Below are 144179 nucleotides of genomic sequence, written 5' to 3' on the forward strand. Positions count from 1 at the left end.
TTTTGCCTTGTTCCAATCTTAAAGTATATTTAAGTGTACAAATTGCACAAAGTGCACTCTACGTAGAGTTTATGTATATATAGGTGTGGTTCGTCTTTTTTAAACGTGGTTTTTCTTGACTGAAAGTGACAGAATCTTTTATTTTAACAACTTTTTAAAGTAGACTCAAAATTTTATAAATTTATTTTACATTTAACAATCCGGAACACAGGCACCTGAAGTGTGGATCGATAGCCCCCCCCCCCCCCCCTTTAAAAAAAATGTAAGCGCTTATAATTTCTCAAAAATATAAAAATTTCCCCTTCAATCACATCCATATGTCGTTCTGTGCAAGCAGATTGTACCTTTTCTTACGTTTAGAGAATGGCCTTATACGGTATAATAAAAATACACAAGGTAAGAAACAAAATTTGTAAACAAACGGCGGGGGGGGGGGGGGTCCCTGCTTCGAGACATATTTCCAAGGTAATAATAGTGTTACCTATATATCATAATTTTGCAAGCACTCTGTCAAGGAAATGTTCTTCTACTTATCTCTTTCACCTAAACCCCATCATTAGTGTTTTATATGTCGTAATCGGACGATTTATTAATCGGACACAAAAATTTTTTTCCATTGACAGCTTTGAAGGAGGTTTTGGAGTTCGCACATCCGTCTCGCTTATAATTTAAACTGTATCACTGCTATCGATCCACACTTCAGGCGCCTGTGATCCGGAAGACAAGCCCCTATGGAAAAAGATATCACTCTGAACTAAAGGCTTCAACACTAATGTGTTATATACACACCCTGAGGATATATCCGTGTTTTGATTGCAATTATCAACATACCCCACTTGCTCTGATGAAGTTAATTTACAGTCAACATAGCAAAGATATATTTTTAAAAATCTTTGAATTATATTATCTTCTTGCAGAGACACTCATTGTCTCTGCTACATGAAAGAATTAGATTTCTTAATATAATTTAAGCTATTAAGTGAAGAAATAAAAAATCAATGAGTTTTACATGTGGCTTGATAACATTTGGAAAAAAAAAAATAATTTCCAAAATGGTCACTTTTTCCCCTTAATCAAAAGCATATTTATCTTACAGTGGCAAGATCAATTTAAAAAAAAAATAAATGACACAATGTATTTTAAAATAACCTGTCCTGTACGCCAAGAAATACTAATTAAAACATTAAGAATTTTTTTTAACATGTAGAGCCAAAATTGAACAGATCTTGAACATATTTTTATTAAAAAAATTGAAAGGAAATGGAAACAGAAGTTCTGAAACTTACACTGGTTGACATCTCCTTAAAATAAGAACAATATATGTCATGAAAAATAAATATCAGCTGAAATATGAATATAATAAGACTTTCAAGTGGAATTCTATGAAATATAAATTAACACAACAGTTTAATATATACAGAATTAATCAATGAATTTATGGATAGTAGCAAGAAATTATTCTGTTTGTTAATTACATACAAAGTATACAAATTTTGTTTATAATTAAACAAGTAACATGCATGTAATCACTTGAATGATATGTATGCATATTTTGAATAAATTATTATTTTTTGCTGTTCAGGCTCAGTGAAATACAAGAAGATTTTGTAAGTGATTGTGGTTCTGATCTTTAAGAAAAAATACTTAAGATTTTTTTAGTTAATTTATATTTAATAAGTTTTAACACTCTGTCAAAAGCATAAACATATTTATTTAAATTATAATATTTAATTTGTGCATTGATATACCAAAATAATTTTGAAAATAAATTTAAAAAATGAAAAAAAGGAATTCAGTAAAAAATAAAGTCCACTCATAGGATCTGGAAACTTACTATAACAATTTAATAATTCATTTAAAAATATACATATATTTTATGATTGATCAAATTATGGTATTATATAAAATGTATATGTCTCTGCTTTGGTTAAGTTTTTTGTTTTTATTTTATTTATTTATATTTTTTACAAAATAAAATAATATCTAATTGAATATTCCCTTTTATTATTTCATCTTTGATGTATTTATTTTTAAATATCTTCAATGATTCTATTTTTCTTCATTTAACTAATGATTTATTTACATTTTTCTGATATGTTTTGGTGAACAGCTGTGCTGATTTGTTATTTACGCGAGTTATCGTTCTTGTGTTGGTCGTCTGAGAGAAGAAATAGTTCCCCATATCAAGCTTTAAAAATACACTTTAAAACTTCTTTTTAGAAAACTTTTTTGTGTATTTTATATATTTAAGACATAATTAATCAGAATATCACATCGGATTTGCTGTCTATAGCCCATATTTTTGTAGGTCTTCCGTAGGTCTTCAATATTACCTGTAGGTCTTCAATTAGGTATTCCAGATACCATGGATACCAAGCGCCTATGGTTAGTGGCAGATCTCTTTTGGATGGAATCATAGTCGTAGGCACTCCCCAGTGACGAATGATAAGTCTTATTTTAATCAGATTGGTCTACCCCTCTATACTAAAAAATTATATAGTTATATATCTAGGCCAATATTAGATTTCGCATGAAATAAGAGTTATCCCGCTTTGTTTTGTAGCCAATAGTATCCGGATTTTGGTACGCACCTCTGTTGACATTTTGATTTAAACCAATCGTATTAGGGTTTAGTCAACACACCTCCGAATGTTGTTGACATTGGAGTCGTACGTATTATAATACAGAAAGTGAGTGTGGGAATTATCAGGTACATTCATTCATACATATCAGCGTTTGGTGATTTCAGCGTCGTGAAGACTGAAAATCGATTTCTTTTTTTGTATCAATCGGGAATTCTTTAATTGTGTTTTCACAGCCGTTTTGTTTGTCTTATAGCCTAATGTATAAATTCTTTCGTCATTTAAAAAGATTTAACAGAGGATTAACTTTAACGGGGACTAAAGTTGATCGGTTACTCCATTCAGTTTCATCAACATGTTTGATTCGAACGTTACATGTTTGCAACCGAATTTCCTCGTGTCCCACTCCAGTGTCCAGAAAATTACACGCTCGCCTCGTCAGCAGTTTGATACACGAAGCTCTACAATTAGAATAGTAAGTACTTTTATTAAAAATCTCTCTCTCTCTCTTTCTCTCCCTCTCTCTATCTCTCAAAAGTTTTTTACTTTTTTACTTCTATGATTGACTCAAATGATTAGATCTACATCAATCAGGGACCTATATATTAGGTCAAATAAAAACATAATTATGTGTGTTTCTGATAACATGCCCAAAGAATTAGGGTAGGTAGATTGGTGATAACTTTTTTTAACGTAACTTTTTATTTTGAAAGCATCAGTTAATTATTCAATAAGCTGCTTTTTGTCATATATGGCACGCCAAATTTACAAAAATGAGTAAAACCTAGTTTCACAATTGATAAACTAGGTTTATCGACTGTAAACTATAGTTTACAAATCGTAAACTATAGTTAACGATTCGTTAAGTATAGTTTTCATCTGTAAAACTATATTTAACGGTTGTTAACTATAGTTTACGAATGCTAATCTAAGTTTATCTGTCTGTAATAAGCGTTAACAATAGATTTTGTTGATAAACATAGATTCACGTTTGTAAACTATAGTTTACAATCGTAAACTATAGTTTACAATCGTAAACTATAGTTAACGGTTGTTAATCATAGTTTCACAAATCGTGAAACTATATTTATCAGATCGTTAACTATAGTTAACGGTTTGTAAACTATAGTTTACAAATCGTGAAACTGTATTTATCAGAAAATCTATGTTTTGCAATCGCAAATGATTGTTTTCTGTGTTAAGTATAGTTTACGGTTGTGAAACATAGATTATCGCGTTAACTATGGTTTACAGATGTGAAATATAGATTAACGTTGTTAATTATAGTTTACAATTCGTAAACTATAGTTTACAACCGATAAACCTAGTTTATCGATTGTGAAACTATGATTATCTCATTTTTGTGAATTTGGCGTGCCATACATATGTACATGTATACCATACACATATTATGAATAAACATACACAACAAAATAAGTGTACTCTTTAAAACACTTGGATAGACACATTTTTACAGTATCTGAGACATGCTTTGAAACTTTTATTTTCACTAAAGCCCCCACATGGGATACATTTTATAGACGCATTTCACATTTATGAAAGTTATTTCCCTTTGCGGGGTCAATCTGGGGTTAACCGGCGTAAGGCACTGTTTACCAACTTTTTGGGGCAACATCTCGCAAATTAAGTCCCTTTGAATATGTTCATTATGTTTTATATGTTGCCTCATAGTAAGGCAATTTAGGAACGGGTCAAAATTGTCCGATTCCGTTTGAAGGTTGAAAATATTTACAGGTAAGTTACAAAGGAAATAGTGACGCCAACAACGAGAGATAACTCTTAAGAATGTGAAATTCATCTATTGACGGCACTATGAGAAATCTGTACTAGTGAACAAAAGTACAGTTCTAAATCCAGATTTGGAATAAAGTAGGGTCAGTGGGTAAAAATTAGGGTCGGTCGGGTTATCCGAAACACACATTTTTTTGTAGCCTTACATGTTTGAAATAATAGATGAATCCACACTTTTCAAAAGTTATGTCCCTTAATTGGCTGCCATTCCTGGGGAAAACCCCATATTATCCTCTCAGTAGCTTTTGTAGTTTCCTTGTTTGTAACTGATCTGTCATTTGACTGCAAAAAAATCTGTGCATCGATTGCTCCAGGATGAGAATAAACCCATACATGAAAGAAAAAAAATCAAGCACAGTGGATTTCGCAGAACCTGTCCAAATGTTTGGTAGTGTAAAGAGGAGAAATGTCTTTTCTTTCCTTTTCGACCTTTTGGTGACCCTACAAAGGGACACATCTTTTGCAAAGTGTGGATTGTACTATCAGAGAGGCACCAATGTGTGTGTACCTGGTATACCTAATCCAACCGTCAATGTGAGCTTTCTTAAACAAACTGGGCAAATTTAAAACAGGGCAAAGTTGTTTGCAAGTGCAAAAGGGCGAAAATTACACGGGGCTATAATAACCCTTTGATACAGTAAACTAAATGTTATTTTATTTGTTTTAAAAATCAACATTTTTGAAAGTAGGTGATATTTACACAATAAATGAAATCTGAAATTGACATCAACAAAACGTCCAGTTGATTTAGAGATACATGTTTGTGTGTTGAAAATTATGAATATATCTATTATCTAGTATATACACATACTGCATTTCTCTTCTAAATAATAAAAAGTTTGTTTGAGTATAATGAATTTATCAGAATGCATATATGCTGTAATATAATCCTCCCCATATGCTTTGCATATATATTGCGTAAAAACTTAGTATACAGCATGGAAAAATTGTCTAGTCTAATATTTCTGAAGTACCACTTAATATTCATGCTATTAATATCTTGTCACATCATTTAAGTTTGTGAGACCTTTCTGGTGCACCTTCTCATCAATATGAAAAGTAGTTGAAGTGTAAAATTTCTTAATTAATGTCTAATTACTATTCACATCCCTATGTGTAGAAATTTATGGCTTTTTAGCTCACCTGAGCCGAAGGCGTTGTTGTCGTTGTACACTTTTCACAATTTCATCTTCTTCTCCAAAACTACTGGGTCAATTTCAACCAAACTTGGCACAGAGTATCCATGGGTGAAGGGGAATCAAGTTTGTTCTTTCAAGGGGAGATAATAAAGAATTCGTGAAAAATTAATAGCATCTTTTAAAAATCTTCTTCTCAAGAACCACAGGGCCAGGAAAGATGAAGCTCATGTGGAAGCATTCTCAGGTAGTGTAGATTCAAGTTTGTTCAAATCATGACCCCCGGGGGTAGGGCGGGTCCACAATGGAGGATCAAAGTTTTACATAGAAATATATAGGAAAAATCTTTTCAAGAACAGCAAAACCATGATGAGTCATATTTATATGGAAGCATCCTCAGGTAGTGTAAATTCAAGTTTGTTCAAATCATGACCCCCGGGGGTAGGGCGGGGCCACAATGGAGGATCAAAGTTTTACATAGAAATATATAGGGAAAACCTTTAAAAATCTTCTTCTCAGAAACAGCAAAGCCCTGATTGGTCATATTAATATGGAAGCATCCTCAGGTAGTGTAGATTCAAATTTATTCAAATCATGACCCCCGGGGGTAGGGTGGGGCCACAATGGAGGATCAAAGTTTTACATAGAAATATATAGGAAAAAACCTTTAAAAATATTCTTCTCAGGAACAGCAAAGCCATGATGAATCATATTTATATGGAAGCATCCGCATGTTGGGTAGATTCTGTTTTGTTCAAATCATGACCCCCGGGGGTAGGGTGGAGCCACAAATGAGGATTAAATAGAAATATATAGGAAAATGTCTCCTTCTGAAGAACTGCAAAGCCATGATTAGTCATTTTGATATGGAAGCATTCTCAGGTAGTGTAGATTGAAGTTTGTTAAAATAATGACCTCTGGGGATAGGGTCGGGCCTCAATGCGGGGTAAAAATTTTTACATAAGAACATATAGGAAAAATATTTCTTCTCAAGAACAGAAAAGCTATGTTAAGTCATATTGATATGGAAGCATCCTCAGGTAGTGTAGATTCAAGTTTGTTCAAATGATGACCCCTGGGATAGGGAGGAGCCACAATGGGGGATCAAATTTTTACAAAGGAATATATGGGAATTTTTTTTTTAAATCTCAAGTACAACAAAGCCATTTGTTATATTGACATGGAAGCATCATCCGGTAGTTTAAAATTCAAGCCCCCCCCCAATCTTTTCAACATGTTCAATACTGAACTGATTTGTGCTTTTGCCAAGCCAATGTGCTCAGGTGAGCGATGTGGCCCATGGGCCTCTTGTTTAAATTTAAAATCAGTATGAAAAACCAATTATTATTGGTTCAAAATTGATTTAATTTTCAATCTTAGATGGTCAGTATTTTAGAAACACCCGTATTTATAAATGATCAGTTGATTTCTCTTTTTTTTTTTTTGATCATAGGAAAGTCATGCAGTGCCCATTCCAATTTAATACTTCTCATAACTTATGCTTTCCTGTTTGTGAACTGTTCATATTCATGACTTATTTAGAGACAATTAGGATCTCCAATGGTTTGTGGTTGGTTATGATTTTTTATCCAGTGTGTTGTTGTGTTTTTATCCCTGAGTCTTGGTGAGGGGATAAAAACACTCAATGAGTTGAATAAAAAATCGTATCCAACCACAAACCATGGAAGATTCTTTTTATCACATGTTTTACACAGTCATTTTTATGTTTTACACCGCTGTATACTTGTAAATCCACAATATTTGACTATAATTGATCAAATTCATGCAAAAATCATTGTGACATCACAACTGTGGATATGAAAACAATATCCTGTGAGCTATATCCACTGTATAAAGGAGTAACAATGTGATGATATTTAATATTATACAAGCATTAAAAAAAACTATAAATCAAAGAAATCATTTTTCAAAACTGCATCTTATGGAGAAATTTATTTTCCGCAAGTTGGGGGAAGGGGGATATAAGGGAACCTCCTCTTGAAATTTTTAAAAAGACAGTTACCAAATCCTGTAATATAAAGATACAGTTGAACTTTGGTATCTCGAACACTAATATCTCGAATACCATGGATAGGTCGAAGTGATTTGGAAGTCTCAAACACTAATTCTTTAAGTATTTTACCCCTGATATATCGAACCCTAGGATATCTCAAAGATTTTTCTTTGTCCCATCGAGTTCGAGATAACAAGGTTTGACTGTGTTTAAGTGGGAAATATTCTTTATCAAAGTTTAAAAAAAAGAAGTTATTTTAGATATTTGGAGGTTCCATGTTAATATGTGGGCATCGTAAAGGTATTTATCAATATAGATGTACATGTAGCAATTACCGGTACTGATCCAGCCCAATGGATTCTCCACTGCAAAAGAACTATTTTGTCTGAACTACCCCTCAGCTATGATTAGATCCCATGTGTTATTACATAATAAATATGGAGTACAGTATGTTAAGCGATTCTTGTAGGAGACTAAGTCTTCGCAGAATGTAAGTCAAAGAAATTCCTATAGAGTTAAAAAGCATGTTACTGCAAGTTATTCAAGTCAAGATATTTTCTTGGAAGACTAGAATAATTCAAAATGTTTTTACCAATTGCAAAGAGAGAAAAACAAAAGATTAGAATAATCATGATAATTCAAAATTTTTTTTTCCAAAGAGAGAAAAACAAAAGATAAAAACAGTAGTCAAAAAAATATTAATATATTTTAAATGTAAATTAGAGCTTAAACATCTTAAAATAGGATCATATAGGACATTCCTGCTAATTTTTACCTTGGCACTTATGGTAATGAGATGCAGTATGATGTAATAAACTTCACTGTAATCACTTTTGTCATTGTATACAATCATGTAACTGAAACTAATACTGCAAAGTAAAAACCTTTAAATAAGCTATCGCAAAGACAGAGAGTGAGATAAAGAAATTAATTAATTTTGATCGTGGTATAATTACTTTTCGAGTTTTAGCTCACATGAGTCAAAGGCTGCACTTGCCAGATGTCCTTTTGAGCTGAATAAACAATCTCCTATGCAGAGTTGTCGTTCGTTCCTCTCTCAGACACCTCTGCAATGGGCTCGCGTCAAGATTTTTGACATAATGTAAAAAACATAACATTTCAAGGATTATTTTTAAATTAAACCAATAGTTTTAGATCTATTTAGTAAATATCTATCTTTAAGGACTATCATTACCCCAGACATTTAATTATAATGAATTAAAAGAAACGCACTATTTCTTGTGCTTATCACTGTGATATACGTGAGCCAATGACAGAGGTGAATGTATGAGCCGATGGTAGAGAGTGCTGAATAAAATGTGCATGCAATTATGAAAATTCATGGCCTTTAAATTAGTTTTGGGCCAGAAGAATGGGTCTCTTAGACACATACTTTACTTCATTTCAGTACATATTTTAATTGATCAATAACCTCATAATTAACTTAAAGCAAACCCGGCAAATATTTGTCCAGACAAAGGTCTGAATTTGCAGTTTACCACTGGCAATTGGTGGCCTCTTAAGTGAAAAATTCACTATGGGACCTTAAGCAAATCAAAGTTGTTTAGACCTAATCAGAGTAATGAGCATACTGACCTGAGCTGAGCTGAACACTCAAGTGGGCTTTCCTGATCATATTTTCTCTGGCATCTGTCCATACGTCTGTAAACTTATAACATTTTCAACTTCTTCTCAAAAACCACTCCTGGACTAGACCAAATTCAACATATTGGCCACAAAATATCTTTGGGTGAAGGGATTTAAGTTTGTTCAAGTATAAAGATCTTATCACACTCTTTTTTTTCAAAAGGAAAAATTCTTTTAAAATTTGATGAAAAACAGCCTGGCCAAGGTGACTCAGGTGAGCATTTTGGTCCATGAACCTCTTGTTATTTACATGTACACTTTAAGATTAATAAACAGGAACTCAGCACCCACAGGCAATAAACCAAACACCTGTATAAATTTTAAATTAAGAATTACAGTAGTGGAATTTATGAATTTAGAAATTATTTTGAAATCTAAGCATAGAATAGTATTCTCTTCATGGACTCAATTTTTAAACTTCAGAGGTAAGCTAAGATTTTACAATTTAGAATTGATTGATACTGAGTATTTTTTTTCAATAATCTATTTGCATTAAACAGATAATACAGTTAACTTTGGTATCAAACACTGATATCTGGAATACTTGGATATGTCGAAGTGACTTTGAAGTCCCAAGCGCTTATTTCTTAAATATTTTACCCTGGATATCTTGAATCCTCAGATATCTGGAAGTATTTTCTCAGTCCAATCAAGTTTGAAATAACAAGGTTTGACTGTATGTACAACCTTTAAAAGGTCGAACTTCAATCCCTAAGGGAAGACTGTAAAACTTTCTTGAATTGGAATGTGATATGAGATGTTGTTCTCTCTCTCTCTCTCTCTCTCTCTCTCTCTCTCTCTCTCTCTCATTTGTAAAACCACTTGGTAAATATTAAAAATTATGCATACACCACACATTCCTCTATGCCTTTATGTAAATGAAGATGTAAGAGCCTGACATATAGTTGTGCAGGTATGTATGTTAATTGTTAAAGTTTATTACATCAAGAAAATGTACAGAATGGACTTTTTTGTTGAATGAAGTTACAAAATAATAAATCTTGAATGTATTGCTAAGATTGTGAATACATTTTAAAAAGTAAAATAAAGTGTACATGGTGTAAGAAAGACATACCATTTAATATTATACACACGACATCTTATTGACATCATATAAAACAATATATGTCCATAACCAAGGGAAATCAGAATTTTTTAACTTCCGTAAAAATATTTATGTACCATTTTATGTACTTTAAATATATTAGTTTATATATTACCAAATGACATGTATTCATGTACATGTATATCCTGTTCAGCTATCACACATTCATTTTTCTAAGTTAATAATCGAGAACACGATTTTATCCATTAAAGTACAAATATAAAGAGTATTGAAATGTCATCATGTTGAAATCGTTTGACACCCACTGTTATCCTCAGAGCGTCGACCATGCAGCAGTGGGTATCCCATAAAGTTATAGTTCATAAATTCCTGTGTGAAGTTGAAATGTTTGATGATTTTTTTACTTTCCTTTTTCTTACAGTTCTGATGCTGAGTGGAATACAGACCAATTTGAAGAGAGACTTTTTGAAATTCTTGCAGATTCAAATGGAAGAGTTTCAGTTGCCAAGTTTAAATCTGTGAGTTTACATATAAGATACATTAGCTAGATGAATTTGAGTTGATTGAGCTTTTTAATAATTCTGTAATACATGCACTAAATATTTTTGTAATATATTGAGCTATATACATCTAGAGCTTGGAATTGCAATTGGACTATAATTTCTAAGTTCTAATCATCAAATGACAGTTACTTTTATCATTTTCTATCTAATTCTATCTTAATCTTTTTCAATGGGCATCACTGAAAGCTTCTTTACTTACTTACTTTACTTATATCACATGTATTAAATAATATATTTATGGTCTTTCTGTCGATGTATTTAACATGCAGAGGATTTATTTTTGGGACAGGTGCTTGCCTTCTCAGGGCTGAAAGACACAGACCCCAGGCTGAAGGAATGCATGAACAATTTTGAAAATGTCCTTTCTCGTTACGACCATGAGAACAAAAGTACGGATCAGTACGGAGGATTTACTCTGGATAAAAAGGCATTCAAAGAGTAAATAAATGCTTATATACAGCTTATATTTCCTGCAGTTTAATGTTCACATAATGACACCATAAAGTTAACACTTTTTGAGATTAATTTAAATAATGAATTAATTGGAATTCTATGGTTATGTTTATAACTGCATGTTACAACCTATAAAACAATGTTTTAACCTTTTGCAAAGATTATCATTGACCATTTGCTAACTTCCAATTGATAGATTGAACATGATAACAGGGTACTGGTAATTATGTATTTCGATCTCCTTATCACTTCAATATATATTACTGTTTAAACCTTACTAAATTTTCTGTGTGGACCATATGTCATGACCACACATACACATAACTTAGAATTATAATGTAATTGTATAGAGTATTTTTCAAGCATCTTTACTTGAGCTATTAAACAAGAAATAACATGATCTGCACATGTACTAATGAAAAAAAAATTATGATAAATAAAAGGTACTCTGAGACTCATCTCAATGGAAGAGTGGCCTGCGTGACACAGTGATCAGAGCGCTTGCTCTAGAGTCGCGAAGTTAGGAGTTGATCCTTACGTCGTGAGTTAGAGTCCCACTGTGGGATGTGGAGACCGATCCTTCAGATGTTACCGTATAAACCGAGGTTCCGTGTCGCAGTAGGTGCTGGCATGAAAAAGATTCCTCACTGCTCAATGGCCCTGAGTGCCGAGTATAGGTCAAAATTTGCAGCTCTCCACCGGCAAGTGGTGGCGTCTCTATATGAGTGAAAAATTCTTGAGAGGGATGTTAAACAACAAACAAACTCAATGGAAGACTTTAGAGATTAATTTTGAGATTGATTACTGTTGTTATCTTCACATTTTTCATTATAATTATACAGTACGTAGGAAAGTTAGGAATATATTTGTTATTACCTATTTAATGTATATTGTATTTTAAACAAAGAGTCTGATTTTGCTTTACTTTGGATCCATGATAATCAAATATTCATAATATATGATCTCAACAGATCTCATGTCCATGGAATTTTCTTGGTCTAATATTCATGTTTATTTCCAAAAATCTTCCTTTTCTATATAAGGTTATGGTCTTGCTCTAATTGTGATATCTTATTCCTCCCACATTAATGCTGATGGGCCAACACTGCACACTTGTGGGATATATTCATTACATCAATTGAAACATACAAATATTTTTTTTTAAATTTCTTGATAGCACAGAAACACTACTGGGTGCAGAAGAATAATTATTTTAATTCAGGGCTCTCACACCACTTTTTTGGACTGTGGCCAGGGTCATTCAAATTGGGAAAATTACCATCATTTTGGGGAAAGTTGGGAAATACCAACATTCGTAAAAAAAAAATTTTAAAAAAAACTCAAACTTTGCTTTTCTAGCATTTTATCATCCATTTAATTCTGTATTTGAATAAACAGAACAAATGGTGCAAATAGTGTTCATCAGTGAAACACAAGCAGTTTTGAGGATATCAACCTATTGTAGCTTAAATTTCTATTTTCAAAGGAGAAATGTTGGTTCTTCCAAGTCTTCTGCAGAAGCCCTCTGTCTGCAATAAAAAAAATAATAATAATAAAACTAATGATAATAAAATAAAATTTGCCTAATGATAATCAAACATGTAAAATTAAAGTTTAATTATGCAATATCAGTATCACGCTAATATGTATTTAGTTTTTATAAAATTAGTAATTATACAGTTTTGCCCTGATAAGCTGACCAAGATAACATTTTTTTTTTCAAAATTGATGCAAAATGTCAGTTGTGGTGTTTAAAGACCATATTAATCAAAAGAACTGCAAGCTTTAAAGAAAACATGTGTCAGTTGTGATTTTGTTATCTAAATATTTGTCTCCTGTCAAAAATAACTGAATAGGCTAATTACTTCTGCCATAATAATTTTTCATTTATTAAACCACTATGTTATTTTGCCAAAATTGTGTCAAGAGGTAATAGCAGTTTTAAAAATGTAGATTAACTTGGTATAAAAATATGACCTCTATGGTTAACTGGTTATTCAGTCAGTGTTAAGAATTAAATTTAAAAATTATCAAATTGGCACCATAAAATATAAAGTGTACAGTCTCACCAAAGAAAACTAAAGATAAACATTTTCATTTCTTGTTATAATGTACATGTATTTGTATTTTATATACATGTATCATTAAATAATTCATTCTTTTTTATATTTTACTTCCCATACATATAAATGACAATTAAATTGCTTTTTTATTTTTTAAGGGGGAAAAATGAAAAATCTTAGCAGCACTTGTCCATTTTAAAATCAACACTTGTCAGTTAAATTGTTCAAATATTAAGCACAAAAACATGGATGAAAATTGCAGTTATGCACTTATATGATTAATTTAAATTCAAGTGATTGTAATTGTTTAAAATCTTTGCTGTATTGCCATTTATTGGAAAATAATTACACTACCATATGATTTTTGTAGATGCATCCAGGATAATATTATTCTGATCAGTAAGGCCATGAAAAATGACTTCATCATTCCTGAATGGCAGGGCTTCAAACAGGAGATTGACAAGATATATAGAAACTGTCGAAACAACACAAATGGAACGGTACAGTACATACTGTAAATGTATTATATGTACGATATTTGGTGGAAATTGATTTTTGAACACATTAGCTTAGAATAGCGCATTTCTTAATGTTCTTATACAATGTATATGTGTGTATTTGTGCAAGACATTTAGCATTGTACTTGATTTAGTGGAAGTTTTCCTCCAAAGTGCTAAAAAGAATACAAAGCCAAATGTAATATGATTACAGTACTTTGTCTGTCTGTCTACCTGGCTGTTAGTACTGTAGATTCATTATATCACAATATGACTGACAGATGTCAAATTGGAAGAACATGCATGAATTCACAAGTGGAAAGATGGTTGATCAAAATTTTTTTACATGTATATGTATTTTGTCAATACATGTACAAAAAGAAAAGTGAGAAATTTCATATGACATATACATGTACTGTGGAATCATTTTAATTCGTGGGGGTCATTGTTCATGGGCAAGCAAAATTTTACTTGTTCGTGGGGACGTAAATCGTGGGTTCCTCGCTTATACACTAGATTCAATGAATCAATATGTTTACAAAATAATTGTTCGTGGGGATGTAGATTTGTGGATAAGGATGACTCACAAAATCCATGAACATTGGTCCATCAGTGATGATTCCACAGTGTTGACATGATAATAAATTCTTTGATATACTGTATACAGGGTTATTTTTGCCCTATGTTATTTTCGCCCTTTCACACTTGCAAACAATTTCACTCCGTCTTAAATTCACCCAGTTGTGTCTAGAGAGAAAGGGGTGAAAATAAAAGGGGGGCAAAAACTTCCCTGTATACAGTATTTAGGAATCCTCAGTATGTCTGTAAAAATTGGACTGTTTGATATAGGTTGTAATGTGCAGTGTGCTCTTATTTAATAGTTGTAGATATTAAAACATATTATTTCTTGCAAGTCACGAAGAAAGACTTTTAGGAATCACCAGATATCCCCAGATTTTTTTTTTTTATTTCACAGGTAGCTTCTTATATTCCACAACTAGCAAGATACAGTCCAGATTTCTGGGGAGTGTCAATTTGTACTGTTGATGGCCAAAGGTAAAAAATGATGAGTTCAAAAACCTCCTAAAAAGTTTAATGTTGAATGTAAGGTTTAATAATTGCAGTCTTGGCCCTATAGTTTTGTTGAGACATTAATCCCTCTTTTTGACCACTGTAAAGGTGGCTTACATGATCTTTTCACATTTTCAGCAAAATTTTATTCAAGAAAATTTACACTCAACACCTGGGAATATGAGTCTACAAGTGTTTTAATCGTTAATTTTGTTATTAAACACATGTATGAAATGTTACATTTCACCAGAACTAATAAATGTATAAAATATACTCGACAATATATTCATTGGCATTGACCATCTCTCATGTAAAATAATATTTGGGGTTATCGATCAATGCAAATTAATATTTGTTTCAATCCAGCGAAATAGAAATAGAATGCATTTATAAGCTTTACACAACTAAGTATTTAATCGCGTGGAACATATTTTTCTGCAAGCTGTTACATATGGTTTTAATTATTTTCAGTGTTGCAAAGATAATACATGTACATGTATAGATTTGATTGATTCTCCATTACAATTTATGATAAAAATGATTACAGTATTTTATTGTGTCTTTTTTTAAATTTTAGGTATTCCAATGGAGACACAAGTATTCCCTTTTCTATCCAGTCCTGCAGCAAGCCATTAACATACTGTATGGTACAAAGTACTGGTTCTGATGAGAACATTGAACGGATTCACAAATACGTGGGTCACGAACCCAGTGGGAGGAGCTTCAACGAAATCTCACTTGATTATCAAAGTATGGAAATCTAGAAATAAGTACATACATGTAATTATACCAGTATTCAAGAAACAGTGGCATCCTCTTTTATCTGAATGCCTTCATCCTTTTGGGATGTGTATTGAACAAAAAATTGGCAATGCTATGTGATACTGTTTTGTGAAGTTTTGAATCCATTCTATCCTGGCTTGGAGGAATGCTAAATGTAATGGTAATGCATTGCAATGGATTTTTTTTAAGTAATGTCTAATGCCAAAACGTAATGGTAATGTAATGCATTACTTTCTGAAATCTAGTGTAAATCTGGAATTGCACAGCATAACAATGCAATCTTTTGTGTATAATCATTTTCTTAAATAAAAAAAATAATAAAGAATTTAAATGGATATGGTAATCTTTAAGATTAAATGATTTATATTATTAAATCAATAAAAATAAACAATTTAACTTATTGAAATAAACTTAGTTTTTGTATTTTTAAAAGAAACTTTCACTTTTATAATATTATTTAAATTACAAGTACTTCACATTTGAATTTTCATACTCATTAAAGTTATTTTTGATAAGCCTTGTCTTTAAAAAGAATACTCAAGAGAGTTTAAAAATTCCTTTTAAAATTAATTCCAGTGAGGGGTTACACGTATTAATGGTACTCTGTGACAACACCACACACAATGCCTCTAGTATTGTGTAACAGTCCAAACAATGTACTGTTTTGAGAAGTGCCTAACATATTAATCCCTATTTCCTAGCCGTGTTTAAGAACCAGTCTAGCTGGAGCTGATATGACAAATCCCTTGAACCAAAAGGAATAGAAGTCAGAGATGCTACTTTTAAAGTAAAGTGTAGATCCTTCTATCCCCTTGTACTTGCCAGTGTGTTGAATTTTGTCTCAAAATGGACAAGATCAAAAGATCAATGTCTGATTTAAAAAAAAATCTAACTTGGTAGGGGTAGGGAGGTAAAGAGCCTCAAAAGTTTTTGTTGTCCGACATTGATAATTGCACAAAAAGTGCATATTGTACGTGAGATTTTATGTTCTTGGTACTAAGATTCCTAAATATATGCAAGGAATTATTATCAAGCAGTTTTGCAAGAAGCATCACTCGCAAAATATAATCAACCGCCTATTCTTATAGTTTAAATGCTTGTAAATTCTCTTGACCCTTGTGAATTCATGTTCTCGCCATGATTCTACAAGACATTTAAGAAATGAACTTAATTTTTGAAGATTCATGAGGACATGAACTACGACGCTTCGCGCCGGCATATTTCATGAAGCGTGTTAGCACTTCATGAGAATTATGCCGGCGTGAAGCATTGTAGTTCATGTATGTACCTCATGAATTTTCAAAAATTAAATTCATTACTTATATTTACATCATTTTTCTGATTACTTGCCACAAATTACACCATTCAACTGTCATTTTTAAAGCAAAAAACAGTTTACAATACAGTTTTGACGTCAAGTATGGTATTATGAGGTAACAATGGAGATATTCATGCTCATCCATATTAGTTCATGAGAAAATGAACAGTCTTCTATTTTGTAAAGAATCATAGGGGAAATTTATTGGAAATGTATATATTTTGGGATATCTCACATAGAATAAGGAATATACAGTAATTGTATGGGTAAGAATTAGAGAAGTATGAGTTATTAACAGTGTAAAATACTAGTACTTGATAATCAAATTAAAATCAATCGTTCATCACATTTAGTTTTGATGAAAAATGTGAATTGAGCTTTTTGTAAGATGCTGAAATTTTTATCTCACCTCTGAATAAAATATATGTAGTTGCATACATTTTGCATATCAAACCAAAAAGTAATGGTTACATGCATTACTTAACAAATGTAATGGTAATGTAATGCATTACTTTAAAGCCCCTGTCACACAAGGCTATATATGTTCACAAAGAGTTGGCATGGAGTTGTTAAATTTCTTGGATCATCATGGAATATCAGGAAAATTCAATGAAATTTTCAAAAAATAAAGATGTCACAGCATCTTGATGGTGTCCAAGGCATTTCTACGGATCTCATGCAATGTGGTACTATGTTCCTGGTGAGTTCTAACTGACTAGCTGCACTCCCACTGAGTGCTCATGACATGCTAGGAGTTGTCACTTCTCCTTCACTGTGTTCACAATGCACTGACTGTTGGAGATATTACTGTGCTGTTACAGTGACCCTATAGCATTCCTGCTGCATTTATATCAGAATGCAGAGACACCTGCAGTGGAACGCAGAGACACCTGCAGTCATGCATGCTCAAAGTGTGCACTGTAGCATGAAATTCTACCAGTAGGTGACCCAACCACATCACTTGGAGATCCCACCGAGTTCTATCAGTTCTTGCAATGCTGTAGGAGACTTGATCTGAGGACGCAGCCCTGGTGTGACAGGGGTTTAAGAAAATAAATTGCTGGTAATGGCAATTTAATGCCCAAATTCTAGAAGAAATGGTAATGTAATGCATTACCATGTAATTTGCCCAAAGCCTGATTCTATTGTTATGAGTCTTTACGCATGAATTTTATTATGAAAATTGAGTTAATATCCATTTTGTAGTTATTGTCTTATTACAAAGTAGACTTCAAATTCAAACTTTAAATTTAATTAATAAGTTTATTGTGTGAGCTTGTTACATTTCAAAATGCTCATCATATTGCTTTAAATGTTTCAGATAAACCACACAATCCCATGATTAACTCTGGAGCCATCATTGTCAGTTCTCTTTTGAAGCCAGAGTTGTCTCTCCCTGATAGATTTGATTGGGTAATGTATTTGTAGGGTATACATGTTTTCACAGGTTGAACCACATGAATCCCTTCTTTTTAGATTCTCCAAAACAATAGAATTTGTTTTGATGACATTCACTTGAAAAACTGCCTTCCGCATGCTAAAAAATTACTTTTGTAGAAGATGTACTTGAATGATGTGTAAAGCTGGGCAATATTAGGAGACATAAGAATTTGGTGTCACAATTTCTTTGCAGTCGATTCTTGTGGTCTTGAAGTGCAAATAACCTTCAACACCTCTAAAATTGTGAATGTAAAATTGCGAAAAAAAAAAAAAAAAAGTTGCAATACTTAACTTTTTGAACTGTAAAGAACTTTTTAATGTAATGTACTTTATTTTAATTTTCTTTAAATTTTTAATTCATGGTCGATCAAATTAGTTGTTTTGAAAGAGAGAAAACCTTTTTAATGCTGATCTTTTCCTTATAGATATCAAAGATGATGTCCAAAATGACAGGGGGAGAATATCTATCCTTCAACAATGCAGTGTAAGTTAATTTAGCTGTATACATATACATAAACAAAGTACTTACATAGATACAAAATTACTTTCATGTCCATGTACCTTTTAATTACAAGGGTAAAAGCCTGGGAAATGTCCAATTTGCTAGTATATTACATTTTTTCACATGCAGGAAACTGATTTTAAGGATTTTCCCCAAGTAATGCAAAATGATTTTGTTCAAGTCATGACCAGGGCCTACAATAATGTAATTATGGAATTACTGTCTAATTTTTTGAATTATGATGTGATCAATCGAGTGGCTTGCGTGATAATTTGCATAAACACCAAAGGCGTTTATGCATAAAATTATCACGCAAGCCAATCGATTGATCATCGTCATGAATCCAAAAAATCTGACAGATATTCCTTATATTTACATGCTCCTGATTCTGCAAATTCCCGTGCTAATAGCCCCGCTTCTGTCTCTATTTGTCCCGCCCCGCACATGATTTTTTTTAACTGCGCCTATCAATGAACCAGTAGATTTATGTAGAAATAAAGTATTTTTAGAATTTGTAATTTTATCTCGGACAAAGACATTGGAAATGTAAATATTTAGGCTTAAATGAGGGTTCAAGTTTTACACACTAGGAATATTTCAGAAAAATTTTAAAAAGCTTACTTGTCTAGAAAAGCAGGATTTTGATTAGTCAAAATAATATGCAAACGTCCTTGTGTAGTGCAGATTCAAACTTGTTCAAGTCTTTACACAAGAGGGAGGATGGGGCCACAAAAGGGGTTCAAATTACTGGTATGCATTGGAATATGAGGAAAAAATTCTTGAAAACTTTCTTTAATCTGAGAGCAGTGTGATCATTCAAGTTGATAACAAGCATTCAGATGTAGTGCAGAATAATTTTGTATGTAGGAAATACAGGAGATGTTATTTTAAAAAATCTCCCTGAAACAATAGTACCAAAATTACCATCTTTATATCAAATATCTTTATCAAGTGTAATGTTAGAGTGTTGCCTAGTAGGTCAAGGGAAAAAGGGATAGCAGGATTCAGGGTTTTGAATAAGAATACATTTGTATGTACTTCTTGAGGAAAACAACAGGACCACAAATGTTGTTTTGCATTAATGATTGACACTGATGATTGCACCTATGCAAGCATCAATAAATATGTATAATAGTAATTTTTCAGGATATGACTGATAAATGAACAAAATTTCTCACTGCTGGCTCTTTATAAGATTTCAAATATATATATTTCCATTTCTATTTGTTTTCTCTGTAATAACTCTTTGAAAAGTAGGAGAGTTGATTTCTTGATCATTCTAACGGAATGCAAATTTTGCTAAGCGAAAGTTCAGTAGCTAAGAAGGCATAATATGCATGTAATTCTCGTGCGGCTGTCTTTGTGTCTAACTCTAAGGAGGCCTAATATGCATGTAATTCTCATGCGGCTGTCTTTGTGTTTGACGTCAGTGGGCGGGGACTATTGAAATTGACATGTGAGGACTTGTGTAATTTAAATCTATTAGTCTACATTTTTAAAGTCTAATTTTACAATTTTATTTCACAATGAAATGGAAATATAAGGAATCACTGTCTAGTTAGTAGAGTATGCCAGGGACATCAACGATAGTTGGAAACGTGGGATAATTTATGCATAATGGGCTTTGCCCGTTATGCAAATTATCCCATGTTTCCAACTATCTTTGATGCCCTGGCATACTCTACTAACTAGACAGTGATTCCTTAAGTCTATTGGTTAAGAAGAGAAAGTGTTTTTTATTGATTGGAAGTTCTCAATGGAATAATATCACATGTACATGATATTTTGTGTTTTATATCTTTCTTCACTTTTATTTTTTTTACAGATTTTTATCAGAACGAGAAACTGCTGACAGAAATTTTGCCCTTGCTTACTATATGAGAGAAAACAAGGTACTTATGGTGATGGAAAATAATATAACTATAAATCTTAAGTACAGAAGTGGTGTGAAAAGAGATCCCTTTAGAATTGACTTTGGAAGACTGGTCTTAATATCAAGGAGTAAAAAGTTTTCAGTTATTGGTTTTACTCCTTGCTCTCATTAGTATTCTGATTTAAAGAAAAAAAAACTTGTGTGTCAGTTTGTGCTTTTCTTTCACAGAGTCTCTGAATTACTTTAAAATAAGAGTATATTTTCCCTTGATGTATAAGATTTTGTTCTTTATTTTGGCAGTGCTTCCCAGAAGGGACAAAACTACATGAAGTAATGGATTTCTATTTCCAAGTAAGGATTTAAGTAGGAGAAGCAATTAATGAATGTTGTGAATTATTGTCATAACTGTCCAAAACATTTCTTATTTTACCTGCACATAATGCTTCAGTCACTTACCCAGGTAATAAGTTTTGGTTGTACTATAAATAACATTTTACTTGCATGAACTTTATTTTTGCATAATTATGCAAGACAGTCTGCTTGCAAAAATTTATACTTGCATATATTTTTATTTAGTTGTAGATTACATGGAATACAACAATATCTAGAATTAGTGAAAATATTGCCTCTGCACTTACAAATACCAAATACTTATATCAAAGAAATAATGTCACAAAAATTTGGTGAACTACAGTATTCAGAAAGATGTGTAATTAGATAAAAACAAAAAAAGTAAAACTTCTCCACTGTATTTGTGTTTTGAAGCTGTGTTCCATAGAAGTGACCTGTGAATCGGCCTCGGTCATTGCTTCCACTCTGGCCAATGGTGGCATCTGTCCGATGACGGGGGAGAGGGTCTTCAGTTCTGCTGCGGTCAGGAACACATTGTCACTCATGCACTCTTGTGGAATGTATGATTACTCTGGGGAGTTTGCCTTCAGGGTAGGTCTCGCAGCAATTCTCTGCATTTTTGCAATGATATTTAAATTAAAAAGATGATTTTTTTCTTTCCTTATGAAATAAATGGAGGAAATGTATGTCTGGAATCCCATATAAGACCCTTTTTGATGGGGACTGTTAGTACAAATGTATATAGATGTGCACTTTTTGGAGGTCCTTCTAAAGAACTCTACAACACCAATCTAGAATATATTTTTGAATGCACTTGATTTATTCTTTTACTTACCTTCTTATCATCTCCGTGGTCCGGAGGATGTATGCGGCCATATTCATTCTTTAATAAACCATTTATTTTTTCATTTGAAAATTTTCTACAGGTTGGACTTCCAGCAAAATCTGGTGTATCTGGGACAGTTCTACTTGTGGTACCAAACGTAATGGGAATCTGTTTGTGGTCACCACCTCTTGACAAGTGGGGAAATAGTTGCAGGGGCATCCAGTTCTGTCAGGTAGGGTATGGGATGTCATAGGGAGGCCTGGGGGGGGGGGGGGATTCAGTGGTATTAAACAGGGGTTAGAAGACTGGAAAAGATATTGCCTTACATTGCAGCATTTTCTTTCTGGTCACAATTTATGAAGATTGACTGAAATATCTTGTTAATTTTGTTTAAAGTTTATGTGACAGACATATTATATATTTGATAATGTAGAAGAATTAATTTATAATTAAAATTGTTTGGCCTCTCTGTATTTACAGCAACATGTATACCTAGTATTAAAATCAATGTGTGAATTATTAGAAAATATGTCAGATTTTGAATCAATGGGTGATTTTTAAGAGTTGATTACCATTTACACTTTTTTTCAGGAACTCGTAAACGTGTACAACTTTCATAACTATGACAATCTGAAGCACACAGAAAAAAAGATGGATCCAACTCGCCACAGAATGGATTCTATTTCACAGGATGTTGTAAATATATTGTTTGGGGCTTTCAATGGAGATGTATCAGCACTGAGGAGGTACAAACTGACATTTTAGCCAGGAAAGTCTTCTTAATTGCTTCAGAGCAAGCTCTGTTATTTCGTCCTTATTATAAATATTTTTTTAATTCAACATATTTTTAAAAATATCGGTAAATTACACAAATTGAAGTTTTTCAGTTTTAGTAGTTACGTATCTTGTATATAAGCTTAGTTCATCAGCACCTAGGCTTATGACTTGCTTGTTTCAAAACGATCACATTCATTTTCTGTATAATTCTCTGTAAAAGTTCTGTGTTCTAAGATAAAAAAAAAAATGAGATCTTTACAATTTTCCTCATAGATACTACTTACTGGGGTTAGACATGAATACTGCTGATTATGATGGTAGAACAGCGATACATGTAGCGGCAGCCGAGGGACAGGAAGCAGCTGTCCGCTTCCTGTTGGAGAAATGTGGTGTCATGGTTAATGTCAAAGACAGGTAACTCCCCTCCCCCTCCAAAAAAAAAATAGTGCAGCTGGTAATCTGACACATTAATATTCCTAATTATAGCTGGTAATATATGTCACATTTACATTTCTAATAGCTAGTAGTGTGTCACTAATTTTAATAAAAGATCTTGCAGTGAAATGCATAAATTCTTGAAAAATCCTTCTCTCCCCCTGTGTATTTAGCAGACAAATTAAGTGTATAGATATGATAAGCAAGAGGGAATCTTCCAAAATTGTGAAATTTGTGGCCCCTTGATCGGGGTTCAAGGTCATCCTGACAAGTTCAAGGTCACTGGCAAAAAAAGTGTAAAATTCATGTTAGATCCATAATATATTTGAAAAATGCTTGATGTCCATATTTCACTCAACCGTTACTTATGTCCAGAGCATGTCATTTTACTTAACCAAGGAAATTTTGGCAAGTTCAAGGTCACATTTAAAAAAAAATTGTGTTTGGGCATTTTTTTTTAAAATATTGATGCGGGGAGTATAACATTGTGAACCTGCTCACAGTACCTCTAGTTAATATAAAATAATGATTTTCTGTTATTAGTCATAAAAACTAAATTTTTATACGGGGAGACTTCTGCAAAAATAAGATTCTTGTATTAAAAATAAAACTTTTTTTCAATTGCACAATATGAGTTATTTCCCTTTGACAGATGGGGTTTCACACCACTGGATGAGGCCATTAGATTTGAACATCCAAACATTGCTAAGCTGCTCTCTAGCTACATGGAGAGGATTGATCATCCGGAGTCAGATTAAATTGGATCAGCTGGAATCAAATGAAAGAGATGTTTAGCATCATTACATTTGTAAAAGGAATCTAGCTGAACTACCATTGAGAAATGGAACTCCATATCATATAATGAAAATAGAACTCCAGATCATAAAATGAAACCAGGATCCAAGAACCCTTGCAGATTCAGAATTATATCAGGTCATTACTGTAGTCCACACTCTTGCCTGAGGTGTATTGCCGAGAGAGGTGTGTTTGTGATATACTGAAGCTGTAGAATACTCAACTGCAATATTGCAATACTGGTATATTTCACTTTGTAGCAGCAATATCAGTACAGTATTACAAAAAATAAACTTTCCTAATCAAACTGTATTGTTACAGTTTCTGTATGATATTCCTTGTGACAGAGGAGAAACTCATTTTATGTACATGAATAGTGTTGCATAGAAATTCCTTTCTTTTCTTTCTTTAAAAAAGTGACATAGTTTTAGATCAGTAATTGTTGCTTTCACAGATATACCTGTTTTCTCAAAGGATTTTAATTTATGTATATTCTATAGTCAAGTCTCTGATATTATAGAGGATAATTTTGTGAATTCATTTCATTCCCTTTTACTTGTTTGACTTCTGTTTGTTTTGTCTTGGTTTTTCAACAGATGTGTTTGTGAATGATTCGTTGGTAGCATTATCAAAAAAAAATTTGTTAAAACTGACCATGAATAATTATTTCACACGGAACAACATAGTGTGTGTAAATTTATCATTGTTGTGGTAATACCCACTTATTGGTTTTCTGTGAGATTTTTGTAACGGATTTCTGAAAGTATAATTACATACTACTTGTACTATACAGTGCATGTTTTTAGAAAATTCCTTCCTTGTTCATACTTGACTTTTATTACAGTAATCAGTTCTCCAAGTGTTCAATAGACATTAAATTAAAACAAACTTTTGATGTCATTTCTATTTAATTTCTAAAATTTTGATTTGTGATTGAGTAGAGAAAAGTGTTTACTTAATGTCATCCTGCATGTTGTAAAGTAATTGAGTATTAAGAAAAAGTACCAAATCCCCCCCCCCCCTTTTTTTTTTTTTGAAGAAGAATTAGTACAATGTTGTTTATTTATAATTACAGTGTTGCTCACTATAAAAAATGTGGAAGTTGTTATTGAACAGAGCTTTACACTTTTACTGTAGAATTACAAATTATAGATATTTTGAGATTTTTTTCTTACACTTTTTTTCATTGTACACATTTTTTTTTTTTTTTAATTGTGCTTTTGTTCATGCACTTCAGTTATTTACTTAATATTGTATTACATTAGCATTTTGAATTTTTAATAAAAAAAAGTAAACCTTTTAAAATGACACTTACTTGATGCATGGTTTTAATCTTCTGAATTGAAATATAATTTCCAGGAAAAGAAAAGATAATGGTTATAAATAGAAACAGATTTTTATAAGGAATCTTTGAGTAACTGTTCCTTGATTCAGTCTAGGTCTTGCAACGAGTTGTCTCTCCTGGTATCTATCTCAAAGCGATTGACAATCTGTCTACGAGTGTAAATGTTTTCTTTCTATATTCAGTGGGTGCTCCAGCTGTTTGTTTTTTTTTTTTATCCTCATTGCATTAAGCTATGTTGGCACAATACATGTACAAAAACTTTTACATAGCGACATAAAGGTTTTTGTTTGTTTGTTTGTTTGTTTGTTTTTAAATCATTTCAAAAACTAGAACGACCGGTAGATTGTCCAGTTTTAATAAAGCAAACTTTTTTCATGCTATATAGATTCATGCTTATTCAATATTCATATCCTGGGCAGGAATGAGATCGTAAAAACCTCAATATCGAATATTTTTTTTTAATCGCGGAAAAAGTACAACCCTACAAATTATCAAATTTGATTTAGTCATGTTAGTGGTTGTAAGAAAGTTCTTTCATTTGTTCATTGATTATAATACCCAATACTGTACTATCACTGCTACTTTAAAGAAATGCTTGTGTGTACATGTAAGATATCTTATATTTTAATGATAGTTTATAAGTTTAATGTCAAAACCACCTGGCCATATTTTTAAACGTTATTCGTTTGCAGAAGAAGATGGGTGAACATGCCGAGCGAAAAGCCTATAGTATGACAAACATGAAGGTGAAAAATTCTCAATTATATCAAAATTTTCCTTGATATTTCATCTAACATTAAAATATACTTTATGTAAAATCTGTACAATTTGCAAAAATCCGACAAAGATTAAAATTATTTGCTTATGAAATATCATACACACACTAAAGAGGGCAAAAAGAGTCATTTTCTCATACAATAACACTATCTTTCGATATGAGTGGGTCTTCGCTCCTTTTTTTTTGAAAGTTAATCCTCGAAGATTGCATAAAAATATACATTTTTAGCTCACCTCGACGAAGTCGAGATGAGCTTATGCTATACCCCCGGCGTCGGCGTCGGCGTCGGTGTCGGCGTCGGCGTTAGCGTCGGCGTCCCAGGTTAAAGTTTTAGGAGCAAGTCCCATTCCCAAGTAACTATAAGCCCTACCTTGACCAAACTTGCATGGATGATGCATCTAGGGATGGACACTACCACACTTGCTTCGGATGCTGGATCTGACCTAGATTTTCCGGATGAGTGACCAGGTTAAAGTTTTAGGAGCAGGTCCATTCCCAAGTAACTATAAGCCCTACCTTGACCAAACTTGCATGGATGATGCATCTAGGGATGGACACTACCACACTTGCTTCAGATGCTGGATCTGACCTAGATTTTCCAGATGAGTGACCAGGGTAAAGTTTTAGGAGCAGGTCCATTCCCAAGTAACTATAAGCCCTACCTTGACCAAACTTGCATGGATGATGCATCTAGGGATGGACACTACCACACTTGCTTCGGATGCTGGATCTGACCTAGATTTTCCGGATGAGTGACCAGGTTAAAGTTTTAGGAGCAGGTCCATTCCCAAGTAACTATAAGCCCTACCTGGACCAAACTTGCATGGATGATGCATCTAGGGATGGACACTACCACACTTGCTTCGGATGCTGGATCTGACCTAGATTTTCCGGATGAGTGACCAGGTTAAAGTTTAAGGAGCAGGTCCATTCCCAAGTAACTATAAGCCCTACCTGGACCAAACTTGCATGAATGATGCATCTAGGGATGGACACTACCACACTTGCTTCGGATGCTGGATCTGACCTAGATTTTCCGGATGAGTGACCAGGTTAAAGTTTTAGGAGCAGGTCCATTCCCAAGTAACTATAAGCCCTACCTGGACTAAACTTGCATGGATGATGCATCTAGGGATGGACATGGCCACACTAACTTCGGATGCTGGATCTGAACTAGATTTTCCGGATGAGTGACCAGGTTAAAGTTTAAGGAGCAGGTCCATTCCCAAGTAACTATAAGCCCTACCTTGACCAAACTTGCATGGATGATGCATCTAGGGATGGACACTACCACACTTGCTTCGGATGCTGGATCTGACCTAGATTTTCCAGATGAGTGACCAGGTTAAAGTTTTAGGAGCAGGTCCATTCCCAAGTAACTATAAGCCCTACCCGGACCAAACTTGCATGGATGATGCATCCAGGGACGGACACTACCACACTTGCTTCGGATGCTGGATCTGACCTAGATTTTCCACATGAGTGAAGTTTAGCCATATTTTAACCAAATTAGCATGGATGATGTATCTAGGGATGGACACTTCCAGACTTGCCTTGGATTCTGAATCTGATGTACAATTTTTCCAGATGAGTGACCAGGGTAATTTTTTGGAGTAGCTATATAATATTATGGCATGTTATGATTAAACTTGCATAGATGGTGCATCTAAGGATGAAAACTTCCAGACTTGCTTTGGATGTTGGAAGTGACCAAAATTTTCTTGATTACTAAACAGGTCAAAAGTTTTTTGAGCAGGTCTATAATTAAATCAAACTTGCATGGCCATTGATCTTGGGATGTACCCTAACTAGAAAAAAAATATGATGTGAAATTTGCCTTACATGTAGATAACATTCGTCGAGGTGAGCTTCGTAATCTTTGATTACCTATGTTTTGGTTACCAAAAATATGGAGCAAAGACCCACTATACCTTAAAAATATACTTTTATGACATAACATTCGCATCTTTTCGAGAAATACTTGAAGTCCATTACCAGGTAAGTCAAGGGTCATATCACAAACATGATTCATCAGGACTTGTGTAGTCTAGTGGTAAGCGTGCTAGTCTTGAAAGAAAATGATACTCAGGATTTTTATTGCTAGGGTTCGAACCCCAAGAATACCATATTATTTTTTAATAAAAGAATAAATTTTTGCTGAGAAAATTTTCCTCGGAAAAGTTTTGTTTAATTTATCATAATTTCATTAATTTCAATGAGAACTTTACTCTAAATACTAAATTCACAAACTGAACATGATTTTTATATATCTGAAGCTATAGGCTTTCTGCGCGCTATGTTCGCCCATCTCCTTTGTTACCAATCATTTTATATAGATCCACCTTTAGTGCGTGATATGCTTCTGAGGTTCAGACGTCAATCTGGTACAATGTACATCTATTTACATCATTTCCTGACTCTTTCGACATTAGCTGCCGATACAGATGCTTTAAAACCAACACATTCCCGCGATTAGTATAATCATTATGGGTAATCCTACCGGAATCCATCATCTGTGGCTCATGTGGGATGAGCAGACGTATTAGAGAAGGTATAATTATCTCACCTTGCACTAAATACAAATGTCATAAAAAATTAAAGCTTTAAGAAATTAAATGCACTTTCTAATTAGCAAGAAATGAAAATTGTAAGGATTAAACAATCTTTATTCTTTTTTTTTTTATCCATTGAATACACGGCAGAAGATAATTTGAAAGAAATGTTCGCCCACTTTGAAATAACACAAAGTTTTCGGATTTTTTACGTTCTTGGCATTTTGGCAACATATATTTATGAATGAAAGACGGGTAAAAAAAATCTTCTATCAAAATATTTCAAGTAACCATTGTCAAAAATTCGTCAATTTGAATGGGATTTGTGGATGAAACCATTTAAAAAAGTATTGTCCACAAAAGAATAGAAATGTAATTGTTTTTTTTTAACGCCCCCGGTATGTTTGTATACAAATTAGATATATTTCTATGGCCTCCTCTGGCTGCGTGGGCAATTATAGACACTGGATATGATTAAAACAAATTTTAATTAAAATTGGCAGGTATACTCTGCTTAATACTTGCTGGTTTGAATTGACCCAAGCCGTAATGTCTAAGGGTGAATGTCAAACATTTCAAATCTTTTGTCCAACTTCAAAACTAAACTGACGCTTCATCGCAGATGGACTGATTAAATTTTTTTGTTTGACACATATTTATCCACCCGGTAAACATCAGATATATTTTATCTATTACCTTTAAATAGGTAATGTTTATTTTGCAAAGGACACTCGAGAGGTGGCACTTTTGGGATTTTCCATGTACATGTAGTAGTTTTTAAAAGATTTGGTCCTATTACAGTTAAGACTCGTCCGGCTAATTGTTATTCTAAATCCCATATCCGATTATCACGAGTAAAAAATATTTGTGTGAGATTTTGTTTTCCACTAGAAAATCTGCCGTGATCTTGAAAGGAATGTGTATATTGTTATGACAGTATTTTCAGCAGATTCACCAGTAACTGGAAATACGGCTTATCGATTGAAAGTCGGAGAAAATCAGGAAAACAGGTTGTTGAGTTACTGAAACCTTATCAGAAAGACGGTGAGTAGAAAATAACTGATATTTGTTTTTCGCTATCTGATTCTCTCTTATTCAGAACAAATAATGCAAATTCTCCAAGGTGTGCATCAGTAGAGTGAGTAGAATAATCCCAGATTCTTCCTGATTACTAATATGTCTGTGTTGCAGTGAACATGAGGGGTTTTTTTCTTTCTTTTTGAGAAAACCACATGTACCTCCGCCTCAATGTACAGTGTACTTGATTTAATTTAACGAGAATATAAATGTAATGTAAAGAATACGAGCCGTGTATTATTATCAAAAATAAAAAAAAAATTACGAAATTTTATTTATCATTTTTTAATAAACGTATTGTACATTGTAAGGTAGCATATCTTTACATGTAACAATAAACACAATTGTGAATAAATAAGCCTTGTTTACACCTGGGAGAATTAACGACACACGCAGGATAGACTCGTGTTAAGAAATTCTCCAGCCAGAAGTAGGCCTTTTATTTAAAGTTTTTATTTCATTTTACAAATTGTCCTAGCTATTTTAAACCCCAGTTCACTGAAAATAGCAAGTTGTAATTGAGTTCACTGTTGTGCACTGTAGTTAAGTAATCAAGTTCAATTAACTGGTTAAAAAAAAAGGTTTTGATGTAATTTTCCCGTTTTCGCAATAATTATGAATTTTCTAGAATACGAGTAATTATATTTTTGTATGATCACTTTCATACATATTAACAAATTCCAGAAATGACATATAGTTTCTGACCTCCAAAGTGAGGACCTGTTGAGAAAACTAAACCCACCGAAAATTTACCACAGCGTGTGGCTACTTCTATTGCTAAAACAGATACTTCCCCCGTGGTTACATACCATCTAATAACCTTTGTTCATTTTATTATGTCGTGTATAAGGGAAGACCACGATCTTTTGTGCTCGATTATCTAAGGAATCGGAAATTTACGTAATATTCTGTAATCCGTCGCCGGGTAGAGCCGATGTTGACATTTCATTTGTATGCTCGGCTACCCATTAGAAATTAACAGATACTTAAACTAAACCAGAAAAAAAACTAATAATGAAACGATGGGAATATGATTAATTTTGTGGCTTGACACTATACATTCACAGAATTTTGATCTTGACAAATTTCGGATTCTGTCATTTTCAAAACTGTTGCATCACTGAGATGTAGCAGAGGAAATCAATACGGAAATTGATTAGATTTGCCAGCTATATAATCAAACATTAAAACTGGGACGATTATAGGTCAATAATCCATGCTGCAATTTCTGTGTTTCAGATATTCAGTTATTTCTGTGACATTCGGCAAGCACCAGAGGCGACCAGATCTAATTACGTTAATTGAGTTTTGTGTGGAAATAACAACATATGATGGTTAATGCTGGATTGCAGAGAACGGAAGAACCTTGATGGTATTCCAGAAAAGCAGAGGGAGAGGGTCGTTGTCAGATGAGGGATGATTAGCGATATTGTGTGTGTGTTGCTTATCATTAACATAATGTAAAAGAGAAGAGAGGTGCTTCGCTGTCTGCTCGCCTGCTTTGTACTGATGTCAGAGAATGTAACCCTCCTCTGAACACAGACCAAGTTCTCTTGTGTTATATTGGTGTAAAATTTGAGTACTTGTTCATTTTGAGATTTATTCGATAAAAATTATTTTTCGTGAAACGTGGAAGTGATCAGTTACAAACCCGGATATAAGTCTGGTATTTTGATCCTGAAGGGATAGTTACAGAAATTACATGACGTTTTGATATAAATACAATCTCAGGATGAGTGATTTCGATGATTTTGATGATAAGGATATATTTTCGGACACGTTCGATTTGTTGGAAGACATCAAAGCCGCAGGATATGATCTGAAGAAATCGAAATTCTTTAACACTCCGATCGAGAAGATATTCGAGTCTCCATTTTTTACAAGAAACCGAAATCGGACTCGAGGAGATTCCTCAACATCAAGATTTCCAACGTTTTCGTCAAAGTCGTCAAAAAAGTCATCGTCGACGACAGAGTCTTCTGAGACGGATTCTGGTGACGAGATTTTCCATTCAAAATCCTTCAAAAGGTCGGATTCGACTTATTCTACTTCTAGTCATGACACGACAAGTTCCGGGGAGACGATGTCTGACGCTTCGTCCACTCGGAGTAATCCTAGAAAAGTGTCCATCACACGACAGATTCCAGTGCAGCATTACGTCACGTCAAATAAAAACTTTCGACCTGGGCTATCTAAGAACGAATCTGAGAAAAATGAAAAACGTCCGATGTCTCAGGAACTTCCAGTGCAACACTTTGTCACGTCAAATAAAAACTCTCAACACGAGGTATCTAAAAAGTTAGAACAAGATTCTGAGAAAAGTGAGCGACATTCAATGCCACACGAACATCATTCCCGATTAGAAAACGAGGCAAATGATAGGAGACATCAATCGATGTCTCCAAAACCAGTTTCAGTTTCACAAAGGCAGGACAGTTCGAGTTCACAGTGTTTTCGAACTAAATCCATAGATTTACTGAACAAATCTGAAGTTAACTCTAGTCATAGAGACAGGAGCAAATCGAACACGCCTGAATTATGTAATATTAGTCGATACGGACAGTCCAAAAGTCTTCCGGATGTATTAAAAAATGATAGAATGTCACTGCCCTCAAATGTTCCGAAGGTGGGTTGCGAGAAAGGGGAGCAACCTACTTGGGACGAAAGGCAGGGGCGAATAGAAGGTGCCTTAAAATGGCTGAGATCGGAATTGGTAGGTATCTTATTCTCTTATTTTAAATGGATATCTAATTATGTACGTAAAGAACGATATATGGTATTTCAACAAAAATAATCTAAATTACGATGAATTTTTTTTCAATATGAAACAAATCACATATGACATAGGAACGAATTTACGAATATAATGTTGTTTTGAAAAATTTATATAAATGGGTCGATTCTTTTTAACCTAAATCGTATTTGGAATATATCTCATTTGTCAAATTTTCAATCGTAGCACAATCTGGTAGCAGGTACATATTCAATTTCGGTTGCGTTTTGCATGCAAAGTGTCATAATACCATTTGAGGCTCGCCTTTCAATGACGTGACGATTTGATAGAATTTTAAAAAATGCTATTCATAATAAACAGATAAACGTTTATGTATTGTTAAGTGTTAGGAAAACACATGGAAGAAAACGACCCCGCTTACGGAGGTTTATTATAGCAAGTCGTTAAAATTTGAGAAAGTATTTAATCATTTCTGTATCTTTGACGTGGACAGGTGTGTCCTAGTTGAGGAACCCCGTATCAAGCCATCACTTGCAGGTACATTCGCCCTTTTCATTCAAAATGTCGATAGCACGCGTATAATAGATAAGGTATCATTCAATTTCTTCATTTTATTACATGACTATCTATGTCAGAAGAATCTATATATAAAACTAAAAATGGGTTTTTATGACTTGGCGAGTTGTCGGATTCGTCCTCAGTTCGCTGAACGTCGCCAGTTTAGGGGTGTGTATCACTCTGAAAGAGATAGGGAGTTGAACCCGTGCCAATCTGATCGTGTCAAAGATTCTACACACATTGTAAGGAAGGATGTTCCCTGCCACTTTTCCCCACTCTAAAAAAAAAAAAAAATCCAACGTCCCTTCCTTTGCATTTAAATTAACTTAATTTCTCTTCCATTGTTCGAAAAAGAGTTAAAATGATGCAACACAATAAACAAAGGGTAATAGTATGACACTTGCGTGCTGTAAGGGCGATCGTTATTATAAGAGAATTTGGCACCAAGACCCATTTTCACAGATGGATGGGCAAAGAGGTAGTTAACTTGCAAGATTGTATTTTCTAAAGATGAGACGCATAAAAAAACACCTCTTCAAATCACAAAAATTTGGTAAACGATGCAAATTAGGGCAGATGTTGCACATAGCCAAATTTTTATTGCCAAAAACTGTGTAATTTGAATTATTCATGACATTTTCAAATGATTTTCTTGTCATTTAAAATGAATTGCACAAATATAACACGCTGTGATGAAAACCTAAATTTGCACCCGACTAAATTTAGACCATTATTAGATTGCACTTTAGATTGTTCTTACTGTATATGTTGTAAAATCAATTTCCGATCCCTTTCACATAAATTTCTATTCTATATATTTCTTTCCATATCTTCTAAAAATGACAAATAAATTGCCTAGAACAGATTTATATTGTGTTTTTAAGGGACCTGTAATTAATACAATTTTTCAATTTTACGGTAGGGTTTGTTGAGGGCTCAGGATAAGGTGCTCCTGTCTCAGTTGAAGAGGTGCCAGGACACGATAGAGGTGATAAAGAAACAGAGGTCTGAGGAGATGGAGGAGGGCGAGGAGGAGGAGGAGGGGCACTGGGAGGACTGGGAAATAGCAGGTAATTATATAGGATCATAAAGTACTGGGTAATTATAGGACTGTAAAAGACTGGGTAATTATAGGACTACACAAGGCAGAGAAATTATAGTCTCTGTGTAATTATTGGACTACAAAACCCAGGGTGACAATGACAATGAATTTATTCTCATAAACTGACATTAAGTACAGTGTAGAGACAGATTACAAATATAGTTAAACATATGTGCATGCGTGAAACAGAAAAAGTACAAAGTCAAAAAACTAACAATGACCTAACCAGGAGAGCCAACTCTCTCACAGATAATTTTTATAAATTTACACAGTTTTATCAATTTAACTGTAGTTACAGGACTACAAAACCCCAGGCTGGGTAATTATTGCGCTGCAATAGTAATTTATAGGAATATAAAAGAACAGGTGGTTATCAAAGCAAACCCTGATACTACACATAATTATAAGAACCTTGCTGAATCTGAGAACAAGAAAATTCCTTGTTTCCAAATCAAGGATAAGAATCTTCTTGGGGGTAAAATAAAAAGAAGTTGATCAAAAACCCTTGCATATCATGTACTTGTATATCAAAAACAAGAGAGACAGTTTCCTGTAATATATTCTTTCCATTTTATATATTGCCTGGATGTTAAAAACCATAAATTGCAATATACCATGAGGGCAGAAAATTGAGCATTCCTTCATAGTCACAATAGAGATTTCTCATAAAGAGATCTTAATATGATATCTGATACACTGCCAGAGAATACCTGTGTTATTAAGAAATGGTTTACGTTTCCATTTTTCTGGCACAGTGTGTAATGAAGTATGGCAGTACACTTCTATTATTCTGCTACTAAGCCACTTCCGAGGCTGATACTCCTGTTGATAATAAGCCATATGTTATGTCATTTTGCAGCACTTCACATCGTACATTCCCATAAACCCATAATTCAGAAGCGAATTTTGCACTGCTTGAATTGAAATTTTGGATTGCTCACAGCTGACATGATTGAATGCCTATCATATTTTTTTCCCAAAATTTCTTTGCACTCAATCCTGTCATTTTAGTTTAGGCTTTTACCAATGAATATTTTTGAATATAGACTCATTATACTTTAAGATCCCAACTTGGAGATATGTCTAATTTGACCAAAATGGAAAGTAAAAGTTTAAGTGTAATAAATAATTATTTACAAACAATCTGATATTCTTTACAAAATAATAAATCAGGCCCAAAAATTAAAGTTAAAAAAAATAAGACTGCAGAATATCATCAAAGAATAGAACCTAATTTAAAACATTTTATGGTAAATCATAGAGTTCTCCATAATTTAAGCAAAATTTGCATTGTACTAATTTGAATGGACTTCAAATATCTTTTTTCCTTTACTTTCCAGAATTTGACAGAAGATGTAAAGAAGGGGAGATCATTGATGATATTTCTCCATCATTCACCAGAAAGACAATTGATATTCCCCCCAATGTGGCTGAGGTCACATCATGATGTCAGCGTGTTATGTAACACTACAAGGAAGTCTCAACTATGCTGCTACAGCAAAATATTGTGTTCATCTAAGACATGGCAAAAAAATTCAATTAGCCTCATATATCTAAAGAATTCAACTGATGCAGCTTGTTAAGCCCTTCAAGTGCATAACAGACAATAATGTTTTAGCTTTTGGACGCAGTATCACTCTGCAATGAGCTAAGCAGAGGAGCTCTCACCCATCATATCACACTTCAAAGAAATGTCTGTGAAAAAAATGTGAGATTTGTTCGATGGTAATTCAATGAGAGAAGCATTTGATGCATGTTTTTCAAGTCAAAAAGCATGGAAATCCATAATCTTCTATAAATAATTCATATGAAGTGATGTTTTCTAGGATTATAAGTGAAGACGGTGCAAAGCTTAAGTGTTTTCCATTACCAGATGAGAGAACTCTTTTACACAAGTGAAGACACCACTCCACTAGTGAAAGTAATACACTCCTCCAATGCAAATTTAATATCATGAGCAAGTTGAAGAGACAAATTCAGCATATAATAGCTTCAAACCTGGAGCATGCATTTTTTTTGTGGTATTATGCCATGATAACTTTCAGTGCCAAAATTGTAAAAAAAAAATTATTTTTTTTTAAAAAGAAGGAAAAGAAACATTACAAATGTATTGTAATGCTCAAGAATTTCTATAACTTCAAATCTCACTTGAGCCACCTTTTATAAAAGCATATCATAGGTTGATATTTATAAGGACTCTGGATTCAGCATTCTTCTCATATAATATAAAAATTTAACTTCATGTGTATAGAAGTCATTTAAGCAGAGTATCAAAAGTCTAATTTTCAGGACAATGCCAAAGAAATTTATACTCAGGACTTCATCTGAAGTACACCTATTTGATACTTGTCATATTTTTTTTTTATACATTTGTCATTCAATCCATAATGAAATTAAAAAAATATATATGTTTTTTAAAAATAGCTTTTGCATTGTTTCAATATACTGCTATATCAGTTGCAGCACATACTCAGTTTATTTCTGTCCTTGAAGAACGTCAATGTAACAGGTGTTTTGTTGTTGAAAATGGAATGTTTTCATCTTTTTTGTAAAAACATTAAAATACTGAAAAAAATTAAACAACAATTTTCTTGATTTCTTGTTGTCTTTTTGCTTTAATAATCAATATGCTGTCCATTTATTATGAGAATATTGACACTTATTGCTTTTTATATCAATACAGATTCCCCTTAGGGACAAATTGATTTTTCCTGCTCATTTAAGCCTTTTTTTTTTAAATTGCAAAATGTACACAGAGACAATAAAACAGTGTTCCATAATTCATAGGGCAAATATAAATGTTCATTAGAACATAGCTCTTTATTGATCTTACCTCAGCAACAAACAAAAAGAGAAAAAAAATTTCAATATATCTAAAAAAAACATTATTATGGTAACTCACTGCTAAAGTGTCGATGCATTTTTTGAAATACAGATCTTCAAAAACTACTACACTGGTGTGTTTAGAATGGGCCCCTCCATAAACAGAAATCCATAATCATGCACCACAATTATATTTACATCCTTCCAAAAATTTACAGGTTGGTACCTCCTTTCAATGGCTCCAATTCAGGACAACACAAAATGGTTTCCAGGAAGAAAAGTTAATTTAAAATTGAATTTAGTTCTGTGTCATCTCCTACATAAACATGTCATCATATCCTGGGGGTGGCATGTGGTCAGGATCTGGACTGAAAGACAAAAATTTAGAAATATGTGAATATCTTCCACATTTTATACATGTACATGTTAATCAATATCATATACATTTATTACAAAAGAAAAATCAGCACAATTGTAACAATATGACAGGGTTGTCCATACGAACTGAAATAGCAGGGTACTTTAAGGAAGTAGAAGAGGAACTAGGGTTCCTCCCCTAACGGGGTTGAGGGGGAATATTGATGATGATAAATAAAAACTCCTCGTATCAATATAACACATATAATAATTGTATATAATAATATAATATCAATATACATGTATTGAAAAGAAAGAACTGCACATTTGAACAATATGATACATGATAATGAATAAAAACTCCTTTGTATGGTTTGAAGTGCACGGTGCAGAAGACCCCATAACATTACCCAGTATCATATGCAAGCCTTATAAGAAACATGAACATCAACTCAAGATCTAGTATTAATGACACTTTCTCTTTTATTGGTCTGTCATGCTGTCATATGATTTGTAATCATCTTATAAGAAGATTATATAAATATTCTTACCCTGGTCCTGTTCCTGGTGGTCCAAAGGGATCAAATCTGGCACCTGGTGGTACAGCTCCCCTGATCAATAAAATAGGTCATGAATAAGTAGATCAAAATTATAACAATCTTTTTGTATACTGCAGATACCTTGCAATAAATCACTTCAAAAATTCTATTATAACAGAAAAATAAAGGAGAAAAATTATTAGTTGGACTGGGAACTAAACTTAGGACTCCTGCATTACTATTCAGGTGCTCTGAGTACTGAGCTATCAAGGCCAATATCTTATCCACAGTTTATACAGCCCAAACCACTACATCATACATGTAGTACTAATAAATACTGGTACAGTAACAATATGGTAATTATATCCTAAGTTTAAAATTTTCACCATACATGATTTCAACTTGCTTCAAATTCACCTAAAGCTGTTTTTTGCTAGAAAGTTGAAAATCTTGTCAATATATGAAAAGTTGCTCATAAAAGATTAGGATAAATGGGGTGACAACATCCCAGCAATTAGTATTATTTAGGTTTTTTCAAATCACATCTACAGTGTAATTTGAATATGTGAATGTAACAATTCCCACAGAAAAGTAATGTATAGCTTCCCTTACAAAGAAAGACCTACAGTCCTACAGTATACATTTATCATTATAACCAATATAAAAATATATATAAATAAAATAAAAACAAAGAAGCTTTATTTGAAATAGCTGATTGAAAATTTGATGTTTTAATGGGGTGAAATATTGTGACCACTCACGGAGGGAGCCTCCTAGGTAATCCTGCACTGGGATCAGGTCGCATTCCTGGTATGGCGCCCGATCTCATGGGGTCAAAAACCATTCCTCCTCCTCTTCCTGCAGCAAATGGGTCAAGGTCACCCCTTCCAATTGAGAAAGGGTCATCTGGTTCATTCCTTTACAAATACCAAGAAAATCTCACTTTTATCTCATTTACACAGCACAAATTTACATGGGTACAGTTACTAAAATAAAATTCACCACCAAAACAAACCACTGGCAAAGTGCAGTTGCTTTAAGAGTATTTATTAAATGAGCATTTAAAATCAGATGTAAATAAATCAGGAAAGAGTGAAATTCAACATTTTTTTCACCTGACATTTCACTTATTTTTCAAGCTACTCTTACAAAGAAAGACAACTCTGCATAAGGATACATACCAACCACCAGGTGCTCTCTGTGGAGGTCTTCTGGGAGGAACTCTGAGTGGGTCATCATCCTCTAACCTTGACCTTTGAGTCCTTGACCTTTCCTGACTTGTGGAGGGTTGACTACTACTTGGAGGTTTTAGTATTGGATCCACAACAGTGGATTTAAATAGGGAACAGAGTTCATCCAGCTGTTTGTATGCTCTGAAGAACAAAAAGAGAATAAGTATTTGCTGAAATACATTGTTTTATACTTGTAAATGTTACAATAAATTCTTTACTTTTTTTAACAATTTGTTTTTAACCATGTGTGCATCTAAAAGTGATGCTCTATAAGTAGTCTCTGGCAGAAATCATCAAATTAATCCAATTTCTTTAACTACCAGCCAGTACCAAACAAATTTAAAATCATGTAAATGATCAGATATGCTATACCTGATAGATATGGGAATATCATCGCATAATGTAGATTTTAATACAAAGTATTATATAATTTTATTGAAATTTATCAAACCTATAGAGAAACAATAAAGCTCAATGTATGATGGCTGTGACAATACATGTAACAGTTACCGGTACTTCTCATGGATCCTCAATAATATATGTACCTGGTCGATATATAAATAGGGCGAGACCAGTACCTCAGAGACAAAAGTATCAACCTATCTTCCAAAAATTATGATAAAATTTATCATTTTCCTCAGATAGAGATTTGAGTTATTCCATATATACCCATCATAAGATTCCACACTTCCAGTTGTGTACTCTGATGTCCTGACATTTAAACTCTCTACAACGTCTGTCCCAGCTTTCTGTGAACAGTTAAAATACATCCAATTAATTTTTCTTTATGAATTTAGGGTTAAATTAAAGAATTATGTGCAATAATACTTATATCCTGGTGTATTGTGGTTCACTGACAAAAAATATTGTATTGAGATTTTTTTTATAGTACCCATGCACTAGTAAAATACTTCTAAGAGGCTCTGAGTCAGTATTTCTAATTAAGAATAAAATATAAAGTTTTGATGTCAGAAACATTTGCAATCCTGCCAAACAGCAAGGCAAAAGCTATTGTATGGGTGCATTTTGGAGCATAACTGTAATTAAGTCAACAATAACTTTTTCAATGCTCCAATAATCAAAGATTTGGGGGTGGGGTGTAGTTTTTGGTCTGTCTATCCCTCTCTCTGTTTGTCTGTAAGAATACAATGAATGCATGTGTACATTTACCTTCATAGTTAATTGTAGATACATGTACCTGTATTGTTTATTCTAAAATCCCCCCTCCCCACTTAAGGAAATTTCAGTTCATTGCAATAGAAAAACAAGAGGCCCAGGGGCGACATCGCTCACCTGAGCACTGTGGCTACGAAAAAAGCAAAAATCAGTTTTAGTATTGAAAAGCTTAAATGCATGCATAGATGGTCCCAACCTACCACTAAAAGGGAGGGGGGGGGGGGGTTATGAATTGAACAAAATTGAATCTATACTAATTAAGGATGCTTGCATATTTTTTTGACTGACACCTTTTTTTCCTACAAGTTTGAACTTTCATTGTGGCCCCACCCTACCCCCAGGGGGTCATAATTTGAAGAAACTTGAATCTACACTATCTGAGGATGCTTCCATATAAATACAACCAATCATGGCTTTGCTGTTCTTGAGAAGAAGATTTTTGAAGATTTTTCCTATATATTCCTATGTAAAACTTTGATCGTCCACTATGGCCCCACCCTACCCCCGGGGGTCATGATTTGAACAAACTTGAATCTACACCATCTGAAGATGCTTCCGTATAAATATGACCAATCATAGCTTTGCTGTTCTTGAAAAGAAGATTTTTGAAGATTTTTCCTATATACTCCTATGTAAAAATTTGATCGTCCATTGTGGCCCCACCCTACCCCTGGGGGTCATGATTTGAACAAACTTGAATCTACACCACCTGTAGATGCTTCCTTGTAAATATGACCAAGCATGGCTTTGCTGTTCTTGAGAAGAAGAATTTTTAAGATTTTTCCTATATATTCGTATGTTAAACTTTGATCGTCCACTGTGGCTCCACCCTTCCCCCAGGGGTCATGATTTGAACATACTTGAATCTACACCACATGAGGATGCTTTCACATAAATATGACCACTCATTGCTTTGCTGTTCTTGAGAAGAAGATTTTTAAAGATTTTTCCTATATATTCGTATGTTAAACTTTGATCGTCCACTGTGGCTCCACCCTTCCCCCAGGGGTCATGATTTGAACAAATTTTAATCTACACTACCTGACAATGATTCCACGTGAGTTTCATCTTTCCTTGCCCATTGGTTCTTGAGAAGAAGATTTTTCAATGATGACATTAATTTTTCTCTATTACGTAATTATCTCCCCTTGGAGGAAGGCATGGACCTTCATTTGAACGTACTTGAATCCCCTTTATCCAAGAATACTCTGTGTCAAGTTTGGCTGAAATTGGCCCAGTAGTTCTGGAGAAGAAGATGAAATTGTGAAAAGTTTACAACAACAGACAACGGACAAATTTTGATCAGAAAAGCTCACTTGAGCCTTCGGCTCAGGTGAGCTAAAAAGGCTGGTATCATGAAGATTCCATCCGCATGGTAAAGAAAAAAGATTTTTAGATGATGAACAGTAAAGCCATGTAATTGTTTGAGAACAGTGGCACCATCCATAATTTGTTCAAGTAGGTAAGGGTTTAGCACTTATAAAGACAATTACGATGGAAAACTTCAAGAAAAGAATATTTATCATGCACACATGCTGACAGAATATTAAAGACTGATTTTACTAAGGATTTAATTGAATAGTTATTTATCATTTCTAGTGTAAGAGTAATTTATCTTTATTTTGACTATTTTGTGGAATGGAAATATATAAATTATCTTTCCTTTCAGATGATACTTTGAAATTTTTTTATTTATTCATCTGATTTGTCCCTAAAGAATTGGATATTCCACCCAATGAAAAAAATTACTGTAAAGTGTAAACCAATCATTATTTAATTGTGACAACTTCTAATCTTGATTTGTCAGTTTGAAATCTATAAGTGACTATTACTGGTAAAGTTCAAGACTGAGGAAACATTCTTCACAAATACAGTGAATACAGTATTTTCTACAGTAAAATATTCTCCAAGTTGATTGATACATGCATGTACCATGAAATGGACCAAGAAGTCCTCATCAATCCGAATAACTTTCAGGATGTACACTGCATCTTTCTCATTTTTTGATGTGTAACGCATGGCATAAAAGTCTGGGGTGGAATTCCAGCCAGCAGGCAAACTCTCTGACGCTTTCTCCGTGGCATTACTTGACTTCTGTAATAAAAATTTACAATGACATGGCCAACTTCTGAAACAAGAACAAAACAAAACAGAAATGTAGAGTGCTGCTCCCTAGAATACCTTAAAAAATCATTTTAAATTTGCTGCTTCCTGTCATATTTTGAAAAGACAGTCCAAATTTAATAGCATTAGCATGCACAGTGAGCTCTATAGAATGCACATGCATGAATAAAATAAGGAAATTCAAGTTAAATCAATATATCTGCAATACTGTCTCTAAATTTATAACAAGATTATGTAAAAAGAAAAAAATTATTAACTTTATCTGATAGTAAGCACAGTGAGCTACACAAAGCTCTGCTTGCACTGTGAGCTCTGAAAGCAACAACAGCCCTGGGCAATGAAAAAATTTGGACTGTGCACACTGATCAAAATGAAATGTTTTTTCAAAGTTAATTCGGTACTCAAAATTCTTTGTAAATTGCATATGGCTGCACAAACTACTTCTCAGTACATGTATAACCAATCAGAGTCCAAAATAAACCAGACACTCACCTTGCTTTAATGGAAACTGCAGATTGAAACAAGATTAATTAATTTCTTATTTTAAAAATTTGCACTTTGTAGGCCCTAGACTATTATAAAAATGCAACTAACATACAAATGATATGACATCACAGTCTAGACTGAGTGCTTCAGAACTTTAATCTTCCAAATTTCTCATAACATTAGAAGAGAACAGGTGGATCTACAATATCTAAGTTGAACATGATTGTATTTTAAGGTATTTTATTGATCCAGTAATCAATACACAATTGTGCTTGCCCCAATGGTTGTACCAACAAGCATAGTATAATGATACTCTCTTAATAATACAAATAAATAATAGCAAGCGCAGCGAGTGGCACAACACTGCAAGCTCTTAAGGCTATGCCTGCATGGGTGAAGAGAAAAACTGTACTGTGCACATTGAAATCCAAACGATTTTTCTTTCACAGAACCTTGAGACCCACAATGAAACAAGAATGCATCTCCCTGCTAACTATGTTTTTGCAGTAACAACAATAGTTCATGAATAATTAACTCATTGATTTAACTTTTAATGGATATTGCAGAGAAATAGTAGATTAAATGTTTTTTGTTGAACAATATAGATGTTCCAAATGTCTCGTACAGTTTGAAGAGGCATGATGATGTTTTCTAAGTTAAAAGTGAATAGGTATCCAGTAATATACAACTGCGCTCACCCCAGCAGTCGCACTGTCAACATATTATGACTTAAATACTAAGAATACTGCATCTTTGAGAAAGCTTGGTATGTAAGTTATGATAAGTCATAGTCTACACATTTTCTATTCTATGTGCATGCCCCTTTTTAACATTCTGATGTAACCTGCTTATGAAGATGACACAATATAAATTACATAACTGTGCTCATGGGCACTTGTGTTAATGTAAATAGAGCCAACAACATACTCATATTTGCATTAACTTCCAGTGACTGTGACTGTGTGCTGGCTCCCAACTGTTACGTAGTGGAACATTTTATAACTAAAGATCCATTATACCATAGTTTTCCATTACTGAATATACTACATACTTATATCTTAGTTAGTACACGCTAACGAACATAGTACGAGCAAAGTTGGGAGAAATACTTGGAAATGTTCTGAAACTACGAAAGTGAAAGTAGACCATGAAAACGCAGTTATATTTATCTTTCTTAATCCGTGTTGATTTTACCTCTTCTCCATTTCCCAGACATTTAAAACCGTTCGATATTAACTCCCAATGAAAAACAGCAATCAAAGCATCCTGACTTGACTTGAGTTGACTTTTTATGCTGTTGAACAGAAGTTCAAGACCCGGAGAGGCCATTGTGAAAGTAGTCTCTAAACCAAGATGAAATCATTTAATACCTTTAAAATATGTAATGTCATTGATCAAAATTTTAAATAAATGTTTCAAAAATATCCATTTTAATCAAAATGGATAACTTAAATTGTTCATATAATTGACTCTTTCAAATTTGATTTTAGTTTAGAGATTAACAAGAACCAGAAAAATCATGGCGGCCCCCATGAAACACAACGCGAGTACACTGTGTAGAACATATTTGCTCTATTTTGCAAATCATCATGTTGATTTCAGGATTTCTGTATGTAAAATTGATATGCTTAAATACACGGATTTATATCCAAAGAGAAATTCTTTTTAGATATTCTTATTTAAAGTTAAATTAAAAAAGAAATAAAAATGCTTTAGTCTAGAGACATTTAGGCTTATGTCTCTGTTTAGTCTAATATGTTTACGTCTTACTTGTCTCTTCAACATTAATGCAGGAGCTAGTGGCCCTGGCTGAGATGTTTGGAATTGACTTGCCAACAGAGAGTTTGAAAGGACATGATAAGGAGGTAATTAATTGTACCATCACTCAACTAGTACATACATGTAGTTAGTAAATGAAAAGATCTTATGACATCATGCAACCTATGATGCCATTACGTCAGCATGGTCAAGTCATTGTAGAATAAATCTTCCACCTCTTAAAAATTAATATGTTTTACGGTGTGACCGTTGGGGCAAGCGCAGTTGTACCATCAAAAAGCTATAGCAGCTTACACTTGTAACGTTGATCCGCCTCTTCAAAATCAAACGTCAAACCGCACGAGACACAGTCTAGACTGTGACGTCACATGACGTCGGAATTAACGGAGACAGCCGAGCGTCTGGTTGAACGAGACTAAAGATCTTGTGCAATAATAAATAAAATACTATAGAGTAGATGCAGGGTTGGCAAAAAACTGGGAAATACTCGTATTTCCCAGGACGGTGGGAAATACTGGTAATTACCAGAAATTACTGGTATTTCCCGGGAAATACTGGGAAATAAGAAATAGGTGTATATTTCATTCATATTGACATGTAGTACACCTTATTGGCTAAGATATCTACCTGGTATCACTGTTCCCGATTTCAAAAATTCTGGTTTCCAAGTAATTCATTTTATATACATGTAATTGAACACAGTATATTCATATACCAATCATGAGTGCTTGAATCAGATGTAGTCTATAAAGGTCCATGAAATGAACACAAAGATCCCAACTGGGTTTTTATGTAACTAAAGAAGGATCTAAGAAAATTCTTAAATGTAGAGTATGGTATGAATATCAAATCTGAGAAGAAGCCTTTAGTTTTACTCAAGGTAATTATCTCTCAAAACAGGAGCACAAAACTGTCCAGAACAATTTGTTAAAACAACATGATTGTTTGTAATAACTACAGTGTTTATAGAAGGATGAAAACAAGTTTTTTTTTGTTGTTGTTCTTGGATTTATAATTAATAAACTTAATAATTTTACAAAACTGAAAAGAAACTTGAATTGAAAAACTTCAGTTTTGTACAGCCAGGAAAATGTTTCAGAATGCTTTTGGGTATGGGACCTGGAGTAGGTGATACATTCTGAATATGTTATATAGCAATTTGAGACATATTCCATATTATTCATCTTCTGTTTTTATGTTTATTTTATTTTTAAATTTTGTATAAGATTGAATGAATTAGAGAAATAAAAAAACTCTAATAACTTAGTATTTCCCAGTATTTCCCAATATTTCCCAGTTTAGAGAAAATTTGTAGTATTTCCCGGGACGGGAAATACCAGTATTTACCACTGGTAATTCCCACCACTGGTATTTCCCGGTCAACCCTGAGTAGATGTAAATATTTTTTTGTTTCTTTTAAGCCCTCTGCAAAGAAAGAAAAGTAAACGTATCTCTCGGTAATGAATAATTATCCTTGGTCTTTTGTATGTTTTGTAAGAATTTCGCATGGAACCCTGGTAGCCAAAGAATTCTGGGAATGTTGCACCAGAAAATTTGCCTGACGTATGTACAGATTTCATTCCGAATTTCCTCTGTTCTTACACGTTAGTCTATTGAGCTCGCTTTGCGAGCAGCGCTTCGCACTGCTCGCTGCACTCGCTATTAATAATGTGGTAGTGTAAGATACATGCAATCTACTAGCTTGGGCTAGTGTGTTAACCCTTAAGCTCAATAGGTAGAGCACTGGACTGACATGCCAGAGGGCCCTGGTTCAATCCCAAGTGGAGGCACATACATGTCTCTGTTACAATACAGTCAAACCTCATTATCTTGAACTAGATTGGACAAAAAAAACTTTTATCTGAGGATTCAAGATATTGAGGTTAAAATACAAAAGAAAAAGAGAAGTGGGGACTTCCAACTCACTTCGGCATATACTTGGTATTCAAGATATTGGTGTTTGAGATACAGAAGTTCAGAATCACCTATATATGACACTTGGTTTCTCATGTTACCAGACAGGGAGGAAATGTGACAGACCAGACAAGAATTAGAACCTGGGCCCCCTGAATCTCCAGTCAAGTGCTCTTCCAACTGAGCTATCTGGCAACCAGTGATCGAACCTGCCTGACCACCATATTCCTTCCTCTGTAAAGATCTTCATCCCTAAGACACCAACCCAGGCTCTATACTGGCAGATTTTTCACCTGTCACTTCGAGAACATGGTCAAGGCACCAAATGTAACAGGAAAGGAGAAAATGCAACGAATCAGATCAGATTCGAACCTGGGCCCCCTGAATCACTAGTCAGGTGCTCTACCAACTGAACTATCTGGCTGCCGGCTATCGAACCCTCTTGACTGCCATACTCAAATAACACCAGTCCTGAGAACTTGATTGATTCCCTGTTGTGTATTTTTTTTGTCTTGTTCAAAGAGGACTTTAAATTATACATGTCCAGGCCCCAAGACCATAAACTGAGAACAAACTTAAGTCAGTATTTAGATTTTGAATATATTGACTTAAATTCAACAAGCTTCTTTGAAAAGTCGCACATTTGTACAGGGGTTGAAATATACGGTAGCCCGACGCCCGGGGCTAGTCATTTTAAGACTCGGGCTAGCAAATTTTAATGTAACAATAGTCCGTCAGACTAGCAGAACAGAAAAAAAATTCTCATCAGTTTACTTTGGATTTTCTATGTAGACTCAGGTTTCTTTTGACTGAGAACTAGTTTAATTTGTTTCTGTCACCAGAGTGTTGAAACTTTAACTGGTTGTTTTCATTTTGCATAAAAAATTGTTGGGCTAATTAGTTTGAGGTTTGGGCTAGTAATTTTTTACTGATCAGTAGCCAATGGGCTAGTGGGATTTCCAGGAAAATTTCAACCCCTGTTTGTAAAATATTTAAATGTAATCACATAATCAAAATTTGATATTATTTTCTTGATTATTCCAAATTTGAAATTTTGATTAAGTCTGTTCTATGTTTATGGACTTGGGGCCAGATCTATAGAATATTATATTTTTTCATTTTTCTCTCTCAAGAAAACTTCACTTAAAACTCCCATTATTCACTTTGGAAACCTTTATTGACAACAGAAATTAAATCTGCATTCCTTTCTCACGTAGTCAAAGAATTAGGAACAGCTGTTTTTTCTGATGATTACCTCAAACTTGATTCCCTTTCATGGTTTGTTTATTTTCAGTGTCCATTTCTCAACCTCACTTTGACATCAGAAGTCCAGGCAAAACAATTAGCAAGTAGAAGTGTACTTATCAAGTAAGGTCATTTATTTATATTATTGAAACACTAAAAATGAAAAATAGAATATGCTAAAGAATATTTTTTTGTGTACATTATTTCAAAGTTCATTATTTTGACAGTTACCACTTCTGATTCATGTAGCCTTAGAAGATATTTTTAGAAAAGTAATGTTTGTTTCAGATCAGTTATAGAGTTGTGGGGCCATGGAAACACTCTTGAAGATTTGTTTCAAGATTTGAAAAAATCCTCAAATTTAATGGTAATTATTATTAATAATGTTTTTTTTTAAAGAATTTTTTATTATTATTTTTAAATCCAATATCATTCATTTGATTCATTTTTTGATTGATTTTTTTTTTCCAGGTGCCATATTTTTCTGAAAATTCTTCTTTGAAAGTTGTTGTTGATGGCTTCAATAGGTCACTTCCACAAAAATACAAAATACAGATCATCGAGGTCAGCTATGAGCATATTTATTTACAATAATTGTTGACTATTCATACTTGTACCTAAACATAGATATGTTATATGCATGCAATATTTGGGTAGATATCATAGGCATGGATTTATTTGTTCATAAATGATTGATTAAAAGTTGAAGACTTTGCATTTGTCAAAAACAGTAATCTCAACTATTCTGCTTATTTTGACTTAAATTCCCAGTTCCAAAGCAAATATTGATTTTGAATATCAAAGTAAGTTTTTTAATTTTTTTTTTTTTTTCATTTTCATTTTTCATTCTTTGAGTAACTAAATATTTTATACAAATTGAATGTGTCACACCTTAATAATCTTTATTTTCTTATAATCCATCCAATACTTGAAATCTATGCTTGACAGTATTTTTTCTAATGTAATATATCATATAGAAAGAAATGAATGAATTGCGTTTGTCTTGGACATTTAAGACTTTAAATGTAAGCCTTGAGGAGCACAAACCCTGGGCTCACAATCAATCACACCAAATCCTAGATCTGCCCTTATTAATTGTATTTTATGTGACGTTAACATACCGGGGGTATGAGTTTCTTGTGACATTCCAGAATACATTGTACAGTGCTGAGCTTGAATAAGTTTTCCACATTCTAAACAAGTCATTTGAACTTGCTCTAAATTTATTCATGTAATGAATGATAGTTACATGTACGAATGACAAGTCAACAATCGATTTAAATGAAAATGAATATTTTTTTTTTCAGTTTATAACACTGATATGTATATGAACCAATTTGATTTTATTTTCTTTTTCAGAAATTACTAACAGATGATGTTCTACCATTTAAAGGGAGAATAGATCTTAAGAACCCAGAACAAATCTATTATTATTTAGAAGACTTTGGGAGACAATCAAAAAATGCCACAGGAGACCCTCAACATGTGTACTTTGGTAGGTGGGTAAGTATTATTATTAGGGATGGGTATCGCCAAAACTTTTGTATCGTAATATATCATGATTTTTTTTCAAATGTATCACGATAAAATCATGATATTTTTTCACATTATTTTTACTTTGATTTTAAATGAATTTCCATGATTTTTCTAACAAATAAAGTGTGAAAATATAACTTCACTTTTTTTCATTTTTATTTTGGCCTATATACATTTATTAATAAAGCATGATTGGATGCTAGGATGCCGTTGCTTTACTATTTTACAACATTTTTACAGTTCCTGTAATAGTAGTTTAAGAGTTTGAACAAAAAAAATTACTTATTTTCGGAATTTATAATTACATACTGAATACTAATATTTAATCTCTGTATCACGATACTTATTGCACAATAAAAAAATCACAATATACCGGTATACTGATAAAATCGCATATCCCTAATTATACAAAACACCTTGTAAGTATTTGTACGTAAGCAAACTACAAATACATATATATATATGAATAACTATTTACATTCTTTTACAACTTGACCAAAACACCATCTAATGATTTGATTTAACCATTGATTTGTTGATGTGATACTTGAGTATACATGAAAATTAACAATCAGAAGGTTAAAGATATTAATTTTCTACTGTTCAAAGTTTATATCATGAATTTAAATAATGAAATTCATGTACATTTGGTAGAAAATTAAGCAAATTAAGACCAGCATTTTTATATTGTGAAGACTTCAGAAGTGTTGGAGCAATCTCGCACTAGAGGACTTAAGTAAAGCTTGGTGAGAGATTGGTGTCAGAGGTTTTCAAATTTTCAATTAGAGCATTATGTTTGCAAAGATATGAGTATTCACACACAGTAAAATACACATATTTCTATAATACTGGTACTCATTTCACATGAAGTATATGCCTTCAGTTTCTAAAGTATACTTTCGTTTTCTTAGTATAATGGTACATGTGAAGTACAGCTGTATGATTATGGCAGGTCAATACTGCCTCTACAAGCTTGTTCATTCAGTTGAACCAACCTGGAAGAATTATACATGTACATGTATAAAGCAAGAGTCATTCTTCTGTACAATGAAAAAGCACTTGTGAAAATATCAAAAAATCCAGTTCCACTTGTGAATTAAATTCCATATTCATCTACAAAACATTGAATATCTTCTATGTATTTCATATTTATGAACTCATAAGAAAAAAATTTACTCAATTTGAAGTAGAATGTTTTCACAGGAACATAACTATAATGTCATCACTCTTCATAAAATCTCATTTTTGAATTTCAAGGTTGCAGATGGAAACAGAAATGAAATTCAGAACCAGCTTGTAACCAAAAGATCTTTTATTGGTAAAAATTCCATATTTCATAGTTGTGTTCAGATTTTATGGACTTTAGAATAATTATTACATGTGTAGCAAACATTTTGATTAAATTAATGATACATGTTTAATGTTTAAATTAACAGATATACAGTTTATTTATTTTTTACTTTGTAAGGTGGTTATTGTGGAGTATATTGAACTAATGAATTTGCAGGAAATACTAGCATGGAAGCAAGCCTGTCACTCCTCATGGCCAACTTGTCAAAAGTCCAGAAAAATATGCTTGTGATAGATCCATTTGTTGGAACAGGTTTGGAAACAGTTCTCTCAATTAAGTAATACAATTCAAGGTTAATCTCAATTTGGGCAAATTTAAGAATCAAATTTTACAAACTTTATGTACACGTTCATCAAAATGTGATTTCAAGACAGTGAAATTTTAACTGCGTTTACAGGAGGTTTCAGTCATTTAAAAAATATATAGATAAATGTGCATACACATTTTACAGGTAGCATACTAGTACCATGTGCATACCATAAAGCTTATGTCATGGGAACAGATATCAATTACTTACTTCTACATGCTAAAGGTAGGTAGTATTCCTGTATGTATTTGCAATGAAAATAATTTTTTTAATTATACTGGACTTAAAGCTTTTGCAGTAAGAAAATCTTTCGAAAATTTAACTCTTGGTACAATCAAAATATTTCCTTCAATCATGCTGCTCATTCATGTATTAAGAGAGGACCAACTATGTCATGCATGTTACACATGTATATATCATTTTCCTAATTGAAGTTTAAAATACATATTTAAGAAATGAATTTAATTTTTGAAGATTGATGAGGACATGAACTACGATGCTTCACTACGGCATATTTGATGAAGTGCGTCAGCGCTTCATGATAAATATGCCAGTGTGAAGCGTTGTAGTTCATGTACCTCATCAATCTTCAAAAATTAAATTCATTTCTTATATTTACATTATTTTTCTGATGAGTCACCACAAATTACGCCATTCAACTGATATTTTTTAAGCAAAACAGTTTGCACTATAGTTTTGACGTCCAGTATGGTATTATGATGTAACAATGAAGATATTCATGCTCATCCATGGTAGTTCATGAGAAAATGAACTGTATTCTATTTGGCAAATAATCTTAAGGAAAAATATTTGGAAATTTAAATATATAAATTTGAATACTGTAAATCACTTTTTATTCGTGATAACTTTATTTTTGCATAATTAGGCAATACAGTGTGCTTGCAAAAATTTTATTCTCACTTATTTTAGCATTCCTTCAGATTATAAAGAGCTACAACCATAATTCATGAAAATTTTGTCTCGCTAATAAAGAGTCAATGATTATCTCGCGAAAAAAGGTGTTGCGAAAAATTAGTGATCTACAGTACATGTGCTTGAGTTTGAAGCTTAATTTGTACATTATTTGTATGTAACAGCTAAGCCGAGCAGGTCTAACCAGAAGGAGAGATCCCCCAATGAGAGTATCAGGAACAACCTGGCAGAGTATGGATTGGAATCTTATTACTGTGATATATTAGTTGCTGATGCTTCAAAACATGCCATGTGGAGGCATTCGGAGATATTTGATGCCATCATCACTGATCGTAGGCATACAAATATCTTCTCAAATTATTTCATTAATAGAATGTAAAATATAGCATATCAAGATAAACAGCTGATTTCTACATGACTTGTGTGTGTCTTTTTAGATAATTAATCATTGTAAAAAAAACATATTAACTTGTTAAAGGAGTAAAAATCATCATCATATTTATAATGGAAGTTTTTCACAAAATACAGAATTACCGATAAATGTCATTTTCATGTTACATGTATATTTTGTGTTCCTCTGACTAAAACTGTCAGACCATCTTGGTGATTAAGTCAACTTCATAAACCGTAAATCAGGAATTTAATCTCTAGTGGAGTTTTTAGTTGATCATTCCATAATTCCCATCAAATTTGCTTTTAACAGATGTATAATTAACAGTGTTAGACATCCATTTAAGTTAAAATAGAAAAAAAGGCAATAAATGAGTGTGTTTGAAATATCTTCCAGCTCCGTATGGGATTAGGGAAGGGGCAAAGAAAGTAGGGAGAGAAGACACTCAAGTCTCAGTGACATCAGACCAGTAAGAATTATGTACATTTACATATACAGTACCAACCAGACCCAACCTGACACAAAGCAGTCCCAGAGCAGTCCCGGGGACTGCTTTCTGGGACTGCTATAGCAGTCCCAGAGCGGTCCCAGCGGTCCCAGAAAGCAGTCCCAGTGGGCGGGGTTAATTAATTTAATGGGCGGAGCTTACTCAGAATGAGATTACCAATAAACAATGTAACTATATAAAAGGCAGTTGAAATTGATGAGCAATTCTTTCTGAGTAGTATCAACAAATATTTACAATTCTTACGTGACAGTCATTACTGAACTGTTAAGAAAATCACAGTACGCGTATAGAAACAAATTATAATTATTGAATGAAGAAGACGTTCACACCTATTAATAACATGAATATTTAAATACAATTATTTGGTATATTAATTTTTAACCGATATAAACCAATTTCTTTATTTTTTGTGATTGATATTGGTTTTCATATTTGTTTTTTTTTTATATAGAAAATTAAACTTGAATTGTTTATTTTATACCAGAATTAGCTTTAATTAAGGAATAACTGTCTAATTTTTTGGATTCATGATGTGATCAATCGAGTGGCTTGCGTGATAATTTGCATAAACGCCGAAGGCGTTTATGCATAAAATTATCACGCAAGCCAATCGATTGATCATCGTCATGAATCCAAAAAATCTGACAGTTATTCCTTATATTTACATGCTCCTGATTCTGCAAATTCCCATGCTAATAGTCCCGCTTCTGTCTCTATTTGTCACGCCCCGCACGTGATTTTTTTTAACCGCGCCTATCGATGAACCAGTAGATTTATGTAGAAATAAAGTATTTTTACAATTTGTAATTTTATCTCGGACAAAGACATTGGAAATGTAAATATATAGATATCAATAATTATAGAGCAAGGCCGATTCCCATACTATACCCTGAATGCATTTTTCTTAAGTATTGGAGCTTTTGAAAAATTCTTTGTTAAACATTGCCGAGTATTATATTTCAGTCATGATTATTTTCAATGACTTCCCAATTTAATTATCTTTAGATAATCGGTTTTAAGTGTTTTATTATATAAATGTTCGAGTGTACATATGTAAATCACGCAAATGGAACCCTCAGATTATGTTCAAAATTAATTAATCCCGAAATAAATTTATACACAATTATTGAAACTAAGATTTTTTGAAGGACATAGATTGAAATTAGTGTCAATGTTGACCAGCGTGTTCAGTGATGTGTAACACTGATACCCAAATAACATGCATTGACTTTTTGCTAATTATGCCCAAAGGCGATTGAAACCTCAGGTGTTGACACCATTTTATACAATCCCATTGTATTAACCGGCCAGGTAAACACAAACAAAAGAAACAAGTCACAATTCCCGATATTTTCAAATGTTTATTTTTTAAATAAATGTACTCTTTTAATGACTTTTATAAATTAAAAACTAATTCATAAATAAATCCCCGAATAATTGTTCACATTGTTTATGTGACAGAAGAATGGTAGAATAATTTTATTTCATGGTCATTAAATAAATTATTAGGTTTTATTTAGGGTGGTAAAAAATAGCATGGAGTGCTCTTTTTTAAGCATGGTATTAGCTTTTTCAATTAAGAAAAAAATCCAGTACAGTACGTTCCTCTGAATACATGTATCTTACTGAAATGGCAAGTTTGTTTTTTGTTTGTTTTTTTTAAATAGTGCTAATGCAAACTTTGAGTACATATGTAATTTGACAGCATTAATTTATTAAATAGGCCTAGATAATTTTTTTTTCAAACACCTGTATTGAAGTTTAATTTAAGGGATAAAAATTATCCCCTGACTTCCCTTTTTAACTACTTTTATTTTCTTAAAATTAATTCTAGACTACAATTGTGTAAATTTACAGCCCTCTGAAGACATTTAGTACATGTAATTACATGTATAACTATCTCTATTTATTTAATTTTTGTAAGAAATTAATACATGTACTTGTTTTTTTTTTATATTTGCTTTTATCTTAAACACTTCTCTACAGAAAGTAAACAAAACAACAACAATGAGCTGCAAATTCAGAATACACAAGGGGCGGAGCTATCATGTCACTCAGAACCTTTTTCACGCATGAGTGAACAAAGCAGTCCCAGAAAACAGTCCCTGGGACTGCTGGGTCTGCTTTCTAGAGCAGTCCCAGAGCAGTCCCATAGCGGTCCCAGAGCAGTCCCACAGCGGTCCCAATGCAGTCCCGGGGACTGCTTTCTGGGACTGCTTTGGTGTCAGGTTGGGTCTGGTTGGTACTGTATCATATATAAAGCAAATCAGCTGTACCTTTAATCATGCTTACAGGTTTAGAAATTTATAAGAAAGTACATGTACTAATATACTTGTACACTTTGATTTATTATCATATTTGTCAATTGAAATTTTCTTTGTTTTCAGAAAGGTGGATCACATTCCACAGAAAGTTGACTACGGTTTGGCCAACATCTTTAATGACCTTTTGAACTTTGGTTACAAATTCCTGCAGCTTGGTGGCCGACTAACGTACTGGTTCCCTGTCAATAGAGTTGAGTAAGTATCAGTAGCTGAAACATAGCTATTCATTGCTTGCATGTTTGAATGATAGGATTGCACAAAGGAAGTACATGTACTTGTAGCTGTAAAAGAAAGTTGGGTAAGTTCTTGATTTGATGTAAATCTGTATTCTGAGAATTTTATTATTGAGAAGATAATTTATATCACTAAATATATAGAATTTTACCATTCAAACATAATTGCAAATACATGTAATGATATTGCACACATTTCAGTCCCCATTTGTGTCATATGGTAGTAAATAAAACCAATTTTTTTAAACTGAAGACACTGTGTTTCTGTGGAATTAAAGTCATATATGGTGTATTTTTGATAAGTTCAGACTAACTAAAATTAAAAAGATCTATTTGTTTTATTACTTTATATAAAGATATGACTTTCCTGTAAATTACCTTGCACAATTTTAATTAATCACGTTTCAAGGATATTAGAAATTTGAAACAATAACCAATTTATTTACCGGCTCCGCATTTAAATAAGAGATACAGATTAAGGTCTATGGAAACTTGAGGTTATTCAAGTTCAAAATGTTTATATACACTCAATTTCGTATTTTTATTTTTTGGTTCAGATACGCCATATATTGCTTTAAATGATGAAGTTTTGAAATGAGGAAAAATAAAAAAATATATACAATTGTAATTATTTAAAGAATATTCAAATATTATTTCTTCAGTTACGAAGAGGAAAACATTCCCCATCATCCCTGTATGAAGCTGATATCAAACTGTGAACAGGTGTTGAACAAAAGGATATCAAGACGACTGATCACCATGGAAAAGTATCAACCATATAGGGTCAGTACAGCACACATTTTCACACATTATAGAAAATACAGTTAAGCAACATTACAAGAGCTATTTTCTTTTTTTTTATGAAAATGGGAATAATTCATTTTTTTTAAAACTTGAATAGAAAATCGAGTTATTTCCCTTTCAATTTGTTAATAAAATTGCGTTCAGCATCACGAGTTAATACCTGAGAAACTAAATCTTAATTTTTCTTTTTTTTACCTATAGAATAAATATTTTATTTGCAGGATGACAAGTATTTAGCCAGTCAAACCAATGTGGACCACTACCTGAATGCTTCTTTCAGAGATATGTATTTCAGAGTGGGAGAAAATCCACAGAAATCTTCTAAATCTGACGAGAATTTACAAACCAATAATCAACCACCATAAATTCTCACCAAAATCATTAAATGAATGAAATTAAAGAAACTGTAGCTTCCTCAAAAGCTTGCAGTATCGTGAAATGGTGTCCAATACATGTTGGTTGCATCAGGAAAATACGGCCTTGCTCACACTGAACACAGATTCTTAAGGCTACAGCGAATTAATTGTTTGTTACATTCCTTGAAAGAAAACTATAGTACTTTGAAAAAATATCAACTTCAATAAACTGAGTGGCTTAAAAAGATATGTTGTTTAATTTATTTCTTTTCATATGGACTGTTTCTGTGAACAAATATGCTTTATTTGATAAGCAAAATGCTCAATATCATAAGAACTGGATTCTTTGCAAATAGCTTACAACTTTATAAAAGAAGTAAAACCAAAGACTGACAATGAAAGATTCCAACAAATCTTGTGAAATCACATAATCATTTAATACATGTATGTCCTTAGTAAACACAATAAAAGAACACAGAATATCTCCATTACTTCCATTCTTGGATCATTTTGTAGATGTGACAAGAAATAACAACAAAAAAATCCCAATATACATGTATGCATTTTTTTCCCCCAAAAATGTTAGAACAACAATTTTCTGATTCTCTGATTATAGGAATAAACCAGAAATGGCAATCAATTTTCTGTATAATGGTCAGAGAAAAATAAATTACACATATTCACATTATATTCAGAATTTCTTACCAAATACCAAGGTAAAAACATGCCAAAAAAGTCGACACATTGATAACAAGGTGAATTATCAATGGAATACTCTCCTTCACATGGGTGTATAAACAATTGGTCTTGGATATCAGACTCCCATCCCCCACAGACACATAAACCTGTACATACATATAATACATAATCATACATACATATATTACATAATAATTAACATTCGACAAGTTCTCATTTCTTTCAGAAGTTCTCATTTCTTTCAGAATTGCACAACAGAATGTGTTACATAGCTCAAAGTTTGCTTTTCCTTGCATTTTACTGAAACAGAGAACTGCCTGTAAACATATAAGTCAGCTGTTCTTGTAGTGTTTACTATGTAGTTCACAGCATAGTGATTTACTGTGTGGTGACAAGATTTGTTTCCAGATGAACACGTTAAGAGGTGCCTAAAAGTGCGTCGAGTGGTGTGTCCAGATCACAAAGTGAGGAATTGGGGAAATATTTGTTCAGTTAGATGTTTTCTCTGTGAGAGATTCCAACACTCGCTCTATAGACTCTAATACCCTGGTCTGATTTGTAAGGTCTTCTGGCTGGACAGTCTGAAAAGATACAAATATGCATCAATTAATTACAGGTACAAACTTGATAACAACATTAGTAATGTTAATTTTGGTCCTGTCACGTGCCAAATTACTTTCAAATTTCCTCAGATTATTATATAAATTAGGCAAAAAAAAAATGGGGGTTCTGGGATCAAAATATGACCGGTAGGTTTACACTGCAAGAGTTATCCTTTTTGTAATAGGAAGGGGAATACATGTAACTCAATTTTCTCTCTTTTTTTTCTCCCTACATGTAATAATTCATTTGAACATCAAGGAAATGGTTACTTGATATGTATACAAGTAAATATAATGTCTGTTTAAAGCATTACTATTTTTACATATACATTGTAGTAAACATACTTAAACACACTTCAGGATTATTCAAATTCTATATAAATACATGTGTATCCTTTATTCTGTATATCCAGTCATTTTTTTTACTGCACCCTGTAGGAAGAAGTCTCAGAATATCAGATGAGGTTTACAGCCCTATACTTACAGTGTATTTTTCCTTCAGTTGTTGGGCAGCCCATGCTGCATATTTAATATTACTCTGTTTGTCTTTCCTGTTTGCACTGGTTGCTAAGTTACAAGATGCCTACAAAAGAGACAAGATGTACATGTAGTTTCTCAGAAACAACTGTTTCTAAAAAATTTATTAGAACAGAAAAGAGTTACTGCATTTACCAGCAAAATTTATCTTGATGGGAATATTTGATGGGGAAAAAAATCTAAAAAATTTTCCCAAGAACAGAAAGGCACCTCCTGTTGAAAATACAATATCTATCTTAACACAAATATTTGTATGCAGTAAGAGTATTTATATAATCTAAATATAAATATACATAAGTAACTTACCAGGAAGCAGCCGTACAGGGATCGTACACTGTTGGGATTAAGTTTTATGGCCTGTGCAAAGTAGGTCCTGGCAACAGCCATACTGTCTGGGTCACCCATTGTGTATTTTATCTGTAAAATAATGGAAAGATTATCAGGATTATAGAGGTTCATGGACCATGAAGCTCACCTGTCTTAACTGTCAGCGAAAAAACATATCATGAAAAGTATAATTAATTGTGGTATCCATAAGGTTCAACAGTTTAGATTTTGATTTCTAAAAAAAAAATCTATGTAATAAAAAATGTGCAATATTCATAAGAAAAACAAAGTTGAAGTCTATATGCTTTTGATTAAATGTTCTCGGAAAGTATTTCAGTAGTGTATTTGTATATTTTGGGACCCTTACTATCCCCTTGGAATGGACCTTCTGGTCATGTTACAAACAAAATTCAATCCAAACTATCCTTTTAACTTGACAAAATACACATTTGTTCTGAAAAAAGTTATTGACATATTTTCTTTTTGATGTTACTGGAATGGAGGAAATTGCGTGCTTCTGGAGAAGAAAGAAGTCAAATATCTGTAAAGTTAAAACAAAAGGTTAACAATGGACAAGCTTTCTTGAAAGAGCTCAACTGAGTCTCAGGCTGAAAATTAACTGTGTTGTCCACCCCCCCCCCCTTTCCTCCTCAAGCAACAATGGGGCTTTAAATGAATCTACAGATTCAATTTGATTACTTAAACAGTATTTATAGAAAAATGGAAAGAAATCGGGAAAACAACATGGTAAACTTTGCATCATAAATTGAGAAATACCAACCTCTGCAAATTTTTGGTGATAAAGGTGATTATGGGGGTTAGACATGATCAATTCCTCCATACAGAATGCCGCCTTGGTGTAGTCTTGAACAGCTAAATATAGATCACACAGCTCCATCCACGCCTCAAAGTCTGTCATAAATCTGTAATTATCATTCAAAATGGTTCAAAGTGCCTACAGAGTATGTGAAAACTGTCCTCTTTTTTTTCACACTATATTTTTAATCCTTGATATTCTGAATTTGTTTATTTACATGGGTATCTATCTTCACAACTTTAATAACTTGAAAGCCAGGAGTTTATTTACATCTATGTTCTTCTGCAACAACAATTTTTAGCAAATGCATGTTTTCTGAATTTATCAGGCTGGTTGAAGAATTACATGTATAGTTTTCTAATCAAATATTGTCTATACATTGAATATCATTCAAATGATTGAATACCTCTGTAAGTTCCTGAAAAGATTCTTACTAAGGGAAATACAATTTATATGTACATGTATCACTTACTGTTTGAGGTATTTGTTTAATTCATCAATTGCCTCTACCATTTTGTTTTGTGCTTTACATATAGCCACTTTCCTTTTCCTGGCAAACTGGATAAAATAAATGTTATCATAAAAATATATTCTTTACAACTGGTTCTCAAAAAAAAAATTCTCTGTTTACTGCAGACACAAGTCATAACAGAATAAGAGACAAAGCGTTTACCATATTTGTGGGGTCATCTTTGATTATATCATCATATAACTCCCCAGCCTTAATGAACCTGAAATTTTTTTTAACAAAAAGTATCATCCATCTCTTTACATTGTTTATGAACACATTTCATCCTAGGATGAGAATTTGTACCCAAGAAGAAAGATACATTTACCGGTAATATAAATTTCTGTTCATGCTTTACCTTTCCTCAGCTTCAAATTTCATTCCCAGCAATCTTTTCACTCTCATCGATTTGGGGAATTTGGCTTTAAGGAGTTCTATACAGGTCTGAAATAAAAAAAAATATTGAAACACTGAACTACTGTAGCAAATACATTTTTACTAGCACTATTGAAACTTCATGCTGTTTAGAAACAATGTACTTTTATTGCCTGTTCACTTGTGCTGCTGTAAGTGTATGAGTAACATTTCAGACAAATTCTACCTGAAAAATGCTCTTTCTTGTTGAGAGTATGTTGGATTGGAATGCAGTTTGAAGTCTGTCTTCATACTTAAGTTAAAAAGTGTTTTATTCTTCATGGTTCATTACCTCTGCGATGTCAGTTCTTTGACAGTCGAGTGCAGCAATACAGACTTGTTCATACACTGTCCACACTGAAAACATACAGTAAAACCTTAATAATATTGTAAATTCATTATTTCACCTGTCTTATATATATACATGTATACATACATTTGTCTATAAATGTCTCAACCTTGTCAGCTAATATATTTTGGGTTGGAGATGTTATAATTAGAGTAAAACACGCTTATATTGAAATGCCAGGGACGGACAATTTTGCTTCATTATAAAAGTAATTCATTATATCTTTAAGTTCACTGTATATTTCAAAGCCATGTGGAATGAAAATCACTTCACTGTAAGCGTCAATTCATTACATGTTCACTATAAGAGTGTTTTACTCTATGTCATACTGATCAAAATGGACTTGCATGTTGAGGCATTGAAAAATGATTTGCAGCATGATATTTCACATGAGGATATTTCAAGTTTCATCATTCATAAAAAAAAAATAAAATTATACAGCACAACATCTAAATATCTTGTCATATACAAATGTACAAGTGATGCAAAAATATTGTGTTGACAGTGGGCTGTTACATACACTCATCTCCAAGTTTGTTTCTTTCTGCCATTAGCACATCTTCCCAAAGTGAAACAACTGTTTGTCCATCTCTAATCTGGTCCTCTCTCATTCTCCGAAGATGGTTTCTTGCCTCTGTAAATTTATGTTTTCATGTATTCAGATTACAATTTTGATTGTACCATGACAATCTAAAAATGCATATTCTACACTAGAAAAACCTGTTGAATGAGTGTTGATAAATTAAACTTACGTTGAAGCTCATTCTGTACTTTGAATGTGCTAAATTCAAGAAAATTCACAAAATATAGCTATCTAAGGAGTATTACTTTCTTCTTCATCATAAAGAATGTTCTGGTGTAATAAAAGTGTGAGTGAGCAGCACAAAGTACCACCTGTGAAGCAAACTCTTTAGAGTAGACTAACATTTAAGAACAGAGGAAATTCAAACTGAAAGCTGTACATTCCTCAAGCAAATTTTTGTGTAAAAAATATTGGGACTTTAAAAGACACAAAAAATGTATCTACCTAAAATGGCTTTCATTGAGAACATTGCACTATTTAGACTCTGTTATGGAAGTGCAACTAACAAAAGACATGTACATAATAGTCTCGACTAAATCTTGTTCAGTTTGATCAATTTGAAGAGACAGATCAAAGTTAAAAGTGTAAGCTATGCAAGAGTTTTGATGATATCCAGTAATAAAAACAACTGCGTTCAACCCAACAGTTGCACTGTAGAAACATAATATTTATCTCAACTGTGCAAATTGTACACTCCTCATACTATATCATGCTTTATGGGTATCTGGAGATATTGTCCAATGGAGAGCCCAGACTCTAGAGAAATTGTAACTAAGTTTGAAAAACATAAAGTTTTGATTAAGATTTCTACTGAAAAAATATTTAAGCCATATGTAAACACACTCATAGCATCTGCAAATTACTGTGATTGTAAATGTGCTTACATTTCAATGAATTAAAGTCTAAAAACCTTTATCTTATATACCACTTTAGTTTAATTATGCTAATGTCATTATGTTACTTGGTCTGGTGTGGTGACAGTAGCCGTACAAAATCACAGAGTGAATATAACAAAAAAAAAACACATCTACAGATCAACACTTACACTATTAAATATATGGTTAAAAGGGTTTATTGTAGATATTTGCATACAATAGCATATACTAAGAACTTGAGTTAAATGTTTGAGCTGAAAAAGATTCTGTATACAACAAAAACTAAAATAATTTAGGAGTTTCACCTTCCCAAGATACGTGCCGCGCCATCTTGGATTGCCTGGTTCCCTGTCCCTCGCTGCTTGATGAGGCTAAATGGCGAAAACAACCCCCAAGAAGGACATTTTTCATATCTCTTTTTTCTTCTTTACTTTGTTTTAATTATTCCAAAATTACAAATATAAAAATAGATTTTTATAAACATTTGAAATATCGAGATACTATACGATAATTAAGTCAAATAAGAATAAGCTGTTTTAAAATAACATAAAATACCTAAAGTTTATCCCCCCGGTGGATGCCCAGGCCTTTAATATAGAAATACATTGAAATAAGATTTTTTTTAAATGTCAATTTATGCGATTTTTTTACTATCATCAGTATTTAGCCTGAGACAGACAATACACAAAATACATACGTACATCGATGAATGTTTAAACCATAATTTATTTGAAATGACAGGGACCTATATACTAATATATTAGTATATAGGTCCCTGGAAATGACAAGCAGAAAATACAGGCAAGTAGTACAAAAAAATCAAAAAGGATTCGGAAACAAGTTTGAAAACTTATACTAATCCGTTTCCTTATTATTATGATTAAGATGACAGACCCTTATTAGATACAAAACACGGTTTTAAGCTGCTGAATGATTGAATTTATACTAAAGTTTAATAATCTTATCTTATACCAAATCAATATAATTTCTTTTTGTGGGGGATATTTATTTCGGTTTCAGGATATAAATTAATCATACTACATACAATTAACAATTTTTTTAATTAAAGCGTCTCATATTTAACACTCTTGAAATGATATGCATTATCCAATGAGAAAAATGATCCGGACATTCGTACAATTTATCAATATTCAAAATCATAAGCATAAAATATTTCTTTTAGTTCAGATTCAATTTTAAATTTAAAAAAAAAAACAACACAAATCCCTATTTTAATATGGAATTTCCATTTTTATTATTATTATTTTTTTTAATATTTTATACATATCTCTAACATTTTCCTTTCTGCTTATATAATTTCTGCATTGATAATGCAGAAATTATGCATAAAAGCTATCTATGGCGTATCTGAGCTAAAAAAAAAAAAAAAATAAAAATACGAGATTGAATGTAGATGAACATGATATTTGTTATTTACGTTCAAATCAAAATTTTCACCGATTTTGAACTTGATTAACCCCACGTTTCCATAGTTAAATTGACTTAAAACTGTATCTGATATTTAAATTAATCATGTGCGGAGTCGGTAAATAAATCGGCTAATATCTATGAAACGGAATTGATTTAAATTGTGTAATTTACAGGAAAGTCCTATCTTTATAGAAAGAAATAAAACAAATAGGAAGATCTTTTTAATTTTAGTTAGTCAAAACTTATCAAAAATACGCCATATATGACTTTAAGATCACGCAATAGAGTGATTGAAAGCAAACGAAAAGGTATTCACAGAAAATGAAAAAGGCGGCATTTGCGCCAAAAATAAATTAATTATATAAACCATGCATTAAAGGATTGTTTTTACTGGAAAAAACCTTGAATCCGAAAAGGACATTAAAAAGAACACAAACTTTCAATTAAAGCTGTCCAAAATGTTGTAAATTATTGTTGTTAAAGTTATTAATGTTTGATGAAAAAAAGCATGATATTCCACATACTACAGCCAACTGCTTACTGCCAACTGCCACTGCTTATAAATGATATTGCCTATTTTATTGTCTTAATATCTTTAATACTCATGCTTGAATAAATCTGATAGCAAGAAAAGAACGTCGAACAATAGTATTGTTCTGTCTACTGAAACAAGTCAATTTGTTTTTTCACGTGCACAAATGTCCCAAAAATAAAATATGTAGAGTGTAATAATATTTTATTTCAGAAAAGATATCTCATCAAATAAAGCTTAATTATTATATTTCATGTTTTGATTTTATCACCTTTTAACGTTTTATTATTTTAAGTTCATTTCACTAAATTCCCATACAGAAGGTACAGTACATATGTATGCATGTAGAGTAGTAAATAAATTTACCTGTAATCGGTGAGTTAGTTTATCAAATGTGATTGCCATTTTGAATTTTTACTACGAATTTTCCAGGTTTGCAAATACTCCTGTTGGATTTTTAATTAACCTTTTTTTATGATTTTAATCCTTTTCAGCCCTGATGTCATAATTAAATATATAAACCGGACATATTGTTTCTGAACAACATTGGTTTTTCCATTTAGTAACTTCCTGTTCTTCAGTCATGCGCATTGGTCTGTTGTCATAGAAGCAACGAAACTGAGTTCGTACCCAAAACACTGCTGGTGGAATATCGCACTACACAGAAAAAATGATTCCTCCAAACGCATCATTGGTCAAATATGACAACCCAGTACTGGTCAGTCGGAATACAGATAAAAAGACACCGAGGGTAAGATTTTTAACAATCGGTTGTCAATGAGAGAAATGTCATTTATCGTCCAATAAAAAGTACGTTCTATTCTACAATTAACTACATCACAGCAATATGAACATTTGGTTGAATTAAACTCAATTGTAGAAAAATATTTTACAACACTATATTGTTATATTTATGATTTGCGTACTTGTATAGTGAAAAGGGGACTGCAATTCTAGTGTAATTTAATTATATATTTATCAAAGTACCATAATTTGAGTAAAATACAGAATGATATTAATGATGTATTTAAGTTATGTTAAAGTTAAATGTTTGACAACATACAGTAGAAACAAATTATGTAATATAAATGTGTGAATTTTAGGCAAGGGCTCTCAAAGTTAGCCCTGGACAACCACAAGCAGGAGGCCCAGTGCCAAATCCCCCAGGGAAACAGAAGATGTCATCTGTTGATGCTAAAGCAGCCCAGCAGACAGATGAAATTCTAAACTCAATTCTTCCTCCACGGTAAATAAAAAACATATATGCATATATTATGTTATAAATTTTGTACTACATAGTGATAAATATGATTTGAAATAGATGTTGCTTTTTACCATCATATTACATGTTGATGAATATAGAGCTTACCGTATATACTCGCCTATAAGTCGGTCTGCCTATAAATCGGTTGTATTTTTTAAGCTTACACTAAAGGGATTGACCCGCTATTATACCAATATTTTCATAACTCGCCTATAAGTCGGACAGGCGTTTTTGGACCAAAGTTTAACTCCCAAGAAACCGACTTATAGGCGAGTATATACGGTAAATTAATTATTCTTCATATAAAGGGACAGGTATTTTCCATATTGTGTGTTTAAGTCTTTGTCTCATATCGCAAATATTTCTTACAGGGAGTGGCAAGAATCAGGACAACTGTGGGTACAGCAAGTCTCTAGTACCCCAGCCACTCGTTTAGATGTCGTCAACTTGCAGGAGGAACTTGACAGGAGGTTACAACAGAGACAAGCCAGGGAAACAGGAATCTGTCCAGTCAGGCGTGAACTCTATTCCCAGTGCTTTGGTAAATAACTTACTGTAAAATAAATTTTAAAGAATTTTGTCAATGAATTAGCATTTTCATGATTAGGATTACAACAATAGTAATATCTTTTTTTCTAATGATATAATTAGAAAATTAACAGCATAACATTTACAGATCTATTCAGATACATTATTATATATACTGTAAGTTTGCATTACTACTCTTTTGTAGATGAACTTATCCGTCAAGTCACCATCAACTGTGCAGAGAGGGGTCTCTTGCTCCTCCGAGTCAGAGATGAAATCAGAATGACAATAGCAGCCTATCAGACCTTATATGAAAGCAGTGTAGCCTTTGGAATGAGGAAAGCCTTGTGGGCAGAACAAGGAAAAGCTGACATGGAGAAGAAGGTATTCATTGATCAAATATTGTAAATGTACTTTTTTCCATGGCATCATAATTCCCCGGAATCACAATGTCTGTTCAATCTCAAGGCATAAAATTATGCAGATTTCTTGGATTGTCATTATATGTCATTAATGCATTTAAGTATGCTGTGACAAATTTCAACAGAAAAATTATGACCATTTATATGACGTTAATTAGTCCCTAGCAGAAAAGGTTACATCTACAGTATGAAATTGCAGTTCTCTTACTCTCATTCAAGGGTTAACTTGTCATTAAAAAATCATTTTATTTTCCAATTGCAGATTTCAGATCTCGAACAGGAAAAGCGTGACTTAGAAAAGCAAGTTAATGAACTGAAGGGTAAATGTGAGCAAATTGAGAAACGTGCACAGGAGCAGAGAATGGTGGAGGAGAAGAAACACACTGAAGAAATGCAGTTTTTGAAGAGAACAAACCAACAGCTCAAGGTATGATCAGGGTTTTTTCACTAAAAAGGAGTGGGTTTTTTTTACTTCAACCATTTTTCTAATTTCTAGGTTTATTACATTTGAAAGTGGAGGAAAATAGATGAAATTGTTTAAGATGGAATGTGTATATTGTTAGAAGTTCTGGAAATAAATATCAGATCAGAATTGCAATTTATGTTTAATATCTAAAGGTGCAATAGCAGGCCTTTTGAATTACTTCTTTCCTTGTTGATTCAAATGCAGATGCATTATATGGTTTTTTTTTCTTTGTGTCAATTAAACTCTAGACACAAATGAGTATGATTATGGGGGAGGAAAATGAGGAGGTATAGAGTTGTAAGTTAAATTTTGCACAAAACTATGTTGTGGATTGCATGAAAAAAAAATTCTGACAATTGTTGATGATATTGGAAGAACAGAACCATCTTGCAATCTCAGAAAAAAGGTAGTCATACATTTTAAAATGTGTTTAGCTAGAAGAAATTGTGTTGTTCACAAGAAAAATAAATGATTCTATTGTTTATTAGGGTCACTAGTAGAATATTTGTGTAGCATCACAACAGCTGTGTAAATTTAAATGAAAGCTTAGTTTTTTACATGAATATTTTTACTACACAATTGCATGATATCACATATGTCTGTTTTTCAAGATTTGAAGTAATTTAGTCATTTGTAAATTATCACAATTTATTTGTCTTTATTATTGAATCCAAAGTACTTCTATATAGTAAAAGGTTAATGGAGACTAAGAGTTTCAAAACAGTAACAATTAATGCATGGAATCATGATTCAAACTTTGGAGGCATTATTAACTAATATAAAATTATAATTATGATGAAAAATTCACTCTTTTATCCAAATTAATGTGAGATTTCAGAAAAAAATCTTTCTAGATATCTTCAGTGTTGAACTTTCTTCAAAGTTAATTTCTTATGAAAAAAGTGTTGAAAAAAAATTTACATCTGTTTTTGTTTTTTAAGAATCATTCTTGGAGAATTTTAGACTGAAGGTATTTGTATATTTTAATCAATTGGTAACTTCTTTTTTTACAGACTCAGTTGGAAGGAATCATCGCTCCAAAGAAGTAATAGGATAATTGGAAAATTCAATGAAATTTCTGTTCCACATAAAAATTGAAAAATCGCATTTTCTAGCATTTCTATTTTATTGACCAATGTTGATGTAACATTTAAATATGAAAGACATAATTGATTCCAAAAAACGTTGAAAACTTTTGTAATCATAATGGATTATCATTGTTTATGATGTGAAAACAGGTTGTTTTGTGATAATGTATATACTGTATATATTACAAAGACATTATTGTAAAATCATAAATCTTTGTGACATTCCATGATGTCAGTGTTTACAAATATAAACACATGTATTTAAGGTAAAAGTTTCTTATTGTTTATGGAATAAACCTTTCTAAAGGGAAAAAAAATCGATACGTAATTGAAAGAAGCTGAAAAACTTTAATATATTTAAATACTATATTAACATAAAAATGTTGCCTTCCCTGGTTTTTATTCAACCTAAACAGTTTATCATGCATATATTATGGCTTTATTCTTGAAATTTACATCACATTGTGTATTAACTTAATTGCAGAGAATTTGAGTAAAATATATTTATTTCAATCTAAATTAAAATAAAATTTTCAATGAATATGATGATTTAGCCATCCTTGAAGCACAGGGGTTTGCTCCCGGCGTGTAATAATTATTTATTAAAAATCATATTTGGTAATACTAAAACAACACTTGTGTTGTTTTAGTATTACCGTATATGATTTTTTAATAAATAATTATAACACACCAGGAGCAAGCCCCTGTGCTTGAAGTATATAACATGTATATACATGTACTCCTCTTGTGCCGAAATCATTGACTGGAAAAAGAAGCAACGGTTTCAAATGTGCCGGGGGGGGGGGGGTGGGGGTCAACTTTACCACTAAATCTGACAAGCAAAAAAAAGGTAATTTACTGTCCAGATCATGGAATTTGCCAGTGCTCGTTCTTACAACATCAAAAAAATGGGGGGGGGGCAGTATCTTAAGAAAAATTTACTGTAGCAAAATACATGTACTATTCTCAGAAAAAAGTGAGGGGGCCCGCGTTCTACGGTCCTGCTTTTATTTTATGATTCAATTATTATAAGTGATACGAATTATATGAGCATACCATCTTTCGTGATTTGTTTACAATCTTTGAAGTCATTACCGAACACTGTGAGCGGAGCGGGATTAAAAAGTACCATAGCCAGTTGATTTCTTGAAATTTTATGTTTACCTGGAAGTCGGATGCAGGTGAACATAACTTTTCATAAATATAACTTTTCAGAACCAATTGTATCAATTTAATTGTTCTCGATCTATTTTTAGTCCAATATAAAAAAAATGTTATATTCACCTGGAAGGTCTTGTGCAGCTGAACATAGATTTTCATAGTTTATTGTATCAATTTGGAAATTCTCGATTAATTTTTAGTCAAATGTAGCAAAATATAAATGTTATGTTCACCAAGGTCTCGTGTAGGTGAACATAAGTTACATAACATAGTATGATTTCTACAATGTTGAATCACAGCCAATCAGAGAACTATAGAAATTATTAATCATATCCAATAGTATTTTTTATACATCGGTAAAGGGACAATTTCTAAAACTTAATTAAAAAGGAAAATGATACGATCCATTGTGTATATCAGATATCAGTATGTATAGTATTCATGATATGCTAGAACTTCGTGTATTCTGATATGTTTGCTTGTCTAAAAGAATCTTAGAGGGGGTGGAATAGGTTACCCTACAGCATCCATGCATACATCAGGTGCTTATGATTAATAATTGGTCGAATATTTGATATGGTATAGATAATAAACAAGCAGGTGAGTTTTTACCAGAAATATAAAAAGGGTCATCTGTTCATCATGCATGGTCATCTGTGTTAAGAAATATAGATCGATAACAAGTTTTTATTTTTTTTTTTAAAGCAAAGGATTTCCGATATAGTTGGTTGGATAATCTTTGATTTCAACACAACAGAGAACCAAGTGATTGTTTTACATTTTTGACCTGATAATTAAAAACAAATCGTTTGTTTGTTATTGCAAACAGTGTATAAAGATCGATGATTATTGAGCAAACGGTCCTATAAAGAAACATCGACAGTAGGTGTAAAAGCACTGGTTGAAATCAGTAAATGAAAAACTTAGATCAATGAATTAAGTCTTGCATGGACAGATTCAGGATTTCCAGTTGAGGGAATGTTGGGGGGGGGGGGTGCAAACAATCTTCTACAAAAAGTTAAAGACACCATAAACCCACAATACTTTTACTTAATATGAGTTCAATAGCATAAGTTTTATTATGACTTTCTTATTTTGAGGAGGCATCGGGTGCCCCCTTCCAAATCCGCCATTTTTGTGAATAAAAGATTCAAAGTGCATTTGATATTCAGTAGATAGACTAGGTCTTTCCAAATCTCATCTTAGTTGTAGAGAAGACATAATAAAAACAAGCAAATCCAAGTGTAAAAACCGCAGAGCAAACACCACTAGTATTAAAGATGCAAAGATTTGAAAGTCTGGGCATCTTTAAGAGTGATCATTTCCCTAAACCAATTTACGAAAGAAATGCTAATGAATACAAACGTGAGGTATTAAAGAACAATGTGGAGTTCATGTGGACCATTTATTTATAGGCTTATACATATTTAAAAAAAAAGTTTTAAGAAGCAAAAAAAGTTCCTTGGGATCTCTTTCTCTCTCTGTGTGTGTGTATCGCTTTAAAGAAAATTCCTTAAATTCCTATCTCTCTCTCTCTCTCTCTCTCTCTCTCTCTCTCTATTTCAGTGAAGTAAGCAGGTGAGGATCCAGGATTTTTTTTGGGGGGGGGGGCACCCAATTCAAAAACCAATTTCCAATCCAGAAAATTCTTGACAAGCAAAAAAAAAAAAAAAATGAAAAAAAACTATTTCGTGGTGGTGATGGTGGGGTCCACGTTTTCTTGGGGTGGGGTGGGGTCCAAAGTTATGTTTTATTTGCTTCAGTATATACTTTTAATAACTCTGAAAATCCCAGGGGGTCCGGACCCTCCTGACCCCCCTCTAGATCCGCGCATGATACGTGTCTATAAACTCTTCTTCTTGAGAGTAAGAACCCTTGTACGAGGCTGTCAAGCCCCCCCCCCCCACCCCCAACCAATGACATACATGCACTTACAACGTATTAATTAAAAAATTGTTGTTAAAATTCAGTATCCAAAGTCGATGCCACATGCAGATCTGAGAATTACATTGAATGTACATAGCTATATAATAATCGATATTCATTTAGATCTGAAGGTTTCATTTTTATTTCAATACGAAATTTAAGCGCATATATATAATTACATGCGGTGTATTCTTTTGTTGAATGCTCATTGCATGATCTTTTGTGATTGTAACGTTAACGTTTTGTCAAATGACAGGATTGTTAAAACTGTGCTACATACATGTATATCCAATTTAATGACACAACAAATGTTTAAAAATTGTCAAAGACTTCATCCCTGTTTAAGTGTTTTAGCGTTTTTCCAAATATATTTACTTCATGATATAGATTATTTCTTTGTGGATTAAAAACCCAACTATATATACCAGGCCAGGTAAATTCTCTTTTTTTGTAGGTGGTAACATTTTGTACTAGGAACTATAAAAGATACATATTAAAATCTAAATTTATCTTGAGTGCTTCTCGTTCTTCCACGTTGCAGCATCCTTAGTGCGTATCAAGTTACTGCCACGCACATGGAATATTTACACCAATGATGAATAACATAAGAACGTCAGTAGGAATCCCACTAGCCACGTTGGAAGAAATTGATTGGTTGATTTAGGCCATGTGACATTGTCTTATATTTTCATTGGATAATGTGTAAGTGCAACAGAGGTTATTCATTTTGACACGTTTAGTAAGTATTTATTCCCACTGAAACTGTTTTGTATTGATTTTTTGCTAGTGTTGTTGAATTCTCAGGTAATTGATAGGCGTCTTTTACCTCAGCTAATAATAAGATGCACTGTAAAGACATCAAGGTAATAACTTTTCTTTTACATTGGGTGACAGCGATTGCTTTGGGTAATATGAGATACCGCAGGTCTGCAGTTTTATGTGCATGCTGAATTATTACTTGATTTTACTCGGGTGCTGCAAGTTTATGGATAATTTTGGAGAGTTTTCTTTTATGATTCTATTATCCTACATTTTATTACATGAAACTGAGTTGGGGAAAATATTTATGAATGCCGGTAGTGTGCATTCCGATCCCGATGCATATAGGATGCATAATTTTGTCAACCTGAGCTAATCCTTTCATAGGACTTTGTGACTTAAATATTTAAATCGTATATTTAAAGCTCTGAGAGATTATAGGGCATTAGAGATTGCCAATATTGAACAACAAAAGAAAATGCATTGAGTATTTTTTTAAAATATGGTACTGCAGAACCATAGACATTTCATTTGCATGAAAATTTTGTAAGCCAGTTTAATCAGTATTACTTAGAGTCATATATAAATTGTATCTTTATATCATAAATTTCATTAATAAAAAAGTTTTCTATTTTGTTGTCTAGTTAATGATTATCTATCTTCATATATGCTAATTTTAGTCAGAAAACGTTGCCCATATATTTTCCCACAACTAAAGGAATCCTCACCTAGAGCAAAATGAGAAGGTTCCCTTAAAACTGTGTATAAAGCACACATTTGCAAAATTTTAAGGATTTGAATCTGTGAAATACCTTTCACTTACTTGACCTAAATCTACAGAGAGGATTACAGAAAAAAGGGCGAATTAAAAAAAAATTAGGTAAGGCAAAAAAAAAATAATAGTCTTGTTTCCTGCTACCCGACCTACCCTATTTTTTTGCACCCGACCCTAATTTAAAAGTTTTTTTTAAGTTTTGGAAGAAAAAAAATCGGGAATTTCTGGAATTTCATGGATCTGTCACCGTAATCGGTTTCTGTGTTAACACAAAACAAGCATTTCATGAAATTCTTGTTTTAAATATGGACTTTCATAAAATACCACTTGAGTTGTGCATAAAAAGACATGAAAGTTTTATTTTAAAAGACAATATTGACCTGTGACATGTTTAATTTGATCTTGTATTAGTTCATATCCTAAAAAATGCCGTTGGAAAAAAATAAAATAAAAATATAAAATAAAATAATTTTCCTACCTACCTACCCTATTTTTTCAGACTGGTAGCAGGAAACAAGACTATTATTTTTTTTGGCCTAATATATGTACAGAATTTCAGTCATTCCATTGGCCCAAGAGAAATATCTTAAGCAGGACTGCTTTTCAGATAACTTTAAGAAATACATGTATCAACAATGGTGAAATAGAATGTTGATTCAGAGTTTTAGACAAAATCTTGAAATTCATGACTGGCAATTTTTTTGGAAGTATTGAACACCATTGGAATTGGATAGCATATGATTATATACTCAGTAAATGGATTGCTTTTGTAGTTAAATTATATAATTTGTTTAATTGTGCTATATTGTCTGTATCGAAGCATTTACTTTAAATAAATGTTATGATGATGAATGCAAATACTTGAAATTGTTTAATTTGCAATTTAAGTATGATATCTATTAACTAAACCAGTTCTTGTAATGATTGTTATAAATGTCATAGTGATACATCCATTTATTCCATACTCCCATATAGAATCAAATATTACAGGAGTACAATTTGTCGTTTGATCTTTGGAATATGTTTTACACGTAGCAACCACCTGTGACTTTTGTTGATATATAATTATACTGTGTGTCTAGCATTGTTATCTTGTTTGCCGGGGAGTTTTGTCAAATATCATGCTTCTGCAGCTGTCATTGTCTACCACGAAATGTTACAATTGTTACAGACATTTGAAACGTGTATGTACTAAACTGAACAAACAGAGTGTTATTTTATTGATTGGATATGTAGATTTCATTTATTGTACTTCTGTGTATTTAAAAAAAAATCAGAAAAGACCTAAACAATATGAAATATTGATATCATATATTGTCTGATAAATAATGATATTACAAATTGAGACAAATATCACATGAATAAGATTTCATAGAAGTGTAAATTTCTCAAATACTTTGCATCTGTTGCTTATTAGTAAATTATGATGCATGAAGAAAAAGTAGTTAATTTGTCATTTTTTGACTTTTTTTCTTTTCAGATGAAAAAATCAATCAGTATGAAGTTAATCGAGATCTATTTGATACTTGCACTTATTGTTATCACATATTCATCTGCCATTCCTAAACCCGGTGAAGACAAGAAGAACAGAGTTCATGAACAGGTAGGCCTTTGTAAAATTGATCATGTACTTAAAGATACTTTTTCAAACAAAAAAATTATTACATTTTTTTGGTGTCATGTGCAGTTTTGATTCAGAGAATTGAAATCAGATTTGAATATTCACCACGGTGTGAAATACATGTATTGCTAAAGGCAAATACTTCTAAAGGAGATTTAGATTTGAGTTGATGATAAAGTATGTAAAAGAATGCAAATTTTACTGATGCTAGATTTTCTTCTTTTACAAATCTTTTGATTATATCTGGTATTAAAAGAAATAGCTGAGAAATATTGATGGATTTGCAAGTGTGTTTTACAGTTTATAACTGTTTAATGCTTTAGTACTTTTACTAATTCACGTTGAAGACCTAGATCAAGTAAACTAGTGAACTGCAATATAATTTTGTTCTTGCATATTCAGATAATATTTCTGTGTTTGCTATAGATGAATACCATTGTTTGTAAAATTTTCAGAAATTGAGTGAAGCTGAGCATGAACACGAAGGTGAACACAATCCAGATTATGACCATGAAGCCTTCCTTGGCAAGGACGAGGCCAAAACGTTCGATCAGCTGACACCAGAGGAAAGCAAGGAGAGATTAGGGTAGGGGGAAAACATACGCATTGTTACAGAATCTTTATATAGATTGGTACGGTGTGGTGACCCCATAAGTTTCCCACCCATTGATACAACTTGAATTTATCATATGGAGTTTAAAGGGAGAGAAAACATTGATTATCAGAGATGAATAGCAATCTTTCTAATTGATAAAAAAATGTGTAAATAAGGAAATCTGTGGGTTATACAAACAGATTGCTAGTTTGTGATTCATGCAAGCATTTATTATATATATAAATGAAGTTTATGCAGTATATGAAGTGTGATCATTAGGTAAAAACATTAAAATTAGTCACACTTTCTTTGTTAAATTCCGAATTAATTTACCACCAGATCAGATACGGATGAGATGCACATAAAGTAATTACTTGTACTGTTCCTGAGTAAGCTTATCCTGTAAAAAAAATCAAAATGAAATCAATCTTTCTTATCGTCGTGCTTTATTGCTGTAGAATTATAGTTGGGAAGATAGACAAGGATGGAGATGGGAAGATCACAGAGCAGGAACTGAGGGATTGGATTCAGTACGTCCAGAAACGTTACATCATCACAGACACAGACAGGATGTGGAAGGACCACGATGTGGAGTCAGATAAACTCTCCTGGTCTTCTTATAAAAAGAGAACATATGGATCAGAAGATGGTAGGTGTTTACACCATATCACGTTATGTTTATTTTATATCAACATGATGATTGTTGAGATATGCTTTAAGAATTTCATGGTTGGCTATAGAACATTAATTTACAGTGTTTAATTTTTTTACATATACCCCCCCCTCCCCCCCCCCCCCCCCCAAAAAAAAAAGAGTCTATGAAAAGAACACACTTAAATTGAAATTTCAGTTGATACCAGGTTTATAAGAGTAGTATTAACACTACCATAACACTTGTAATCAGTATGCATTTGAATGGGTTTTTTTCTCAACCAACAAAAATCAGGCTTCCTGATGTTGGTTCCTAGCCTTTTATCTGTACGACATTTGAATTGATAAGAGACATCCCTTTTTTGACAGATCCTACTGATGAAGATTCCTCCACATTCAGCTACAAGGACATGATTGAGAGGGATGAGAGGAGATGGAAGGCAGCAGATAAAGACGGGGATGGCTACCTCAATAAGGAGGAGTTTGCCGACTTCCTTCACCCTGAGGAGGCCGAACATATGAGAGATATTGTTGTCAAGGTAATTATTTGTTTATCCTTTTTTTTTCCCCTCAGATTTATGAATATACATTTAATGTATTTTTCAGTTTGTTTTTTTTTTTTTGTTTTTTTTTTTAACAGTTTTTTTTGAGATATGTTTTGTAAGTACCGGTAATGTTGTTTAATGACGATATTTTGTGGAAAAAATCTAATAAAAGAAATTGTTTACTTTTTAAAGGAAACAATGGAGGACATTGACAAAGATAAGGATGGATTTATCAGTTTAGAAGAGTATATAGGTAAACATTTATTTTCAATTTTAATTTGAATAAATAAATTAATATTATCTAATCTTAAAAATAAAATTTTCAGTAGACGGTTTACCTTTTGGTCATTTAAGAAAAACTAGGAGAAAATTTACTTCTTGTTCACAATGTCCTGGCATTTGTTAGCTGATATTTATGACGAGGAAGATGATGACCCTGATACAGTCCAAGACGAGGAAAACCTCCATGCAGGGACCCCTGACTGGGTTCAAAGTGAGAAGGACCAGTTCATCAACCACAGGGACAAAAACATGGATGGCAAGCTGGACCAAGAGGAGGTCAAGGCCTGGGTCATCCCCGAGGATTATGACCACAGCTCGGCAGAAGCCTTGCACCTGGTTAATGCCTGCGACGATAACAAGGTGGGACATCATTTCATTATCATCCATTAATCGGAAGTTTTTGAAATTTTCAGGGGACATGTGGCCCGACAAAAATGAGGAGGAACCAGACTGGGTCAAAACTGAACGCGAAACGTTCGCTTCTCAAAGAGATAAAAACGGAGATGGCAAAATGGATCTCGATGAAGTTAAAAATTGGATTATTCCCCCTGATTATGATCACTCTGAAGCTGAAGCTAAACACCTCATTAGCGAGTCAGATTCTAATAAGGTGTGTACTCACTTTTGGCTCGGTTGGGGTATTATTGAAATTTATTGTGGATGTTTTTTTTTTATTATTTTTTACCTCCCTTTGATGGAGTTTGGTATTTCTCTTTTATTTATATCTCTTTTTCTAAAAACATTTACATACATACCTGTCAACTCTCCCGATTTTTTCGGGAGTCTACCGATTTTGAACCCATTCTACCGCTTGTCTACCGATATATTTTTTACCCCCAATTTCTACCGATTTTTAAGAAATCCGGAATTTTTACCGATTTCGCTTTGAATAATACCATATTTCCTGTGAAAGAGAAGATGGCAGTTCATTGTTTATCGGTAGATACATGTTTATTGCCGCTGATAACAGGTAATCAACAAGGTGTCAACTGTGCTATCAGTGATTACTGGGATTGTAATTGCTTCCGATTCTCATTAGCAGAGTTTAACAGAGACAGGCATGCCAGATGTGGAAATTTTAGAAATACACATTAGAAAAATGACAACGGGATACGAGGTAGTGACACTCTGCAGCAAAATATGACAATATACTAATAAACGGCTTATAAATGGAAATAAGTTTTAGAAATATGGCATTCCTTATTATAATCACGTACGAAGTTTTTAAGCATGGAAAATACACCACCAAAGCCAAAAAAGAAAAGATACGTCTGCAAGTACCTAAATTCTTGGGAAAAGGAAGCAGAATTCCAAGGTTGGCTAACAAAAAGTGTAAAAGGCGAAGATCATGCTTTCTGCAGATTGTGTATGAAAAATATAAAGATTGACCACGGTGGAAAAAATGATCTTATGAAGCATGTTTCATCAGCAGCTCATCAAAGCAGCAAAAAATCACAGAACGTCACAATGCCAATACAAAATTTCTTGACAACTTCAAGTGATGAAGGTAAGACATATCATAATTTAAAGAACTGCAAATTGCACTTGTTTGAAATTGGTAAAATATGTACTGAAATTAATGAAAATGTAAATTTTAATGAATGTAACAGACATAATGTCATGAGGGAGAATGCAGTTAAATGATTTTGTAATATTTAAACATGCAAAAAACTACATATTTATTGTTTATATTTTCAAGTACATTAAGTTGATCTTTGACAAAATAATTTCCATTTCAGGAGTGGTGAAAGCAGAGTTTTTATTTTCAAATTTCATTGCGGAGCACAACATCCCATTTGCTGTTGCAGATCATTTCACCAAACTCTGCAAGTCCATGTTTCCTGACAGCCAGATTGCTAGAAAATTTGCCTGTGGCCGCACAAAGACTACCATGATTGTCAAGAACGCCCTTGCCCCTCAGCTTCACAAGGAAGTAGTTCAAAATTGCAGGACAAAGCCATTTTCCTTAGCCTGTGATGAAAGCAACGATAGAAACTCAGAGAAAACCCTTGCTATACTTGTCAGATACTTTGACAATCAGGCAGTAACTCGATTTTTGGACATGCCAATTTGCAATGTGGGAACTTCACAGAATATATTTGACCACCTTGAACAAGTTTTTATGTAAGTTCAGTGTGTATAGATTTTATATTCAATATCCTTTTCTTTTTTTTTTTTTTTACAGATAAAGATTTCAGTAAGGGAATTGATCTTAATTTATCAATATATTTTGTAGAAACAACAACATTCCTTGGGAAAACTTGATTGCTTTCTCCTCTGACAACTGTAATGTCATGATGGGCAAGAAGAATTCAGTGATGACAAAGATCAAGGAAATGCAGCCACATGTTTTTGACATTGGCTGCATTTGTCATTTGGCCAATCTCTGCACAATGGCTGGTGTCAAAAGTCTGTCCCTTCCTGTAGATGACCTCCTTGTTGACGTCTATTATCATTTTCACCATAGGTAAAACATTTATCTAATAAATACATCTACTGGTAATGTTTAACTTAGTTTTCAGTTTTACATAGTTTCAAATTGCACACTTTATATCTGTTATCTTGACCTTAGATTTTATTTCTTTTCTTTTAACAGTGCATTACGTAAGGAAACATACAAGGAATACTTGGACTTCTGTGATGTTGACCCTTCAAAACTTCTGAAGCACTGCTCAACCAGGTGGCTAAGTCTTGAGAAGTGTGTCAAAAGGTTGCTGCACCACTGGCCTGCTCTGACAAGCTACTTCAACTCACACAGTGATGTAGAGAAGCCTGGAAGAGTTAAGAGAGTGGCAGAGCTCCTCAGAAGCCATGAGATGAGGATGACATTCCACTTCTTAGGTTATGTGTTGGAGCCATTGAATGAGTTCAACACTACATTTCAGGTATATAAGCTATAATCTTAATATATTGATAATTTTGTTTTAATAAGTCACAAAATTACAGAACTGTATATTACTTATTTAAGTACTGATTTCTTCTTCTATCTTTGTAGGCTGATGAATCAAGGATTGGATATCTTGGAGAAGAAATCCACAAACTTCTAAGAAAATTCCTTGGCCGTTTTATAAAGGCAGGAATAATCAAGAATTCCAAGGACCTCATCAGTGTGGACTTCCAAAACCCAGAAAACCAGCTCCAAGATAACATACTTGCAGTTGGAATTCTTACCAGGTCCTACATTGCAGAGAATGATGAGGATATTCCACCAGTAGACTTGGCAAATTTTTTCCAGTAAGTTTAGATTCTGACCTTTTAAGTTTTTTAAGCTGCCAGTTCTTAGCTCAGTTTAAGTAAAGCAAGTAAATAAATAAGTTGCTAAAAAAACTTCCTTCAAATATTTGTGGTATGCAGTGTTCATCATGTATTAAGGAATGTTGCATTAATATACAAAAACTCATATTGATATTATACCTCTTTGTTTTTGTCTAATTCTAGGAATGTAAGGGGGTTCTACTGTGCCATCACAAAGAAAATGTTAAAGCACTTTCCATTCAAGGACCCAGTTGTCAACAATTTAGGATTCTTGAATCCTCACAGAAGGGAAGAGACCACCTTACAGTCTATAGTGGAGATTGCCAGAAGATTCCCTGTCATAGTTCAGGAAAAGGACTTCCCAAAGTTGGAAGAGGAGTATCTGGATTTCAGTGTTTCTCCTGACTGTGACCTTCCAAACTTTGAGAAAGGGCAGACAAGAATAGACTCATTTTGGGGAGAGATGGGGAAAATCACCAACAAAGTCTCTGGAACACCAAGATTCCCAATTCTTAGTAAAATTGCTCAGTCTATGTGCTGTATCCCAAACAGCAATGCAGATTGTGAGAGGGTGTTCTCCCTTGTGAGAAAAATACAGACAGAACAAAGATCTTCCATGGACAATCAGACACTATGTAGTCTTCTATGTGCTAAAATAAACTGTAAAGAGGAATGCCATCAAGTGAAACCTTCTAAGGACACTCTAAAACTGACTAAATCAGCAGCTTACAATTACAATAAAGAACATTAAAGTGTATCATTTGTTATTTCTTAGTTATCAGTATGAACAAAAAGAACGCGCGATGACTTTTTACCATCAAAAAAGGTCGTCGCGCGTTTTCTCCCCCAAAAAATATTTGGAATGTTGACAGGTATGTACATATTTAACTTTATTTTATTTGAAGCAAGTCAGATTTCTTGAAAAAAAAAATAATTTCTGAAAATAAAGATACTTAAGTAATTACTTAATTAAATTGTCCCTGAACAAGTATCTAAAATTTTGAAGCCTTTTCATCTTTAAAAAAAAATCTCCCTAAAAAAACAAATGCATACATATTAGTATATATGTCAGAGTAGGCTTCTCTGTGATCAGAACTGCTGAGTTTGAAGTACAAGTACATGTATTCTCATAAAATCATAGTCAATGAACATTCTTATTAAATGTACACTCCTTTACCTGTATTGGTCCTGGTTTATATGAGCATTTCCTTGCACCTTCATTTGCATGCTTCCTTAAAATATTGAATATTGTCAAGTTCACCGCATGTAACAATTTTTTTTAATATATTTTATTACTCGTAGATTGTTTGTATTTCATATATAGACGTGATAGACATTTATGCCAATAGTTGACCTATTTGTTTCCTTTTTCTGGCCGTTTCACATAAATTGCATTGACTAAATCACTTTGAAAATTTTAATTTCTGAAAATATTTTTCTACAAATTTAGATTTAATGTAAATCTTATATTTTTACTCTTGAAACTTTTAATTAGGTGCCAAAAAAAAAAATACATATATGAATATTTTTTTACCTGCAAACTAAAGAGCCAGAAAGGGGAAACAAAATTTTTATTATGTCTTATATGCTTGTGAAATATACCAATATTTTTGGGAAATTGTATTATAATGAAGAATTTTTTTTTCTTTTTTTTTTTCTCTCGTGCAATTTCTGCAATATTTAGCATCTTAAGCAGATCATTCATAATTTGAATGCTAGACTGAAGGATAAAATACATGTAGCTCAAAATTCAAGCTGCATGACATTACCATTTGAAAAGTATGAACCTAGCTTATGGTCAGAAAAAAAAAATTATTCCTTTATCTTTTACAGGATGGCAAATTATCAAAGGAAGAAATTCTTGAACACTATGACCTGTTTGTGGGCAGCCAGGCAACAGACTTTGGGGAGGCTCTAACAAGACATGATGAGTTTTAAAAACGTGAAGCTGTAGTTCATCTTGTGCAATGCACCGACAATTTTAGCATTTTTTTTTCATCAGGTTATGTTTGTCTAGTTTAAAGTGTAAATTACCTGTCAAGAGATTGAAAGTGTGAATTTTGTTTCACAAGTCGGGTGGATTTGTAGAGAGTGTTAATGAATGAAAGGCACATTTCTTATTATGAAATGTTTGACGTATACAATTGTACATTCAGCTATAAGAAAATTCCTGTAGATATCAACCAGGCTTTTGAATATGTTTGATAAAGAAATACTCTCTAATCATTAACTAGTCCCTTAAACATGTTAAAGATTTAGGACATAAATTTTACACTAAACATTCTTTTGATAGGTTCTATACAATAAAAGTGAAAACCAAATGTGGTCGTGTATATGTGTGTGCATGTTTATAACTGTGACACTGTATTCCTTGTGCAGATGCCTTATTGTGTAAATAGCTTGTAGTGTACAGGTGAATTGTTTTTTTTCCTCCTTGGTTTATGGTAGTTTTTATATTTTGCTATAATACAAAATATGCTTCCCATTATTTCAATAGTTTATTTTATTAGTGTCCGGTATTAATTTACTGGAAATGTTGTTATGAGAAATGCTATTTGTGTATACATGTATTGTCAGTTTGCTGTAATTTTGGTTTATAAATGTAAATCAAAGTTTTTCTTCACAAAAGAAGAGTCGTAAAGGAACACAATCATATTGTATGAATTTTTTTTATGCATTTTATTGTGTAGTAAGGATGGTATTCAAATACAGAATTGCTAATCAGTTCATTGCATCATGTTTCAAATAATTAACTCAAATAAGAAATTTTGATTTGTCATTATTCGGTCATAAATAAATCATTAATGCTCGATATTTTTGAAAGAATATTCTTTAAAAAAAATGAATAAATAAACCATTTATGATATATATAGATAAATTTTAAAAATATTGCAATTTAGGAGCTTGATTGAAGCATATTTGCAAATGATTACCTTTATTCTGCCTGATGGTTAATTGATTACCAGTTGTCATTCCTAATAACCTAGTATGCTTTCAATACATTTAACAGATGCCATGATATGTATCATTTATTAAGATCTGAAAGGTTCACAAGAATGCATGCTTTAATTTTGAATGATTTTAAGCTCATATAAACAAGCTTTATTTTACAAGTGCAAATATTGAAAGTTTACTATAGATGCCAAATATTACAGTCAAAGACTTTTTTTTTAGCTCTGGAAAGATGTTTTGTGTAACATATAAAAGCAGCTTTTCTTATTAAATGATATGTTTAGTTGTTCTATGAAGAATTGAAAAACATGTACATGTAACAGTTTTGTGATTCAGATTTTTATGTGTAAACTTAGAATTAACAAAAATTTTCTTACAGTGTTTAGTGCAAATATTTTGGAAAAAATAATTGTTTCAACAAAAATGGTATTTTTGGCAAAACCATATGTAGAGAGTTTATAACTGCATGAATTTTTTTTTTTAATTTCACAAAATTAATTTTTTTAAGGTGCCAGATATGATAATCAAATTGAAAGTGTCTTTAAAATCTGTATGTAGTGAGAATGTTTCAGATTTTTTTTTAAAGTCCCTTTTCAATTATTTATATCTGTGTTAATTTATGAACAAAAAAGAGTCGTGCATAATTTAGTCAGGTGAATTTTACTCTCAGTGAAGGACTGTACTTTTTTTTCTTTATGTTAGAAAGGTTGTAGTAGTGTCTCAAAATCATTGGTCTGCCAAGAAATTTTATTTTTAAATGCTTGCCACTATATTAATGCCAATTCAGAAAGCATTGAGTAAACAATAATTTTAACCCCCAAAAGGTTGGATTGAAAATTAGTCTAAGTATAATACATTCATTTTTTTCTTTGAGATGTTATTTGATAGAATATTCTGCAATAAACGCTGGATATTTGTTTAAGTTTAATACATGTTTTAGTTTTTGTTGGTCTGTATGATATATAGATGTGTTGGAGAGTACATATCCTTTTTATGGAACTGAGTAATTTCTATCCCACCTCAGTTTCAGTTATGAAGATTTTGTGATCTGAAGTAATTCACAAGCAAATAAAGGAGGAATGTCACTAAATGGCAATAAGAGAAATCAGTGGGGTAGTTTAGACATATATTTTTGGCAATGTTATGGATTTGGAGGTTCGATATTGACTCCTGATAAGGAAGTTGCAAACTGAACGTTTACTGTTGAGCTTCATCAAATACACATATACACTTTCATCTATCGCAAAGGACTACCATTTCAATCGTGCACGTATAAAAATTACTTTGTAAAGAGAACATAAATCCTTAACATTCACGTCTTGTATGGGATTTGATTGTTGAGAAATTTCAAGTAGATCAGCTTACATAATATATGTACCTACGAAAATAAATCAGACCCATAATTTGTTAGGAGTTATGTCATATATTGATTGTAACTCAAAAGTCCCTTGTGTTTTAAGGAGACACAGTGAGTCATATCTTCTGTGTGTTCATAAATCGAAAGATTCATTACAAATATGAGTACATTGACGTTCTGAGAAACATCTGCAGTTTTGTTGAAATTTAATACTTCCAAGAAGTGATAAATTTACAAGAGCCCTGCAAAATCTTTATTAAACCCCCAGCTTGATGGGGGTGTCTGTCCGTCCGTTACACTTGGGGATACCAATCTCTTATCTGCAACTCCTCCTATACCACTGAAAAAAAAATCAATGAGACATTCAAAGAATCTTTATTGCATGGTACCAATGTGTACCTCCTATTTTCTACAATTTGATCCAAGAGATATTTGGGCTTTCCCATACTGAAACATGGACACTGTCATTCTTTCTAAAATACATGTATTGAGAGGTGTCCATCTTTTATCCGCTCTTCCTATACCTCCTGAATAAAATTTAATGTGACTCTCCTAAAATCTTTATTACATAGACTTAGTGCAGTTGTGCACCCTCTGTTTTACATTTTGATTGGACACATACTTGGGATTTCCCATAGCAAAACATGGGAGAAGGGAAATCATTTTGTGAGCTCAATGCTCACAGTACCTTTAGTTTTTTTATTTCTGGTACTTTGTTACGATGGTGGATTCTATGGTTGTTACTAAAAGTGTATATTTGTGACCTAATAGGATGTTAATTCAAAGAGGGCTCCAGACACCAGAACATAAAAGTTACCCCAAAAATCGTTTTCCCCCGTACAGATTTGCATGTCAGACAGTAACCTTTCTACTTTTGTAAATCCAAGAACGATTTTAAAAGGAGTACATCATTTATTCAAACTTTAAAATACAAGAGAGCGTTTTAATAAATAAAACGTTTTGTTTTCAATGCACTATATATATATTTAGAAAGAAAATAATGTATTTCAACCCAAAATTTAGATTACACACACACACACCCTCACACACACACACACACACACACACACACACACACACACACATATATATATATATATATATATATATATATATATATATATATATATATATATATATATTTATATTTATATATATATATATAAAGTTCACTACATATATAGTTGATATAGACAACTGCTTCTTCAAAAAAAATGGAACTCGGACATTTTTGGTATTTTGTGATTGGTCATCAACAAAATTACTTGTTAAACGTCACTCTGTTTTTACACAAAAGTACTCCGAAGTTGATACTAAAAGGATGCTGAAGTTCCTCGTTGACAACATTTATGTAGTCTTCGGAAAGCAGGTCTTTCAACTAGATGTGTTTGTGAAACACTGATGCCCCCGTATGGCAGCTTATTGTGAAGGTTAAAAGTCAAACTCCAGGTCAAAAGTTGGTACCCAAAGAAAGATCTTGTCTCGAGGAATATACCTGTGAAATATGCGAGCCCTAACACCAACCTTTGAAAAGTTATAGCGAAGGTTAAAGTTTTTCAGAAGTAAGTAAAACATCAAGGTCAAATGGTGCCCAAGGGAAGGTCTTGTCACAAGTGATACACATGAACATGAAATATGAAAGCCCTGGAACCAAATATTCACATGTTATGGCCAAGGTTAAAGTTTATTTGTGTGTGTGTGTGTGTGTGTGTGTGTGTGTTTCTTTAAAGTAGGTCAAACTCCACGGTTATGGTCAATGGGCCAAAATTGTTGGTATCCAAAGGAAGGTCTTGTCACAAGGAATACACATGTGAAGTATGAAAACCCTAGCACCAATTGTTCAAAAGTTATGGCTAAGGTTAAAGTTTTTCAAAAGTAGGTCAAACTCCAAGGTCAAGGTTAAATGGTCAAAGATGTTGGTATCCGAAGGAAGTTCTTCTCACAAAGTATACACATGTGAAGTTTGAAAGCCCTAGCACCAACTATTCAAAAGTTATGGCCAAGGTTAAAGTCTGATAAAATTTAGCAAAAGTGGGTCAAACTCCAAGGTCAAGGTCAAAAGGTCAGATTTCGTGGTACCCAAAGAAAGGTCTTGTCACAAGGAATACACATGTGAAATATGAAAGCCAAAGCTCCGACCAATCAAAAGTTATGGGCAAGGTTAAAGTTTTTGAAGACAAACAGATAGACAGACGGACAGACAGACGGACGGACAGAGCAAAAACTATATCCCCCCGAATCTTTGATTACGGGGGCATAACGATACCGATGGGCACTAATTGTGCTCCTTTATTAGCCTACCAGATTTTATATTCATTTGAAGGAGAATTTATTATATTATTAAACTTCTACATGGAAAAAAAACTCTTGCTGTGACTTTAAATCGACATTCAGATATATCGACGACGTTTCATCAATTAACAATAGTTACTTTTATTCATATGTCGACTCGATTTATCTCAGTGAACTTGAAATAAAAGACTCCATAGATTCTGCCACAACTGTTTCATATTTGGACGTTTTATTGACTATAGACGATAAGAGCCAACTAACAACGAAATTGTATGACAAACGAGATGACTTCAGCTTGTCCATCGTCAACTTTCCTTTTTAATGTAGTAATATTCCGCTGTCGCCTGAACATGTTGTTTAGGTCTTCCAATTTATTCGATACTCAAGAGCATGCTTTGAGTACGATCAATTTTTAAACCGAGGCAGGCTACTGAAAGATAAGTTGATGTTGCAGGGATTTCATCAACCTCATTTAAAGTCAGCATATCGTAAATTCCATGGTCATTATAAAAACCTTGTTAGCAAATATAACCTATCGGTGGGTCGTATTTTGACTGACGTGTTTCACACCAATTGTTATGCTTTTGCTTGTATGCTAAATTTGACTACGGGATGTTTCGTTTACCTGATCAATAAATAAGGCTCTCGGTGGGTGTGACCGGTCAACAGGGGATGCTTACTCATCCTAGGTACCTGATCCCACGTCTGGAATTTCCGGAGGTCCGTGTTTTATGCCCTGTTCACAAATTTGTATTGTTTGTAGATTTTTTGAGATCGATCACTGTCCGTTATCTTCACCTTTTTCATGTGACATTAGGTATAGGATATTCGAGTTGAATAATAAATTGTGATGATTTCTAGTATATTACAGATTACATTCATTTTCCTGTACTTGAACTAAACCATCAACAAACAGTGACAAACACTAAACCTGAGACTCTTACCAGAATTCAACATTCCGTTGACCATCCCTAATAGTAACTTCATTGATTCTTAAAGGATGTTTAATTCTATTTTATTGCAGTATGGATATGTTCTCTCAATTTTAAAGCAGTCCATTAAAGGACCAGTCATCATTTCAAATATTCCTGTGCTCTATTTTTCAATTAGCAAAAAAGAACTTCAACATTTTCAAGTCATGTTATTTTGATTATGAAAAGTGGATTGTATAATGTTAATACATGTAGTATCTATTTAGATAAAAAAGCAGTAAAGGCGAATCCTTTTAATGTATGATGAATGCAATGAGATTGAATACATGAAATGTAAAGATAACGAATAAAAATCATGCTTCTATTAAGATACAGATTGTTAGAAGAGCAAACATGGACCTGTGAAAACATCAGAGGTGGAATCAGGTGCCATGGAGGAGTAAGCAACCCTTGTCGACCGGTCACACCCGCCGTGTGCCCCTTGTCATAGACAAACGGAGAAATCTGTAGACAATTCAAATGAAATGAAAATAATCCATTAAAAATTTGTATGAAAGACGTCAATCAACATTCAACCTAGCTAACAACAGATTGTATTTGCAAACAAGGTCAAAGTATCCACCACAGATTTGCGAAATGTTGACTTTCAACGAGATTATTGATGCCCATACATCATCAAATTATCTGACATTAGCCTACCTTGTTTAAGAAATTATTCATTTGTGTAGAACATGCTTTTGCATATTGAATCAATGGGAGTCATAAACCCCATATGCAGATGATAATGGTAGACTGCTCACTGAAGGATCTTTTTCGTGCCAGCACCTACTGAGACACGGGACCTTGGTTTATACGGTCTCATCCGAAGGACCGATCTCCACGTCCCACAGTGGATTCGAACCCGCGACGTAAGGATCTACTCCTTACACCGCACTCTAGAGCAATCACTCTAACCACTGCGCCACGCGGGCGACTTTTACTTTGGTTAAGACATAGACAAATTTATATACATTTTGAATGTTGAGGATTTTTCATTCACCACAGAGTCTGACACATCAGTTTCATATTTGGATGTTCAACTATAGAAAGACATCGATGGCAAACTAACAACCAAACATTATGATAACCGTCATGACTTAATTAACTTTTCTAACGTCAACTTCCTTCCATTTATCATTGTTCAGGCTCCAGGGTAGGGGTAAGTTGGTCATATATTTACGATGCATTATATCTTATGAAATATTCTTTACTTAGCACATCTTGCTGGAAAAAATGTTTGCATCATATTATGGTGACTATTTTTGAATTGTTACATTAATGGCCCTTTGGTCCATGGTTAAGGTCATAGGGTGAGATAGACAGACAATTTCCATTATTGTAATAAACACTTATTCTTTTATTACCAAGGTTGTATAATTCATGGCTCATGGTTAGGCCATTAGATGGGACAAAGTTGGTTATACCAGGGTACACCCTTTGCTCATAGTCATCTAGAGGCGAACTGTTTGTATAATTTTCAGTGAGTACACAAACCATTACCAAAATTGTTAACTAAAGTTCATTGTTGCTGGATCTAGCGTTCAGGCTCCAGTTTGATGGGGCTATATGGTGATATATTAAAAATACACTACGCCTTTGGGACTCTTCTACTTTACTCATGGAAGCAAGCTGTTTGCATGATTACAATGGTTTTTCAGTTACCAAAGTTGTAAAATTCATGGCTCCTGGGCCCAGCGTTTAGGCCCCATACTGGGGCTTAGTAGGTCATCTATTGCAAAACAGATTTCGTCCTTGGAAATTCAATTTACTCATAGATATACGGACATTATTATAATAATCTCTTAGTCCTCTACAAAAATAGTAAAATTCAAGGCCCCCATGGTTCAGCCCCAAGGGTACATCTCAATATATGATCAACTTTGCCCCTCGTAACAGCTTGCACCCTAGACCTACAGGGCATGGATTTCACAATGGTAGAGTTCTCACTACTGATTTCATGAAAATAAATCCAAAACATTTAAATTAACTAAAATTAATTCAGGAATGTTTTTTTCACAAATTTCGGACGACGACGTAATCCAAGGACGATAGGAGGTCCCTTATTGACTTATATGACCTTAAGGTCAGACCACACGTTTTTCAATAATATATAATTTTTTTCCAAGAATTTATCTTTGAACTATTGCTCGTTTAACAAGTTTCCTCACAAAAAATTAAGGTACTTTACCAGGCATTTGTACAAGATACCAAGGGATGTTATTTACTATATAAACCTATTGGAAATCACTAGCATTGCCAATATCACAATTTTTGGTGTCTTTATCTACTTAAACATTTTGAAAACAGTTTAAAAATCATAAGATAATGATAATTATGATTAATTTGTTGTATATTACGAAGAGATATACAAAACAGATATTCAAGCAACGTGTCATCAGACCTTTAAAAGGCATACTCTGTATTACATAATAATAAAATACTACTGCATTTTGATCATATTAATCAGAAAGTCTATACCAATACACGTGTTGCACATTGTACTTCGTGAAACCTTCCGGGCAATGAATCTGCATGTGATCAATAATGGAAAAATGTTTTGAACCACCTCCTCAATTTCTTAAATATATCTTGAATAAGTAATTACAAATAAAAGTGAAGTGGTCATTAACCAGAATGGATATACTTATTCATTACATACATTCAATATTTCTGGCTAAATGGATTTCCTGCATTAAGTGCTATTTTAAATGAGAGGAAGGATTTGTAGAAGAGCCCTGCGCCATGATGTTCAGATAAGTTGATTTTGTTAGTGTTTACCGATCAAAATGAATTTATTCTAATTGTTATGAACATGAACTTTGATTTATTGGATTAATTCCGTAAAAAATATTTCGTGAGAACAATCTACAATTCTGCTCGCATGATGTGATTATACAATTTCGCAGGGACAGAGTGTGGCTGCTAAGCATAATACTGTGTTTGTTTATCACTTAACAGTGAATATCATAACCACGTACAAATATTTCAAGGATGCAACTTAATGTGTGTGATCTTGTTCTGATCCCTTTCTGAGGAATTTGGCGGATATTGTCACAGTTGTGCACATTTTGCTAACAGATAAATGCTATATTTCGTTCTTTTACGTGATATATTTGCGGCATGCTGAAATCTGGTTGGTAAGTACACCTTTTTAACTAAAAGAAATGCAATGTATATTCATTCATTCATTTATTCTCTCAAAAACCATATGAATGGTACAAGAGGTACATATATATATACATATTTACAATAATTATGGACGATCAGAGATTACAGGAGGACAGATAGTGTCAAAAATTTTGGTGATAAATATACACAATGACTATTTCAAAAAAGTATACTGTATTGTTATAATGAATACAAAATTGCCAGCGATTGTACTCATTATTTGATAATTACGGTTAGTATAGTTTACTACAGTAGTTAATTATTACATAATCAATGTTAAGGTTAATTCCTGCTTTGTTGACATATCCTGTACATTAGGATTAACTTTAAGAACTCTAAATTTTTTTTTAAAAGAATACATTTCGGAAAAAAAAAAATCAGTATTATAGTTACAATGTATATCATGTCATGTAACCTAGATATCTTACTTTAGGTATTGTATTAAAGGTGACATATATACCGGGCATTAAAAGTAACATATTCTTTCATAATAATTTATATTACAATGTTAATATAATTTCAACTTTTAGGAGCTAAGACATAACAAGAGCGAATGATCGTTTATTTAAGATATGGGAAACATTTTCATACATATGCATTGCAATTCTTCTAATTCAATCTTTTGTGTTATTATACTTTCATATGTTAAATACTAAAATCTGATTGGTTTAGAAGCATTTAACAATCCGTAATGTTACCCTCAGCTTTAGCAACATACTTGACAACGGGTAACATTACGAAAATATCACATGCGTTCAAATCATGCGCGTAAGGTTCACCGTAGAATTCTCAAAACGTCGGTTGTGCGTTTGAAAGAAGCCAAATAAACGACGTCAATTAAAGCTTGCGTCCGATGTAGCTTACTTGAAAACAACAAACGACAGACGAAACATCCTTGCGAGTGCAAACTTTAGATGATAAAGGACTTTTTGAGTAGCAAACAAACAATAAAGAGGTTGGCAAATCTTTTTCGAAGCTTTCTTATTGAGAAAAATAGAAGCGGGGAGTTTGAAAGCTGAATGTCTTATTGATTTCGGATGTCATAAAAAAATTCGGAGATCGTCGTTAAGTTCACGCTTAGAAAGCTTTTAAACTCCCCGATTCTATTTTTCTCAATAAGAAAGCTTCGAAAAAGATTTGCCAACCTCTTTATTGTTTGTTTGCTACTCAAAAAGTCCTTTATCATCTAAAGTTTGCACTCGCAAGGATGTTTCGTCTGTCGTTTGTTGTTTTCAAGTAAGCTACATCGGACGCAAGCTTTAATTGACGTCGTTTATTTGGCTTCTTTCAAACGCACAACCGACGTTTTGAGAATTCTACGGTGAACCTTACGCGCATGATTTGAACGCATGTGATATTTTCGTAATGTTACCCGTTGTCAAGTATGTTGCTAACGCTGAGGGTAAAATTACGGATTGTTAAATGCTTCTAAACCAATCAGATTTTAGTATTTAACATGAAAGTATAATAATATAACATGTAGGGAGAGGGCGAATGAAGATTTTAGCCCAATTGTGCCCAATAGATAGTTTTCAGTAGGCCCAAATTAGCAAGAGTTATTTCCCGGTGGCCGCCATATTGGAGGTCAACATGCTCATATTCCTTCATTATTCAACCAACTTTAACTTTTTATACTGGCCATTGTGGGGTAAGGAGCATTATTTTTCTGAAAAATATACATTTGTTAAAGCCTCCTTTATTTCATAATTTATATTCTATAAAGATTTTCCCCAAAATATTTCTGCTACACCCTCTTAGATTTGGTAAGACAAAGAGGAAAAATTACCAGGTTGACCACCAAGATGGCGGCCAAGGGAAATAACTCGGAGAGAAAATAAGTCATATGAAAACTATCTATCCCATTGTATGTATTTATTGCAATAAAATATGTTCAAATCAATTTTTCTTCAGACTCGAAAGTTTCCAAATTTCCTGTTAGTGCGAGTCATATTGCAAAAAAAAAAGTTTTGTTTCATTGTTTAATGTCCTCCTCTTAGTTTTATCTTTCTTGCTATATCTTACTTATATAGAGGGCATAATAGATTTCATGTGATAATTATGTCATACTCCTTTTTTTCTTTTACCAGGTGCCCATTTCTCCCGTTACACTTAACCAATTTAGATTTCATTCACTTATCATAAGTTTGGTATAGCTTTATCTTCGTGCCTTTTGGGCGAGTTTGCCTATTTTCTAAGTAGGAATAACAATACAAGAATACAGTAGCTGTGATGAAATGCGTATCCTTTTTTAAATAACAGTTTATATTCAGGACTCAGCATTAACTAAAACACATGTATACATTTGTTAATCGGACAAGTTGCCAATATTGTTACTCGTTTCCGAATACATTTTCTACTTGTCCGACTCTGAACAGATATAAAGAAAATTGTACAACTTTATAATCAACTGGATTAGGTATAAAAATACTGACTTATAAAGAACTTATTTATTGACATGAAAATACAAATATTACTTATATCACGCTTGTTTGTTTTAAATTAGCAATATTTGGTGCGGTATGACTGAGACCTTAATAAAGTTATGTACTATTTAAATGTCTTCTATTAAAAAAAACCTACTTGTTGTGTGAGTTCTATGGGGATCTATTCACACTCTCCATAATGATAAAAAAATATTTTAAAAACTTTTCCGATTGGACAAGTGTTTGTGGAGATTGACTTGTCCGATCACAAAATGAATTGGACTCGAACAATCGGACAAACATTAATGTTGAGCCCTGTTATTACTGACGTATAAATAAAACAAATTAAATTTGTCTCTTTTTTGTACACAAAATAAAAGGTCTATGTCAATATATGAATCAACTGGTATTAAGTTGTATGATGGTAGGAGTACTGTCCATAACATACTAATAAATCTTCAGAAGGTCCCATGTGTGTGCGATATTGGTTCCTCGACTGTTTATGGAGGAATAAAGGGGAACTCAAGTGTACATCAATGAATTTCCCGAATTTAAGTGGGGTTTATCCAACTTTTTTTCAGCAAAGAGGAAATGTAACGCTGCTTTAGGCACTTTGACGTTATCATCCGTGCTCCGTATGACGAAACCACACATAACATGAAATCTCATGTTTTGTTTATTTGAGCATATATCTATTTGAAATTTGCTATGTATATTGATGAAAAATATACTAAAGAGTAGTGAAAATTCTAGAACGCAGTGATGATTATTTTTCACTCTAGACAACCTGTCTACGATTTTACCGTACACGTAGATATTTTTGTTTCCTGGATATACTGGTTTGTATGCTTTGAATAGTTTCATGTTCCATCAAATGTTTCATCAAATTTTATAAGGGTGACCAGATGTTAACAAAATCTCCACTACTAAGTTTATAATGTCGAATAAAAAGTTTCCTTATTATACCCACAATTATGTAGATAAGTACATGAAAGCAATAACTGTAGATGTTTTGATACTCTAGCAAAGTGTTCATTAAGTATAGGTTTGCTTTTTCGATTTCAATAGATTTTTAAAACCTATCTTCACATTTCATACATCATCATTAAACATTTTAACTAATACAGAGTCATTCATTGTTTCCGTGCTCTGAAATATGCTTATGTATGGTGGCATATTTATGTCATCCACATAATTTTTTGTCAACATAGCATATCATGTCAAGTCAAGATAGTCATGATAACTTCCTGGTTTGTCGACAAACACTGACTTTATATCTTGTCCAGTCAAGATAAGCTATCCTATTTTTTTGCGATAGTTATTTCATTCATGATGCAAGATAAGTTGTCTCGTCATGTCAAGATAGCTAACGCAACAAATGTGATAGCTTATCTTGACTAGACAAGATATAAAGTCGGCGTTTGTCGATAAACCAGAAAGTTATCATGACTTGACGAGATAGTTATCTTGACTTGACATGATATGCTATGTTGTCAAAAAATTATGTGGATGGCATAAATATGCCACCATACTTATGATCTAATGAAGATACGGTTTCAAAAAAGTTTTCTCAAACAATCGCTTTTGATAGATTTTAGTCAAAAATATTTATTGATAAAAGTAAAAATATATGAGTTATAAAAGTATAGCAATGTGCATGAAAAAGAGTATTTATCGAAGAAAATTCATATTAATATCTTCGTAACACCTCGAGCGACTGATTTGGAAATATGCCATAGTTTTGCCAACATTATACATTTATTGACTGGGTTCGAGGGCAACATGCGTTTTGTCGGACCCAAGAACCAAACTGTTTGCCTGAGGCCGATAGGCCGAAGGCAAACAGTTTGGTTCTAGGGGTCGACAAAACGCATTTTGCCCGAGAACACAGTCAATAAATGTTTTATTATACCTTTTATTTATTTATTTTATTTTATTTTTTTTTTTTGGAATACATGTATGCTGAACACCAATGAATGCAAAAGAGATTTAGCTGACCCCGCCCATTGTGTGACGTAAGCGGTCCAACATCTCATCGACAGGTCCAATATCTCACTCCGCGGTCAAACATCGATTTTTTTATGCCCGCTCAGTAAAACATTGGAAATGTTGGTCTTTTATTAGTATTGATTTATATAGGAACAGATTTATAAAGGTATAACAAACACTCTTAATATCCTAACATGGTATATTTCTTGCAATTGCTCGGTGTCTTTAGCAAACTTACAACATCCTATTGCCTTCTAATTGATAGTTTTATCGAAAATATACATGCACACAATGTACAGTTACCAATTTTTTCCCTGTTGTTCTGTAGGACATTGATACCGAGACCCATTTCTTGGTTTATACTAATCGTATTTGTTCATCTTTGACCAAAGCAGTATTTTGAAATACGAGTACATGTATTTCATTAGATAACAAAGTAACATAACTTCACACATGTAGGATGAAGACGTCACATTCGTTATGTTAGCAAATTCCTATTTAAACATTGGATAGAATACCCGATCTTAGTTTATGGAGAAGGGGGCATAAAATATCTGCCTAGATTCATCAGCTTTTTAGCCAGCAAGTTATGACATGACGCTATTTTAATACTTATTTATCCTTACTTACTTTAAAGAAAATATGTATGTTTCACTTCTCTAGGTTTAATCTTGGTCTTTTGTTGGTTAGGTATTGGTGTTCTTGTTTATTTTGTCTGTTGGATGGAATGAGTCCATTTCATTAGAGTCCCTATTGATAAAAGAGAACTAAGATATTGATATTAATAGTTATTAATACCATATAAAACGAGCAATGTATGTTTACATATATGTTCAACTTAAGTTCAATACATGATGTACATCAAGGAGCATGTTTGACAGTATGTTGTTCATACGCTAGAAATGTTCTTTAGTAACAAACCAGTACGTCGAATTTCAAACATGCTAAACATAAGCTGAAATGTTCATATATGAAACATATTTACATTGCTACACACTTTTGAACATATCATATCTAGCTAGTTGCCTAGTTTTTTAATGGTAAAACATCTGCTTGAAAATATTTGTTGAAAATGCAAATCTTGCTGTTTTAGCTCTTTATGTGTCTGATTTTCCAGCTGAAGTCAGTAAGATGTCAAAACATCTAAAATGACCGTTAGAAGGGGACGCAATATCTACAAGCTTCTACTTTTGCTTCAAAATAGGAAGCTTTTAAAACTCTTGAAGACTTTTGTAAAAATGAAAGCAATAAACAAACTGTATATTTCTGATAATAATTTTAAAATAAAAACTTATTAATTGATGACACGAATTAAGAATAAAACATAGGCACCTTCTTCGTGGTTCATTTATTTATTTATCTTTTCAAATTCATTTAATTGCCTTTAGTGATAAAATTGCATGTTTATTACTTTGATTACAGAAAAATTAAGCTATTAAAGTTTATCAATTTTGTTTGCATGCTGGTAAAAATCCTTTGATTTAATGCTGCATTATTTCCAAATACGGTATTCCATAAAACCTGACTAAGTGACCAGTAGATGTTTTTCCCTGTACTACCTGTCTCCAACAAGGTGTGATTAAGATGGGCGTTATGACCATTGTACGTCTTCCAGGAAGTTGGTCATTTATCAGGAATTCTTATTTATCTACATTTTACGCATTGTATAGTTGTCATATATCAGTGCTAACATTCAAGCTGAAGGATGGAGAGAAATGTTGACATTTGACCTTTGCCCAAAGTAACCCACTTAAAATAATGTAGGTTTCATTCATTTACTTTTGTGGGTATGTAAAAAATCTCAAGCATTGCTCAAATTTTTGTCATTTTAACTTTTTTTCATTCAAGAAATATGTCATTCAGTACTTAAGCCAAAAAAATTTGTCACAAAACACTCGACATAGTGTTATAATGAATCACTGTGTCCATTTCACATGGCAGGTAATACATCTCAATCAGACATGTATCTTTCTAAGGTCAGGACGAGGAAAATAAATATATTATTTTAAAAATGTTTTCAATCTCTTCAAAACTCTCTTCTCTTCAGCTGTTGAAACTGAATTTGGAAAGATAACAATTGCTTTGTTTATTACTCTATTTTAGTATATCTATTTATGTTGGTATATGCTTGTTCTGTTTTTATGATTCGTCTCTTTCCAGGGAAAGTATTAATTATTATAAAATGATTTTTTTCTTTGCCAGGAAATCTCTTAGTTAATTGTAGAAGTAATAAAGTGACCACAAAAGGTAAATCAAAAGGAAAGAAAATGTAAGACGGACATTTATATCATGGTCCCGCCCGGCCAAATAAATAGCCCCTGTAGCTATAATCACGAGCCAAAAAAAAAAAAAAAAAACAGAGTCGCCAACAAGGAAAGGAAATATTTGCTCCAAAATTAATCTAAATTATTAGACAAAGCTCAAAATATATTTTTGAAAGAGTCTTAAAAACTCAAAAACTATCTCTTTTTGTATTGTAATTGAGAAAAGGGGTTATTTTGTGTAAGATTTTTACAGGAATCCCCCTTCATGTACCCCTGTACAGGAAACGTCCAATGTAGATTATCAAGGATCATTGCAAAGGTATTCTTAGACAACATAGAGAAAAAAATGAGAAACGTATAAAATAATTAGGCCTTTATTCAGAAAATTTGGATTGTATCTTCAAGGTAAGATAAACGTTGATGATATTTATTTTTATCAATGTAAAATTTGCTAAAAAGATTTAAAACAAAGAAAATGTTACGATCACTGATGTTGAGATACATATAAGAATCTTGTAAATAGACTGACATATGACTAAATACATTATTTTGGACGGTTTTCTTTCGTTCTTATTTTTATTAATTTTCCCTACGTTATAGGATAGACACACAATGATTAAATGATTCATCATTATTTTTTCATGTCAGAAGGATACTTATCGTTTCCAAAGTCCATGTCGGGTTTCTGAAATTATTTATAACAACTGAACAAGTACACATTCAAAATGATTTCTGAAAGCAAGTTATACTCTAATTCCAATTTATGAAATGCTATATTCATATAGGTTAATATAGTAACATTACATATTCATCATTAACAATGGAAACTTTGTTTGATTGTATATTTCTTTTCTTTTTTTAAAAAAAAGTGGGGAAAACAAAGAATATTCAGGGACTCCACCCATTTGTATTATCTTTCCAAATTAATGATGTATATTTTTATGTACAATACAGCGTTTGTTTACTGCTAATTAGGCTTAATGTGTAATAAGATGTTGTCAATAATAAATACCTGGGGACATAATCGACCAGAAATGACCACTGAACACAAGAAAACATACTTAGTGTTGTTAGCTAGCTTGTACACTGTCCAATGTCCTAGGGTTAACTACAAGACAAGATACACACGTGTTTGAAATAATCAATCATTTTAATAATTTTGTAGATTTTGGCATTAGTAATGTTAAAGTTGACGTACATGATATCATCGACATGTTGAACAGGAATGTGCTGTAATAAAATTGTTTCAAGATAGCAAACACTACTTCAATTCGTTAAAATTCCCACCTTTCAATAACCAAAGTTTCCTCTATCGAAAGTGTACTTGCTTATATTTTCAAAAATGGATTTTGAGGTATTTTTATGGTTAAGTGTAAATAAGGTTTAGGAGAAGAAGGCAACGTTGATTTTTGTGAGTGAAAAACTTGATTTTCTTATTTCAAAATTTCTATTAATGCTATTTTAGGAAATGAATTGAAAATTCAATAAAATAGAAACAAATATGCACACTCGTGTGACATATTAATCAACATATTAAGCAATACCAGAGCAATAATATGACCTAAAAGGAACTGCAAGTAATGAACGATTTCTTATTACAGAAGCATATCAATATGGCGGATGGATTGTGTGCTAAGTGTTCCAGATACCTGCTGGTTGTCTTCAACTTCTTCTTCTGGGTAAGATTTTCGTATATGAGTCAGAATTAATTAATTTTCGTATATAAATCAGAAATAATCAAAATTAACAAAAGACAAAATATTCTCTCATTTCCAGTCTATTGTTTGTATAGTTGAATCTCTTATTTTGTCTCACATGAATAAAACTTAGTACGTTTTGTTTACTTTTTATATGGATATCATCTTCTACATGCATGAGATACAAATCGTTCATATTTAACTTTATATGGAAATAAAATGTAACTTCTTTACTTCAAGACCTTGGATGCGAACACATATATTCAGTACATGACATAATGATTTTTATTATCAAGATACTAAAATCATATTAAAGGTCTTTGAAAATTATGCCTTCTTTATGTAAATTTTGGAATCTTTGAGTTTTATCTTTCAAGGTACATATTTATTTTACAGGTATCCGGGTGTGGTTTACTGGGAATTGGGATATGGATTTGTGTGGATGACAGGATAGAGGATTTTCTTGGGAATGCAAACATTGGTTTCCCATTGGACTGGATCTACATTTTTGCTTACGTTATTATTGGTGTCGGTGGATTTATTTTCATCACGGGATTCTGTGGTTGTTGTGGAGCTGTGCGGGAGAGTGCTTGGATGCTAGCGGGTGTAAGCGAGTATTTTTAGTATTTGTGAGAGGAAAGATCTTTATAAGTGTCATATTTTTGAAATTCAGGGTGAAAAAAATTTGAAAATCCAGTCGTGGGTTTGGACAATGAATCACTGTAGAAATAGTTACTGAAGAAGTTAGGGGGGAGGGACACTCCACAAAGGGGGAGGGACACTCCAAAAAACCCTTCTTCTAAGGGTATTACTTACCAGTTTTTCCTGGAATAAATTCCAGTGTACATACTTAATTATGAAGTTAAGGTAGAGTGTCCCACCAACCCCTTCTTCTCAGGGTATGACTTACCATTTTTCCTGGTATAAATTCCAGTGTACGTACTTAATTAATTATGAAGTTAAGTTCCACTAACCCCTTAATTCTTCTCAGGGTATGACTTACCATGTCTCCTGGTATAAATTCCAGTATACATGCTTAAATTATCTTTCCTTGATCCTACTTTAATATCCATTATTTAAAAAAATCAAATTGGGTCCATATCCTCAGCTTCTTGATCTTTGCTACAGGACATGTCAGATTTTTTTTTATTAGAAATTGATAGTCTCTCACAAATGTACAAGGAGGCAAACAAAAAAAACAAACACAAATGAAACTTTACGTTCTTAATTTTAACTTCATAGGAGGAGATAAGTATTTAAAAGGAGTTTTAAAAATGTTACATTCCTCTCAAATTCAGAGCGTCTCAAATACACAATATATATATATATATATATATATATATATATATATATATATATATATATATATATATATATATATATATATATATATATAAGAGGTACAATTTGAGTATTTCCTTTTTTGCGCACTTTCAATTTTGTAATATCCGATAGAGACCAACAAATGTTTGTTTTAGTTATCACGATCGCAAAATATAGGTTTAATAACTACCGCGTCTCTCTCTGTGATCTCCTCTTATTGACAGCGGAAACTGTCAAATTTAAATAACAAAATCAATTAAAATTCACGTATAATTCGTATTCTATAAACAAATTTTTAAAAAAGTATCCACACATCCTCTGAAATATACAAATTTAAAGTATATTTATCAATGTCGGATGGTTTGTGGCATTCCGTAACTGAAAATAATGAGGTTTGTTTTTAATTAAAATATTTCAGAAGTATAAGTACATTTATGCACAAAATAGATGATATTTGTGATACATACACAAAAAATTTAAACAAGAACATGCCTAAATATATAAAAGAATATAGAATTTGCATTAAATTATCAATTTAACTTGAAATATATAACTGGTTTTGGCCGAGAAAAATAAGTGTATATTATGTATCTGTATAGAAGAATTAAATTTATATCATATTGTAATTTTTGAATTTACGTCTCGGTTAGACAGCAATGGGATACCCACATTGTTCATTCATGTAATTAATTTCCGTTAATTATTTCCTGATCCTAGGTTTAATGAGTAGCAATTATAACTGATTCGATTCAGTTTTAATTAATTATCGGTAACTCAACATTCATGCATTATTTGGGAGTAAATAACATTGTATTTTTTGCTCAGCCAGTTTTACACTGCATATAAGTATTACAATGTGTATTTGTTTTTAGGAGTTATCTTTTTAGAGCTCCCTTTACAAATTTATTTTTAAAATCTCAAGTTTTACATTGTTTGAATCAGAAGTCCACTGTTTCAAGTCTTTACCTAACTTGTAATTAAAAATCTATATGTCTTCCTTTCTCAGTATATAGGATGTGTCGTCCTCATTTTGGTAGCAGAGTTGGTGATAGGGGTGTACATCGCAGTGGAACGAAAAAATGTAAATAACCAAGAAGTATTTGTGTATACTGTAGTATAGTAATTGTTTTTATTTAAATCTTCATTTTCTTTTCTTCATAATTATATAACTGTGAAAATAAAATATTTTTATGTATTTATATTTAAAACATTCTTTTTCAGTTGGAAGGAATACTTCAAAATGAGCTTACAAAACTTGTGAATGACTACACCTACCACGACAATAATAAAACGATGGATTTCCTTCAACAGCATGTAATGTATATTTATGTAGCAATGTACCATTATCACCTGCATATGGAGCTTATGTCTCCCAGTTGATACAATACGCAAGAGTATGCTCTATGCACGAACAATTTACTAGTATAAAACGAGGCAAGCCAAATAACAAATAAGTTGATAAAACAAGGTCAGATGACATGTTCCTCAATAATAAATGATTTTTTCCAAAAATATGTCATTGAAGTATTGCTTCTTTAACAGAATTCCTCACAAAAAATTGAGGTACCTTGTCAGGCATTTGTGCAAGATACCGTAGGAGGTTATTCACTATATAATCCTATCGGAAATCACTGGCATTGCTAATATGATGAGTAATATCACAGTTTTGTGTGTCTTTATCTACTTAGACATTTTGAAAACAATTTAAAAATCACAAGATAATGATAATTATAATTAATTTGTTGCATATTATAAAGAGATACAAAACAGATATTCGAGCAACTTGTCGTTAGACCTTAAAGTCAAAATTTCGCAAATTCTATGGTCGATACAATGACCTTGCCAGCAAATACAATCTATCAATAAGTCGAATGTTGTCTGGCGTTTTTCATACAAATTGTTAGGCCATTATTTTTATACTGAATTGTCTATGGATTTTTTCGTTTGCCTGATCATGACAAGGAGCACAAGGCGGCCAGCAGGGGATGCATGCTTACTCCTCCATGGCACCTGATCCCACCTCTTATGTTTTTAGAGTTCCGTGTTTGCTCTGCCCCAAATTTGTATAGTTTCAATGGACTTTAGAGCTTGATTGGTGTTCTTTATCTCCATATTTCAATTCCACAAGCTCAATGTCATTTTATAAATTGACGTAACAATAATTACATGTAAATTTATGTTTAATAAAAAAAGTACTAAAATAAGTATGTATCATCTAAATGTGTTTCTTTTCTGCATAACAAACGTCTAATATACCAGGATTATTTACAGTAGGTATATTTCATTGTTTTTGCAGTTTGATTGTTGTGGTGCTAGAAATTTCTCAGATTACAGAGACACTCAACTAAACAACAGAACAAACACAATCTCAGTAAGTAGATACCAACAAATTCATTGGTGGCGCAGGCGCAATGATCCACAAAAGTTTTTAACAAATAATAATTAATAATTTGCTTTAGATGTCTACATCAGAAGAACCAAGCACATATATAACTGACATTTCTGTATACAGAGAAATGTTTGCACTAGATCTTGATTTATTTTTGCTAAAATTTTATTCATTGTCATTAGATGTATTTTATAGCTTCGTCTAATTTAGTAGGTAGTACATAAAACATTAAACAGGTTGGAACCAATTGCCAAATTATCATATTAGAGCACATCTGGGATATGATATTCCATACAGGATTTGAATTTACTGTGAGAAAAAGATGGGAAAATTGTATTTGGTATTTTTTAAAATCCAATTAAATAAACATTATATAAAACATCTTTTGGTAAACAAGTTTCTTCAAAATACATGATCTGCGTCAGCTGGTTTATATATATATTTTCTGAAATAATTGCAACCGCCATACCTGTAAGCTGCAAGAAAGAAAGCCATATTATTTTATTTATATCATTTGTTAAATCATTCACATCAAGTTCGTGATTTTTCAACTGCTTACATCATCATAATTTTAATCTACACGTTGGTAAATGGAAGAGCCAGAAACAGCTGACCTTTAACACTTCCATATTTGGTGTTACAGATGGATTTAAAACTGGCTCTATCTAGTTTAGAAGTCACTATTTATTTATCTTTTTTTTCTAGAAAAGAGTAATGTGAAAATCACATTACATAAGAATTCAACAGATTTAATAAATATTGTTTTTTAAAGCAATTATTTAAATTTTTACGTTTTTAAATGAGACCGAAAACGGCATCTTGGATACATAAAAGAAGGAAAATCATTCACGATGAGTGTATGGACCTCAGAAATCTTTTAACTGTTTATTAAAGCATTGGATTTCGTCAAATAGGTATCTGAATATAGATTCACGAATTTGTACTATTTTGGGATGGACAGATGTCATGAAAACATCAGCTGGGCACCTTATTTAATAACTATTTTTTTACTCATTATATCGAACATTTATAACTCGTGATTTTGCATATTTTTAAACTACAGTTTTACCTATCCTTTTTTAGACTTGGATCGTACCAACCAGTTGTTGTAAAACAGGAAATACACAGACATGTTACATGGAAGCCAGAAACTTGGGACCCGTGTACATAGAACTAAGAAGTCAGGTATAATGTGGTCAAAATTATTTTCGGTATTTAGTTTTTTATTTTCCGTAGCTTTTTTGGTGATTTCTGGGTACTTTTTTCGAATAATATGTACTTTAGCAACAACTACTGCTATTTTTTTTTTTAATAAAAAAGGTTTATTGATATGTATAACCTGTTCAAGACATTCTGAACTTCGGAGTTATATATATAACCCACTTATTTTTCAGTTCGTTTTATTTACTTTTTACAGAGTTGTTATGACAGTATATTAGATTTTCTATATGGAAATGTGGTCATTTTAATCTCTGTTGTGGTGGCCGTAGCTATTACAGAGGTAGGTGTGGATAAAAGCTAGTCAATCAATCAATCAATCAGTCAATCAATCAACTAATAAATCAATGAATTTACAGATATTGTATTTTATTCTCTTTTAATTACTGTTTTGATTGGTTGATCACATGCTAGACAAGTTGAAAACAAATTCCCTCTCGGGGATTTTTTCTTCCTGATGGTGTATTCTGCTAGAATATTTAATACATGTATATGATTATGAATCAAACAAAGTTGTAATTACAAACAAATAAACTCAGAAAATTTTAAAGATATGGAGTAAGACGAGACAACAAGTAAAGAAAATACATGTAGTGGGAGAGTTTCAACCTAACACTCATATATATACAAGTTGACAAGAAAATGTAAAGAAAAAGTAGGATATTAATTAATCTTTATGTGTTATTTTCTCTAAACCAGATCCTGGGAGTAATCTGTGCAGTGATATTATGTCAGAACAGGACAGAATATTGGGATTGGGACTAATGACCTTCTACAGCTGTTCATCGTGAAAGTCACAGAGGATCTGTTTAGTTTATTATTTTAATAGTGACCACATGTCTCAATGTTTTTGTATATATAACAGCCAACATGTTGAGGAGAACCAGTAGTACAATGGTGATAGAAGATTGTCTAGTGCACAACAAAATATGGTAAAGAATGAATAGTCAATAAATTGTCAGAATTTCAAGGGTTATTCAAACTAAGTTGCCCTGGAGAAATATGATATCATATATATTGTTCATATTCTCATATTGTTACATGTTCGATATTGTTATGAGTAAAAATGAAGTATACCAATAATGTACATAAGTTTAAATTGTACATAATTTTTTTGTCATAGTACATATCTTCTTTTATATATACAGGAAGTATTTATCCTGTTTATGACTGAAGACAATATCTAAATTGCTTATTTTTAAAAACCATATTTACAAAATCATATGTAAAATATCTGACAAAAAGAGGGACAACTCTGTTTTTTTTTTCATGTTCTGCAAAGAAAATATCGTTACAGGAGTCAGTAAAATATTTCTTTACGACATACTAGTACACTGTGTGTGTCATGATGTTGATCTGTATGTATATGCATAAAATCTACATGTAGTACGATTTCATTTATTCTTCCAAAGTCCTATGAAAAGTCCATGCAAGAGTAAGATTTTAAAGACAACTTAAATAGGAAAAGAACCTATATTCATTTTCTCCATGCATTCAGTTTTTTTATGTAAGTAGTTAATTGTTTTTTACATGTTGCTGTTATCAATGTTATAAAGATGAAAAAAGAAATAAAAATATTTACATCATCGATATTTCGTTATTTTTTTACCAATGGTATTTTCACGTTAGAGAATACAGAAGTGACATCAACAGAAAATACAGAAGTTTTGCCAAGAATCCTCAAATCGTGTTCGATATTTAGTAACTTTAGTAACAAGAAGGGTATGGCTTCAGGTAAGTTTTTAGATTTTTAGTTTTCTTAGTGTAAATTTTATATTTCTTTATATTATTAATGCAAACAAGTTAACTCTTTTTAAGTAGTTCCCTATTCGAGGCATTATTAAGTCATACCCATTATGGCATTACAATAAAAAATAGGTGAAATATGTTCTGAGAAGCTATTGTGATGCTATATCACTATTGCTTTTCAGAAGATTGTTTCCATTTCGAAACATCCAGTCGATATGCTCTTTTTGAATCTTAAATTAGAAACACAGTCGATATAATGTTTCACACTTTATTTTTTGAATCAATTAGAGAACTGGAAATGATATAGAAAATAACTCAGAAAATTTCATTTTTTCATGTGATTGGTCGTCTACAAAATGACTTTGTTAAAAAATCATTCTGCTTCTACTCACAGATACTGTGAAGCTAATCTTAAAAGATGCTGGAGTTCCCCATTGACAGTATCTATGAATGTTGTCTTTGCAATCCAACAATCTGTTGGAATTTCAATAGACACCAATTGTGTTCCGTTATTAGCAGACCTGATTTATATTCTTGTGAAGCAGGCCCTATTCAAAAATTCTACATAAGAAGTAAAAAATATTGCTGTGGCCTTCAATTTGACATTTAGATTCGTCGACGATGTTTTATTAAAAAAAAAAACGTTATTTTCATTCATATGTCGACTGAATATCCCAGTGAACTAAAAAAAAAAACACACCATGTACAGCATCTGCCACATCTTTGTCATATTTGGATGCTTTACTGCTATAGATACTAATGGCAACCTAACAACTAAATTATATGATTGATTGTAAGTTGTTTTACGCCCCGTTCGAGAATTTTTCACTCATATAGAGACGTCACCATATACCGGTGAAGGGTTTCAAATTTAGACCTTTACTCGGCACTCAGGGCCATCGAGCAGTGAGGGATCTTTATCGGGCCAATGATTACCGTGACACGAGGCCTAGGTTTTTAAGGTCTCATCCGAAGGACCCGCAACTTTCACTACAAAGTGTCAAGCGCTTGGCAACGGAACAGTTGCTACCAATTTTTTTTATCAAACTAGGTCAGTCGCGGCCGTGATTCGAATACAACTAAATTATATGAAAAACGGGATGACTTCAGCATTTCCATCGTCAACTTCCTATCTAATGTCGTGATCATTCACAGTCAGCTACATATGGTGTTAATGTCTTTCATCAAATTAATTATAAAACATCTCACAAAAAGAAGGATTATTCTGATTTTTTTCTGGTTCTACTTCAACTGCTGCTAAGAAAATTATTCTGCCAAAGTCATTTGAATATTCCATGTAGCAGTATGATTCTAAAGACAACGTTAATTTTGAAAAGTAAAAAAATTAGCTAATTTTAATATACCCTATTCATTTTCTCCACCGGTCAATGATTCTTATGAAAGTAGTTGATTATTTTTTTTTACACGTTGTTATCAATGTTATAAAGATTAAAAAAAAAAGAAATAAAAATATTTACATCATCGATATTTCGTTATTTTTTCCCAATGATATTTTGACAGAAATGACAACAACCGGAAAAACCTTACAGAAGTTTTACTTTCTTGTGATGGGCAAAACTCCTCGTGTTAGATATTTAATAAAATAAACTTGTGCACTTTACTGATATCAAAGTGTATATCTTCAAATAATGTAATTTTAATAGAATATTACATTTTTGTTCAATATATAAAAATCTCTTTCATCTACATTTCTTTTTAAAGAAGTTCCATATTCAAGGCATTGTTAAGTCATACCCATTATGGCATTTCAATTACATATTGGAGTTGAAATATATATTTTGAGAAATAATCCAAAGTAGTTTTTGTAATGTCAATACTATTGTTTTTCAGAGGATAGTCTTTTTGAAATTTTAAAAAGAAGACCCAATCGATGCTGTTTTATACTTGAATTATTGAACCAATCAGACAGCTGGAAGGGAAATAGAAAATAACTCGGAAATTTTCATATTTTTATCTGATTGATCATCTACAAAATGACTTTGTTAAAATTCATTCTGTATGATTCTACACACAAGTACTCTGAATTAAATTTTCAAAAGATGATGGAGTTCCCCATGGACAATATCCATAAATGTTGTTTTTGCAGGCCAGGACTCAAGATTATAAACCAAGAACAGACTTGAGTGAAAATTTCAAGTTAGTATAACTATTGAAAAACTTTTGAAAATGAGACAAATTTTTTATTATGATTTTTATATAAATATAATATATATTTATATCATAATAGCATCTGTCACATCTCTGTCATATTTGGATGCTTTACTGCTATAGACGCTTATTGCAAACTAACAACTAAATTACATGAAAAACGGGATGACTTCAGTATTTCCATCTTCAACTTCCTCTCTACATGTAATAATTCACAGCCACCTACACATGGCGTGAATGTCTCCCAACTTACTCGGTACGCAAGAGCATGTTCAGGGTACAATCAATTTTCAACCGAGTCAGGCTGTAGACAAATAAGTTGATGTATTAGGGATTTCTTAATCTCTCTTAAAGTGAGCATTGCACAATTTTCTATGGTCGTTTTAATTACCTTGTTTAAAATTACAGCCTATTGTTCGGTTGTGTTTTGACTAACATGTTCCATACTAATCGTTAAGCCATTGTTTCATGCTATTTTTTCTTCTATATTCACCTTTGGTCGTAAGTCCGGGTTCATATAGCCAAGGGTGTTTTCCTGGTGGACAAAAACCCCCTTTTTATATCCACAGCGTAAAAACGAGTAAATTTTTTTCATTTCAATGTATATACCGTATAAACTTTTCATACTTTTACGCATTAATACGGCACTTTTTTCTAGAGTCAACAGGTTTTTTTCTTTCTAAATGACTACATTAATTTAAGTACTCTCCGTAGACAATTTAGTGTGTAAATGGCCTAACAATTAGTTTGAAAAACGTCAGTCAGCATTTGACTTAATGATAAATTGTATTTGCTGACAAGGTCATTGTATCGACCATAGAACTTACGAAATGACTTTAAATGAGACTGTTGATATTCTGCTTCATCAACTTGTTGGTCAATAACTGACCTCTTTTTAGAAATTGTTCATACGTAGAACATGCTCTTGCGTCAACTGAGAGATATAAACCCCGTATGCAGGTGATAATGGTATATTGCTGCTTAAGTAAGCGAAGCTGATGATTGAAAAGTTAAAGTCATCACGTTTATCATAAAAGCTTGGTTGTTAGATTACCATTAACGTCTTTTTCTGGTAAAATATCCAAATATGAAACAGATGTGTCGGACTCTGTATCTTTTATTTCAAGTTCACTGGGATATATCGTGTCGACATATGAATGGAAGTAACTATTGTTTCAATGGCCTTTTGAGCTTGATTTCAGTTTATTATCTCCAAATTTCATATTCCAAAAAAGCCATGATCGTAGTAGGTCCTTCAAAGGAACTTGAGTTAAGGAACTTTAGTAGTACTACATGTAACTACACTCATCAAGGAATGTAAATTTCAAAAACTGCCATCAAGCACGTGGTAAAATTGTACAAATAAGATGGTTGTGTGTGTGTTATGGGTAATGGTATGGTCTTTACAAATAATCTTTTGTGTAAAGAATATAAATTAAAAATTATAGAATACTTATGGAAATTATACAATACAAATTGACAATGCTAGAATGGAAATAAAAATTATATAATAAAAATATTGAAAGAAACAATACAATTAGAAAATTATACAATATAAATTGACACTTATAGAATACAAATAAAAAATTATAAATTCATAAAATAATAAATTTATAAATTAAATATACAATTAAAAAATGGACAATTATAGAATACCAAATGGAATAGATCACATATTGCAAGGTCCAGAATACCATGTAGAATCATCGCATAGTTTAGAGAACTTTTCTCTGTTGATTTCCTCTCAATCATGAACACTTGTATAACTAAGTCAACACACAAATGCCAGGGTTGGTTGTATTGAGTATGTTTTAGGCTAATTAAAATAAACAGAATATATTATTATTAACTTCCAAATTAGGGCCTCAACGGGCATGACATTATAACAATTATGACTAAACAAATAAGTACGCACAAAACAGTTAAGTACACTGTACATGTAATTAATAATTAGCTCGTTGTTCAGTTTGTATAGAAATATAATGATATAATGATGTGACGACTAGATACAATGTATATAAGAGAATCAAGTCATTGTTCAGTTTGTATAATATATAATGATTACTAAATACACAAACTTGAAAAAAAAATGTACAAAAGATTAGTTAACATAATTTTTTATAAACATTTATGCAACATAGTGAATGTAACATTATGAGTAGAAAATTAGTTACATCAGTGGTGTATAGTTTAAGTGCAGAGGATGATCCTGGATCCTAAAAGATAGCAGGAAGCATAAGAGAAAGAATTTTGATCAAAGAAAATTGTACAGGCACACCTAAACTCATAAAGATAATGGCAAAGAAACAAAAAAAATCAATAAATGCCTACACATACATACATGTACAAAGAAAAACAGCAAGAAGAGGCGGTGCTAAAGGACATGAATTGGTCCACTTGGAGCAATGTTCCAATTTTGCATATATATGTTGTAAGTACAATAACATAATAATGGAAATCATACCCTGCTAAAGAAATACAAAATATTGCATGAGTTATCTCTTGAGTAATGCACGACATACATGTGTATAAATTAAAAGCAAAGAGCAACGAAAGACGGTGCTAAACATATCAAATCCACTCTTGCATAGTGCAATTAATACATATACAACACAAATAAATGTTTAAAATCATTTAAGATGACATTTTGATATATATGATAACCAATTCCATCCATGAAAAATCAAAAATCTTAAAAAAAAAAAAAAGGAGATGGGTGAACATGACGAGCGATAAGCCTATAGTGTGACAAACATGAAGATGAAAAATTAAATTTCAATTATGTCAAAATATTCCTTGATATTTCGTCTAACATTAAAATATACTTTATGTAAAATCTCTACAATTTGCAAAAATCCCTCAAAGATTAAAATTATTTGCCTTTGAAATATTAGACACACACTAAAGCGGGCAAAAAGAGTCATTTTCGCATACTATAACACTATTTTTCGATATGAGTGGGTCTTCGCTCCACCTTTTTGAAAGTTAATCCTCAAAGTTTGCATAAAGATATACATTTTTTGGTTACCAAAAATATGGAGCAATGACCCACTATACCTTAAAAATATACTTTTATGACATAACATTCGCATCTTTTCGAGAAATACTTGAAGTCCATTAAGTCAAGGGTCATATCACAAACATGATTTAAATGCCACTGTTCATCAGGACTTGTGTAGTCTAGTGGTTAGCGTGCTAGTCTCGAAAGAAAATGATACTCTGGATTTTTATTGCTAGGGTTCGAACCCCATGAATACCACAATAATTTTTTAAATAAAAGAATAAATTTTGCCGAGAAAATTTTCCTCAGAAAAGTTTTGTTTATCACAATTTCATAAACTTCAATAATGAGAACTTTACTCTAAATATTAAATTCACAAACTGATCATGATTTTTATATATATAGGCTTTCTGCACGCTATGTTCGCCCATCTCCTTTAGAAGGATTATATACCTTATTATTAAGACTAAGATTATGCACAAAATAAGCCCATTGCCTCGGAATCATTACCCTATCCAATTGTCTCTGTTTTTGGTCATACTGCATCCTGTCGCGACATATCTTCTTTTTCGAACAGTGACGGCAGTGTCCTCGACCATTTCTATAGTCTACACACTATATACACACAAAAAACGAAATCTTATATGGTAAAGCTAAAACTAGTCATTTCTGAAAACAATATATACACTTAATCCATCTGATGATGTCGAAAACACGAAAAAAATCTACTGAATGCTAGCTGCGATTGACTTCTTTTACTCCACAACCTTCAGAAGGGAGATAAACAATCTGGCACAACTTAAATTTAGTCTGACTGGAAGGCGATAAATTACGCAGAAGATTGTCAAATCCATGAATTGATCAAGCCCCCCCCCCCCCCCCCCCACCCACCCACACACACACACATTTATGTTCTCGAAACACTCTTTACAAGCCCGTAGGATCTAATTTAAGGATAAATAACACATTTTTTAAAACACAAATTAGCAATATATCTAGTAGATTTTATTTGAATAATGAGTGGAGAATTTGTAACATTTTATAATATTTAATGTTATTTAACGAATTTAATTCATCATTGTCCTGTGAATAATCTGAAATAATTTTATGGATCTTTTAAGAAAAACAAAAAACATTTTTATATCATACAGGCACGTACAAAGTCAGATTCTGAAGAAAAAATGTATTTCACAATAAGGTTCTTTTTAATTAGGTAAAATTTTATTCTCTCTGAGGACTTCATCCTCTTTCAAATATCCACCACTCTAAAGAATTCCTACACGCCCAAAGACATTGCTTAGCAACCGAAATACAAGCTGATGCATGTGCTGTCAGGTTAGCGACGATGAATTTCATAAGAGTATGAATTCCTCGTGATATAACTATGAATGACAAACTTAATTGACCTTATGTAAGATTTCGTTCTATATTGAATAATGTTGGCGATAAAATAAAGGAGCAGATACCATCCCTGTTGTTTATAACGTATTCTTTTAAAACGTAGAAATAAGAAATATTCAACCCAGTGAAGTGATGGTTCTCATTCCAGTTTTCTATTTTAAAATTATAAAACCCTTCCCTAGCAGTTTGAGGGTAAGATAGCAAACCAAAAGTTGGGGGGTAAAGTCCTGGCTCAAATTTTCATAGATTTTATATGCAATTTTTTTTTTACCAACAAAATAAGAAAAAAAAGAGAAAAAGTTTACCCCTGACTTGCGGAACCGCCTCCTTCTTTCCACAAAAACATCCTGCAGTAAAATAAACCCAGCCCACATAAACAGTTTAATATAGATAAAAAGGATCTTTCATTAATAATCTTGTCAGACAATGCTTGGAATCCAAATCGCAATAAAAATAGTCTTTTGGAATTTCAAAAGAGTTTATTATGATGAATTAAGAATATACCTATAAATAAATTGTTAATGTTGTCAATAGGAAGAACTTATTATTACAAATTGTACCCACGAACTCGTGACATTTGAACGACCGACCAAAAAAATATGTATACAATCGCCACTGATCGTTTTGCGTGAAGTCAGATTGATCAATAAAAATTTAATTTATTTCCGAAGTCTTCTTTTCCCTGTGCACACATAATAAAAATAAAGATGAAAGTTATTAGTGGACAAATGAAATTGATCTTCGAAGGAAAACATCGCATACAGAAAACCCATGACACTAGATTGATGGCTTTATGATTGAACAACATTGTGTGAATTGATTAAAAGTTATATGATACAAACAAAAAATTGATGCTTGGATTGGTATCTATTTTTGGACCTATAATGGTTGTAAATAATGCAAATAATAAATTTTCTAAAATATTAAGAAATTGAAAAATCTACTTAAATCAGCAATCCTTATTAATTTATACAACTTTTTGTCATTTTAAATACAATTTTTGTGAGACTTTGAATGAAAAATTAAAAACTAAAAATTGCTGTTAAAAATAATCATTTTACTTTCATAAGCTGTTATTTTCAAGATTTTTTTAATAAAAGTTTCTATCTTTTGTTCCTTAAAAAATTATAACACAAACAAATTTATCTTTCAGAATTCAACTATCTTTGTTTAAATAGGTGCCCCTCACTAAAGAAGTGATATCGCTTTAGTTAACAACTTTATGCTTGTCCAAACCATAAAATTTAGTGAATAGTGGGAATATGATTCTATACAATTCAATATAATTCTTGAACAGCTTTAGAAATATTAAAACGAAAAAAATTCTGGGAGAATTCTCAATTGTCAGTTTTTACAGTTTACACAATTAAAATTTCCCTGAAAGAAATGACGAAAAAGCAATGTAACTCTTCTGTGTTGGAGATAAAAAATTGTTTGTGGTATGTCTCTTTAACTGCATCATCTTCTGCTTGCGAAACATTTTAACTTACATAAAACTGCATTGTCCTTAAAGTGCTCTTATTGATGCATCATTATACAGACATAACCATATATCAGTTAGCCGTCAAACAAATGATAATGTTTGTTCCTGGTCCAATTTAACAATGCAACAGACATGTAAACCTGTCGACATAGCAATCACACCCGAAAAACAGACATAAAACACACACACAAATTGTCATTATGTAAACAAGTGTGTTTCTGCACAGCAGCTTACAACAGCTTTGATGACAGGTCTTTAAGACAATAGGTGGCAATGTAGCACCGCCCCGGGACACAATAAACGTCAGAGCAGACGGTCCGGCCGTGCCGTCAGATCTGTCGGAAGACTCAAGGCTTGTAACTCAACAGAGTATCAATATCACGCAAAAGACAGAGGAGTTGGTCACTCTATCAATGGGGCACATTGTTACCTAGTCTTACTAATGTTTAAGATAATGGTAATACTTATTATTTGACATGAAGGAACGTTTACTTGCAGTGCCTAACGTGTAGGCTTTGAGCCGTAACCCAAATTATATTTCATAAAAATTGAAAAAAATTTTAAAAATTCAAATTGATGAACTTTTTTTAAATTCAGTGCAAGGATGACACGATTTTGGATTTATTTTCTAGGAATATTTCTTCTGTGTTTCGGTAAGTGTATTTGCTTTTGAACTTTGTAGATAAAAAGTGCAATTTAGGTTTTACTTTGACATCTTATATTGGTGATAATTAGCGGTATATAGTTTTAGATATTTGGCGGCTTTTACCGAAGACAAAATAAGTAAAGTATGCGTAACCATGTTCTATGTTTTACACTTAAATTGCTATCAATACTTATAATAAATAGAGAAAAGCTATCGACTTAATATTCTTCGTAAGGAACTATACTTATGAATAAATTTGGTTTTCTCCAAACAGTTGCCTTCAAAACACAATAATTGTGTTGAGTTGCAATACTAGGTAACTTTGTCAAAAGCATACAATGAAATTAAATTGGCAAAGAACAACAGTGTTGCAAAATCTTTTAAAAGCTAGAATGTTAATCGACTACTCTCCAGAAAGGGAAAAAAATCAATTGCACTATGCATTAATTGACTTCTTCCTAGCAACGAAAAAAAATCATTGCAAAAGTTAGTGTTGAAGATAAGCAATGAAAACAATCTAGTATTCTGATACGCAAAAAGAAAGTCATGTTTTGATAAAGTATGCGGAAATCAGACCGCAAACTCAGCCATATTAACGGTCAAATCACCTCATGATTGGCTTTCAATGCCCGTTTTTGGTTGACCATCATCAAAGGGTCTCTCACGATACATACACAGTATATGATATACAAGTCACGTGTTTGGTCAATGACTTCGTGATTAGCAATTTTAAATTTAGACGTGTTGACAAAGTTACACCGAAGGGGGAGGGAATAATAATGATTTTTAAAAGTGGCAGTATTTCTTTAATAAACCCCCTTCCTATGCAAAGTGAAAGACCCAACCATTAATTAAAGAAATATTTGGAAATCATATGCCGAAAAAAAAATCGTTAAAACTTTTTGGAATGACGATGTATAACTGAAAGTACACCAATTGAAATTCCCATTATATTTTGTGGTTTATTACTGACTTTCTGGTAGAAATTCTAAAAGGTTTGTATTCATATAAAGGTATGTAATATCAATAAAACGTCACTGGCTTTTTACCCTAAAAAATGCTCTTTAAGCAAATCTTCACCCTGTCTCAGGAAGATGTAGGTGGAATACCAACAAGTTTTGTACCAAAAGGTGGCCAGCATTGCCTCTCGCCACCTGCAGAAACATTTATGGTGGAAGGTTCACACTGGCCGCTTGGAAACAAGTTGTAGGAGTCCTGAGTCGTAAACATATCTCGCATTATTGTCCTGCGTTCATTTGAACTCTCATCCATTGACCATAAACGTCATGTACCATTCGTTCCACAGCTTGATTGAAGCAATGCAAACTATTTCTTGTAACAAAAGATTTCTTACGTATATATATATTTTTTCTTCTTAATGTAATACTTTTTATGAAAGTGATTGTGTTTGTGTAATGGACGGGAAACAACTTATCAATAGCCCTTGGTGAACCTTTCATACTATGTGTATTCTTGTGAGAAAAGTGTTTTTTAAAAGAAGTCTTATATGTATCTGAATTATTTGTACAGGATTGTTCTTCTAGGTTTTCTTAAAACGTTTCAATTATCTTTTGCAGCTCTGTCACAAGCAAATCGTAAGTACATGTTTCACCTTTCGGTAAAAAAAGCAAACATACATTATCCTCCAACAAAATCAATTTTAAAATGAAATCTGGTCTTATGACTCTTTACACCTCAACTTTCATTTTTCAAATAAAGGTTTGCGGAGAATAATGTTTCATTTTATTTCAATAGGTATTTGTGTTATACAATATACTTAAAACTCTAATATATCACTAAATTTATATTTTCATTTCAGATTTAACAAGAAACAGAACAGTTAGTAAGTTTTTATCCAATCAAAATTTCTTAAGGTTCATCAATACTCTAAGGGGAATAACTCTTAGTGAGATAAATGTGTACTATTCTTATAAATTTGTCAAGTTGAAATGTTTCATTTCTCAAATTTTGTCCCGCAAACTATGCTTAAATTGTGAAAATACTGAATTCTACTTATAAAATACATATCTTTTGGAAAATAACAAGCATTAAAGCAACATATTATATGTGAACAGGGGGCTTATGAACATTAAAAAGAAACATTTGTATGTTTCTAAATTCAAAATTGACCTTATAATAGTACAAAATATTTCGAAATTTGCAGCGCGAGATCAACTATTACGTAGAAGAACATTAATCACAGGGAGAACAAATGGTAACAGTGCCATCCAAAGAGGCCGAGGGAATCTGAATGGAAGAGCGGGATCAACAGGAACTCTGACAGGAACTGTCGGAACACCTCGGGCAGGTCTCCCAGGAGCAACTGCGGCCTCTCAGAGGGAAATTGACAGAGTCATTCTTACCCCAGTGCAAGATGGTGCCGTTCGATCTCTTAGGAATCTTTTAAGTACTAGAAGAGGTCGAGGGAATCCGAGGCTCATTGGTAAACTCTTCAACAACTGTCGCCATATGTTGAAGTTTACTTGCATATTTTGTATTGATTTTAATAAAAACGTAGTTATCTTTAGGGGAAGTGTCTTAATTATATATAATTCTAATGAAATTAAATTTGCTTTACTTCAGGATTTCTCATCCCAAGAGCAGACGGTAGAACTCAGTTGAGATTGATGAGAGGCAAGTTCAAAGGAGTTAATTAGAAAAGCCAGTTGCAATAGTCTTCATATTATGTAGAGCTTTTTTATCATGTAGAACTTGCTTTATATAACTTTAGAGTATCTGTGGTTGGCTCACCAGTTTTGACATTGTCAAACGCACATGCCTCTACACATACCAAAATGAATAAAGTACAAATACTTTGACTTTCATGTTTAAGGTTTAGAATTAAATGATATAAAAGTTGTAAATGTGCTTTATGATTTTTACATCGTAGCCATAAAATATACATTGTGACCATAAATGTACTTGATATATTCAATCACAGATGCTTTCATTTTAGAATAATATAACCATAGGAATTTTATAGCCAAGTAATCAATATCTAGTGTAGCTATAATGTAGTTACTTAGATGTAGCTGCTATGAAACGTTGTAATGATTCAAAGCTATGGTAGGACTTATAGCGTCTTAGATTATGCTAGCGAAAGTTGACCGCTCCACAATATATTAAAATGTGCTTATTACATTAACACTAAAATTTCTATTCTAGGAGCTGAACGATTCTTAAGAAATGGCCGAGGAGGTAATCTTGTTGCACGGGAGTTGACTTTAAGCATGAAAAGACGCTTCATGATCATTAATTAGAATATCCCAATTAATCAATACTGTGTTTAAATGCACTTAATTTGAGTATAAAACAACAGTATTTTCAAATTTAAAAATGATGTCGGGCACAGCAATCCGGAAAAAAATATGAATTCTATTTTTTCATAAAGTATCTCTGTAGAATTTTTTCATAAAGTCTGTCTGTAGAATTCAGCTATTATAGACAATGAAAACATCAGTCTCATAAAAACACTAAGCAATTTACATGAAAACGATTTTGATGTTGCCATCAAAAAATCTGAGCAGTATCCCCAGTACTAGTGTACTTTGATATATACACCCTTTTTATGGTCATCCAGCGTCTGTTTTAAGGTGATTAATTTGCAGCTAATAGCTCATCCAGACGTCGTTTTATGACTTGTCTCCCTCTGCATTGTTGGAATGTTATTAAACATTGATTGTTAGAAAATTACGAGTATATACAGCATCGCCACTGGAAGGCTGAAGAAAATCAGAAGATTAAAGTGGTTTTTATGTACTTGTATCAATAAGCATTTTAATTCCTTAAAAAGTACAAATGCAAAGTCTATATTTTCAGATTCGTGGTAAAATGTCTTCTTCTTCTTTTTTTAAAAATCATGTTTATTTTATTTTTTGATTGAATTAATTTTAATCTAATACATCGTCCCTTTATCTTAAAATAAAGAATAAAAGTGGCAATTTATTTTCAAAATCTGTGATCAAAAAGGAAATATAATTACACAAATATTGTTTACGTTGATATCAAAGTTAGGGGAAATTTGAGTTTTCATGCTAAAATATCAAAATCATGTGATTTTGAATACAGTATGGTAATAATATTTTAAAGCAATGCTTTAATACGTTATTGACATACTCATTCTTCTTTTTGCAGACAACCGAGGTAATCGCGTGAGTATGAATGAGCTGCCTTTTAACATCAGGACCATTGTTGCAGCAGCAAGGCGTGCCAATCTTCTTCCTTCCAGAAACGGAACTAGAGGTAAATAACGCGAAGAACCAAAACCAACAGAGTTTGTTTTTTTTTTCAGTTTTATTTCTTTTTTAAAAATACTTCTCTGAACCTTTTTGGGAAAAAAAGAATGAGATAGTCCTCATTAGTATTCTAACTCCAAATCTTTAGGACTTTATATGTAAAAGATGTAAAATATATAAAATATAATAATAATATATAAAATATGTAAAAGATGCTAAACTTGGAGAATCATTATGTATCTTTGCTTTTAGGGAAAAGTAAATATACTGTAGATAAATACTGTACATACTAAGGCATATACTTTAGTATATGTATATTAGTAAATGAATACATAAATAAATGATGAATAGTTATAATTCTTTCACATCACTATTCAGGTTCCGTTAAATTTGATCAGTTCCCAAACACAATACAATTTAACGACATCCTATATAAGATAAAGAGTAAACGTTTTTGTAACGTTTCTGTTTATCTGTTTAGTAAGGAATAGAACTCCTCCAATAGTTGTTCTCCGATCTCCCAACAGAGGTAAGGCGCGGTTTACAGGTTGTATATTATGGGAAAATGTTGAATATATATACACAAGCATTTGGGTGAAGTAAAATATATACCCATCTGTGTAATGACATTTTTGTATTTTTAAAAAGTTTAATATGAATGTCATGTTCAATTACTAAAAACTTAAGTTATTGTTTTTTTAAATAAACCTGTAGCCAAAAATGTTTAAAAAGTTTTTTTTTTTATTACTTGTAGTTAGGTAATAAAATATAACCATATATTTAACACACAGTTTACATTAGTACTAAAACAGAGCGTCTATGTGTTCTGTATTGATGCATGGATTGCTCAGAAAATATATATCATTAATAGAACTTTTTGGGGGTTTTAAATAAGTATTATACAGATAACAATTTACTTGCAATTTGAACTGAGTACGAATTCTTATATGGCTAAAATATTGAAAATATTGTGGGTTTCAGTATATTTCTCTAGACATATATGCATGCTTAAACAAATATTTTAAAGTTGCAATACGCTTCATATTCAAATATTTGCATGCAAGCATGTATTGGCTGGAACTGGTCTTTTAAAAATGGTTTCAGAATTTTTGAGCACGAATACATGGATAAATAAACGACAGAAGATTAAAAAAAATTATTTTGGTTGTCTCAAGCACTTAAGAAATAAACGATTCATCCATTTGATAGGTCTACTCAATTTATTTTTTCAGGATTTCAACAGTCCAGAAGAATAGCAACAGTCGGAGGTTTGGGAAGGGGACAAAACGGAAATCCAGATACACAAGGAAATTCTGAACCAGATGCTGGAGGAGAGACTATTAAGCAAAGGACTGTGAACATCGAAGTCAATGTACAAAGTCCAGACACACCTACGCCAAGTCCCACGCCTCAAAACCCGAACCCAACAGCCACAAACCCTGGAATGTTGAATCCGACGATGATAAATCAACAACCCGGATTTATGAACAGTATGGGTGCAGGTGCTTTCAATCCTTTTCCAAATCAAAGACAGCAACCTGGAATAAATGGGATGAATGGATTCACTAGGTTTAACCCAACAAATTCCAGAAATAGTAATGAAAATAATAACAGACCATCAGATGATAGAAGTTCATCAAATTCAGGGGGCGGAAATATCAATATTGGACTTGGTATTGGTGTTGGTTCTTCATCTCCAGTTGTGCCACCGAAACCTGCTTCTACAAAAACGCCTGCTCCTTCACAGTTCGGTGGTGTACAAAACGTTGCTCAAAATGTACAACCCACTCCGCCTAATCCTTTCCAACAAAGGTTCAATAATCAGCAGGGTGGAACGAATCCTTTTGATCCGATGAGTTTTCCAGGAATACCCCAAACTGGATTTCCTGGCAGTTCACAAACTGGCTTTTCTACAAACGATCAATCTGCTTTCCCATCCAATCAAATCAGTTTTCCTACAAATCCACAAACTGGCTTCCCATCAAACAATCAATTTCAGACAAATACAAACAACCCCTCTGCCCCCACTCTCCAAAGATTTGATCAACAGCCCCCTGCTCTTCCCGGATCTGTATCTACAAGCAACTCTATGCCTTGGAATACTTTTCCGACTAATGCTGGAAGCTTTGGACAAGATACAGGTTCTTTAGCAAACACTAATACCTTAATAAATAATAACCAAAATAATTTATTTGCTAACAATATGCAACGCTCAAATGTTAATGGCATGCAAAGACAAAGAAATTCACTTGAGCAAACTATTGGCATGGTCCAAGCAAATCAATTTAATACGATGCAACCTCAACAGTTTAATAATCTCACATCTAACCAGAATTTCGCGAATTCTCAATTGCTTAATTCTCAAACTTCAACAGGATCAATAGGCTCGGCTGTTGATGGTTTCGGCAGAGTGCAAAATCCCAGTTTTCTTCATAATGCTGGAAACGCAATCCAACAAGGATCATTAATGGGAGGTGATCCGACAATTGGTGAACCGATGATAATCGATAATGGTGGACGAACAACCGTTGTGGTGGATAATATAACATTTACGGGAGTCCTTCCACCAGGACCACCTGTAATAAGGACACAAGTGATAAATGGAAAAGGCTCAGTGCATTTAAATCCATTAGTTTCTTCTAGGGCAGCTACAGATTCATTTGGAAGAAATTTTCCAACACAACTGCAGTTCTCAAATCCAAATGACCTGAATTCAATAAATCAGAATTTCCCATTGAGTGCAGAAAATAACCAAATATTTCCTAATCAACAATTATTAGGAATACAGGCAACACAAGGTACTAAAAGTCCAGTTGAACCCCAAATGAACCAAGATACCTCTTTCGGGACTCCTACTTCAATATTTGTTAATACCTCGGGTCTCCTCAATCTCACCAAACCTCAAGGAAATGTCGACATGTCATTATTATCAAATAACTCTACTCTTTTAGCATCTAATGCAACTAACCAACAACAAATGATAGATATTTCGATACCCCTTAATACTAATCCCATATTAGCAACTAGCAATAATATAGGAACAGCATTGTCGGGGAGTAATGTAGGCATAGATTTGGGTAAAGGTACCTCCTCAAGCAACATTTTGCCGTCTGGAATCAACATAACTGGAATAGAAGGAACAGGACCAATTGATGCACATGGGCACGCAGGTGACCAAGTATTAGTTGACACAAGTTCCATTTCTGTGCAACCACATGCCTTTATGACTTCAACTCTCCCGAGTGTAGACTTGCAAGGTTTATCTACCACAAAGCCATCAAATATCATTGTGAATGAGCCGCAAATCCAAGTTGTTGATGGTATTCCCCAGGAATTTGGAACGTCTTCTACAATCGCTGGAAAAATTCCTAAAGAAATGTCTTCTACAGTTACTGGGGGTATTTCTGAAGGAATATCATTAACAAAAACTGGAAATATCCCCACAGAATTGTCTTCTACGATAACGGAAAACGTACCAATGAAACCTTCTTCAGCAATAAGTGGAAATATCCCTACTGGAATCTCGTCTTCACTAGTTGGAAATGTCACTGATCGTGTAGGTCAAATACAAGGTGATGTTCTGCAAGCAAAAGCTCCACAAGTAACTGATAATGTTCCATCTTCTGTAGAGCTTAATCCAATGCAAAATAATCAATTGTTAGAACTGCAACGCCAACAACAAATTCTACAGATGCATAGATTGGCACTTTTGAGAAGAAGAGAGGAACAGCTCAATACATTAAGAAAACAATTACTTCAAATCGAACTCACAGGTACTTTTTTCCATAATTTATTCATGAATTAATTTTTTTAAACATTCTAACTCAAAATAATGCTTGTGTACGCGATCTCAGTACAATGAAAACTTGTCATAATTATCCATTTTTTTCCAAGAAGAAAAATCTGATGATATGGAAAAATAAACAGTAAAAAATACAAGTTTTTCAAGATAATTATGACAATATCGATTAATAATCAAGGCGTTTGCAAATGTCACTATGAATATCTAATGTCATTGATATAAATCATAGAAAGATGTCTAAGAATAGACGGGCATGAAAACTACACGGAAGATGTAAAATGTCACGATTCGTGAATATGAATTGGTTAGTGACCCACATTACGATTGCTAAATGACTTTCGTACAATAAAAATGATATACACTACATTATTTACAGAAAACGTTAGACATCCCCCAATTCATAGGCAATAGTTTTGTATTTTCTGTCAGAAAATGGATAATCAGAAATTATTCATAAAACTTGCACGTCAATCGGATCATTAATGTAATGACATGCAAATACCTTACTTGTTGTTTTAAATAATAAACAAAAAGTAATGCACTGTCTTTCAGATTTTTTTCCTTTCTATTTCTTTTGTCTTTGTACTTCTGTCATCTGAAATGCATGAAAGGTAACTGAGAATTAAATTTGTTGAGCTGATTTTTTTTTTTTTTTTTTTTTTTTTTTGGGATGTCCTATAAGATTTCTGTACCTTATCATTTAATATGTAATTCACTATTAGAAATTACGAAGGCAGATAATTTATATACATGTACTAATTTCAAAGACAGATTTCTGTCTTTTCTTGCTTTTGTCATCTTTTCATGCAATCTCAGAGAAACAACATTAATGTCAAATACATTAAATAATTATAGGCAACAAGAGACAACCAGTGCAACGAAACCCTTTGACTCCAGTGAAGACGAAAGACATGAGGATTTTAGAGAACATCAAACCAGCAGCTACGGCACCGAAGACCACTGCATCATCAACAGTCGCCTTTATGAATGTGGATTCATTAAGATCTCTCATAGAAGAAATTCTTCATGGTTTCTTCAAGAAGCAAAATATTCTTGCGGGATTAAGTGTTCCCTCTAGTGGTAGTACATCTATTGTTGACATATCCAAAAGCAGTCCACCGAACCCAAACAAAGTACCAAGAATGGATCCAAACTCTTTACAACTGAATGTTGTTCCAGGTAAGATTTTGAAACTTTTATCTGTTTTTGTGTCCAGTTTATGAATTTTTGATGCAGAAGTACATGTTTAAGGACAATTTCTGCTAACATTAAAAGTACATGTTAAGGACAATTTCTGCTGACATCAAAAGTCTTTACGAGTGAAATTTATTCTTTCTGGATATAAATGTATATCTTATTTTGCAATCCCGGTTGTAGCGCAAAATTAAAGTCCCCTTATGATTACATTTAAATAAGTTTTGATGAATTCACTGATATATTGTTACTTAGTTTTACATGAGAACCATCAGGTAGGTTGCGATAAATGTAATGTCATTTACAAAATATTACTAGTATCTACTCTATTTAATTAGATGCAGTACGTTGAGTATTTATATGTATGTTGCATGATTTTGTTCATTGCCTTTAATCAAATATATGCCATTCATGTTAACATCAGATTATATTTAAGTAGTACAACTTGAACTCCTATAATCAGATTTATAAAATTCAAGTATGTCACATATTACAGTTCAAAAAAGTACTTCTCAACCAGGAATACAACCAACAACTCCAAACAATGTTAAGAACATTGACCCAACAGTCAGTATGGTGGATCCAAATGTAGTACCTTTAACAGAAGCTATTGGAGTGGATCCAAATGCAGCACCTCCAACAGAACCTACCGCGGTAGACCCGAATGCAGTACCTCCAACTGAACCTACCGTGGTGGATCCAAATGCAGCACCCCCGATAGAACCAATTGTAGTGGATCCAAATGCAGCACCTCCAATAGAACCAATTGTAGTGGATCCAAATGCAGCACCTCCAATAGAACCTATTGTGGTGGATCCAAATGTAGTACCTCCTGCAGAACCCACATCCCCACCAGCAACAGATTCAAATACAATTCTTGTGACTGAGCCAAGTGTGCATGCGCATAGTGATATTGTAACAGTGTCTGACTCTTCTGCAACAAATATGCAGGTTACTGAATCGTTTTCAACAATTTTACCTACTACAACTACAGTATTGCCTCCAGTGACATCTCCTATTATAATAGATAGTGTTGGTAACAGCGTGGGTCAACCAAGTCTTTCCGGGCAAAAACGAAATTTATTTCCAGGAGGAATCGCTGTACATCCGGAAATTTCTTCATTTCGAACGCCCAATCTGGCAAATTTTCAACAATCAGCGCCTCCACAACCTCAGTGGAATTTCAATCTTCCTCATCGTGGAGTACATCTGCAGGGAAGAACACGGGGCGGTGTTTCCAGCATTCCTGAAATGATCGGAGGGGATCTTTCAAGTACCAATGCCAGAGTTATTGCTCAACAAAACAGACCCATACATAATTCAAATTTTAATTTGCAATTTAATCGCCGTCTCCAGGACGTAGGTAAATAACATTTTATGAATTCCAGTAATTTATATCAAGTAGTACATTTTTAAGATAAAATTGGAAAAAAAAGATGATAAAAGCACAGCAAGTGCCAATGATTTTTTCGGATCATCACGAATGGGTGCTAATATTTGACATATTATGATTATTGGCAGTAAAGAATTAAAATGGACACAAGAGCAGTGGTATGTAAATACCTTGAGAGATCAAGGATGAATGTTAACAATTTTTGGGATTTTCTTTCGCTCATAGATGCTTCACTCACAAAACTTACGGCGGTAATTTTATTGTCTTGTTTTCGTTCTTTTTAGGATAGGAGAAAAGCTTTACATCTTTGTTTAAAAGAGAGTGTGTATCTTCAAATTGAAGTATTTGAAAAACAAGACAAAAAACAAGCTATTATTAAGTTGCAGTGAAGATATTAGATTATATATTGGTCTGCTAGCACCATATAAGTTTACATTTGAGTTTTTTTTCCGGATAAAGCCTTTAAACTTTATTATTCTATTATTCCAGTGTTTGACTAAGGGAAACAGGTAAATCCCCTCCTGGAATCACCTTAAAGGACTTTAATGCAAATTTAGATTTTGGTCACATGATTTTTTTCCTTATATGTGTTTTACCCGAAACCTTGTAGACAGCTTCTCCAATCCCGTGTTCGTGTACTATGTGTTTTTTATGGTTCATTGTATTATTTGCATATTAAAAACCAACAATGTATTGTACCTGTAGTTGCCTGTAGCTCATAGTAAACTAACATATTAATCAAGAGTTCACTTTTTATAAGGAATGTAAAACATTCTCATTTTTAAAAAATATCCATTTGTATGATAAATAAATAGAAAATGATATTGAATTAATATCATGTAAATCTTAACACATTTAATCAATGCAAATGTTTTTGTTTTTGCGACACGTGTGCTAAGATTTTATTTGTCACATTATATTGTTGGATGAATAAAGTTGAAATGATGTGGCAAACCATATATATAATATATTTCTTTTTTTTTTATTTATAGCAATGAGATCAAATGTTAACATACCTCTTGGACGTCCAGGAGGAGTTCCGGTCCCAATGCTGTAGTGACGTCACAGACACTACTTTCATTCTTGAAATGATACAAAGAAGAAATGACGTACGGCAAACAACAAAGAAAACGTCTCTAAATAATTGCCAGTAAACCTGATGTTACTCTCCTGGGTGCACGTCAGCAGCACCTGCTCCAGGTTCCTAGAAGTGTACAAGTGACGAAATATGCGAATTCCCTTTCCAGTGAATGGACCATAAAAGTGGGACGTTAAATTTAGATTCAATATTTCACAACTTTAATTTTTCATTTGTTTCCAAACATTACAAAAAAAGCTTTATTAGGGGCATTCTTACGTTCACCTTAATCAATTCATTCATCAAGTCATTTCCGGTCCCACCGTGAAAAATCTTGTCATGTCTCGAGCGATCGAGGCGCGGACAACGAAGAGCTACAGGAGACATTATTATAAATGTATATACAATGTATATAAAAATCTCAGTATCATATACTTTGGAATCACATGACTATGATATCCCATTACATTAAAATGAATGAAAGAGTAAAAATGAGATATAAACTGTGTTAGCATGCAAATATTTCACCATGTGAATATAGCAATCATTTGAAGTGGTTCAAGATACTTGTAATTATAATGTCCTTTCATGAAAATAAAATAAAAACGAAAATTATTTATTGAGTTGTTTCAATGCCTGTGCCTCAAATTAAAATATTGAGTTAGTTTACCTGAAATGTGACATACGTGTATTTACATACTTGTATCACATTGTGAATTACAAGGAAATAATCTACTAGTAATATAGTTAACCCTAAAAGGATCTGTCATCTATGTGTATGATGTCTGCCTGTCTGTTTTGTACTTTCAAAAATGATGTTCCGGTGAGCAAATTTTGAAGACGATTTCACTGAAAAGCGTGTTTAATAAGGATCGCTTCTCGGTTTTCTCAGGCTTGGCTTAATGTACATGTGACATTGAAATAAACTTTATAAATGCCCGTGTTTCTAATGAAATTTTAAAATTCATTTCTGAAAAAACGGAAATAAAAAAGACAAACATAACAAAATTAAAGTTGAAATAACAATTTTAAACTGCTTCCGCCAACAAATGTTTCAAATGCTCGAAATGCCTTATTTTGTCTCAGAATCGGAAAATGTAACTGAGGTCATCAGCATTTAAACAACTTTATTAGGATAATAAAGCAATAAATAAATTTCTTAATAATATTTCACAACAGATTGTTCACTTTATTGAATATCAGATTTACAGAAAACCGGCGCCGTTTGGAATATTTTTTGTGTTGTTTGTAACTTAAAATTTTCTTTTAAGAATGATACTACTCTATAAATGACATAAGATTGAAGGCTTTCGTTCAATTTTTCAGTTGTGAAGTTATCACATTTACAAGGTAAGATTTTTTTTAATGATAATGAATGTCAATGTTATCATTTGACATTAACATGACGAAAAATTATCTCAATATTAAGTGACATTGTCTTTTACATCTTCTATAGATAAAAAAGAATTTTAGTAAATTAACATTGAAAGCTTAACAAATCTTATATCGATTAAGCGCAGAAACTGTTCAACCTCTTCAACTCTTTCAAGCATTCCCAATGGCTTTATAAAATATAACTGGCTATCAAGATTACAGTAATTGCAGAATGATATCTGCCACATGCCTTTTAACCATGGAACATATTTTCTCCAGAGTTTGAGAGATAAAATTCTGCTAATTAGAACATTCTTATAAAATTCTATAAACATGTTAAGTTTGACTTTTTCATTAGTTAAGTACAAATCAGTATAAATCTCACTAAATTATTGGTGTTTTTTAAAAGCATGGTACTAATATTTGCATACTGAAGCTCGAAGGCTTCACAAATGACCTATCACATAATAATCACATAATATTAACACATAAAAGGGAGGCACATTTTTGCAATTAACACATATAAAATAAATATCATATAATAATTACAATACAGATTGTCTTAGTGATCAACATAACACCTAGCTATGACCATCCAAATAATTAGTAACATGCTTACAACAAATGGAACCAGAGGGTTTTTATTTATAACAAAGGAAGCGAAAGGTAGCACTTTGACTTGAAACTTGACAACAGCAATAAACAGAGTAGGTCTCTTTGTGTGGCAAGTCTTTTTGCAATTGGATTAAAACTCTAAGAGTAGCCTTTTGAAAGAATTTCAATTTCTATTTTAATTTCTATCAATAGTGATTATGGCAACACTTTTCATCAAAATCAATGAACAGAATTTTATATCTCAGTGTAGTCTAATTGTGTAAAAAGTTTAAATGAAATCAAACCAAACGTAGCTGTAGGAAGAGTAGCATTTTGAAACAATTTCAAAGAAATTTCTTAGTGTAGTCTACTACTTTAAAAGAGTAAAAGATTACATTGAAAAAAGACTAATATTGTACGAGTAAGGTTATGAAGAATTTAAAAGTGATTTCTATTTTAAGTACCGTTCACGGTAGCTCAGTTGGTAGAGCGCTCGCTCCGTGATCGGGAGGTCGTGAGTTCGAATCTCGGCCGCGACTGACCTAAGTCGATAAAAAATGGGTAGCAACTGTTCCTTCGCCATGCGCTCGGCACTTTGAATGAAGTGAAAGTTGCGGGTCCTTCGGATGAGACCTTAAAAACCGAGGCCCCGTGTCACGGCAGACGTTGGCACGATAAAGAACTCTAACTGCTCAATGGCCTGAGTGCCGAGTAAAGGTCAAAATTTGAAGCCCTTCACCGGTATATGGTGACGTCTCTATATGAGTGAAAAATTCTCGAATGGGACGTAAAACAGCATACAATCAATCAATCAATCTATTTTAAGTAACCATCGAAACACCGATAATTAAAACAAAAAAAATCAATACAAAGAATTATGTACTGTCATATAGTCTACTTGTTTAGAAACTGAAAATTACACCAAATCTGCAGAAATAGAGTTTTGATAGAATTTCATAGAAATATCCTTTTTAAAGAACCATCGAAGCACCATTCATCGAAATCAAAAACCGATACACAGATCTAGAATTATGTACCTAAGGGTAGTCAACTGGTGTAAAACGATTCATTCAAATCAGACCAAAAAATTTTTTTTAAAGAATTTCACATATTTTCTAGTTTAAATAACGATGGCAACACCGCTCAATAAAATAAAAACCGATACCCGGAATTATGTATCTAAGTGTAATATACTTTTTGAAATCGGACCAAAAACTGCATGTAAGAGGAGTAGTTTACAGATAAACAGACAGACAGATAGATGGACACATTATTATCGCATAAACTCTCCTGATCTTTGACCAGTAGACTAAAAATCATCACTCGATGCTCAAAATGTAGAATACGGAGTTAGCACAAATGCTACATATTTTAGCATGAGTTGATTTTGATTGTAATTGTTTTTTTCAATACTGATGATATGCATATCACATCAATCGTACTTTTCATTATAATTCGCCCTCCCTAGATCCTGAAGTGTATACAGAAATATCTGACACCTTTGGTTGTAACTAAATAAAAAAAAAACCCACTTGATAATAGATGGGTATTTACCCTGAGATAGAGTGTTGTTTTTTATGAGTTGAATGTAGCGTGTTCCCCGTCACGGTCTGCGATGGATTGTTAAGATAACCTTGGCAAGTTTATTAGCTGATGGTTTACGATGGTCGTCTATAAGTAAACGTACACAATCTTACTTACAAAGATAAACAGGGGTGACTTCAAGATATTCATATGTTATTTAATGCAAAAGATGTCCGTCGCTGATAAGCAATAAATTGTTTTTTAAGACAGGAGATATAGTAACTATATATTTTCGAAATAAGCGTACCACCTCTCCAACGAAATATGTGTATCGCTCAAAAAAGTGGAAAACGGTACTTTAACCAAACGGAAATGTGAAGCAGATCATTGCAATGGATTGTTTGTATTTTTTTTTCAAGTAAAGCAATAATCCAATGTAGATCACAATATCTTTTATCCTAGATTTGTTAGCATAAAACATCAGTGGTGTGAACTTAAGATGTTGGGAAAAGAGGATTAGGATGGGGGAACTGAAGAGAAGAGACAAGAGAATGAAGAGACAAATGAATGTCGTATTGTGGACTACACGATCAAAACAACTTTTTAGTATAAAATCAGTATTAAGGACAGATGCTAGAAACAAACTTTTTTTCTTCAAAAATGATGATATAAAGAACTGAGTATATGTTTATTTAAGTAAAATGAATAAGTTTAGCCACAAAATTTTCTATTTTCATTCAATCCTCTTCAGTAACATCCTAAAGAGTGATTTTAAAAAAAAAATCTATATATTTATAAGGGTTACGGTAAAAAGGCAGAAATTTGTACATCATAGATAGTCTATTATTTCTATATATTTTAGAAATTTGATATACTGTATATGCATCATTTACAATCAAAACAGGTCTTGAAATATGTACCGATCCATGCTCCCAATTTTTTGCTTGCAGCATGTCCTTAGTCAAAACCATTGCTTAAATTATGTTTTCCGATGTTTCTTTTGCATTTCCTGACAAAATGCTCATTACTTAAAAAGACAATTTGGACCCTCATAAATTGCAGCGGTTTAGCATTAGAACTTATCTTTATTATTTTTAATTCGGATAAAGTGTGAAGCCTGCAGTGGAACAAGACAATTAAATTTAATTCTAAATTCTCAACAAGAACTCATTAACCGTATTTTCGAAGGGATGTTATTTTTGCTTTATAATAAAAATAATAATAATGCAAACATTTCACGATTTCATGGATATAAAGTGAAAACTTCAGGAAGATGATCGCCATTGAGAATGTATTAATAACTTGAGTACAGGACACCAATGAGAATGTTATCTGTTAACACATGCGGGTCACCATTGAGAATGTTAACTGTTAATACAGATTACATGTACTACGAGGGGTGATCAAAAAGTTCGCAAACTAAATGAATTACTTCCTTAAAAGAAATAAAATGAGGTTTTATTGTTCATTATTTATTAAAATAGCCCTCTCCGATTTTAATGCACATCTGCCATTGTTCTGCCCATGCGCGAATCACGTGATCCAGGGAGTCACGTGACATGCTCCGTAGCGGTCTGTTCACAGAAGCTCTGAGATTTTTCCGAGTGTTATTTTTTTTACCATGTAAGTTATTTTTTTTTATAACAAGAACAGACCATCAGTCAGAAATGGCCAAAACTCGGCAATAGGATGGGTCGATAAGGATATCTCTTCCCAAAATTAGCATGGTGACCATCACAACCCGAGTCCTCTGTCTCAGCAGCGTCATTTATCCAATGTGGAAAAAGTATGGGCGCCCTCTTTTTTTCCTATTTCATATGTTTAAAGTCTAAAGTAAACGATATTTTAGGGATTTAATAATTATATTATTGTTCAGACTTTCTGCTATTTTACTGATTGTAATTTGGCGATCTTTTAAAACAAATTGCTTAACTAAGGACACATCTTTTTACCGGCTTGCTTTCGCTGGGAAATAGATCAAACATCATTTTTAATCATCTCCCTGCCTTCATTAAAACAATCAATCCAATTAATGATTGAACTTCTGGTAAGTCTTTCTTCTTCATAAACCTTGTACAAATTATCATATTCTACTGCAAAGGAATTTCCGAGATATACGTTGAACTATACAGCCGTTCGTTGCTCGAGTACGACGGTGTCAACCATTTTTTGTCACAAGTCACCTACATATAAATCATCATTTTCACATTGTGACGTCACAAACATTATATAACATCTGCTATTTATAGAACATGTGTATGACTATATGTGTTCCAAATTTCATTCTCATCTGAATTGTGGTTTTGTAAATATAGAGATAGTTCGTGAACTTTTTGATCATCCCTCGCATGTAATATATAGAGAACGTATGTAACATTTGGAGAACATGTATATCATAATATGTATTCCTCGAGAACAAAGTTCCGCTTTAGGACACAGAAGTTGACAGTTTCGTGTAAACTCACGGGAGTTTCGCAGTATAATGCAAAGCTGAATGTCTCTCTGTGCAAGTTTAAATTCAAAACACGAAAGTTTCCTGTAAAATCGAGCTAAACAGGCCTTCAGTGAAACAGCAAAATATAAAGAAGAAATACATAAAATACTGTGACCGGTTCATTATATCTTCAAGTATAAATTGTGAGTATTTTTTCGTCTTCATTTTGTTTTATATACATAGATCTAGCTCTGGGTTTTTTTCTTCTCATATTCTCTATTATAGATTATTGCTGCATGTAATACAGTTATGTCGACATGAAACACAAATATGTAAACAAGCTAACATAAACTATATGTTAACAAGCAAGAAAAAAGTGATAGGTAAAAGAATTGATTTTCATCATACCGGTATATAACAAATTGTTACACCCAATATGCGAGATGCAACTTCTTTAAGTTGATATGCAATTCAAATAAGTAGCATGTTGGATGTCACATGTGGGCGATATTTGATATTTAATGAAAATTTTACTATTTCTTACCCTACCATAATTTTCTTGAACATGTACTAGTATGTCAACATAGTTTTGTTGCAAAGTGACATATCTTAATGTTGCATCTCAACACTGACTATCTTGCAACTGGAAATAATCTATAGAAAATAATTCTCATATATAATGGACAAAAATATGCTACCATACATTTCTACTTTTTGAGGGTTTTATTTTATTTTAATTTAAATTGTGCAATCTCACGACGGGAAAATACTTGTTTCTGATACTTAAGAGATGTATGTACCTAGCTGTTTCTGACCACTAGAAGTTATATAAAACAATATTATAAAAAAAAAAAATTATAAAATACCCGCAGTTTGCTTCAGAGTAACCGTTATACAATTGTTAATCTAAAAGTATACTTTAGTACATGTCAATCGCTTTCACAGGCGTAACGTTTATTGATTTTTTTTAGTCCACCTGTGATGAAAGCTCAAGTGAGCTATGTCCGGCGTCCATATGTCTGTCTGTCCGTTTGTAAACGTTTAACATTCTCGACTACTTTTTCAGATCGAACCACTGGGCAAATTTCAACCAATCTTGCCACGAGCATCCTTGAGTGAATGTGACAAATAAGGACTCATTTACCTTTTTCAATCTTTCTAAAGAGGTTGTGATTATTCATATGACATTTATATGCAACAAATCCGGGGGAAGTATGAGGCCACAAAAGACGTAAAGATCAACAAGTGAATATATACGAAAAATTCCTGATGAAAAAAAACAAGGCCATGATTAATCGTATTAATATACAAGCATCTTCAGGCAGTAATGATTCAATTTTGTTCAAATCAAGTCCCACAGATTTATGATTGGGCTAAATTTTACATGGAAATATATAAAGATTTTTTTAAACGATCCTCTTGAGAACAGCAGGGCAATTGTTAGTCAAATAAATAATTACGGAGCATCCTCAGATAGTCAGATATTTTATTTTTAAGATTGATCAAATCATGGCCTCCAAGGGCTAGGGTGGTGCCACAATAGAAGATTGAAGTTTCATATGGGAATGTGTAGGAAAAAATCATTTTGCTAAGAATAGCAGGGATAGTAGGAGATCTATAATTCTTACATGGATATATATAAGGAAAATTATAAAAATCTTCCTCACGAACAGCAGTGCAATGGTTAGTCCAATTTGATTAAAATCAGATCCTTTGATCCGCTCACATAGATCGCTACACAAGGATCATCCATGTGTAGAGATCTATGTGAGCGGATCAAAGGATCTGATTTTAATCAGATTGATGGTTAGTGTTAAATATAATATTCTAATGTTAGATATAATAATTATATAATAATAAATATATACAATAAATTATATTATATAAATATATTAATAAATATATAATAAATATACAAGCATCATCAGATAGTTAACGTTTTGAAGTTTGTTCCAAACTTGGCCTCCATAGGTTTGGTGGGGCCCCAGTAGGAGATGAATTTTTTTTTTTACATTGGTATATATACATTTATAGGAAAATCTTTAAATCTTTTCTTCTGAAGAATTGCAAGGTCATGGTCATGTGTTAATCATATTAATATACAAAATTCCTCAGATACATGGTAGTTTGTTAAGATTTAACCAGGGGAGGATTAGTTACACCAAGCTTTATGATAAACCTGATGACTTTTAAGTATTCAATCGTCAACTTCCCTTATTTATGCAGCAATATACCCTTATCACCTGCAGACGGGGTGTATATCTCTCAATTGATTCAATACGCAAGAGCATGCTCTACGTATGAACAATTTCTAAAACGAGGTAAGTTATTGACAAACAAGTTGATGAAACAAGAATATCAACAGTCTCGTTTAAAGTCATCATTTCGTAAGTTCTATGGTCGATGCAATGACCTTGTCAGCAAATACAATCTATCATTATGTCGTATACTGACTGACGTTTTTCATACTAATTGTTAGGCCATTATTTACACACTGAATTGACGACGAATTTTTCCGTTATTTACCGATCATCACAAGGAGCACACGGCGGATGTGACCGGTCGGCAGGAGTTTTAATTAAGAGAATATGCAAGAAAAATCTTTTAAAGAGAAGATCACAATACATGTATATGTAATCAAACCAAAAGATTGATGATAAGTAATTATCTTGAGAATGAATCATTTAAGACAAATGATGCAACAGTTTACATATATTTATAAAGAGGGAATATTAAGCTTGACTCTTTATGAAGTGTTCTAAAATGTTGCAATTACGTTTATCGTTCCAACTTCCGTATTGTGGTTTTATCGTAATAAATCGAAATATCAACCAAATTGTGAATAACAAATAGAATCAGCATCAGGTTAACAGTGGCTGCTATGTCATGGTTAGGAATACAATATGTTAGTATTGTGGGATGTGTTTTAAAGAGAGAATTCCTATGTAAACAGAATTACTAGATGCAAATATTACCCATGCCTCTCCAGTCTGATGAGAACACACTCAAAACTGTTCAGACATTCACCCAGTAATGGGAGTGGGTTTTTTTTTCTATGTTGTCTAGGAATTGTCAATTTGATCCACTGAATAACGTTTCTGCAAATACTACCCTGGAAAAATCCAATACAACTAAAAAGCGGAACGATTTCTTCAGATTTATAAATCAAGTTAATTAAAATTAAGTTTATTGCTGCATTCTGAATCTCGGTAAAACCAAATCAAAATACACATGTACAATAAATTAGCTAAAATGAATAAACAAATGAATGAATGAATAATTAAGTAAAATAAATCAAATTCAAATGAAGAAAATGAAAACTAAAAATAACAGTAAGACAAGGAACAATACAAACACACATTTGCATATTTCTTCCTACTCGGGGGGTATATTAAACCTATTACACGTGACGAATGTGTCTCTCACCTGTGAAGGTAAACAATGTAAAAACAAATCTGTCTTCTGCTTCGATGAATTTTATCACAATACGACGTCTTTAAAGTAGCTTGCGTTAAAGATCTCAAAAGCTTGAGAAACAAAGCACGAGTTAATGTTCGCTGAATATATATCTTTTATCAGTCAAAATCGTTTTTCTACAAAGTTCTGATGGAATGAGGTGACATATAGAAAGACGTTATATTGAAATTATATAAAGTTTAGAATTGAACGCGACGGACAGCACGTGCGAGATGTAATTACACCATTAAGAATAATAATCGATGCGTCTTGATTACCGCTATTATTTAGAAACCTATTTATTCTGTACACAAGATGACGACCCCTTGACCACTTAAGTTTTTGATCAACCAATGGATAGTGTTTATTTACTTTTTATTAACTCTACACCTGCTAAAAGGACTTGTGGGGACCCATTTTTTAGTAAACAGTGGAGATTTTCGACAATTAGGTATGTCTGATTTTTCTTCTCAAACAATGTTTTAAAACAAAAATTACATTTTTAATCCGTATTTCATTGATCAAAAATTATATAAACAGACCTCGTTCTTTGAACCCACTTTTCTTTTCTTGTCTTTTTTTTCAAAAAGGATATTGTATTGTTTGTATTCACTTTGAAAACTGTGTTACTGGGATTCAGTGATATGGAAATTAGCGTAAAATTATCACTTCTCTCTGAGGTACAATTGCTCCTTTGAAATTAACTTGAGAAAAAGAGTAACGTTATCGTTCCGCCTAATGTTATCACTGGCGTTCTGTTCTGAATGGATTTCGGTAAAAAGGTGATGTTTGTTTTTCATCTTCCAAAACCAAACTATGTGTTGAAAACTCCCATTAATAAAACAAACTTTTTATACATTTTTCCCTTAAAATAATTACCCCCCTGAAATCTTGTGTGAAATTTCAACATAAAAAAAACAAGACTTCAATTACATATCAAACACTTTCTTTCTTGGTTGCTTCACTTTTGTTTTAATATTACAGATGCTTGAGTAATTTTTATCAAGTCGAAGAAATCAATTAGATTGATAAATTTGCAGTGCCAAGCAAATTTTTCAGATCGATGTTGAGTGCACAATACTACATAAACCACGAACGTGCACGCAATTTTCTAGAAAAGCTTTAGAAGGACTTTATTGTTCAACTCTGTGCGTACATGTTTTCTCATATCTCCACTCGAATTTATAAGAAACGATTACTCAGTATTTATAAGTGGAGAAAAACATGCAAATTTAATTTTTTTTTTTTTTTTTTTTTTTTTTTTTTGAATCATTTAGCTAGAAGAAACCATTTTGTGGACAAATACATTGTTTTATATAAAGATGTCGGAAGAAACCTTCGCCCACTGTTGAAAAAAGTGAAATGTTTCAGAATCAAATGATTACCAAGAAATTAAGAACAAGGCTATACTTGTATTGACCCAGTCAAGGTTCTGGAAATAGCAGCAATTTGATTAAAATTGTTTCATATGTGCGTACTATATAGCCTTATTGTATACACAAACACCATTCTTCAATGTTAACTATGATGTTAATGCAAAGGAAGTGTCGGGTTAACCTATAGATAGATAAGTGGCTGAATGAGCTGGAGACGTGTCGATCTTATATAGTAAAATCCAAACCAATTGAGATGAGCTTCTCTTTGATTTCAGGAATAATTTGGTACATTACCACTTTTGAAAATTCCGGAAGTCCTCACAATGTATGGTTTGCTACTGGAGAGTATCCAACATTACATCATAGAGAAGTATGGCATAGATCAGTGGAATCAAATTTTGGAGTATGTACAACAGAAGAATATTGTCTTCACCACTCACAAGATTTACACAGACGGTCTCATTAAGAAGATCGCCAAAGGATGCTGTCATGTATTTAATGAGCAAAAGAATGAGGAAGATTATTTACTCTTTTTCGGTCAGTGTTTTGTGAAATTCTTTAATCACTGTGGATATGACAAAATTGTTCGTCTGCAAGGACGTCATTTCCGGGATTTTCTTCATGGTATTGATAATCTTCACGAAATGATGCGATACAGTTACCCACAGATGCAAAGCCCGTCCTTCCTTGTTCAATCTGAGGACAGATACGGATGTGTGCTTAGCTATCGCTCCAAACGGACCGGATATAGAAACTATGTGGCGGGCCAGTTGACACAGTGTGCCAAAATGTTTTACGACATTGATATAGAATTAGAAATATTGCTGGAAGAGATATTGGATACCGGATGCAATGTTACATTTCGAATTAATTTCGACAACTCTGCTTACTTTGCTCCTTTGCAAGCGTCAGTCCAAAGCAATTTGTATGACGACATCGAATTTATATCAAACGAATTGTTCTTCAAGGTAGAAATTTATTAAGTACTATGGATTCATAATTATCAATGAACGATTTCTCATTACAAACTCGACAAAAATTGTTATTGCTTCAGGCAAGGCAATAATCCTTCACATTGTGAATTTATATTCCTATATTGATTTAACAATGCAAAATTCTACTTCAACATTGCCTCTTGAACTTCCTCTTTGTGTTATTGCTTGAGCTGTGACCTATCAGTTAGAGAGCGTCTATAATAGCAAACCTGACCTTCACAACGACATTCCAAAAAAATGACTTATTCATCTCATCAATCATCATTATACCTAATTTTGCATTCAGTGACTTTAATCATTGTCTAATGAAAGTCTTTAATCATTACATAGTTTTCTTAACTGCTGGTTGATACGATTTGATCCCTGTAGTATAGTCTTCAATTTTCTTTAAGGACAGATGATACAAACTTTTATTAAAAATTTTGAAAATAACAATTTGAGTCATATGTATATGAGTAAAATAAATAAGTTTAACCGAATAGGTTTTAATTTTTCATTCAAAGTTTAACAATAATGGGATTTAAAGTATAAAAAATTTTGTATAGAGTTATCAGGATGGCTGCAGAAGGGTAGAATTTTAAACACCATAGAAAGTTTACAATTTCGTAATAATTTAGATTTTTTTATTCGCATTATTTACAACCAAAATATATAAAAGAAAAATATATACCAATCTAGACATCCAATTTTTTGTTTGTATCATATGTCCTTAAACATTTATATCTTCTTTTTTTTTTAAATTGTTGTTTTATTGTTTGCTTCATTACCTAGGTTTTCCCGTTTAGCATTGTCTTTAATAAAGACATGATTGTGACTATGACGGGAGATAGAATGTCCAAATGGTTAGACACCAACGATCTGATCGGTTCTTACATTAATGTCCGCTTCAAACTCAGAAGGCCGATATTAGAATTCACCTGGGACAGTGTAAGTAATAGACACCATATCTAATGCAACCTTTCCATTATAATTGTTTATTCGTCCTATTGATTCTTGTTTCTGTCACATTGCATTATGCTTCGTACTCAGAAACCTCAGCAACTGAATAAAATGTCTTCTAGATTGGGAATATTAGAGCTGCAATTTGCTTTCGTTTGATGCCATTCAAATGCTCCCTCAAAGCAAACGACTGAAATAGTTCCAATAATTTACTTTATATGTTACCACAGGTATTATAAAAGTAATTTTTTTTTTCAAATAAAAAAAAAAATACAAAATAATGACTCAGATCACACAAGACAAAATATATATGAGATTACGTATGTTTGAGTTCGTACGACTGTAATTTTGAAAGATTACACAGCCATATTTAATCGTTATCTAAGTACAAGAAATTTTAAGAATTTTTCGGTCATGTTCGTAGAGTACAACATACAGTGACATATAACACAATTTGAAGTTAAAGACTGACAGGCACCAAGTAATACAAGAACTGGGTAAAAGAAATCCATCTGATGTCATATAGAGATTATCCTAATATTTCCCCAACGTTTTTAGTTCATACAGTTTTCCATCAGTCATCATTTAGCTTTTCCAACTTGTAAACTTAAGACATACTTTATCATTTGTGCAGCTTCTTGACTTCTCTAGATCTTATTTCAGATTATAACTCATCAAACGGTTGTGTTTGAACTCCAATGTGCCAATCTCACTCCTCGAAGACATTCCATTACTACCAGCATGACGTCACTATTTGAGAAAAAGCTCTATAGTAAACATAAGCTCATTTTCCGTGGACAGATGAAATACATCCCTTGCTGGGACGCCATTGCCTTTCTATGTAATCCACTGTAAGCATCCTTTAAGCACCTGTTTTATATTAATGCTTGAAAGCAGATTTAAAGATTCACATGTATTAGTTTTTCTAAAATTAAATTTTCAAATTGAGTCCCTATAATTCTAAAGTCTTCCTTTTAAAACCCTTTTTGGTAACTCAAACTATTCCGATTCTTTATGTAATGAACTAAGTGCATGTGACATTTTAATACAAAGAAAATTTCTGCTTCTCTTTAATTATACTTAAACGTTCTTTTTATTTCACATCAGATTATGTTAAAAGATTTCTGATGAACAGAAATGATAGTCAATCGTATGTATGAAGTGAAATTTTTTATTTTTTTTTTTAGTAATTTCTGTAGTCACTACAAGTTTATGTCAACCGTGAAAACCATGTTTGTACAAGTACATGCACCTTGACATAGTAAAGCTCAATATCGTTCAAATTCTAACAGAATTTGGTGTACCTGTAATTTTGATTGAATTAATTTTACAAGTTTTTTCTTGCTTTTAAAACTAAATTGTTCTTTGCGAACGAAGGTCATCCAAGGTTGTTTAGTAGATGAAGATGGAGAAAAAAATCTTCCAAGACGACTTTGATAATTTATAAAAAGCCATATTTATTTACTATTAATATTATCTAAACGGATCCTTGCTGTTTTTCAACTGCCTGACAACTATTTCCGATCCCTAATCAATGTGAAGCGTCCAGCATATGTTCAAAAGCACGCACTGGTCATTGTATTCAACTTTCGATCGTTGACGGGAAGGTTGACTCGCTAGAGAGGAAACTTTGTCACTTGGAAAAGTACTTAAAGTAAACTATAATGTAGAGGATCCTTTATCACGGGTCATTAGGTAAAATACTCTATAGACTCTTGTCATGTCTGCAGATAATGGACACGTAGACCCCATAAGGCTTATGACTTTTCTCGAAGAAAACATTGATATTCCATACCGACATCTTATTATCCATGAATTCGAAATTTATCAAACGACTTCTTTGTTTCTGGTTTTAGTTTATGGAGAACACTTCTAAACACTCATAATCTATTTTATATATCAGATGTGTAAATGCTTCCTCTGTCTGGCTGCAAATAACGTTCCTGTTTTTCCTGCCATTGTTTTTACAGAGTTGGCTCCCTTGAAGATATGACACGGGTCGGTTTGTATATTAATGACCTTAACCTCTTTGACTGCAGCAGAGACATCGTTCTCAATGGTTGGCAATACGCATCGCAGCTGGAATTCTCTCTTGAACAGGTCAGCATTAAACTTAAGATTAAGTGGCATCATTGATAACAATTGAATGTTCGGTAATGGATTTCAGCAGTTAGCAGGAAATGATTCCAAAGATAACATGAATTAGATGAAGATTTATGGAAGAAATATATACGAAAATGATTTATTTGAGTTCAATTCCTTTTGCTCTCTCCCTCTCTCTATATGTGTTTGTGTTACTGTTTAGGGGGTGGGATTGTTCTCGGTCTTGGTTGCTTTGTTTTAACCATATATACTAAGCCTTTCTTTGTCAAAAATTACATGTATTTTGTAAAAATGCCAGCCCAATTACTTCATTGTTACCTAATCTTTTGAAGAATCTCTTTGAAAACAATGCAATGAACAGCATTAGTTATCTCTATTTAACTATCTTGTGTCTCTTGACTAGAACACTAGAACTGACTTTCTTGAGTTATACTCTAAATATACAACATTTAGCAACAAGAAAAGAGTAAGCTGATTGAAGAGAACATGAAAAAGCAAGACGAATGGCGACTGAAGAGCGAGACACTGCTGTACTCCATGATTCCAAGAACAATTGCCGAACGCTTAAAACGCGGAGACGACCCGATCAAAACATGCGAGGTATTACAATCAAACACATTGCTTGTGAAATCATAGGTTACATAAGGCTAATTGAATCCAATTTTCTTTCCAATTATCATTGTTTTAAACAGAGACCGAAAGTGTACTTGTTAAAGCAAGTTTTATACCTCAGAAGCAACCCTTTATCTTATCGATAGACGTAATTCTACATTGCATTTTTTTAAAACAAAAAACAGATATTTTTTTCAAGGGCGTTTTCATGATCTACCCGCAGAATATGCACGAATATAACCGCAGGTGATTGATTTTTCATGTAGATTTAAGGCATAGTGACCAATTTTAAAAAATGCAGTGTAGAACATTAGTAACACTCGAAAAAAATGGGTGTTTAAACAGAACATTTCTAGAGAATGACTGTTTTCTTGAAGATCTATTGTGTGAAAATAAACACGAAAACCTATCTGATTATTAAAAAAATCCTCTCTGCTATCATTACTGATGAAATAACTCTGAAAATAATGTGTACATGATACTGAAATCTTTCAGACGTTTGACCAAGTGACGATTTTGTTCAGTTACATTGTGGACTTCACCGATATCTGCGCAGAAGCATCAGCAATGCAGATTGTCAAATGCATTAACGCTGTGTTCACTTGCTTTGATGCTGTCGTCGATAAGTACGATGTTTTCAAGGTATGAAAACAGAAGCAATCCCAAAGACACACAGAAAAATCTCATTTAATGAAAAAATGGAAACAAAATTGCTTCATCTTAAAATGCACTTTATTTCAATAAATGAAAATGTAAATCAAAACAGATTTAACCATCCTTATTACAATGTATTAAAAAAGTTAAGTTCAAATTATAAAGCTACATTAATTTGAAAAAAAAAAGAAATTCAAGTTCATTGTGAAAATTGTGTTCTTATAAATGTTAAAACAGAATAAAAAGAACTGTATAATACATAAGATTGCTGACCGACTGAAATACTTATCTTACTAGTCACTTACAATTATATTAAGTATGTAACAGAGAAAGTAATAATTGCTTTTTTGCTAAAACAACTGCTAATTTCAATGATATTTTACAAACTTAGACGATGCTTATCACCGCTATTTACGAAAACCTAAGAAAAAGTAAAATTAATGAAATACTGAAAAGCAATTCTTAAGATGATAACTCTCCCTAATCTTTACACCATTTATACTTTTGGGATAGGTTTTGTTTTGAACTAGGTATATTATGTGATTATCTAGGTGGAAACACTAGGGGACGCAGTGTACATGGTGGCCGGTGGTGTTCCAGACAGAAATGAAAATCACGCGGTCAATGTAGCAGGGCTCGCTATAGAACTAGTGGAAAAGGCAGCCAGCCTAACCGATCCCGTGACAGGGGAAAATCTCCAGCTCAGGGCGGGTAACTAATCCAAATAACACATCTTTCTCATTTTTCAATACAGGCACTTGAGGAAGTATTTATTTTTATAAAGACATTTATTTATTTCTCTTATAATGATAAATCTTACGGGTTATATATGAAAGGTTTAGTAAACATAAGAGTTTTCAATCAGTTTCTCCAAAATTATTTTGAAAGCTAAAGCGAAAAATACTCTTTCCCATTGACATATAAAAGGAATTGATTTAACAGACCCTCCTCTTAGTTTTGTAAAAGGGCATATGACAAAGACTCATGTACCTTTGCAAGCGTATTTGTATTCATTATATAGATATTTTACACAATTATTTTATGTTATATAATGAACGCGAAATACTGTAATGTTAATGAATGAAAAACTCAAAGACTAAAACATTTTGTATGTCCTAGACTACACTGAAATATCTTAACCTGGTGGATGACATCATACTCCTTTGTCAATGTCCATGAACACTGTCACATTGTTACACTAGGTATGCACACAGGAAGTGTGGTGGGGGGAATTGTGGGAAAGAGGATGCCCCAGTACTGTCTCTTTGGGGACACTGTAAATACAGCATCACGAATGCAATCATACAGTGAGGTATGAGTTAATTAAATTATGCTTTATGTTGCAATTGAACAGGAGGTCAGAAATAATCATGCGATTATTAATTAAAATTGGTTTGATATTACATCATATATCAACTGTTTATTGATTCTTCTTTCTGTTCAGCCAGGGAGGATTCACTTAAGTGAACCGTGCCATGAATGCTTGAAGGGAAAGGGATTTACCACAGTCTATCGAGGGACCCTTAATGTTAAGGTACTTAATATTGTGGAGAAATTGTGTTAAAATACGAAACATCTCTTTATATAGAATACAATACTCTCGATGAAAGTGGGAAAGGTGTTAAAAGTTTGAACACCTTTTTTTATTTAAATTCTTTTCCGTCGAAGTCTTAAAAGTTTTAGTTATTAGTAGAAGATGCAACTGTGGAAAGAAATGGTGGATTGGCTTCAAGAGCTGCAAGTTCTTCAAGTTCCACCTTTATTGCCAGCGATGGCTTTATCTTCATTTCCACTTTTTTCAATGAATAACTGTATCTCCTCTTCCAGTGGTACCAAATAATTCCCTTAATAAGTCCGTCAGCCGAGATCGGAATAGTTCCCCCATCTACATACAACCCGTTCAGTGTACTGTATCCACAGTCTCGATACCACCATCCAGACTTGTCTTTTCTCGCACAGGACGAGTACCACAGATCATAGTCTTTATCGTGCGTACTAAACCTCATGTTTTGGTGGTAGCTTAAAAACGAATCCCCAGCAGTGCCCGAGTAATTTGACACAAGTAACCTATACCCGTCTGCTTCGTTAGTGACTGCAAAATATTCATATCTGGCATAGGCCTCATCTCCTTCCCAATCCCAAAGGTCAATTCGCAGCGTGTAGTTGTTGGCCCGCGTCATTAAATGAATATATTCATTTCCTAACCAATATTCCGTGTTTGGATTTCCAAATCCAAAAGCATACGTGTTCCAGTTCTGTGTGAAATTAACACTTCCATCCTGTCTTCTTTGTAAAACGGTCCATCCACCCCTGTCAGTATCCATGTCACACCAGACATTCATTA

The 144179-nt window shown here is 32.7% G+C and overlaps 12 protein-coding genes across 19 annotated transcripts in view; 9 read left to right on the forward strand and 3 right to left on the reverse strand.

Annotated features, from left to right (window-relative positions):
* Window positions 1-2605: 2605 nt before the first annotated feature.
* Window positions 2606-24326, forward strand: LOC133183270 (glutaminase kidney isoform, mitochondrial-like). 2 transcript variants are annotated; one of them, XM_061318233.1, is made up of 15 exons: window positions 2606-3057; window positions 10679-10775; window positions 11110-11258; window positions 13707-13836; window positions 14810-14889; window positions 15482-15654; window positions 18327-18418; window positions 18871-18929; window positions 20773-20839; window positions 21121-21171; window positions 21586-21762; window positions 22098-22229; window positions 22589-22743; window positions 23048-23188; window positions 23862-24326. In XM_061318233.1, the coding sequence occupies exons 1-15, from the start codon at window positions 2843-2845 to the stop codon at window positions 23965-23967; spliced, it is 1824 nt and encodes a 607-aa protein (XP_061174217.1). In that variant the 5' UTR covers window positions 2606-2842; the 3' UTR covers window positions 23968-24326. The 2 variants fall into 2 exon arrangements, with proteins under 2 accessions (XP_061174217.1, XP_061174223.1); XM_061318239.1 differs by lacking the exon at window positions 2606-3057 and adding an exon at window positions 7962-8034.
* A 5343-nt stretch (window positions 24327-29669) lies between these two features.
* LOC133183288 (uncharacterized) lies at window positions 29670-36745 on the forward strand. 2 transcript variants are annotated; one of them, XM_061318258.1, is made up of 4 exons: window positions 29670-29723; window positions 30996-32469; window positions 33971-34118; window positions 35491-36745. In XM_061318258.1, the coding sequence occupies exons 2-4, from the start codon at window positions 31489-31491 to the stop codon at window positions 35595-35597; spliced, it is 1236 nt and encodes a 411-aa protein (XP_061174242.1). In that variant the 5' UTR covers window positions 29670-29723; window positions 30996-31488; the 3' UTR covers window positions 35598-36745. The 2 variants fall into 2 exon arrangements, with proteins under 2 accessions (XP_061174242.1, XP_061174234.1); XM_061318250.1 differs by lacking the exon at window positions 29670-29723 and having other exon boundaries at window positions 30878-32469.
* Window positions 36746-44226, reverse strand: LOC133183305 (proteasome inhibitor PI31 subunit-like). Its single transcript, XM_061318268.1, has 7 exons — window positions 44082-44226; window positions 42210-42371; window positions 39771-39850; window positions 39051-39242; window positions 38631-38786; window positions 37882-37941; window positions 36746-37341 (listed from the first exon to the last, which is right to left on the reverse strand). The coding sequence occupies exons 1-7, from the start codon at window positions 44214-44216 to the stop codon at window positions 37290-37292; spliced, it is 837 nt and encodes a 278-aa protein (XP_061174252.1). The 5' UTR covers window positions 44217-44226; the 3' UTR covers window positions 36746-37289.
* A 176-nt stretch (window positions 44227-44402) lies between these two features.
* Window positions 44403-56815, forward strand: LOC133183316 (tRNA (guanine(10)-N2)-methyltransferase homolog). Its single transcript, XM_061318278.1, has 14 exons — window positions 44403-44496; window positions 44681-44752; window positions 47875-47948; window positions 48114-48192; window positions 48297-48389; window positions 49185-49328; window positions 50619-50679; window positions 50869-50964; window positions 51164-51244; window positions 52117-52284; window positions 52740-52812; window positions 55239-55370; window positions 56071-56191; window positions 56434-56815. The coding sequence occupies exons 1-14, from the start codon at window positions 44407-44409 to the stop codon at window positions 56575-56577; spliced, it is 1428 nt and encodes a 475-aa protein (XP_061174262.1). The 5' UTR covers window positions 44403-44406; the 3' UTR covers window positions 56578-56815.
* On the reverse strand, window positions 56803-62661 carry LOC133183326 (ER membrane protein complex subunit 2-like). The gene is made up of 10 exons (XM_061318290.1): window positions 62585-62661; window positions 61342-61455; window positions 60765-60829; window positions 60417-60502; window positions 60224-60281; window positions 60023-60108; window positions 59515-59656; window positions 58713-58823; window positions 58354-58452; window positions 56803-57848 (listed from the first exon to the last, which is right to left on the reverse strand). Exons 1-10 carry the CDS (start codon window positions 62607-62609, stop codon window positions 57756-57758), a joined length of 879 nt encoding a protein of 292 aa, XP_061174274.1. The 5' UTR covers window positions 62610-62661; the 3' UTR covers window positions 56803-57755.
* A 2158-nt stretch (window positions 62662-64819) lies between these two features.
* LOC133179509 (33 kDa inner dynein arm light chain, axonemal) lies at window positions 64820-68176 on the forward strand. Its single transcript, XM_061314278.1, has 6 exons — window positions 64820-64993; window positions 65346-65488; window positions 65878-66047; window positions 66240-66418; window positions 66719-66883; window positions 67936-68176. Exons 1-6 carry the CDS (start codon window positions 64913-64915, stop codon window positions 67969-67971), a joined length of 774 nt encoding a protein of 257 aa, XP_061170262.1. The 5' UTR covers window positions 64820-64912; the 3' UTR covers window positions 67972-68176.
* Window positions 68177-71738: 3562 nt separating this feature from the next.
* On the forward strand, window positions 71739-83460 carry LOC133183349 (calumenin-like). 4 transcript variants are annotated; one of them, XM_061318308.1, is made up of 9 exons: window positions 71821-71836; window positions 71929-71960; window positions 74112-74234; window positions 74708-74838; window positions 75306-75496; window positions 75868-76037; window positions 76236-76296; window positions 76450-76685; window positions 81414-83460. In XM_061318308.1, the coding sequence occupies exons 2-9, from the start codon at window positions 71940-71942 to the stop codon at window positions 81516-81518; spliced, it is 1038 nt and encodes a 345-aa protein (XP_061174292.1). In that variant the 5' UTR covers window positions 71821-71836; window positions 71929-71939; the 3' UTR covers window positions 81519-83460. The 4 variants fall into 4 exon arrangements, with proteins under 4 accessions (XP_061174300.1, XP_061174292.1, XP_061174316.1 ...); XM_061318332.1 differs by lacking the exon at window positions 76450-76685 and adding an exon at window positions 76739-76935 and having other exon boundaries at window positions 71822-71836; XM_061318316.1 differs by lacking the exon at window positions 71929-71960 and having other exon boundaries at window positions 71739-71836.
* LOC133183337 (uncharacterized) lies at window positions 77678-80352 on the forward strand. The gene is made up of 6 exons (XM_061318298.1): window positions 77678-77832; window positions 78065-78449; window positions 78562-78792; window positions 78922-79210; window positions 79321-79559; window positions 79764-80352. The coding sequence occupies exons 1-6, from the start codon at window positions 77694-77696 to the stop codon at window positions 80329-80331; spliced, it is 1851 nt and encodes a 616-aa protein (XP_061174282.1). The 5' UTR covers window positions 77678-77693; the 3' UTR covers window positions 80332-80352.
* Window positions 83461-89920: 6460 nt separating the features above from the next.
* On the forward strand, window positions 89921-105211 carry LOC133179614 (tetraspanin-9-like). Its single transcript, XM_061314350.1, has 9 exons — window positions 89921-90289; window positions 98598-98675; window positions 99090-99299; window positions 101023-101097; window positions 101238-101330; window positions 102313-102387; window positions 103489-103590; window positions 103823-103906; window positions 104323-105211. The coding sequence occupies exons 2-9, from the start codon at window positions 98610-98612 to the stop codon at window positions 104386-104388; spliced, it is 771 nt and encodes a 256-aa protein (XP_061170334.1). The 5' UTR covers window positions 89921-90289; window positions 98598-98609; the 3' UTR covers window positions 104389-105211.
* Window positions 105212-120130: 14919 nt separating this feature from the next.
* LOC133181762 (mucin-2-like) lies at window positions 120131-125782 on the forward strand. Its single transcript, XM_061316351.1, has 4 exons — window positions 120131-122080; window positions 122965-123288; window positions 123800-124666; window positions 125689-125782. Exons 1-4 carry the CDS (start codon window positions 120160-120162, stop codon window positions 125751-125753), a joined length of 3177 nt encoding a protein of 1058 aa, XP_061172335.1. The 5' UTR covers window positions 120131-120159; the 3' UTR covers window positions 125754-125782.
* A 10999-nt stretch (window positions 125783-136781) lies between these two features.
* Window positions 136782-144179, forward strand: part of LOC133183377 (soluble guanylate cyclase 88E-like) — a 14019-nt gene continuing 6621 nt past the window's right edge. For all 3 annotated transcript variants that reach the window (XR_009720632.1, XM_061318342.1, XM_061318350.1), the window contains exons 1-9: window positions 136782-137500; window positions 138299-138454; window positions 139130-139317; window positions 140437-140566; window positions 141023-141169; window positions 141677-141823; window positions 142387-142546; window positions 143038-143147; window positions 143280-143369. Coding sequence is in view for 2 of the 3 variants with exons in the window: in XM_061318342.1 (XP_061174326.1) it covers window positions 136856-137500; window positions 138299-138454; window positions 139130-139317; window positions 140437-140566; window positions 141023-141169; window positions 141677-141823; window positions 142387-142546; window positions 143038-143147; window positions 143280-143369 (1773 nt within the window). In the remaining variant the exon portion in view is untranslated. The remainder of the gene's footprint in view (window positions 137501-138298; window positions 138455-139129; window positions 139318-140436; window positions 140567-141022; window positions 141170-141676; window positions 141824-142386; window positions 142547-143037; window positions 143148-143279; window positions 143370-144179) is intronic.
* LOC133183398 (microfibril-associated glycoprotein 4-like) overlaps window positions 141896-144179 on the reverse strand; it is a 3810-nt gene continuing 1526 nt past the window's right edge. The window contains exon 4 of the mRNA XM_061318363.1: window positions 141896-144179. This exon is cut by the window's right edge and continues 72 nt beyond it. Within this exon, the coding sequence (XP_061174347.1) occupies window positions 143515-144179 (665 nt within the window). The 3' untranslated portion in view covers window positions 141896-143514.

Source organism: Saccostrea echinata, unplaced genomic scaffold (genome assembly GCF_033153115.1).
Source record: "Saccostrea echinata isolate AGI-Se365-2 ecotype Australia unplaced genomic scaffold, CSIRO_AGI_Sech_v1 ptg000001l, whole genome shotgun sequence".
NCBI lineage: Eukaryota > Metazoa > Mollusca > Bivalvia > Ostreida > Ostreidae > Saccostrea > Saccostrea echinata.

Bases quoted from the DNA above. Each gene is read 5' to 3' on its own strand.
- LOC133183270 (XM_061318233.1), top strand. From the start codon at position 2,843: ATGTATAAATTCTTTCGTCATTTAAAAAGATTTAACAGAGGATTAACT. The intron at 20,840-21,120 runs GTACTTATGGTG...TTATTTTGGCAG, and splicing joins ACTATATGAGAGAAAACAAG to TGCTTCCCAGAAGGGACAAA. The intron at 21,763-22,097 runs GTAGGTCTCGCA...AATTTTCTACAG, and splicing joins CTGGGGAGTTTGCCTTCAGG to GTTGGACTTCCAGCAAAATC.
- LOC133183288 (XM_061318258.1), top strand. From the start codon at position 31,489: ATGAGTGATTTCGATGATTTTGATGATAAGGATATATTTTCGGACACG. The intron at 32,470-33,970 runs GTAGGTATCTTA...ATTTTACGGTAG, and splicing joins AATGGCTGAGATCGGAATTG to GGTTTGTTGAGGGCTCAGGA. The intron at 34,119-35,490 runs GTAATTATATAG...TTTACTTTCCAG, and splicing joins GGAGGACTGGGAAATAGCAG to AATTTGACAGAAGATGTAAA.
- LOC133183305 (XM_061318268.1), bottom strand. From the start codon at position 44,216: ATGGCCTCTCCGGGTCTTGAACTTCTGTTCAACAGCATAAAAAGTCAA. The intron at 42,372-44,081 runs GTAAAATCAACA...TTTTTATTACAG, and splicing joins GTCTGGGAAATGGAGAAGAG to AAGTCAAGTAATGCCACGGA. The intron at 38,787-39,050 runs GTATGTATCCTT...GTATTTGTAAAG, and splicing joins CAGAGAGCACCTGGTGGTTG to GAATGAACCAGATGACCCTT.
- LOC133183316 (XM_061318278.1), top strand. From the start codon at position 44,407: ATGGCGGCCCCCATGAAACACAACGCGAGTACACTGTGTAGAACATAT. The intron at 47,949-48,113 runs GTAAGGTCATTT...TGTTTGTTTCAG, and splicing joins AGTAGAAGTGTACTTATCAA to ATCAGTTATAGAGTTGTGGG. The intron at 52,285-52,739 runs GTAGGCATACAA...AATATCTTCCAG, and splicing joins TGATGCCATCATCACTGATC to CTCCGTATGGGATTAGGGAA.
- LOC133183326 (XM_061318290.1), bottom strand. From the start codon at position 62,609: ATGGCGCGGCACGTATCTTGGGAAG. The intron at 60,830-61,341 runs GTATGTAACAGC...GTATGTTTTCAG, and splicing joins AAACAAACTTGGAGATGAGT to TGTGGACAGTGTATGAACAA. The intron at 60,503-60,764 runs GTAATGAACCAT...TTTTTATTTCAG, and splicing joins AAAGAACTGACATCGCAGAG to ACCTGTATAGAACTCCTTAA.
- LOC133179509 (XM_061314278.1), top strand. From the start codon at position 64,913: ATGATTCCTCCAAACGCATCATTGGTCAAATATGACAACCCAGTACTG. The intron at 66,048-66,239 runs GTAAATAACTTA...ACTCTTTTGTAG, and splicing joins ACTCTATTCCCAGTGCTTTG to ATGAACTTATCCGTCAAGTC. The intron at 66,884-67,935 runs GTATGATCAGGG...CTTTTTTTACAG, and splicing joins GAACAAACCAACAGCTCAAG to ACTCAGTTGGAAGGAATCAT.
- LOC133183349 (XM_061318308.1), top strand. From the start codon at position 71,940: ATGCACTGTAAAGACATCAAG. The intron at 71,961-74,111 runs GTAATAACTTTT...TTTTCTTTTCAG, and splicing joins TGCACTGTAAAGACATCAAG to ATGAAAAAATCAATCAGTAT. The intron at 76,297-76,449 runs GTAAACATTTAT...GGCATTTGTTAG, and splicing joins CAGTTTAGAAGAGTATATAG to CTGATATTTATGACGAGGAA.
- LOC133183337 (XM_061318298.1), top strand. From the start codon at position 77,694: ATGAAAAATATAAAGATTGACCACGGTGGAAAAAATGATCTTATGAAG. The intron at 77,833-78,064 runs GTAAGACATATC...TTTCCATTTCAG, and splicing joins GACAACTTCAAGTGATGAAG to GAGTGGTGAAAGCAGAGTTT. The intron at 78,450-78,561 runs GTAAGTTCAGTG...TATATTTTGTAG, and splicing joins CACCTTGAACAAGTTTTTAT to AAACAACAACATTCCTTGGG.
- LOC133179614 (XM_061314350.1), top strand. From the start codon at position 98,610: ATGGCGGATGGATTGTGTGCTAAGTGTTCCAGATACCTGCTGGTTGTC. The intron at 102,388-103,488 runs GTAAGTAGATAC...ATCCTTTTTTAG, and splicing joins ACAGAACAAACACAATCTCA to ACTTGGATCGTACCAACCAG. The intron at 103,591-103,822 runs GTATAATGTGGT...TACTTTTTACAG, and splicing joins ACATAGAACTAAGAAGTCAG to AGTTGTTATGACAGTATATT.
- LOC133181762 (XM_061316351.1), top strand. From the start codon at position 120,160: ATGAGTTTTCCAGGAATACCCCAAACTGGATTTCCTGGCAGTTCACAA. The intron at 122,081-122,964 runs GTACTTTTTTCC...AAATAATTATAG, and splicing joins ACTTCAAATCGAACTCACAG to GCAACAAGAGACAACCAGTG. The intron at 123,289-123,799 runs GTAAGATTTTGA...CACATATTACAG, and splicing joins ACAACTGAATGTTGTTCCAG to TTCAAAAAAGTACTTCTCAA.